Genomic DNA, 144,179 nt, shown 5'->3' on the forward strand with positions numbered 1-144,179 from the left:
TGCTTCCCAGTCTCAGATGTTCTGTGGAATGCATACGAAAAATGGAAAAGTCATCCTAAAACCAAAAGTGAGGAGTGGACGGTAGTATATACCTTTAGGACCAAGGATTTCTTCAAAACACTTGAGCAGACCACATGGGTGCTTGGAGACATGAGTATTTCTATACAATACACGATCTCTAAGATAATTCTACATGTTCATTTAGAATTTACAGTATTTATAATTATATTTTTTTCTTTGTTGGACAAGACTATGGATCTCCTATTGATGCACGAGCATCGAAATTGCACTTAAAACTTGACCTGTGCAAGTACTGATTCATGGTGGTTGATTCGAGCTTCACAGTAAGGAAATTTCAAATATTTGTTGAAACTACTCTTCACTCAACCGTGTATTTACATCTTGCCTTTCCCAGGGTGTTTTGATGGAGCCCGAGGAAATTGCTTCTAAGATTTGGTCAGAAGGTCCTAAAATGGAGGATGGCAATGTGGCAGACTAGTTGGATCATGAAACACACATGAGGTTTTAGACGGACTCTCACTTCTTCACTGACTACATGCTTGGACAATATGAAGAATACAAGCCAACATGGATGGATGTTGACTTCTTTGGGCCAATCAACATCAAACAACACTAGTTTAGGCTTGCCGTCGATCTGGAGAGGTGCACAATCTTTGTATTTGACTCCATGCTGAACTACATCGATAGCGACATAGTTGATGGTTATCTTCAGCTCGTGGCCGGAGCAATACCTTCGATATTGATTTTTGTCCAATTTGACATTCAACATAGGAGGTTCAAGTATAGGCAATGGGAAGTGGAGAGATTGAAGGTGACCTTCCAAGAGGGCAGGTCTCTAGACTGTGACAATTTTTGTGCTAAAAAATTTATAGAATATTTTGTTAATAGGGCTAGCTTAACACATGCTAATATAGTATTGTATTGGAAATAGTATGTTGCCCAATTGTGGGCAAATAAATATTTATGATAATATAATTCAAATTACACTGTACATTTAACTAAGCAATCGCCCAAAACTAACTAAGGATCACCCATATATGAATAAACGAATCATAATAATTACAATAATGCATACAAATAACGAATCAATTTCATACAGATAATAAACGATCACATAGAAATAACTAAGCTATCGCATAGATTGAAGTAAATGATCGCACATAATAACTAAGCAATCGCCCATAAATAACTAAACGATCACCCACAAATAACTAAGGGATCGCCCACAAATAACTAAGGATCGCCCATAAATAACTAAGCGATCACCCACAAATAACTAAGTGATCGCCCATAAATAACTAAACGATCACCCATAAGTAACTAATCGATTTCCCATGAATAACTAAACGATCGCCCATTTATAACTATGTGTTTGGCATACAAATTACATATCGTTGAGCCTAAATGGGCCAGTGCCAGGTGTTATTAATGTTTGTCTGCACGTTTCCTTGTTATGTCCTCTCTAACCACATCGTGTACACCTATGTATTTGACATGGCTCCTCTCCAATAGAAGGTATCCTAACGGTTTGACGTCGACCGACACTTGCTACCTTTCGTGGTGGTAGAATTTCAAAGTCTTCAAAATTTGGTCTTCGAATCTATTCTTGTCTATGTCCAACTAGGAAGATTGGTTCAACGTAAGCAGCAAGCAGACACTAAACTGTAAACCATTTTGGATATAATGTTTGTACATTAATGTTTCTCAGGGTCGCTGCAGATATTGCGTGGGAACACGGGATCTCGATGCAATTAAACTCCATACAAGTATATGTCTATGAACAAAGATCAGCCAACCTCCCAAATTGCTGGGGTTGATGTCCTAAATCTCGTAGGGTTCTGTAGTTTGTAAACACTTGTATGAACAAACATTTTATGATTTATAATACATGATATTTTCTTCACATTGTCTATGTAATATATGATATTTTAGTTGCATTAACCATAAACCTAAACTAAGATCATGGTTATCGTTGTAACTTAAACATGTATATGGAGACATATAAGTAGATCGTGTTTAAGTGATAACTTAAATGGTCTGTAATATATGGATAAGACTGAGTACCTTATTCTAGTGACACTACGAGTATGACCCGCTTTGTAGGTATTACAAATGTTGTAATATATGGATAAGGTTGGGTACCTTAATCCTGAGTGAGTTGTGAACTCCTGCCTATGAGGGCGGTCTTTGATTTGCATGGGTTAAAGTGGTCAGATCGCCGACTCAACAAGCCTACCAGTTTAGGGATTCGTCTGATTGGGGAGCTAGGAACTCAGCTACACAAGAATGAATTCACTATTTCCCCAAAGCAGGGGTAAGTAGATAGATTGCTTTCTTAAGAGTTGATTTTGGGTTTTAAACAATGTGGCACCACACCATCTCTTGGCCCGAGAGGGGTTTAGTCATAGTGGGACTATGATCTATTGTTTATTAGAAGGATCAGTGTTATTTAAGGAGTTAAATATAACTACAGGGGTAAAACAATAATTTTGCCTTGCTGTACTTACGAGCAATTTGTGAAGGATCATCGTATTGTTGATTGGTTATATCCAATGGACACAAAACTATATCTGTAGTGCGAAGAGTGCAGCTGTCGGTCTTTAGTGGAGTGCCTGACAGTTAACGGATGGTGGATAATGTGATCAAAAAGTTTAATCAGTTATTCACATACCATTAGAGCTTCAAGCTATAGGTCCATAAGGTCCCCTTGATAGCTCAATGATTTAAGAGAATCAGTTTTTAGGTTAATTTGAAAGGTTCAAATTAATAAGAGGGAATTTGATTATATATGATATAATTAAATTAATTAAATTATATATGGTATAATTGACATAATGTATTTGATACATTATTGTTTAATTGAAGGAACAAATATTTGAATATGATTCAAATATATTTTCTATGAATAAGATTCATAGTTATTAAATTTAATATAAATATGATTTATATTAAATGTCATAAAATAGAGAAAAATAACTATGGTTTATATATTGTATATGATGCAATATTAAAACTATAGGTTATAAATATAATATGATAAGTTAGTTATCATATTTATTTATATTTATTAATTATTGGATAATTAAATTCTTTTTCTCCATAACCACCCTTGGTGGGTAGTTATTTGGTTTTATGGAAAAATGAGATAAATGAAAATGGTTTTCTAATTATTCCACAAGATATTAGATATACTATCGAGTACACAATCAAGTTGCTACACGATTGCTTGAGAGACTATACGATAGCTTCATTATCTAAACGATCGAGAGACTTATTTATACGATAGACTTATTCGTTTACACAATAGTGTTGTTCATCTACTCGAACGTCTTCTTCCTCAAACTCTAAACTTCCCTCTAACCAGAATTAGCCAGATCCCACTACTTCTGGATTCTCACACTAAGAATACCAAGGTCACCAAGTGGCAGTGTCCTATTTGGTTCGAGGATTGAGTTGCTGCTTGCTGCTTGTTCGAAGCGTTCGTGAACGAGTACGTTCGATAGATTATCTTGAAGAAGGGTTCTTCAAAGGTATAGTCTCTTGATCCTTTGTTTTTATTTCAAAGCATGTTGTAATTTAAATTTATGCATAATTTGTTCTGTATGACTGTAAATGTATGCGTTCAAAACAATGGGATTTGGACGATCCGCTTCCGCTCAAAGGTACTCTATAAACGGAGTTCCGATCCATCATCCACATTAATTATATGCATGTCGATCGGGGAAACATGATATGTTCTAGACATTAATTCTGATTCCTTAAGAATACTCATTGTGTAATCAGTTACAATGTTTATGCATGTCATTGCATGTGTACGTCGAACATAAAACCAACCTTGTAGCCACTCACAGATATGCTCCAATAGCTTCGTGATTGGTAGTTCTAGAATAAAACAGTTTGATAAGATTGAATGCTTGAGTGGGGGAGTTCATGTATTTCATCAACAGTTTGATGTACTGGTTGTTCGTTGACAGTTGGACCCTTCATTGATCGTTCATTGACATGTTCATGTACACTAGTCTAAGGGAGATCTTTTCCATGTTCTTTGTGGGTATTGTGACCATCATCATTATTACCATCACGAAAAATCCCCTCATTATTGTCCATTTCATCATGATGAGTCCTTATATTATTACTATCCTGAACAAATCAAACGAAAATCCAAATGATCCTTATATTATTACTATCCTAAACGAAAATCCAAATGATCATTTAATAATCTTTAAGACTATTATTAGAAAATCCCATTTTAGACTATCTAAACGATCGTCTATATTTTCTAAACAATCATTTAAAAATATGTAAATGATCACTTAGAAAATATAAGTGATCGTTTAGATTATCTAAACAGTTGTTTAATAATCCTAAACGATCGTTTATACTTTCTAAATGCTCATTTAAGAATATGGAAATGATCGTTTAGAAAATATAAGCGATAATTTAGATTATCTAAACGATCGTTTAATAATCCTAGACGATCGTCTATATTTTTTAAATGATCATTTAAGAATATGTAAACGATCGTTTAGAAAATATAAGTGATCATTTAGATTATCGAAACAATCGTTTAATGATCCTAAACAATCGTCTCTATTTTCTAAACGATAATTTAAGAATATGTAAACGATCGTTTAGAAAATATAAGCGATCGTTTAAATTATCTAAACGATCATTTAATAATCCGAAATGATCGTCTATATTTTCTAAACAATCATTTAAGACTATCAAAACGATCGTTTAGAAAATATAAGTGATCATTTAGATTATCTAAAGAATCTTATAAGACTATATAAACGATCATTACCATTTGAGAATATCTAAAGGACTACACAGAACTACATATCTCATTCAAAAGATGGACTATCATCTTTATTTCGTTCAGTTGTTGGCCCATCAGATGATGTTGGACAATAAATGTATCTCTCATCTAACGAACCATGGTAGTCAAGTTCGCCAAATCTTTGCGAACTTCTTTAATTTTCTCCCTAAAGACTTTGTAGGATTTGGAATGATGATATCTTGAGGACACCTGCTACCTCTTGCTCTTCAGAGGTTAGTCTGAACCGACATACATGGTTCCGGCTCTATATGTTGCATATTACAAATTGATCTACATGGGGTTCATGCTCTTCGTGCCCCCTAAAGGACTCGTGAGTATCGATAGAGTGTTCAACCCCTTCGATTCTTCTTTCTCCAACAACATGAACCACATTAAGTCCTTCCAGTCGGTTCTCCTTGTACTTTATCTCCTTTATGCTAGGTACAAGTCTCGACAGAATACTAGCCTGTACATAAACAACTTAACAAATCAAAATGCATGAAAGTATAAACAAATGAGCAAGTCAGAAGCGATCGGTTACTTACTTTTTTTGGCTGAGAAAATATTTTTCTCAATGATTGGTAAGATGGAGCACGAGAACAAGTCCATCTAAGAATTCTAGGAATTGCAACCTTGCTGACTTTGGTGGTTATGAACTTAATTAATTTTGGATAAAATTCGTAAGCCCAACCTACGATATGGGAACTTTGTTACATGTACATAACACACAGGTTCAATGTATATTAAAGTGAATAAGAAACAAAAGTACATACCCTGAATGCAAGTGTGAATCCTTTACTAGCCTGTATAAACAACTTAACAAATCAAAATGCATGAAAGTATAAACAAATGAGCAAGTCAGAAGCGATCGGTTACTTACTTTTTTTGGCTGGAAAATATATTTCTCAATGATTGGTAGATGGAGCACGAGAACAAGTCCATCTAAGAATTCTAGGAATTGCAACCTTGCTGATTTGGTGGTTATGAACTTAATTAATTTGGACAAAATTTCGTAAGCCCAAACCTACGAATAATGGGAACTTTGTTACATGTACATAACACACAGGTTCAATGTATATTAAAGTGAATAAGAAACAAAAGTACATACCCTGAATGCAAGTGTGAATCCCTTTACACAGTAATATGAGGCACGATGATCATTTTTTGCTTTCTTTGAATCATATGTCTCCTTCTTCCGCGCATGATAGTCTTCATGTTATTCAATCTACGTTTATAGAAGAGAAAAAAACCAATTGTAATGTACAAAGACTTCAAGGTCATCGACAATCCCAAATATATTCACATCGAATTGGGTTTTTTTGTCTTTTCCAATCATCACCGTTTTGATGAATAGTGCTAATGCAACCTTGATAGTTCGTCATTAGTAAAATTGAACTTCTCGAATGCGATCTCCACATGCTTGTAAGAACTATCCTTTTCATTTGAGTCCTTTGGTCCAAGAATGAATTCTCGCAGCCTTTCATCGCTTGTTTCTCTTTCTACTATTCCCTAGTCGGCCACAACCCAGCTATCAGGTTAAAATCGTCTTGGGAGAATGTTACCTTCTTCCCTAGAATGTTGAACGATATAATGTCTAGGTTTGCATCCGCTACCTCCCTTAACAGAAAGTTGTGCAAAAGTTGTTCATTAAAAACAAGATCTACATCCAACAGTAGACCAAAGATAGTTTTCCTATACAATCTCATCTGTCCTTCTGTCAACTTATTCTTAATCACAGAGGCAGTTTTGTGGACTTGGAAAGAGACTGTAGCAGGGAAATATTTCTTAGCAGGGACGTCCATCTTACCAATCTGACTGGCGTGTACACTACAACAATTAGTAGACAATTGCATAACAAAAATTAAATGATCGCATAATAGATATCTCAATGACTGCATAACAGTTAGCTAAACGATCACATAACAGATAGCTAAATGATCACACAATATAAACCTAAACAATCACACAATAAATATCTAAACAATCGCTTAGTAATCTCTATCTGATCGCTTAGTAATAATTAAACACTCGCTTATCATTCTCTATGTGATCGCTAGTATTCTCTCAACGATCGATTACGAACGAATACGCGATTAAACCCTAAAAGATAGTCAAACCTCGAATATCAACATAGAGAAGAGTCTTGTACCTTTCAAATCACGACGACGGTGGCAAGTTCGTAGAGACGACCGGTGAGAAACCTACGACGAGTGCTCGATTGAAGTTCAGAAGAAAACATAAGTAAATTCGAGAGAAAAATCTTGGAAGAGAAATGCTTTGAGAAGTAAATGAAGGAAACGAAGAGACTTATCGTTATAAAGTATTCGTAGAGGCGCGCGGATACCAAACGGTCTGAAAGCTTTTTAAAATTGGGGGTAACTTTGGAATATCGCATGAACAAAAGGTCAGTGATAGAAAATTTTTTAGAAAGAACTCATTGGTATTTTTATTTTTTTTTTTTGGGTCATTTTGTGAAATTTTTCCTTTAGGGATCATATATAGACATCAATTTAGAGTTTCATGGGCTAAGTTTCTAATTTTGTATGAAATTGTGCCCCCTAGCCTGAAGTTTTGGATATGCCATTGTTCATAGTATAATCATATTAGAAAATTTTGGCCTTTTTTTACATTTGAACCTAGTATAAAACCTATTAACAAAGTCTTGTGTAATTAAAACTACTCGATCTTTATTCAATGGATATGGAACAAAATTATCATTAGGAAAGTGGATGGTTCAACCATTCATTTACATAATGGTTAGAAGAAGGGAAATAAAAAAAGTCTATTCATTTACATAATGGTTAGAAGAAGGGAAATAAAAAAAGTCTAACTCAATCTGTATTTTATATCTCAAACAAAACAAATTTAAAGTCAACAAATGAAGGATCACGACTAGCATGAAGTGTATACTTTGGATCTGTCAAAGTTTCAAATCCTCTGCCCATAAATTGTTGAACTCAAAATTCACTCAATCACCAAAGTGAAATGATTTATTTTCGACCTGTGGAGGCTCAAAATCTTAGAATGAAAACCTTCCAAATGTCCATTCAAAATCGTTTAGGCCTTGAACTGATTTGCTTAAAAGAGTATGTCACGTATAGAAATATCTCATGGTATCATTCAATTACTATATAAATCTTGAACAAGGAGGCCTATGAAATGATTTAATTTGACAAAGTTAGAAATTCAAGAAGTTATTTCCAGGACAGATTCTTACTTTTCTTTCTCTTTTCTTTTGGTTTCTCAGTTGCAGCCTTGTTCTGCTTCTCAGCTCTATTGCATTCTTCAAGAATTTTATTCTCAATCTTTCTTGTTGGCTTGAAAACCTTTGTGATTGAAGGATCCAAAACCTCACTTGAGCAGCTAAGCACAACACCCATAGCCATGGCTTCCTCCCACAGTTGCCTGCCCTTTTCAAAATCTCCTCCTCTACAAAGCTTTGGTATAAGCACATCATAAACTGGCCCATAACCCCCCAATGAGCTTCTCTTCATTTTCTCAAAAAGCTCAAGTGCATAATTTGTTCTCTCAACACCACACAGAACACCAATCAAATCGTAGTAGAATTTTCGATCCGGGATCAGCCCCTCTTCAATCATCTCATCCACAATTCCGCGCCCTTTCCCAAATCTTCCAGTCAAGAACAACACTCTTGCCACGAGATAATAGCTTACGCAATTGGGTTGACAACCAGATCGTTTCATTGTCTTGAGGATTGTACATGATTCCTTCACTCTCCTAGTTCTGCCAAGACAAGACAACAATATATTATAACTGATTGAGTTAGGAGCAATTCTGTAGGATCTCATTTCCATCATCACATTCAAGGCTTCAGGCACAAGACCTGAAGGATTTTTCGCAAGATTCTGCTCACAAAGGCATTTGAGGAATGTGTTGTAGCAGAACAAATCTGGCATGGTTCCATCTGACTTCATTTCTTTGAGTATTCTTCTTGCTTCTTTTGTGTTCTTCTTAATAGACCATCCATATAGAAGACTTCTATAGATGCAACTCATTGTGCTAGAAATCTTGTCCTTGTGGTGCAAGACAACCCCTTCTGCTCTTTTAGCATGCCCTTTTGCACAAAGAGCAGTAATAATAGCAGTGACAGTAAATTGGTCATGTGGGCATTTGTATTTATCCAAGTTCTTGAACAGACCCAATGCTTCATCTTCTCTATCCATTTTGACTAAAGCCTCAGCCACAAAACCGAAGGTCTGGCCGTCCATTGCGCGGTTGGCTTTCTTAAGATTAGAAAGTAAAATATCAATGGCCGTGTAGTCCTTCTTCTGAGCAAAGAAGCGGATGGCATAATTGAAAGCTTCATCTTCTAAATCGTGGTTTAACTTCTTGAGGGACCACAAGAAAAACCTTAGCAATCTTCTAGTGTGAACTTCGTTTTTAAAAGAATCAATAACCTGGGTAACGAGTGAAGATGTCAATGGTATTGTACATTTGTTCAAACTGGATTCCAATTCATTTAACCCACCGATCGTCAATGAAATCACTTCACAGAGTTTTAACACAGAAGTTCCGTTGTTTATGGTGGAATGAAGAGAACAAAAGCAATGCTGCGTACAGATGGGTTGCACAACGAAGCTATCCCATTTTAACTTCAGCAACGAGACGCATCTTCTCAGCGACCTTTCATCGAACATATGGCGTGCGTGCATCGCTATGCACAAAAAAAACCTACTCAAAGAAAAGGTGTTGGCATGGGTGTCTGCTCGCATCAATCGCATGAGGAACGTAATTGTCGACGTCGACGTGGGTTCGTAGAGTCGCCGGAGACGGAGAAGACTGCATGTGCAAAAACGCCGCCAATCTCAGGCACAAAGTTGTGGGTCTAAACTCGCAAGCAAGTAACGGGTCATCGGATAAGAAAAACCGGCGTGGGTCGTTTCCGTCTGCTTGTCGGAGGTTCGCCGCTCGTAGTATGTGATCGCCGGAGAACGAGACCGAGTTGGGGACGACGGTTGCGAGAGGAGAAGAAGATGACCTGTGTTTGTTTATTTTCTTTCTTTCCCTTTTTCCGATTTTTTTAAAATAATGTTATTTTAATAATTATTAACAAAAATAGAGTTGGGTGGAAAATATTGTAAAAAATAGGTGTCATCATGTACCGAGTACATGATTACTAATCGTGTACTCGATACACGATTAAAAATAAATCGTGTCGTGTACTCGGTACACGATTACCTGTGACCTGGCATGCGTGGACTGCCACATGGAAAGTCATGTAGCGTTGACTAGGTAATCGTGGATGGTAACAATCAAAATTTTCCCCTTGCATTTGGTATCATAGATTCTCAAAATGACGCATCATTGACATGGTTTATTGAAGACATACTAAGTAGTTTTGGGGAATGAGAGAATTTAGTCACTGTTTCTAATAGGCATCTTAGCATTCCTTAAGAAGTTTTAAGAGTGTATGCTAATATTGAGTATTGAGCATCTCTTAAGAAACTTGAAACTTCATTTTTAGGATCCATTGCTTGATAATTATTTTTTTAGTTGTGCTAATGCCTACACTACTGATGACTTTGAGTACCACATGAGATGCATGGAGTCAATATGTTAAAAGTTATCTTAGTAATGTTGGGTTTGAGAAGTGGTTTTGTGCATATTCACGAAGAAGAAGGTATAGAATGATGACATCGTGTTAGGTTGTATGTTTTAAAACTCGCAGTTTGTAAAATTAAATATTATTAATAAAAATGTTATTCGACATTTATTCAATAAAGTTGTTATTGAATTTGTAAATTACACTTGTAAAGACTAAATCCAATAAACTAAGATCCATGACTATTATATGAATACTTGAACATTATGTGGAGACATAAAGATGGATCAGTTCGAGTTAATAGCCAAAACAACGGTCTGTAGTATACAAATAAGGTTGGGTGTCTTATTCTGATAACACTACCGAATGCGGCTCACTCTATAGTTGTTACAGTTTGTTGTAAGGTGTTACAAACGAAGTGATCCTAATTCATTCATGTATTGACATGAGGAGTAGGGGTATAATATGCAATGAGTTTGCGTGAGATCGGACCAAGAAATAAGTCACTCTTACTTCATAATGTTGTTTACTGTTTAAGATTGACTATTTCGCAAAGATGACCTAGGTAACTCAATCTTAATCTTGAGCTAACTATGAACTCCTGTGTATTCAGAATTATCCTTAGATTTGCAAAGGTGAGGGTTGGCTCAACAACGCCGGCTCAATAAGTCTTTTAAGTGCTAAATCCAGGTCTTGAACAAAGGGTCCCACTGAAGGAACTCTTATCAAAGAGTACCTCTGATCGGAAGCAAGATCGTTCAAACTCATTGTAACAGAATTACCGCATTCACAATCAAACAGACTAGATATGCATTAATAAAAAATTATAGGCATACTTTGAACTTTAACAACAACAAGAGAACAAGATACATACCAGTTGAAGAACTCTTCTTCACAGAAAACTTGCTTTCGTCCAGGAAGCCAAACTCGCTCTCGCTAAGATTGTCCAAACTAGTCGTCCACCAAATCGATGTCGTCTACCCACGAATAGACTCCTCACGAACAAGGTAGCAGGGAAGACACCACCACTCGGAACCCTCGGTATTCTCGGAGTGAGAATCCAAGAGGTGTGGGCTCTGTTGGATTTGGTAGAGGGAAGGAGGAAAGACGATTGTTTACCACAACCAAGCAAGTGGGAGATCTCGGGTGTCTATTGTATAGACGTGCTTGATCGTTTAGGTAGAGGTACACGATCGTGTAGTAAAAGGGGCGAGATCGTATAGACGATCGTTTAGTAAAAATGCTCAGTCGTGCGATCGCATAGAAAAAAGCTAGAAGATCGTTTAGTAATTTCTATGCGACGGTTTAGGAAAAAGGCGCGCATGTACACAATCGTTTAGTAAACTTTGGGTTGTCGTGTATGCTCTCGATTTGCTATGGATAGGCAATGTACTACTCGGTGAACGAATGTTTGATCATTTTCAAAATGAAAATAATTTTCATTTTATTCTTCAGTTACGAAAACTGAATGCAACCTCCCATTAACTCATTCGGTTACAGAGAAAAAACCGGCACAATTATCCCATAATTGTTAAATTAAAAAATAAATATAATCTTATTATATTTATAACCTATGGTTTAATATTACATCATATACAATATATGAACCATAGTCTTTTCTCCTCAACTAGATATAAATCATATTTATATCATTTTCCTCCAATTAATGTATCTAAAAAATTATGTCAACTATATCATATATAATTGACCAGTTCAATCATATCATATATAATCGAGTCCCTCTTGTCAATTTGAACATTTCAAACTGACCCAAAAACTTATTCTCAACTTGAATTCATTAAGCTACCAAGGGGACCTTATGGACCTATGGATCGAAGTTCCAGCGGTATATGAATAGCCGATTAAACTCTTTAGCCACGAAATCCACCATCCCTTAACTGCTAGGCATTCCACTAAAGACTGATAGCTGCAATATTTTCACCACAGATATATTTTTGTGTCCATCGGATATAACTAATCAACAGTATGATAACCTTCACAGATACTCGTAAGTACAGCTGGGCCAATTTACCGTTTTGTCCATATAGTTACATCTAACTTCTTAAGTACCGCTGATCCCTCTAATGAACAATACAACATAGTCCTACTATGTGTGGACACCTCTTGGGCCATGAGAAGGACCACCCTCAAAGGCAGGAGTTCCCAACTGACTCAGGATTGAGGTCATGTTATCTATGGTCATCCTAGTGAAGTGAAGTCTCTGTCATGAATGCCGTTATAGAACGAGATTATAACACTTCGTGGTCCGGTCTTTTACAAACTTCTTTCTATAAGACGCCTCTGCTCGCATGTCTTCAAATGAATGATTAGGATCAGACCATCTGTAGCAAGTCACAACACTTGTAACTATTCTACAAAACGAGTTGTATCCGTAGTGTTACTAGGATAAGGTTTTCCTTCTATATCCATATACTACATACCATTTTGGTTATCACTTGACATGATCCACCTGTATGTCTCCACATACATGCTTAAGTTACAAACGATAACCAATGATTTTAGTTTATTGGTTTGTGGTAAAGTAATTAAAATATCCAATGTTCCATAGACAAAAGTAAAAAAAATATCAAATATTATTACATCACAAGCATTTGTTCAAAACTGTGTTTACAAACTACAGGACCTAACGAGAGTTTAGGGCATCATCCCCAACACCCACCGTCTCATTGGCCCGAGATGGAGTCGTTTTAGTGATTGGATCACAAACCAATTGTTTATTAGAGAATCAGTGGAACTTAAGGAACAAAATGTAATTTTAGGAGTAAAACAATATATTGACCTAGTCGTTATTACAAACAACCCGTGAAGCGTCGAATTACTGATTATGGTTAAAATCAAGTGGACACAAATATATCTATAGTGATGAGAGTGCAACTATCGAGCTATAGTGGTGTGACTCGGTAGTTAACAAATACTGATTAATTTGGACTAAAGAGTTTTAGCCAATTAATCTCAAATCATTGGAGCTCATGATCCGTAGGTCCATAAGGTCCCTCTACTAGTTAGTAAAACATGACATATTGAATTAATAAATTGAGTGAATTTGAAATAATTTCAATTTGAAGTGTTCAAATTGAATTTCAATTTGAAATGTTCAAATTGAATTTAAGGTTTCAATTTGAAGTGTTCAAATTGCAAATTAGGGTTTGAATTTGAATTGTTCAATTGCAAATTAGGGTTTGTATAATTATATTCGATATAATTAACGTTGAATTTATCGAAATTAAATTAAATTGAGAGTTTATAATATTTAAATATTAATTACATGAATAGGATTCATGTTTAAAATTAGGTGTTTGATTAATTTAATATTTGATATTAAATTATTATTTAATTAATTAAATTTGTTTAATTAATTAAAATAAAATTTAATTTTCAATTTTATTCAAATTTCATAAAATTAGTTTTTGAATTTGAATTTAATTAATTTTTAATTAACTAAAACGAAAATTGAAATTAGGAAGTGGAATTTTTCAATTTTGGAAAATTCAATGTGGTTTAACTAAAAACAAACACCTAGCCCACTTGCAACTTCAATTTGAGGTGGCATTGACCAAATTCTTCAGGTTTTGCATGGCTTTAATGAATAAAACCTCTCAATTTTAGAGATTGTGGGGTTGTCTACTGGAAAATTCAAAATTTTTGCTACATATTTTTTTTTTCTTCTCTCAAACCCTCTAAACTTCCTCACCTAATTCACTTCAATTGTGAGTTCATCCACTCAAATTCAAGGCTGAGAATAGTAGAGAAGATCTTTTGGTGGTTCACTGAAGATTTGGAGTTGAGAAATTTTCAAAAAAATATGTTTTACATACTTTTAGAACTCAAATTAAATGTAATTAGAGTGCTTATTGATTTTTATTGCTTCCATTGCATGATTATACATTCCATCACATAGAATGTTGCAGAAAGTATAAACTCAGTTTTAAAAGATGTTAGAGAATTACCTGTGGCTAGCTTGCTTAGTTCAATCAGAGATATATTGCAAAAGTAGTTTTATGATCAAAGTAAAGCTGATTTTGCAATGAAAGCTCTTTTGACTTCTTGGGCTGAGAACATATTACGACGAGAACACGAAAAGTCAAGAAGATTCTTGCTAAGAATTCTGTCTTTCTCTTATTGTCTATCTATCACTATCTATCTCAGATAGACACTGATAGTGCTCTATCTCTATCTATCTCAAATAGACATTGATAGAGCTCTATCACTATCTATCCTAGATAGACACTGATAGTACAATATCTCTATCTATCTCAATTTGAAGTTATTAATATGTAGAATCAGTAGACAAATATGTAAAGTGCCTATCTTAGATAAACAGTGATTACTTTTTTTCTTGAATAGTTGTTAATACTAATTACCTTTCTCTTATTTATTTGTTATGTTGATCCCATTAACAACATTGAATACAAGATAATTGATGGAGATAAATAGTTCATAGTGAAACTAGACTTGAGATCTTGCAGTTGTCATGTATGGGATTTTGAGGAAATTCTATGTGCACATGCACTTATTGTTCTCTGAATGCTTAATTTAGATATCTATCCTTATGTAGCTGACTTTTATTATAGAAGAACATTGTCAGCAGCATACAGTGGTTGTGTTTGACCTATTGGAATTCATTCGGATTGGAGAGCTAAAGATGATGTAATGAAAATATTACCTCCTACTGTTAAACGTCAAACTGGAAGACCTAGAAAACAAAGAATTTCATATGTAGGTAAATTTAAAAGTTCATCAAAACATACTCGTTGTAATCGTAAAAGTCACAATAATAGAACTTACAAACTTCAACCAATTAATCAAATGATGTAATCATTATTTTTTCATTGTAATACATGTATAGACAGATGGAGACATTAGAGTTTATGAATGATATTTTCTGATTCATTCTATTCTTGAGTTGTAAATGTTTTAATAGTATCTTATTTTTAAGTCATTATATATCAGTGAAAGGCACAAGAACTGGAAGAAGCACAAAAACTATCAGTAATAGGCACATACAGTGTCTATCTGACTCTATCTACTGATATCAAGTAGGTGAACTTCAGCAAGAAATTTAATAAATAGACATAGATAGATAACTATCTATGTCTATCGTTGTGTATATAAATTATGACATGTATCTGAATCTATCAGTAGATAGATTCTGATAAATGCAGATAGTTGCAATATTGTGTATCACTAAATATACAGATCGTGATTGTTTTCCTAATTGTACATCACACATTCATTGCAACTACGTTCTCCCCTCTTCTAAGTCAAATTGTTAAATGATAGAATTCTATCATTCATTGAAGTCACCCATCATTTAAAAACTCATTCACTAAAGTCTATCACTATCTACCTCAGATAGACACCGATAGTATCCTATCTCTGTTTATCTAAGTCAAATAATGATTATTGGGATTGGTGTCCTAATGCTCCTGGGGTCTCGTTGTTTGTAATTATACACATTGTTTTATGAATAAAATAATTATTATTTCATTCTGACATTTATTTATATCCAATAAACAAAGCTCCATGGTTATCTTATGTAAACTTAAGCATGTATATGTAATATACAAGTAGGTCATGCCTTAAGTGATAACCTAAATAGGTATATAGTATAAGGATTAAGGTGGGATACTTGATCCTGATGACACTACGGATAGTACCCGCTTTGTAGAGGTTTGCAAGTGTTGTAAACTACCGCAAATGGTAGATCCTGACTATTCATGTGGAGACATGTGAGCGGGGGTGTCCTATACAAAGAATTTGTATAAGACCGGACCACGAGATGACTAGACTCTGTATATAACGCGTTGATCGAGACTTACATCTCACCTAAATGAACATAGTGACACGACCTCAATCCTGAGTGATTTGAGAAACTCCTGCCTTTGAGGGCGGTTCCTTTGGACTATATGGGTGAGAGTGCCAGATTTCCACTCAACATGCCTACCTTTTTGGGGACTTGTCTGATTTGGGAGCTGGGAACTCAATACACAAGATGTAATTCAACTCTTTCCCCAAAGCAGGGGTAAGTAGATAGATTGCTCCCTTAAGGGTTGATTCTGGGGCTTGACAAGTGGTCATAACTTCTCTTTGGAAGAGAGAACTCAGTCATAGTAGGACTATGACTTATGTTCATTAAAGGATTCAGATGGTATTTAAGGAGTTAGATGTAACTACAGGGGCATAACGGTTATTGGGCCGAGCTGTACTTACAAACGTATCTGTGAAGGTTGTTGCACTGTTGATTAGTTATGATGGACACATAATATATATGTAGTAAGGAGAGTTTAGCTGTCGGTCTTTTAGTGGAGTGTCTGGTAGTTAACGGATGGTAAATTCGTGACTAGAAAGTTTAGTCAGTTATTCACGTACCGTTGGAGCTTCGAGCTACAGGTCCATAAGGTCCTCTTGGTAGCTCAATGGATTCAAGTTGAGGATCAATTCTTGGTGTTGATTTGAAATATTCAAATTGACAAAAGGCAAATCGACCATATATGATGATGATCGGTATGGTGTAATGAGATATATCAACTGGAGGATTAATTTAAATGAGATTTACATTAATGTCATGGAATGAGAAAAAGAGCTATGGTTTATATGTTTCATGAGATGAAATATTAAAACTATAGGTTATAAAATATATTATAGTAGTTAGTTATCATTTATATTTATAATAATATTAATTATTGAATAATTATCTCTTTTTCTCTAATAACCAATTGAGTGGGAGGTTATTGGTGGTTTTTCATGGTAACCGTGAGATAAAAGAAAAAATATTTTCCTAATTTTAGTAAGAAAAGAAATAGATTTGCAAAATTGTGTTTTTGAGAATTCCATTCTCGAAAAATTCTCGCGGAGAAGTTGTCAAGTAAATCAGATTTACTAAGTGACAGCTTGAAGTTAGCTAAATGATCGTGGAGTGTTCTTACACGATAGACACTCAACTAGACGATGAGCTAAACGATCGCATAGCTTTTCCAAGACGATCACATAGTTTTTCCTAAACGATTGAGCATCAACCTATACGATAGGTTGTTCTATCCCCCACTGGCTCAATCGTTTACACGACTGTTGTTCCTCCGGTTTTCTGCCTCAAACCAAGTCCACACAGAGCCCACCCTCTGGATTCTCACATCGAGAATACCAAGGTAACCTTCTTGGTGGTGTCTTACTCAACTCGACACTGTCGAGGTTCTGTGGAGACCGTTCGCAGTGTTCGGGTTGTTCGTGACCTTGGCGATCACTTAGTTTGAGTGCGCGATGATCATGCAGTATAGCGGTCATGTTGGATGAACGTTCGTGTCTTGCTGTGTTTCTATGATCGAGCGTCCGTGATCAAGAAACTTGAAGATGAGTCTACAAAGGTTTGTTGATTCTTCCCTTGATCTATAGTAAAGCATGTTGTAATTTCTATTTTATGCATAACCGCATGTTTCCTTTTGTGATTATAATTGTATAATTCATATACGATTGAAATTTGGAAAGATCCTTCTGTTGCTCATGGAAATCCTTGTGTCCGATTTCCTTCAATGATCGTATTCTATCTCTGTCTATCTGAGATAGACAATGATAGTTTCATATTATGTTCATAGCTTATTTAATAGATACTTGTTTATCTGAGTGTATCTATTGATGACTTTGAATTGAGATAGACAGAGATAAAGTACTATTGGTATCTATCTGGGATAAATAGTGATAATTCTCTATCGGTCTCTATCTCAGATAGACAAAAATAGTATTCTATCTCTATCTATTTAGATATAGACTAATAGAGGACCATCACTATTTATCCTAGATAGACATTGATAGTACTCTATCTCTGTCTATCTCAATTTAAAATTATCAATAGATACACTCAGATAAACATTTATCTATTAAATAAGCTATGAACAAAACATGAAACTATCTACCAACAACAAAAAAATATAAAGCACAAACCTTATACAAATTGATATTACTGTTTAGTTTTATCTCTGTCTATCTCAGAGAGACAATGATAGAACTCCATCACTATCTATCTCATATAGACATAGATAGTATTCTATCTCTTTTTATCTTAGTCTCTATCTATCGTAGATAGATAAAGATAGTATTCTATCTCTTTATATCTCAAATAGACAAGTATGTATTGATATTAAAGTTCTATTGATACATGGAGAGAGACAATGAACTAGATAATGAACAAGACATAAAACTATCTACCAACAACAACAAATATATATTTAGAGAGTGCAAACCATTAACACTATCTACCCATAACAATCAGCAATCAACAATTAACATAATATTTAGTGGTTCTATCACTCTCTATCTGTGATAGAACACTATCACTCTCTATCACAACTACTTTGGATTTACCTTCTTTTTTTCTTTGGATTTTATTCTGTTTACTTTTGTTTTGCTTATTGATGATTCAACTTTCATTATTTTATTTCCTTTTCCTTTGCTTTCTTTGCTAGTTGATGATTCAGCTTTGACCACTTTTTTTTTTTTTTTTTGCTTACCATCTATTTAAACAAAATTAGGTTTGATAAGGCTTAATAACTATGATTAAATGGAAGAGTTGATGAAATGAAAAGAAAAGAGAATGATTATAACCTTAAAGAATTGATTTGATAATAGATTGTAACCTTGAAGGAGAAGCAACGAAAGATTTAACAGCAATAGGAGAAGTAAATTGAGCAGTGGCGACATAGGAAGAAAAAGAAGAAGAAGATGAAGATGAAGCAACGGAAGAAGGATAAGTAACAGAAGAAGAACCACCAGCGAGATACATGACAATAGATTGTTATCAAGCATTGTTTGATGAAGAAGAAGTCGTTGGAAGAAGATGTGGGAAGAAGAAGAGGCGGGCGTGAGCGATATCGGGCCAGTTGATGGGTAATCTGATTAATTGTAATTAATCTGTCGAGTTGTAGGTTATCTGCGTGTGGGTTGGGGACATTTTTGGTATTTCATTACTGTGGATTGGGCTTTTCTTCCATTTATTTAATTCATTTTGGGTTGGGTTCAAATTTTGCTATTGATGTAAATAATTTGGGCTTTTTAATTATTTTTGAAAACCTTCCAATATGAAAACAGAAATTTGAAAGCAATGGATTAAACGAAAATTGAGTTGTATTTCATGTTTTGAGATATGTGTTTAGTAGCATGAATTCTAATATAAACAATTGCAAACTAGTTGTAGTCACCCACTAAATATTGGTTGGCAATAAACTAGTATTAATTTATTTACAAATATGGTTTTATGTTAAAAGGACTGTATAATTATTATTTTGTAATATTAAATAATTTATAGGATAAATTAAAATTTTTTATCTCAATGGTCTGGAAGAAGTTAAAATTAGGTCTGGTAGTTTATAATTAAAATCTACGACCAATAGTTCGATAAAAGCTTCATAAATAGTCCCTAGGGTAAGGACTATTTAAGAGGATTTAACAATAGTATATATGAAGTTATTATCAAACCATAGGAACTAAATTCTAAATTTTAAAACCATGTGGACTAACTTTTCATTTTATCAAAACCATAAGATCAAATTTGGAATTTAATCTAATTTATAATATACTATTTAATACTTATTTTAATTTTTAAACTATTGAATTGAGTTTATAACATGACATATTATATTTCTAAATATTTTTATTTTATTTAATATAATTTTGTATTTTAAATTATAAAATTCAAATTCTTGATACAATGAAAACATAAAAATGTTGTTTTCAAAATTTACACTATTTAAATCGCATAATCTAAAAACTGTTTTCAGAAACAGAACTCAAGTTGTTTACCAAATACATATTCACTGAATTCAATGAATCTGAAAACATAAAACAAAATCCGAATTATGAACCAAACAGCCCTAAATTTCTTAAATTAATTAACTTCAAATCTACTTTAACCCTACTCCGATTTCAATAACAATTCAAATAATCCAATTAAACCTGAAATTAACTACAATATTTTAAGCAGATTGCAGCAGCTGCTAAACATATTATTTCAAGAACCAAAATAATATAGTTTGTCCACAAATTTCAAATGTTTTTCACTCCTATAAGTGTCAGAAATGTCTCTAGAAAAGTATCAAGTCTAATGTGTTCATAAGTAGTATAGACAGTTGATTAGAAACACAAATAACTGAATGATCTTTCAAAGAACCGGGAGCTTGTATCAATTTAGTATTATTCTAATTGGAAATTTGAATGTTAGTCAGCAAGCTAACTATAATATAACATAACATCAGTATTCACTGCTACTTCAATAATGGGACAACTTGATCACCCATTACTAGGAATGGATGATCAACCTTTTAGCTACCAATCTTATGCCTGCACTCTGTTGATAGTCATATGTATCCAAGGAAATGAATGCATCTAAGATGGCTCCAGGTTTGATCAAGCTATCAAGCTCTGCAGCATCGAATTTACTGAATATCAGCCTTTGTGCAGCGCCTGATGATTCTTTTTGGTACATCTCTGTAGCATAAATCGCCACATCTCCACTTACTGCAGTTGGAATGCTGTGAAAAAACAAATTTAATATCCTTTAGAAACTGACCAAGAAGTGGAAATTAAGAACTTACAGAGCAGATGAATCGATATGAATGGCAAGAAACCAAAGATTGAAGCAAAGAAGCAAGCTTGCGGATAATACGTTGGACTAGATGTTCTCTGTTATTTTCTCTTCCTTTTCCCACATTTGATAGTTCAATTCATCAAAATATTTGTAGATAGTAGTTAACTAATATGTCAAACTATCAGATGGGAGTATGACTTACTGTAATCTCATTGTCGGGTAGTTGAAATAATCATTCTTTCTCATCACCACAGGCCTCCATTCAGACCCGCTCCCGGAATCAGAGAATAATCTCTGAGCCACGCCATCAGATGCTTCAAGAACCGTACATAAACTTGGTGGTACATCAACCACGAAACTCAACTTTGGACGGCCAGCGTAATCAGTGAATTTTGTGCTTATGCCAAACCGAACTCTCAGATTATTACAAAGAAGCTGCAAACAGTCATCTTTGTGCGATAATTGTATTCTTTGGCTCCCACGAAAAAATGGAACGAAAGATGCAGTGATGAATGAAACAGACACCTGATCAGGCTCCAAAAATTCAGTAGTAGCGCTGAGACTTGTGGAAGTATCCTCTGAGGGAGATGCTTCAGTAGATACTGTGGCATGTTCTTCTTCCATGCTGATATCTGTTTCGAGCGATTCACCAGTTATTTGGTCGCTGAGAGTGCGCATGTTAAAAGAATCTGATTCAGTTGCTCTAGATTCAGCCAGATTTGAGGCTCCATCCTCAGAGCTGCAAGTTACGAGGGATAGTATCGGATGAGTTTCCCCTTGATCTAATAGAGATATGGGATTACCACCAATCCTTGAACTTGATGAGTGAGTATCATTATTCGAACTATTCCCCTGTGGAGATGATTTTGCAGTGCGGCGCCTAGTAACAGCATTTGGAGAAACCCAACTGTTCTCTCGGAAAACTTCGGGTAGACTTGATTCCTATAGCCAGACAATAGTTCAACTTAACCCACCATACTATATTATATATAAACTGGTCATTATAAGAGCAAAACTAATTCTATGCTGTTGTCAAATAAACTTTACTTCAAAAAGAAAGAGAGAGAAAAAGTACAAGAAGAATGTCTCCACATGGCAGATAGGCAAAATGGAGACAAGTATTGTCAATTGATGCAAAAACTGACAATGAAGCATTTGGAGCCTATTGATGATCTAAATTCAGAAAGAATTGTGGTTATCACGGGCATACATCCAAGTGGTCAATATTCAGATAATGCAACAAAAATTCCATACATGTAATCATCGGCAATGGTCTAAACTCCAAACAATTAATGAATTGTAGACAGACAAAGTTACAAGTTTACATGAACATATTAGTTATGTTCGACATCTTAAATTTATACATTACCAGAAACAAGACAGTTGCACAATACTTTAGAACTTCAAGATTCATCCTGACATCATCCAAACTCCTGGAGAATTACACAGACAAAGTCAGATAACTAGAACCACTCCTTTAATTTAAGTTAAAAAAATTACTAGCTAGTTGGAAGGGTTGCCTGTGTGTTTGTTGTCCTATTCCAAAATAGGAAGCAAGAGTAGCCATCTACAGGGAGAAAAGGAACGTCAAAAACAAAAATAAAATAAAATAAATAAAGAGTTACAATAACTTCTAGAAACCAAAACCCAAAGTCAGAATATGCATGAAGATAACTATATAAAGCCAAGACAATGGGGTTGAATTTACCAGAGAAACTCAGCGCAAGGAAGAGAAAAATCATTACAAGAACCCTATTCTCACCACTTTATGCATAATTTTTCAAATCTTAATCCCTCATCATTACAGATCTTCCCCAAAAAGAGGTTTTTCCATCCCTTGTTCGCATAAGATTTAACCATGATATATTAAATTGGTAAAATGTTACATTTGTAATATAATCCTATCATAGTGCCAAATGTTAACATGGTTTAAGTCTCAATTAGAGAGGTAAATCCCAAAACTTCAATTACTTCTACAATTTCCTGCTTGAGTTCTGAATGTTGAAAGCTCTAAACAAATTTGACAAAAGTACCGTCTAATGGAGACTAGCCCTGAAATTTTGCATGAACACAAGCAGAAACATAGCAAGAATGCAACAGAGAGAGAATTCTGTCATTACCTTCATGTCGCCAGCTCTCCTTCCAAACCTTTGAGTCAACAATGCCAATGAATCAATTGTACCTTTTGGCTCCGGTGCTGGGACCCCAATTTCTGCAAAAGCCTCCCTTATTCGTGCACAGTCAAATCTGAGTATGTTATGGCCTGCCCATATCCGCCCTACAGGAAACAGTATCGCAGCAGAGGAAACTCAAACACAGGCATATAATAGAATTAAACTAGAAGAAGCAGGAACATTCAACCCAACAGTGCATGGTACAATCTTAGAACTGAAATGATCATCTAACCGAGAAATGTAATCTGAATTTAAACCTATACACACTTGCTAAAAAGATTTGGTAGGGAAAAAAAGGGCGAAGTCAAAGAAGAGTGTCTGAGAAGCCTCCCGACCAATGTTCGTCTCTTCGAACCTTACACAAACTTGGGTCCCTAAAAATGTTACCATCCTTCAACTAAACTAACCTGACTAAGGAAATGTCGTCTGAAGTTCAGAAGAAAAAAGAACACAATTCTGGGCCAAAATCTCTTGTTTAACAGAAACCAGCTCCCAGTCCCATCAGAAGGCACCCAATTCAACTTCCACATAAATTTAACAATCAATCCACATTCATAATACATCAAAAAGAAGGACATGTATAGATAACATTTCGCCGCTTCCTTTCAAATACCCTAGTAGAGAATTAGTGTGGAATCAAAAGAGAGAGAGAGAGAGGAGTGAGCACCGTGAAGGATATCGTAAACCCTATCAGCAATTTGGGCGAAAGTAGGTGAAGAAATGACGGCATCTCTAGTAATGCCATTGCATCGCACCGATAAGGAGGAAATGAGCGAGAGATCAGAAGGTCGAACGAGAGTGGAATAGCTCTCCAACTCAACCAGCTTCCTAGGGCACACCAGAATGGCTCCAAATTCCAAAATTGAAAATCTCTGGCCTTGGCGGGTGGGAACGGTGGTCTCGACGTCAAAGAAGGCAATCTCCGATCGATCCTCCGTTGAACCCATAATGGAATTTTCAATCAAAGAAGAGAACAGAGGGAAAAGAAAGAAGATTAGTAGATTTATACGAGATTGAAGAAGAAGAACAAGAAGAACAAGAAGAAAGGCGGGAAGAGGTGAAGATATTATTATAACGTTAACGACCGCCCTGGCTTTAAGAGCTTGCTTCCTGCACTGAACTTCCAATCAACGGATCATCCCCTTCATTCTCATTCCAATTTCTAAATTAAATAATCCATATTTTAAAATTTTCTATTTTTTAAAATCTCTCTAAAATAATTTACGACGATGATGATCAGTATTATTATTGTTGTTGTTGTTTATATTGAATAATCGGCCAGATTCATATTATGCTCATTTTCAACTTTTTAAATCATCCAAGACTTGGTTATGCAAACTTTCTTCTCTTTTTTTTCTTTTTTCTTTTTTTTTTGAGATTTAAAGCTCATATTTTTTTATTAAGCCCAATTTTACTTTTAAGTTGTTAAAATTTGTTCAACAATAATTGACATGACATTTAAAAAAAAAAAAATTAAAGGTTTGATCCTACTATATTAAAAAAAAAATTTGAATTATCATTAACTCCCGTAAATTTATTTGTTCTCTCAAATTTTTTTACTAAACTCTAAACACCTAGTATGCTAATATAATCATCTAAAATGAAAAATATAAACTAATTGCAAATGTAAATAGCAAAAGTGTGACATTTTCAAGACAAAATCATATTATTTTTATAAGATTAGACAAAATCATATTATTTTTGTAAGATTTCAAACCTTTGACTAGTTTTAAAAACATATCACTTCATTTTTATATATCTACGAACATGTAAAAAGAAATGCGTTGCTTATTATTTATTATTGTCTTATTCAATATGGTAATGACAATGAGAACTTGCAAGATTTAACTTGAAAATAAGTTGGAATTAGAAGGATTGAATTCATATTTTCTCTTTTTAGTGATATATTTTTTTATTAAAAAAAAAATAAATAATAATAATAAAAAAAGGTGAAGTTTGATGGTGAATAGATAGGAATAGGATACGACAGGTATCCCATACCAAAGTTTGGAGGGCAAGATTGGGAAAGTCATTTCCTAAAAGACAAGTTATGTGTAAAATACAAAAACCCCAACTTTCAATCACGTCTTCTCCTCATTCCCACGTTTTCTTTTTTATAAATTTTCAATTTTATATCTATTTGATATTTAACAACTTTAAAAATATTTAATAAACCGTACTAAACTTTTAATTTCGAGTCCAATGACTTTTTTTATATTATTAGATTATTGGCATATTCTATACTTTCTAAAATTTATAGACTACTTATTAAATAAAAAAAAAAGTTAAATATTTGAAAATTTATGAAATATTCAAATTGAATGACCTATTGAAAATTCAACCATCAATTATGCGGTTTTTAAACACAAGTTTATAAATTTATAAACTCAACTGGTAATTTAGCCTAAATAATTAATACGAATATTGGATTAAGGCAAGGACAACAAAGGCTATGTTTTATGTTTACCAACGTTTTGGTTACCTACCATATTTTCTCCATCAAACCCAACTTACAACTATTCACAAGTGTTTTTTCCAAGCTTTTTGAACGCTAGAGTAAAATTTTTTATACTACTTCCATTTATTTACTATTTTAATGTGAACAAAGAGAGTAATCACGACTTTCAATTTCCCGCTCACCCAATTTTTCAACTACCATTTCAGACATTTATATATGTAATATTTTATTTAATGATTATACGGACTACAAAAAAAAAAAAAAATGTGCACTTATCTTTATGCATCTCACTGTCATCACATACAAACACACAAATAAATAAATTTATATATTTTTAAAAAAAAAATAAGAAAAATTTGACAACTTAATAGAATGCACAAAAACATAAGAAGCACATAGGTATTTTTCAACTTAAAAAGATCATGTGAGTGAACCACGCGACTCATCTTTATGCATCCTCCCTAATCACATAGCAAAAATAATAATAATAAATTGAAAAGAAAAAAAATTGTCACACGTAATAACTAAGTAACCTTTTAAGATTAATACCCACCCCCAAAAAATTTCCTCAATCTCACACACATTTTTATTACTTTGCTATATGTTTTGCTATATTGAGGGGAAAAAAACTCAGAAAAAGTGGAATACATAAGAAACAATATATCTTGTACTCCAATGAGATAAATTTTATGAGGAAAAGAAATATATAAAGAAATATATAATGATTATTTTATTGGAGATGCATATTCATATTGATGATGGAGAGAGTCAAAGCTGCCAATTGAAACGCATTACTGTTGTTGTTCGTTAATGGCGAAATGGTTCCTTGTTTTTCTTGAAACCCATCTTCACAAGTTGTTGGAGCTTCCATAATTGAACTTACCTTAACATTTGCATCTTTATATTTCTTCTCTTTGTATTCTCTTTTTGCCTCTTTCAACGTTGGAACAGCGTCAGAATAAAGCTCTAAACAATCCTTCAAACAACCCTTAATGAATTCTTCCAATTTTTTGTTCCTCAACAGTTTCTTGATTTCTCGTCGAGTGCTTGTTATGTTGTGTCGCATCAAATCCATGGAAATGAGGCCAAGTTTGTGAAGATTTGCCGAGCGACTGCGGTTGTCGGATTCGAAAGAAGCAACACAAAATTTGTAGCTGATATTTGGGCTACTCTCAGCTGATTTCTTGCATGTTTCTTGAATAATATTGTGGGTGTTTGAGCCATGGGAGGAGGAGGAAAAAATAAGTAAAAGGAAAGCAGTGAAGGAGAAGAGATGGGAAGTAGAAATCATGATCATAACTCTTTTTCTTTGGCTAATAGTTTAGAAAGAAGGATCTATTTTTTCTTTTCTTTTTTTTTTTTTTTGTTGATCCTTCCATTTAGCTCATGAGCTTTCATTTATAATTTCGGGGATGGGAGTGGGTCCATGCTTGGATAGTTTCTAAGACTAGATTTAGCGAGTGTGAATCTTTTTTAATTACTATTTTAAATTTTAAAAACAGAAAGTGGGAAAGAATTTATTTTAAAGTAAAGTTTGGCGATTTCTAAAGAATTTAAGATACTATTTTTAAAAATGTTTGTTTTCAAATTTCGAAAATTGAACTAACTTATTTATAAATATAGCAAAATGTTACTGTTTAACATTGGTAGATATTGATAGACATCTATTATTATCTATCGAGGTAGATACTAACAATGATAGATGTCTAAATGTTTATCAATGATAGAAAGTAACATTTCGTTATATTTAAAAATATTTTTAGCATTTTTTTCATTTAAATCAACAATCCTTTGTGTTTTTTTTTTTTGGAAAAAAAATGAGAATTTTGCACTAGGTATACTATATATGTTTTAAAGTTACTTTTTTATGCCCGATGATAGGATAAAATCATGAATTTAGAATTTTGTATATATGGAATTGGAAACGAGACTTTTGTGTACATATATATACGTTTAAACTTTAAAATTATATTTTGTGCACGAGAATCTTGCATAAAAACAAGAATTTTCCATGAAATGGGAACTTTGCATTACATGTACAGAAAGTTGGCCTGGTTTTTGCATGAGATTTGGATCCTCTCCATCACTCATTTTCGCGGTCTACCGTTGCATTGCACTAGAAGGTATTCGATGTAATTTTTTTAAATCGTTATGGTTTTTTCATCAGTAAACTACACCACTAGTAACAGAGTATATAAATTAAAGAAGGGACAATTACAAATATAGACAATAGACTGAAAGTATTAACAGATATAACATAATATAAAAAAATTACAAATATGGCAAAATTTAAATAATCTATCAGTAATAGACAATATTATTGATAGGAATCTATCCGTGATAAATCAAAGTCTATCAACAATAGAAGTTTATCGCTGATAGACTTGTCTATATTTGCAATTTTTTTTAAATGGTGTTATACACTTAGTTATTATTCCTAAAAATGTTATCAATTGCAATTACCCATTAAAGAACGATTAAAGTTTATAGAATGTTACCAAAAAAAAAAAAGAAGAAGAAAGAAAAAACTATAACAATATAAGGTAGCTGGCATTAGCTGGAAAATATAAAATCAAGTATTCTTTTTTTTTTCTTTTTTTTTCTTTTTTTTTTTTTGCGAGAATACATCAGATATCCGAATTCAGGTTAAAATATATATATATATATATATTAGTGAAGATACAGAAAGAAAAGAATTCATGTAATCAATTGGCCATCTTTCCGTAATAAAATTCTTCAAAAGAAAAATCCAAAATAAAATTTAAAATAAGAAAAAGAAAAAAAAAATGTGGTTGAAAAGTACCTTTGATTGTACTAAATTTGATTGCAAAGCTACGTGGTCTTAGCTTAGAAGCAAAAGAAGATCCACAAAAGTCAGAGGCCAGGGCCAACACCGAAGCCGGCGCCTCTGGGATTATTTGCTTCTACTCTAGTTATTTCAATTCCAACAAGCTCTCTTCCACCTTGTGCAAATTATTTAGTTTATACAGATAATTATATTTTCATGTCTCTTCATTTCAATCTTTAAATATTTTATTCTGATTTATAATTTCGTGTAAAAAAGTCGTTCCACCCTTTATTACTTCCCATTTATAGTGTACCATTGCAGACTGTCTTTTTAGTTGGCCTAGTTTTGATGTAATACAAAATTCTAAAAATAAGAGTGATAGGTCATTATGAATCTTAACAAAAGACTAAAATGAAATATCCAAACAAAACAAAAACGTCTGAACTTAATAGAACTATAAACTGTTTAGAATGACCACCTTCTAAGTGCAAACGAAGTGATTTTACGTACGTACTTTAGAAAATCATTCAAAAAAGGCACTAGTTATTGAAACATGACACAAATTAAACCAACTATATATATTAGAATTATTATATAAAGAGAACAAGGGCATGAATCAAGAAAGGGATGTATAGAAATTTTAGGAGAGTTGGGAAAGAAGAGAAAGAGGTTCATGTATCAAAAAAGGGAAACAAGCGACGAGAAGTTAAGTGCAAAAGGGGGCCAGCGGAGGTAAAATGCAATTTACCCTCTTCCTTTTTCTAACGTTGACTTGCATTTTAGATTAGATTAGAACTGTAGCTTAATAGTCAAATCTAAAATCACGAGTTCCTCTAAGATTGAAAAACACAATGAATTTAAAACGCATTTAAAACAAATTTATTAATTTACCAAACAAGGTAATTCATCTTCACGTTCTAACAGACTTCAGATCAGAACAAATGTTATGTGCAAATCTGAATTCAAATAGAACAGTAATTAGAAAATGTTGTACAGTTACCTTTTAAACTAGCACTCTAATAAAGCTTAAGAGACCACTAATTTCCTTTTATGACTATTAAGCAACAGTTCAATCAGATAATAAGATACGGAACTTTACAGCTGGGTAAGTTTCCAGTTCTACCTGAATCAAGTAGATGATGGGGCTCCCCGTTCAACCTGCTTAAGCAGAGGGGATTGTATCCACCATTTCGCAGTACTAGCAACAGCCAATCATCTTAATCAAAGCCGGGAAAGTTGCAATAAATAATGGCTATAGATGAAAGTTTGGCAATATAAAGTTTATATCTATGATGAACTGAATATACCCCTCCCCTACTATTCGGAATCAGAACCCGAAAGATGCATCTGATAAGCATTTGGAGGCTCATAATCAGTGATGGAAGGAGGTACGTCAGCAATTGATGCGGTTCTCGAACGATTTCTTCTTCTAGGTTTGCTTCCTTCCTGAAAAGAAGCATGTCGCAAAAACATTGACATATTAAAGATCCATATATAGATCATCATAGGTTCCATTCCACCATAAGATACATTTATTATAAAGGCTATCCAAACATGGTCTTCCAATTCATAAAACACAAGCCCATTAAGCATTCTTTTAGGCTGACTACTGAAGAAACTATAAAGGAACATTCTTGAGTCCTCAATCAGTTACCTTAGTAGTTGATTGACTTGGTTGAGTGGATTCCTTTGGGAGGTCTGGTTGCCTAGCTGGTCGAGATGGGGGAGTGGGCTGAGATGTCCGTAGCCATATTGTACCAAAAGACAATAATGAAGCAAGAAACAAGACTGGACCAATCCTTGGGTCGTCTAGCCGGTAGTAGATTCCAACTTTGATGTGCTCAATCCACTTCAACACATTGGTAATTAAACTACTCCCAGCACTTCCAAAAATCATATGCTCCGGATTTTCATGAACAAGTTCAGGAGCCTTCACTCTCTGGCATTTAGAAACACGAGGATGCACTTCAGTCAACTAGTCCCCACACCTCATTCTTCTTCTTATTTTCATTTCTTTTTAATAATAAACAATGATCTAACAAAGGGGGAACCCAAGAAAACCTAAGGACAAGGGGTTGAGAAAACCCCTCACCCCTGAAGCTACGAAATAAGAGCCTTTGAAGTATCAGAGTTATGAATAAATGCCTTGATAAAAAATTAAAAAATTAAATTAATAATAATAAATAAAATAAAGCCCTTTAAACTCTCTTACATAAAAGGGCAGATCCCTCGAATCACCATCCTCGATTATTTTTGAGACCCACTGAACAATCTACAAAAGAAGAGAAGAAATTTCACTAGTAAGAGAAGTATACTGAAATCCCATGTTCAAAGCATCAATACAAGCTATTTAACGTATATCGGTGACATGCAGTGGTTAATTAGGTCAATGAAGCATTAGGAAAAGACTCGAACCTCTGAAATTTCAGATGAACCATTGTAAAGAGCCACAAGCTGTGCGGCAAGATCCAGATCATCGGATGATGTATCAAACATACTTCTTGGCTTCACCTCCTTAGCTTTAGTTGCATCCCTTTTGTACCGCACAATAAATAATCGAGGCACGTCACTGAGATCTCTCATTGGTCCACAAGTTTCATAGCTAGATTCAGAGCTAATGTAAAAGAAACAATATTTCTAGAGAAAAATGAAGGATGTATCAGTGAGAGAGAGGAAAGAAGAGGAAGAATCATGGACATTATCTAAACAAGTGTTGACATTAATTATCACACCATCAGTTTCAAGCATCGAACATTGGGAATGGAGTGTATGATACATTTTATTACTACTTTTTAATTTCTGACACACTGGAGATACGCACAGGAGGACATTCTTAAGAATACAGAGAACATCTTTTTGTAGAGAATATAGACAAAACTACTGAAGCATGGCAGTTTTTCCATCAGGAATCGATAAAAAATACTTATATCAAAGAGCTAAAACCATTAATAACTAATAGTACCGATAGGAAAGAAAAGATTTTGTAGCTATCCTTTATCGTTAATTGCTTCAAATTGGGGGCTTTCTTGTAAAATATTATGGTCTTTTATCCCCCCGGGATAGTCTTTGAGGTTATTCAGGCTTAAACATTTATTTCCAAAGTATATAGAATTTAATTTATTCAAACTTCTTCCACCATATTGGAAGATATCGAGAGTGGCATACCTTACACAAGATTTTGTCTTTTCAAATTCTTATCAAGTATTACTGAATTAATCAGTTTTGTATCCTTCTATTTATCTGTTCGTTAAAGTCCTGAGGATTTATTATTGTTTAATTTCTTATTATTTACTTTCTTATTATTGTTTACTTTCTTATTTACAGTTGAGGGCTGTAATACTTTCTTAATTGAGTTTATTCAGTATTCAATAATAAATTCTTTCCCTCTAAACACATGTTATCGAGTTGAAAAATAAAGAACGGGAAAAAAGTACTAAACCCATCCAAGAGTGCTCAATTGCTAATGTGAACTGTGATCATTTGAAACTCTTCAGATCTATAGAGCAAATTCTTTTTTGAGGTTATTCAAGAATCAAGTATTGAGTTTTCGAAGATAATCTCAGAATATTCTAATGTGACTAGACTTCCCATGTACCACATAAAGAGATCACGAAAAACTAAACATAAAAAGACTAGAAGAAAATGGACTGAGAAAGCATAGATGGCTCATAGCTCAGCTGGAAGAACGCAAAACTTCTATTTCAGATGAGCATACCAAAGCAAGGATTGACCACTAGGTTCACCGCTACCCTGTTTCTCACATTCCAGTTAATAATTTAATGATATGCCAAGGAATGGGAGTTACCTTCTGGGCTTCACCGTCAAGCCAAGTGAAGGACAAACGTTTGCTTTTAAGTGCGACTACAGCTGGAGATATCTTTGGGTCTTCATCAGCTCCATAAGCTTCACTATCACTAGTTAAAGTTTCTTTCACCCTGCGCATTGTCTAACTTTTCACAATTACACCATTCCTAAATTGCAAAATACATAGTTTGCATTGATATTTATATATTTTTTTTAAAATAAAAAAAAAACCTTGTCACAACAACTTGATTTATGTGTTTTTATAGTGTAAATCAAAATAAATATATTCACTGTGGCTTGATGTACAGTTTATGTAGAGGTGGGAGAAGGAGTTAGCTTTGCCACAAAGAGTCCTTTAAGATATAAGAAAATGCAACTAGAATTAGATGCAAGGATTGTATCTCACGATGTGATTGTATTTCTAATGTGAGTTCCGAGATAAACAACAAGAACACACTGAAACCTCCAGCCAATTCGAAAGGGCTGGGAAACCTTTCTGAAGCACCGTTCAATTTCTAAACAGATGAAAATAAAGGCCGACAGCAACAGCCTATAAACTTCGCATCCCCCGCCCATAAAAGAAACCACGTCCCACCAGCCACTTGTCTGGTGTGCATTTCCCTTACTACCCCTCCTCTCCTAAGTAACTACAACTGGGGCCTACGCCTAACAGACTCAAGATGCTATTATGCTACAACTAAATTTACTCAGAAAAATTTGACAACATATTCATCAATAATTGTCCTAAAGCTACCCTAACTTTTTAAAGAATCAATTATACAATGATAAAAACTAAAAAGTGTTCTACAACTTCAGCAATATTCAAATTAGACATATTGGTATTTAACACAAAAGTTATCTCAAATTAGATAAAACATGTTTAGAACTACGGTAATTTGTCATTTAGTAAGCAAAGTTATCCTTAAACTCTTTTAAAAGGCAATGACTAGACCACCCCTGAAATCCCACAGTTGACAACCAAATCTAAGTCAATTGTAATTATAAATACTTGAACTAAATTACCATTTCAAATTTATACTGTTTCCACGGTGGACGAAACCAAGGCAATCACTCCACCCCCCACCCCGAGGACAGAACTTTGCTCATCTGAATACTATTACATAGGATAACCCAGAAATATAATGACCCTGCACTAACACTACCTGCATGTAGCCTATTCTGACTAAATGATGAAAATAAAAAATGTATCATTTCAATTTTAACATCTGCGAACAACTATGCAGGACCAACTAGAAAAATGACAAGAAAACTAAGAGCGCTGCTACATGAAAATTAATCATAGGAAAAAAGCTTACTTCACGCATTTTGTTGAGTTCTGCACCCAGCCTTCCAGCTACAATTGCACAGTACCATGTTAATGTGTCGGATCCAGCACGAGAATAACCACGAGCATCACATCCCAGCTCCATTGATGTCCGACTTCTTAATTGAGGAAGTTCTTAAAGAGAAGATATGAGAACCCAAATCAATCAGGACCAAGATGGAAGAAAAGTAGAACGAGAAAAAGGATCAAGGGGAAACTAAGTATAAAACAATTTAAGAATTAAACTCTATGAGTAATCCAGTAACAAAACAAATAATAATAACATAGAAATAAATCATATTTCAAATCTCTTCTAACTATATTCACCGGGGAAAGAAAAGAAAAGTTTGAGAGAGAGAGAGAGTGAGAGTCAATGTTAATCAACTTAATATACATCTTCAGTAATGTTTAAGATCTGAAATTAAAACTGTAGTACAAAGAAGAAATGCTAAATCAATACGGACGGAGATGCCAGGGACTTGTTAATATGATATGGAGAAATATGTTTATTTTAAGATAAGATTTTGCTGTCCAAGCCGAAAACTATTGACTTATCGACTTACTTTTTAAAGATTGGAACACCATACACTGGAATATTCCTCCACTTTAATTTCCTATGCACTTGTTTAATGTTTTATGTAACCATTAATCTCCTATAAATATGTAGAAAGATTCTAACGACGCCAACAGCTGGAGAAAAGAATTATATTTTGAAGCTAAGAAGCGTGAACACTTTAGTTTGGCAAGCTTGTCTATGTTCGACACATGTCGGACACTTCAACACTTATTGGACATATATCGGACACTTGTTAGTGCAATAATTGTGTTAGACATGCATAGAATACTTGTTGAGTAGACTAAAGACACATATACGACAATAATAACAACTTTTGAGTGTGAAATACATCAAACTAAGTTTTTTTAAAGCTTATAAATGCATCAACCCATTTACTTCAAATTTTCTTTCGGTATAAAAATGGCATATAATTTTAAAAATGTATATTTTAATAAGCACCCTTGTCGTTTCGTGTCCTAGATTTTTAATATATGGCGTGTCACCGTGTCCATGTCGTGTCGTATCCGTGTCCCCGTATCTGTATTTATGCTTCTTAGCTTTGAAGTTTCAAGATATTGATGTCTTCACTTTAATTTGCTTAAGCTAACTGAAGCCTATTGGCCTCGAGTCACTAAGGTGTATGTACGTAAGCAAATGAGAAAAGAGGGAGAGTTGGGTATGTGATACAGTGAGAGAAATTGTGAGATTGTGTGGGCCCAAAGGAATATTGTTAGTTAGGGGCCTGAGAGAGAAGTGTGCATACCGTTGAGACTGTAGAGAGGATTATCTTTTTGGTATTTTCTTGATTGTAATAGCTTCTATGAGAGACTTGGGAGAGAATAGGGAGCTCTCAAATTCTCCCTCTGTGTTGATAAATAAATTGGTTTGGCTGAGGCCTATCAATTTTGGTATCAGAGAAGTAAGACTTGGATATGATGGGTAAGATGGAAGGCAGGGTAGTAGCTTTGGAAGAGAAGTTGAGTGAAGTGGGTAAGAAGCGATTGTCGTTGGAAACTAAGGTGGAGAACGAGAGGTTTGAAGTGATGAATGGGCAAATGAGTCTAGTTTTATCGTGCTTGGATGTGTTAATGGCTGAGAGGGCATCGACATCTACAGAGAGAACAGTGTCGGACAAAGGAAAAAAACTGGTGGATTCATCGCCAACTGGTTCGAAGATGGAAGGAAAAGAGAAGAGTGGGATTTACACATCTAGCAGTAAAGAAGTTCCTCTGTTCAACATGAGGCTGAGGAAGTTAGAGGTGTCGATATTCAAAGGGGAAGAGAGTGAGAACCCCGATCCATAGTTGCACCGTGCGGAACTTTTTTTGTGGTGAATCATTTGTTAGAGAAGGACAAATTGGATGCAGCAGTGTTGTGTTTGGAGGGAGGACAAGGATGCGGTAGTGCTGTGTTTGGAGGGAGAAGCGTTAGACTGGTATCAACGCAAAGATGATTGGCAACCGATGGGTAGTGGGTGGCGATTTCACGTGTTATTGTTGGATCGGTTCCGTCCAACGAATGAAGCTAATCGATATGCATGACCGATGAAACTTCAACAGGAGACAACGGTGAGAGCATATTGCCAACAATTTGAACAATATCCTGCTGGGTTGAAAGAGCTTGGTGAACAAGCCCTAGAGAGCAAGTTTGTGTGTGAGCTGAAAAAGGAAATTCAAATTGAGATGAGAAAGATGAATCCAATAGGCCTAAAGGCAAAAATGACAATGGCCCAATTGATTGAGGAAGATTAATTGATCCAAGAAAATAGGTTTCAACAGGTCAGCACGAGTAGCAATCCAAGTTCAAAAATGAACCCAACAACTAGTGGGTCGGGTTCCAGTAGTGGAAGCGGGTCGAGTGCCTGGTCTTTTTCATTTTAGCCCTAACCGAAATTCTACGACATCATCAACCACTATTACGCCGGTCCGTGATTCAACAACAAAGAGTGGAAATACTCTTCCCTACCGACGATTAACGGAAGAAGAGATGAGAGCTAAAAAGTAAAAGGGCATTTACTTCAAGTGTGATGATAAATTTAGCTTTGGCCACCAGTGCAAGAATGAAAGAGTTGCAATTCATGTTTGTTCAGGCCTCGAGTCACTAAGATCATAGTCTGGTAAAATCCCAAATTTCATTAAAGTCTATGATGAAGACACTTGGGGAGGGAGACCAAGGGATGTTAGTGGAACTCAATGCTTTGGATACAGAGGTGAAGGAAGACAGCAATGTTGAGTTCCAGAAGCATGTGATCAAATTTCCCGAGGCTATTCGAGCCGTTCTTCGATGGTATAAACAAGTGTTTGTGGCACCAACTACACTACCACCCGAAAGGGACCATGATTACGCAATACAATTGGAACCCGAAACAAGTTCCTATCAATGTTCGACCATATCGGTATCCTCAATTCCAGAAGGACGAGATTGAAATAACGGTTCGTGAAATGCTGATGGCTGAGATTATTCAGCCTAGTCGAAGCCCCTTTTCCAGCCTAGTTCTATTGGTTAAGAAGAAAGATGGCAGTTGGCGGTTTTGTGTGGACTATCGAGCCCTTAATCAAGCAACTGTGCTAGATAAATACCCCATCCCTGTGATCGACAAGTTGTTGGATGAGATGTTTGGTGCCATTATTTTCTCAAAAATAGATTTGAAGTCTAGTTACCATCAAATTCGAGTACGTACTTGTGACATTCATAAGACAGCATATAGAACACGTGAGGGACACTATGAGTTCTTAGTGATGCCCTTTGGGTTACAAAATAACATCAAGAAAAGCTCAGTCCACTTTGTCATAAGCCTTTTCGAGGTCTAGTTTTAAGAGAGCACCTTTCTTCCCACAAAAGTTCCACTCATCCACAACTTAAGAAGTAATAAGAATAGCATCTAGAATTTGACAACCCTCCACAAAAGCCGTCTAAGACTCATACACAATGGAGGGGAGAACTTTCTTCAACCTATTAGCAAGAACCTTGGAAATGATCTTATAAAGAGAAGTCACAAGACTTACGGATCTGAAGTCGCTAACCCCAGTGACTTTCTTCTTTTTTGGGATGAGGCAAATATACGCCTCATTGTAATGCTTGTTGATGATACCATTTTTAAAAAACTCTTGGAACACCTTAACAATATCAAGCTTCAAGATGTTCCAGGACTTTTTATAAAACTCCCTTGCCATGCCATCAAGGCCAGGAGACTTGAGATTCCCCAAATCAAAAATGTGTCTCCAATCTCCTTCTCTTCAAAAGGGGCCTCCAAGGATAAAGAATCAGTAGTGCTGAGGGGTCTCCAATTCGACCCTTCAAAAGTAAAGGGGTGGGGAATTTTAGCACCGCAAAGGTTTGTGTAGAAATCTAAGATTTCATCCACGATCTCGTCCTCATTAAGGAGAATCCGACCCTCTCTACTTTCCAGGGCAGAAATGAAGTTCTTACTTTTCCGAGTAGAGACCCATCTATGAAAGAAATTCGAGTTTTCCTCACCCTCCAGAAGCCACTGAATTTTATGTTTCTGGGCCCAAATCCTCTGTGTTCTTTTACAATAGTCTCAAGAAGAGCAGCAATGTAGTATTGATTAAAAAGAACAAATAATTGACTTAAAAGGAGAATCTAAAGAAACTATAATACCTTGTTGCTTATTCTGTTCAATGAGCTGTACAAACGAGGAACGGTTAACAAATCCTGATGGCAAGAAGTGCACGTTTGATTAGTCAAACAATGCACAGAGCATAGAATAGAGTGGAAAATGCACACAAATGAAATAAGCCATGGAAAAAGAAGTGACATGCCATGGTACACAATAGGCTTCATTCCTGGATCTTTCAAGAATACCATAGCAGGTGCAAGTTCCACCCCAAACCTAAGTCCAAACACAAAATCTCCATCAAATTCTGATTGAAACAAAATCCCATTTAAAAAAGTAATAATAAATTAATTAATGCTTGCGAACCCATCTAAGAGAAGTAACCAAAAAGGATGAAGATTACAGTTAAAAATAAAATTAACTTAATATAAATGAACTATAACTAAGCATACATTGTACTGTGCATCAAAGTTAAAGAGAGGATCATGCACTCACGTGTCCAACCAGATGGATGAATCCTCTTCTCGCCATAGCACAAAGGCAAATGAAACTGAATCCCAGTAGTTCTTTGCAGTTTTCCGTATGAATGGTGCAGCACGTTCTCCAGTTTCTGAGAAAATAATAACTTTGACCTATTTGCCAGTAGAAAGATGAATATTTATATCAGCTAATTAGAAACTCACTGCAACTCAAGAAAAGCAGGTCTCAAATCAATACATTAGCAACAATTACATGTAAATAGTACGTCTATTGTTGGAAGAAAAAAAAAAAAAGGAGGCCGAGAATGGTAAGCAATAAATGATACCTTATGGGGACTACTCTTTGCCAAAAATTTATGTCCCTGAGAGTGAACAAGATACACAATTCATTTTAATATGAATAATTAAGGAAATTGCTACCATCAAGTTACAAACCGAAGGAGCAATGTGTAAAGGGTAAGAGGTCATTCCGAAAAGAGATTACAATATATCCAGTTATGCCTCTCTTGCATGAAAAATTACAAACTTTTGAGATTAAAGGGCTACAGCACTACAATTACAGATCACAACCTACCATGCTCCCCGCCCCCCAATTTGGCCCCACGCTACAGCCTATGTGCAAGAATTGCTATACTGTGACACAGAATACCATGCCCAGACAATACATTGAACCATTGAAAAAAGAAACATAAATAACACCGTGAGACTCTGAATATTACCAATGTGTCCTTTGAGTAGTAAAGGATTCGAGGTAGATACAGTACGGTTGTTGCAAACCAATCTGTAATATCATCATAAGAAAGCTTTCCATCGAACCTAGGAAGAAATATGTTCAAATATTTAGAAAAATTTTGTAATAAAAGCGTAAGGAGGAAATTAAAAGTAACCTTCTGAAAAAGCAACAACGTATGACTCTTCTTTCTTTTTTTTTTCTAAATGAAAGTTGTTGCTATATATATAAATAAATATTTTCTTTTTTCTTGAAAAAAAAACAAAGTTAAATGCTTACATTTGAACTTTCAACACTAAACATAATTACATATCCCTCGTTGATTTGGCCAGCTGGAAGCTTTTTCAACTAGCCTAGCTCTCTAGGGTTATTCAATTCTTTAGTATACTTGTTTGTTTTCCAAAACGGTAAAGTTCTGCACTTGAACTACAATCTAAGTTTGTTTAGTTTGAAATTTTAACCCCATTGAAACCTCACTCACCTATTAATGCAATCAGTTGATTTACAACCGGGAGGAAAGGCAACAAGTGACGGTAGTCCTGCATAATTATCCAATGAAGAACATACAAAGCTGAATGAGACTCCAAGATAAATCAAAACCAAAATTGATTGTACAGTTAAGGGCCATTTAGATTTAATAAAAGATGTCTACCATAGAAGATAGATGTTCTCTGAGGACAAAAAGGAGTTTAATCAAGCTTACACTGTTCCATACCTTTAAAGAATCTAGGACTTGGAAACAAAATTTAACTTACCATTCCTGAAGAATGGTTGTCCAGTTGGCTTTTTCTCTGCAAGATAAGCAGCAAGTTGAGCTTCCCCAAGCTCCACCACTGCAGTATTAGCAACTCCATCCAGCAAAGCAACTGAGAATGAACATATATGAAAAGATAACAAATTTTACTTCAATCTACTCAAAGTAGTGAATCATTTGTGCCAGTATATTCGTTTGCCCAAGGAGGTAGGGGGAACGTACAGGGAAGGAATTTCTTCTTAGCATCAGTATATCTTTGTCTGCTTATTTAACATTTCTAAATAAATAATATCTAAGCAACGGTCTAGTGGTAAATAAGGGAACATCCCTTTGACAAAGGGCTAAGAAGTCATGGGTTCAATCCATGGTAGCCACCTACCTAGGATTTAATATCCTATGAATTTCTTTGACATCCAAATGTTGTAGGTCAGGCGGGTTGTCCCGTAAGATTAGTCAAGGTGTGCATAAGCTGGCCCGTACTCTTTTGGATATCAAAAATAAATAATATTTAAGCAATTGCAAGTTATGTCATTTCGAGCTCCATCCTCTTGGGGATCACCCTTAAAAGAACATCCAAGCTCTTTTATGGCTGCATATTTCATGTGCATTCTTTTGAGTACTGTGGAAGGAAAGAAACCAAAAAATCTTCATGGATGGTTCCAATTTTATCGGATGTCCCCGAAGGGACAAAATCTTCATGGATAGGGCTCATCCTTTTGACAGTTTCTTTGACCTTGCCATTAACTATGCTATTTCTTGGTGTAAAAAGCTCAAATCTTTTTGTTTCATATACATTATACAAATGCTTCCCTTCTTAAGAATTGGGGAAACTTATTGTAGTTCCAAGGATTTATATCCATTTTGTAAATTTCATACATCAATGAAATTGTTTCTTATAAATAAAAATAAAAAGATTAAAAAGACATTCAATGGTCATAACTCATTCTTTTGCAATACAAACACAAAACATGAACCCTCACAATTGCTCAATAGATATTGAATGGCACTGCCCACACTAGAGTAGCCAATTCAGGCTTATCCAGAACTACATTTTGGTAGAGAAAACAATTAATAACAAAAGACCAGGGATTTCTGTCATCGTGAATTTATTTTTTTAAAAAAAAAAAGGTTTAAGAAGTTGAGCTGAAACTAAATCAAACTCAAATACTAATTAACCTACCTGCAGAAATTAAATTATTCACATGCTTTTCACTAATAGAGCAGTTGCATTCTCCATTTGGGTGCTAAGCTACTAAGGCAACGATTACAATGGTATAGCATTAGGAGCTAAAGGGAAAAGATTATCTTCAACGCATAAGAGTACATGAGCCGACCATGAGTGCTATTTAATTAATAAATGGTTGTAATGGGCAAGGACAGGGTCTGAAGTCAGAAGTGAACAGAAATCAGAGGGGAAGGGTGAAATAATGGAAGAGGCCAAGCAACCCTGATTGTGTCTTTTCAGTACTTCCCAATAGTATTTGAATTCACAAACGTCCAAGAACTAAGAATGAGAACTAACATTCGGAAGAAAGATAATTGGACTTGATAACTAAAAATAGAATAGACGAATTAAGACCAAAAAGGAAGTTAAATGAATATTATGATCTCTCACAAAGATAAAGAAGAGATAAGTACAAACCAATTTGTTTCCATACATCAGAAAATTGAACGCAGAGTTTGCTTCCAAATGAATACAACTGAAACAAATTTCAACAATCAGAAATTTAGAACCCAAACTATTACGTAATTATCACTATAATCTTTTACTTATTGAAAAGAAAAGAAATTAGGGAGTTCTCAAAGATTTTAAAAGCTCCCAATTCAAGAAACTAATATTGCAATACATTGGCCAGGTACACCGTTTTAACTCTAATATTACCAAGTCAGGAACTTGAAAAAGTAAAAAGTCAACACATTCAACCAAATAACTCAACAACCGGATGGGGAAAGAGAGAACACGAATAGAGAATGGATAAAATTCAAAAGTGGAAAGAAAACAAGCAAACAACTTGAATGATCACTTCAAAATAATAACAGTGTAAGTTCTAGATGAGTAATAAATAGAGATGATAGGATAACTGTAATTGCCTACAGTACATCGTAAAACTAGAATAACACTAATTCTAAGTATCTTGCTTTACAAACAGTTCCTCTCAACTTGTGCAGCAATTGGAGTTATTGTATGGAGAGAGTGGTTAATTATGACCATTGAATGGGAGAGACTGGCAAAAATACTGTTTCTGCTTCTTTCCCTAAAATCTTTTCCATAGAGCGGCGTATTGTACCTCCTTTTGCTTTTATACACTTTTTCCCAGTAAATTCCATTCTATCAATGAAATATAGCTACCTTCCTGTTGAGAAAATATATTGTCCTCCAAAAGCAAATAAAAGCCTATTTATAGACCCATTCTAAACCTTTGAGATCCTTCTAGCTCATAAATACACCTTCCTACATAACATGGATGTTAAGTTCGTAGTATATTGCATACTTTTTGTCTAACATTTTGTGATTATGGTTCTTCTTTTATCCAAGCCAATTAAATTTTCTTTTCATTATTTCTTGGTTTGAGTATAGAATGTTTTCATCTTTCCTTGTATTTCCTTACACCCTATTGAAATATTCGATAAGTGAATTTGGAAAGCAATAATAGCATTTCCAATAGACCCTAATTAGATGCTATTTTGTATTTTCAAGGGAAGATCCCGATCAAGTCCCCTATAATCCAAGGTCCAACACATTTAAATCTTGAGCCTAAGAACATATGTTTTCTGTTTTTGATATTCTTTTGGTCATTTCATTTGTTTACGCATTTACATATTTTAGAGAACTTTATTTTAAGAATGAAATATACTAGTCTATAATGTCTATAATGTAAAACAAAAAGTGTAATAACTAATGAACTCTACATCCTTAAATAATAAGATGAAAAGTATATAGAAGGAATCACATGATCTTGAGTGAAATATAATACCGTTCATTTATCTAGGAATCTCAAACTAGAAGACCTTCCTAGAAAAAAGCAGGGATACAAAAGAAAAACTCCACTTATAGTGTACAAACTAGAAAACATGCACTGCAAAATTCTTAAGTAGGATTTTACCATAATTAGTGATGGCTTATCATCATTAAAAATAGATTGAACATCATTGGATGTTATGAAGTTAAGGTTGTGATCTTCAGTATCTGCACCATTGAGGGCATGTATATCAGCAATTCAGAAAAGCAAATCTATTAGATTTTGTTATTATTGTGAATGGAACTCACTTAATGGAACTTCATCTAACAATGGGAGACTTATTTCCGAAAACTTTTCTCTGGCATATTGCACTTTGACCTTTTCTAGAACACCCTGCATCCATGATGTTAATGGTTAAGGAAACAAATTTAACAAAGGTGAAATACCATATCAACTACTCACCCATTGTTCGTCGATGCCAAAAAGATCATAGTTGCGTTTCCATAAATTGTTTTTTAGCAATTCATAAGCATATTGAATCTGCAAATCATGGCCTCGTTAAAAACTTACTGCAGATAACCCATCATAAGACAACTAGCTAATGTACATGGAGAAACATAGTATAACATATCATGATTAGTTAATAATCATGACGGAGATCAAACAATATTACTTATGACAGTTTCAACAACAAAATTTTTGTTAACAGACATAGTTCATGCCAAACGATCAATATTGGGGTTAAGAGAAAAGGGAGTGGGGGGGAGGGGAAACAAAGGTAATCGTCAATAACACAATATATAGAAGTTAAAAACAGATCAAGGGTCAAGACCCAAGGCCTAAAGAAGATCCTAAACAGCTAAGCATAAATTGTTTGATACATTGCGCTGAAAATAGGGTTTTAGCCCTAAGGGCATTTTTAACTTTTCACTGTACTCTAGGGTTTCCCTGTTTTCTATTTAAATGTGTAGCCTCTATGTATCTGGTGTATCAAATCTTAATAAGAAAAACTCTATATCGTGGTTTTTTCTCCCTGTATTAGGGTTTTCCACGTATCCCTGTGTGTGCCCCATTTTCCTTCTCTTTCTATTTTTTATCATAGTATCAGAGCAAAGAGATGAAACCCTGGCCGCCGTTGAGGAAAATCAAACAGGAGAATCACAAGTGCCATCTGGCACCACAACCATGGATATTGCAGCTGTCGTACAAATAGCCATAGAATGGTACTTTCAGACGGTCTTACCTCATCTTCATCAGTCGATTGGAGCAACCCAACCCGAAGGACAGGTAGCCGATTGGGTCAGAAACCAACAGACCCAGCCGACCGATTGGATCAGCCACAGGACGGCGGCTACAGAAGCTCCACAAGCAGCAACCAGCCGATCGAAGACAGAAGCAATCTATCCGGGGCCCACCCAATCGAAGCCTTCTGGACTGGCTCCAGCCGAGCGCAGACGTCCGATTGTCCCCAGCCGCCGCTCGATTCCAGTGCAGACCCAGCTATTCGGCTCCAGCGCTGACATCCCAGCCAGCCGCGAATCTTCAGACCCGAGCCGCGTTCTTTGCCCAGTCGCACCTGCAGTTTTCCCTATTCCAGCCACGATGCCTCCTTTCCAACTAAGTGTGGGTAGCGGTTTCAGCCAAGGAATTCCCGTGAGTGGCAGATTGGAGATAGGTGAATCGCGTCTTCGTCATATCCAGAACAAAAAATTGACTATATCCAGGAACAATTCGCTCAACTTCAACTCCAGATTAAATAGCAGAATGAGTCAGTTCAGCAACAGATGACTACCCTTGGAGAGGTTCTTGGAGCTACCTCTAATGCCCGATCAGAACTCCCCTCTAGTCTACCAGCTTACTCAGGAAGTCCTCTTTCCCTACCTTATCTACAGCAAATTTATTTTCTGGGGCAATAGGAAATTCTGCTAGCTTTATTGTAAGGGAGAAATTAAATGGTCATAATTACTTTTCTTGGTCTCAATCCATAAAAATGACCCTCGAGGGTCGTCATAAATTTGGATATCTAATGGGCAAGATATCGAAACCGAGAACGGGTGACCCTCAAGAACGTATATGTAAGGGAGAAGACTCCTTACTTCGATCTATTCTAGCAGGGAGTATGGAGCCTCAAATTGGCAAACCCTTACCATATACTGCCACTGCACGGGACATTTGGGAGGCTATACAAAAGCTTTACTCCAAACAGCAGAATGCTTCCTGACTCTATACTTTTGTTGAAAATAGGGTTATTAACCTAGGGGCATTTATGTAATTGTGTAGGCCCCTAGGGTTTCCTACTGTCTATTTATACGTTGTGTCCATATGTATTCAGTGTATCAGATTAAACTAATAAGAAAGATCTCTATATCGTGGTTTTTCTCCCTGTACTAGGGTTACCACGTAACTGTGCGTTGTTATTCTCTTTTCTTCTATATTTTAACATGGTATCAGAGCTAGGCGACGAACTCCTAGCCGTTATGGAAGAGAACCAACCACAGTCGTCTTCTGCCGATGGAACTTCAAGTTTTGACATGAAGACAGCCATTCGATCGGCCGTGAAGGAGTGTTTTCAAGCAGCCCTACCGGAGTTGATTTCCACCATCCAGCTGCAGTCGATGGAGAGCCAGAGTCGATGGGAGCCGCCGCACCAGAAAGAAGCCACGATCGGCGACCGAAACCAGAGCGGCGCTGCCTTCGACAGTCGGACAGAGACGAATCCGATCGAGCCCAGCCATGTCTTCGACGATCGGACAGAGACGAATCCAGTCGAGCCCAGCCGTGGGTTGCTGCCATCCGCGCTGATCGTGCTCGCGCCGGTCAGATCAATTGTTGTGGAGCCGCGCCTAGCACTTCGCTCGAGCATTCCAACCGGCTGGTGCCATCTCGTGCGTCGGGCAGATACGAGGACCATCTAAAGCAACGAGCTACATCTTTCCAACAGTCGGTGGCTCCTCCTTTTCCAGCCACTTGTGGCTCGACCCAATGCCCAGATGATGCAGGATTTCTTGTAGGAGAAAAATTAAATGGCCAGAATTATTTCTCCTGATCCCAATTAATCAGGATAGCCTTGGAAGGGCATCACAAATTTTGGTACCGATCCTCAAGAACGGATCTGGAAAGTGGAAGATTCGCTGTTACGCTCTGTCCTCGTGAATAGTATGGAACCTCAAATAGGCAGACCATTATTGTATGCTGCAACCGCCAAGGATATCTGGGAGGTTGCACGGGCTCAATACTTGAAAATAGAAGCAGCTATGTGTTTGTTTTCTTGGCTGGATTAAATCATAAATTCGATGGTGTCCGTAGTCGAATATTGGGTCAACGTCCTACACCTTCTCTCAGAGAAGTTTGCTCCGAAATACGGCTAGAAGAGGATCGGTCATGCGACATGAATAATCTTATTACTACAACTGATGCAGTTGCCTTCATTGCAAAGTCGCCCAATGCTGATGGTGATAAAAGAAACCCCACCTGTGTGTGAGCACTGTAAAAAGCTCTGGCACACAAAGGACAAGTGTTGGAAATTGCACGGGAAACCTCCAAACAGCAAGCGACGACAGTCTCATGACAAATCTAATACTGTTCGTGCCCTAGTGAGTGACTCAGCAGATGAACATACTCAGAAGCAGTCTTCTATTGACAGTAAGAACAGTTTGAGTACGGTTGGAGTGAGTGCTATTGCACAATTAGGTAATTTTTCTTCGTTTGGCCTTATTAGTATAAAATATAAATGGTAAAAAATCTTGGATTGTGGACTCAGGGGCCACAGATCATCTTTACCAATTCTTCAGATCTATTCATTTCTTACGACCCGAGTGCTGGAAATGAGCGTATTCGAATTGAAGATGGGTCTTTTGCCCCTGTTGCAAGGAAAGGTCATATCTCCCCGTTTGACAGTTTAGTTTTACGTGATACTTTGCATGTGCCTAAAATCTCTTATAATTTGTTGTCTGTCAGTAAAATTATAAGGGATCTAAAGTGTAAGGCAATTTTCTCACCTGACTCCGTTTTGTTTCAGGATCTGAAATTGGGGATGACGACTGGCACTGCCCGGCACAATAGGGGACTCTATTTCCTTTCTAAAGATGCTTCCTCTAGAGATGATCATCAAACTGGGTTTATGTCGTTAAATTTTTCTGTTTCTAAAAATGACTTTTATGTTGTGGCATTTCCGTTTAGGACATCCAAATTTTCAATATATGAAGTATTTGTTTCCGCATTTATTTCGCAATATTAATACTTCCTCTTTAAATTGTGACATGTGTATTCGTGTCAAGCAAAGTTGTGTTCCTTTTCAATCTCAGCCTTATAAACCCTCAAGTCCTTTTACTCTTGTTCATAGTGATGTTTGGGTCCCTCGCCTGTTACCACTTCCACCAGTAAACGTTGATTGTCAGTTTATAGAGACGACCACACTCGCCTTACTTGAGTCTTCCTCCTCACTGACAAATCTGAGGTGTCATTCCATTTCCCAACAATTTTATACAACTCGCGAGACTCAGTTGAATGCGAAGATTGGAATTTTACGGAGTGAAATGGGCGAGAATTCTTCAACACCTCCTTCAAGGATTTTCTTGTCTCTAAGGGAATTGTCCATCAAAGCTCGTGTGCTTATTACTCCGCAAACAGAATGGAGTAGCCGAGCGGAAAGATCGTCATCTGGTGGAAGTAGCCCGTCTCATATGTTATCTCGCACTCTTCCGTCATATCTATTGGGGGATGTCGTTTTACTGCCGCCCATTCATTAATCGAATGCCCTCTTGTGTTTCTACCTTCATACTCCCTTGGATCTGTTAAAAGTCCCTTCCAACCACTCGATTAATCTCCGATATGTCCCCTTCGGGTCTTTAGTTGCATTGCCTTTGTTCATTCTCATGGTCCAAACCGCAAAAATTTACTCCTCGTGCTTCAAAAGTGTATCTTTGTTGGTATCCACTTCATCAAGTGGATATAAGTGCCATCATCCGTCATCTCGTAAATACTGTGTCTCCCATGGAGTCACCTTTCCTACGGTCAGCCGTTCTTTCCTGTTAGTCATCTTCAGGGGGAAAAACAATGAGTGAAGAGACTAACTGTCCTCTCATGCCAGTCCCTTGAGTCAGCTCCTATTCATATTTCGTCTAAGCCTAGTTCTGGGCATGACGACCCGATCCTTCCTACCAACCAAGTTCCTTGAAAACTTACTATAGAAAAAGAATCTCAAGAAGGAAGCAGTGTCACTGTTCGAACCGGAACTACCGGCTCTAGTACATGAGTCAGACCCGCATCAGACCAGAAACATATAGTTCCTGAAATTCAATGATGATTGATGTGTGTGGAGAGCTGAATAAATGCAAGCAAGATAGGTGCGAAAGGAATGGTAATACTGAAAGAGATTATGGCAGGAGAGGAGACAGCTGAGAATGAAAATGATTCTAGTTAATGATGATATGGAGGATATACTGAAATCCCTGATACACAGATCACCGATCAGGTGAGAAGCCTGAAAAGTAGAAGTGATCGTGATGCCATGGCTCGATTCTTCCTTATAGCTCTGAGGAAAGGCACGCGTTCAATGTGCTAAATTACCCTATGCATGTTACATGACGTATAGTAATTCTGGCACCCGAGTTCAAAGCTTTCACTACCAGTCTGGACACTGAGAGGTTTCCAAATGACATAATTGTTGCGATGGGAAAATCAGAATGGCGGATCTGCTGTTTATGGAAGAAAGAAATGAAGCTCTCGAATGAAAAAAAATGGAACGGGGAACAGGTGTTCTACCTGAAGGCACAGACAATTGATGCAAATGGGGTTTTACTATTAAAATACAAATCAGATGGGACGATGACGTACAAGGCTGAGCTTGTTTGCAAGAGGCTTATATCAAACCTATGAGTAGACTACTCTTAAACCTTTCTCCCGTGCCCAAATAAACACTATCCGAGTGCTTTTGTCAGTTGTCGTAAATAAGGATTGACCCCTACACCAATTTGATGTTAAAAATGCGTTTCTGAATGGGGAACTTGAAGATGAAGTTTATATGAGTCCTCCTCCTGGGTTCGAGAGTCAATTCAAAAACAGGGTGTGCAGATTGAGAAAGACGCTATATGAGTTGAAACAATCTCCAAGGACCTGGTTTGACAGGTTCACAACCTTTGTGAAAGCACAGGGGTATGTTCAGGGACATTCTGATCACACTCTATTTACAAAAGGGTCGAGATCAGGGAAGATAGCTCTTCTTATTGTCTACGTTGATGATATTGTTTTATCCGAGGATGATGATGCGAGATCATGAGGCTCAAAACAAAGATGGCCGAAGAGTTTGAAATTAAAGACCTCGGTAAGCTAAGATACTTTCTGGGAATGGAAGTGCCTTGATCAAAGAAAGGTATCTCAGTTTCTCAACGAAAATACACTCTAGACTTACTAAAGGAAACAGGCATGACTGGATGTAAACCTGTTGACACACCAGTAGAGTACAATGCGAAGCTCAGTGAGAAAAATGATAGAGTTCCTATTAATAAAGAGAGGTATCAACGGTTAGTCGGGAAGTTGATCTACTTGTCTCACACAAGGCCAGATATTTCGTATGCTGTAGGTGTTGTCAGTCAGTTTATGCAGGCTCCCTGTGAGGATCATATGATAGCAGTTGAACGTATCCTTCGGTACCTAAAAGGAACTCCTGGCAAGGGACTGATGTTCAGAAAGTCCAATAAACGATCTGTTGAAGCCTACACTGATTCTGACTGGGCAGGTTCTGTTGTTGACAGAAAATCGACATCTGGGTATTGTACGTTTGTCTGGGGTAATCTAGTCACCTGGAGAAGTAAGAAACAAGGGGTCGTTGTTAGAAGTAGTGTTGAGGCTGAGTATAGCGCCATGAGTCTGGGGATATGTGAAGAAATCTGGTTGAAGAAAGAGTTATCAGATCTCCAGCAAGATAATGAGCTTCCGATGAAATTGTTTTGTGACAACAAAGCTGCCATCAGTCTTGCAAATAACCCGGTTCAACATGACAGAACTAAACACGTAGAGACTGACAGACATTTCATTAAGGAGAGACTGGATGGTGGAAACATATGCATCCCTTATATTCCTTCAAATCAGCAAGTTGCAGATGTGCTTACAAAGGGGTTACTAAGACAGGGCTTTGACTATTGTGTAAGCAAGTTGGGCCTTGTTGATATCTATGCCCCAACTTGAGGGGGAGTGTTGAAAATAGGGTTATTAACCTAGGGGCATTTATGTAATTGTGTAGGCCCCTAGGGTTTCCTATTGTCTATTTATACGTTGTGTTCCTGTGTATTCAGTGTATCAAATTAACTAATAAGAAAGATTTCTATATCATGGTTTTTCTCCCTGTACTAGGGTTTCCACGTAACTGTGCGTTGTTATTCTCTTTTCTTCTTCTATATTTTAACAACTTTACGCAAACAAGTCCATGAATGCAAGTAGGGAACAATGGACGTTATAGCGTACTTCAAAAGGCTATCTCTTATTTGGCAAGAAATAGACCTATGTCAAGAGATGGTCTGGAATTGTCCGTGTAGGGGAGTCTTACATTACCAGTCTAAGACCGACCAAGTTTATAACTTTTTGGTGTGGCTGAATTCTAAGTTTGACACAGTACGGAGTCGGATACTAGGAACCCATCTGATACCATCCCTGATGGGAATTTGCTCTGAAGTTTGCCTTGAGGAAAACAGGTCTAGTGCTATGAATAATACACTGGTTTCGCCAACTAACTCTACTGCATTTAAAGCGTCAGGTCCTGCCAATGATAAGCAAAATGGCAAGCCAACTCTTGTGTGTACTGTAAAAAACCCTAGCACACTAAAGACCAATGCTGGAAGCTGCATGCCCGTCCACCTAATAGTAAATGATGTCAGTCAGGCTCTGAACGAGCATTGGCAGGCGAATCGGCAACTGGAGGTCCTCAACCTCAGAATCAAGAAACCAATCAGAGTAACTCTAGTACAGTGGGTGTAAGTGTGATCACCCTATCATGTACTCTTCAATCTTTTGGTCTTGTTAGTATAACCGGTAGCAAGCCATGGATTCTAGATTCAGGGGCTACAGACCACTTAACTGGCTCTTCCGACCACTTGCTTTTATATCATCCAAGTGCTGGGAATGAAAGGATCAGAATCGTTGATGGGTCCTTTGCCCCTATGGCCAAGAAATGTCGTTTGTCACCCTTTGAGGGTTTGGTTCTTCAAGATGTGCTGCATGTGCCTAAAATTTCTTATAATTTATTATCTGTTAGCAAGATTACAAGGGATTTGAGATGTCGAGTTACTTTCTCACCTGATGCTGTTGTTTTTCAGAACCTGAACTCGAGGACGACGATTGGCACTGCCCGACATGATGGGGGACTCTATTTCCTTACTAAAGATGCTTCATCTAGCATATGTGATAGGACTAGTTTACTTTCATCTTGTTTTTCTACCACTGAAACTGATTATATGTTATGGCATTATCGTCTTGGACATCTTAGTTTCCATTATATGAAATATTTGTTTCCTCATCTGTTTCGCAATGTTAATCTTTTCTAACTTGAATTGTGATATGTGTGTCCAAGCTAAACAACCTCGTATCTCGCTAAAACCTCAGCCTTATAAGCCTACCAAACCATTCACCCTCTTCCATAACGATGTTTGTGGTCCGTCACTTGTTACTACCGCCACTGGCAAACAATGGTTTGTAACTTTCATTGATGACCACACTAGATTAACTTAGGTTTTTCTTCTTACCGATAAGTCTGAAGTCATGTCGGTTTTCAAACAGTTCTACAGTTCTATAGAAACCCAGTTCAATGCAAAAATCGCTATCCTTCAAAGTGACAATGATCGGGAGTTTTTTAATAATTCCTTTTGGGAATTCTTAGTCTCTAAAGGAATTGTCCATCAGAGTTCGTCTGCGTATACTCCTCAACAAAATGGAGTAGCCGAACGGAAAAACCGTCATCTTATCGAAGTTGTTCAATCCCTTATGTTGTCAACTTCTCTTCCATCCTATTTGTGGGGAGATGTTGTTCTAACAGCAGCTTATTTGATAAATCGAATGTCTTCCCAAGGTCTTAAAATTCCAAACTCCCTTAGACTGTTTCAAAGAGTCTTATCCTGATAATCGACTTATCTCTAATGTTCCACTTCAGGTGTTTGGGTGTGTTGTGTTCGTCCATACCCATGGTCCTAGTCGAACCAAGTTTACCCCCCGTGCTCAGAAATGTGTCTTTGTGGGATACCCTCTTCATCAATGTGGGTACAAATGTTACCATCCTTCCTCCCAGAAATATTTTGTCTCAATGGATGCGACCTTCCTCGAAGATCAACCCTTCTTTCCCATTAGTCCTCTTCAGGGGGAGAGTACTAGTGAAGAGACTAATTGGGGTCCAAGTCTGTCAGTCTTACTTGAACCTATTCCTGATATAAGTATCAACGAACTCATTCTACCTACCAAATAAGTCTCATGGATCACGTACTATAGGAGGAATCTCATGAAGGAAATATCGCCGCCTGTTACTTCTCTGGCTCCAGTCCATGAGTCAGGACGGGTGTCAGTTCCAAGTACTAGTAATCCTATCCCTGATAATGGTAACATTTATATTGAAAACGATGTTTGTGTTGAAAATGATGTGAGTAAAGACAGAGAAGACAATGACAGCACCAATGACTGTACTGAGAATGTGATTGATACAAGTGATGGTAGTTGTGAAAAACCTGTTCCAGCAGAGAACATTGTTGAAGGTTGAAGAGATCTGTTAGAAGATAAGACACATGAGCAGGAGGCTGAATGCAGTAGGGAGTCAGAGGAGAAGAAAGACCATGATGCCTCTCTTGACCTTCCTATTGCCTTAAGAAAAGGTACGAGATCTTGCACGAAGTATCCACTGCAGAGTTACTTGTCTTATAGCAACTTGTCTCCCGTGTTCAAAGCCCTCACTACGAGCCTAGACACAGTTACAATACCGAGCAATATACATGCAGCGATGGAGATTCCTAAATGGAGAGCTGCAATCATAGAGGAAATGGGGGCGCTTGAGAAAAACTACACTTGGGACCATGTTACCCTTCCAAAGGGACACAAAGGCAATTGGGTGCAAGTGGGTGTTCACCGTTAAATATAGGCCCGATGAAACGATTGATAGGTACAAGGCCAGATTGGTTGCCAGAGGCTTCACTCAGACCTTTGAAATAGATTACTCCGAGACTTTCTCCCCAGTAGTAAAGTTAAAGAAGCTCGACTGAATATAGGACCCCTCTTGTAACTCCATCCCTAGACAGTCAATTACATTGACCTTCCCTGTAAGTCTATCTAGCCCAACAATTGAGCAGCTAGCTCGAGTGTAAGGAGAGAAGTATTTGTCCCCTCTGGAAGACTATCCTTCTAGGCAAGTTAGAATGTGTGTTCTAATGTTTACCTTGATTCGCCCTGAGAGCTGACTTCCTTGACCTTTATTCTAGGCGAACTGCTAATGCGGCTGTGGCCCCTTGAGTCCTCCTCCCTTCTACCTAGGAGAATAAGAGCTTGCATAAGCTCTCTGGATTCTAATGGGCTTTCTTCCCCGATATGCCCTTTCTGGAGGACGGCTATAAAATAGAATAGGCTTTCTTCACCCGTGCTTTCTTTCCCTCTTTGCTATCTACTCAACTCGCTCTATGTTGATGGCTACTCTTGACTTGACTCTCGACTCCTACTCCTTCCTTGAGGAAGAGGATTACAAAGCCGAATCCGAATCTAATAAGGGAAAGGTAGATCATGGCTAACACTATTCCGAACCGGTGCCCTCTGTCAAACTCAAACTATCCATCGCTGTAGGATTCCTATTCAAGATCAAGAATCACACGTAGAAATATGAAGATTTGACTTTTAAGGAGGTAGGGGTGGTATCATATAATCATATATCTTATAGGATAAAGGAGCCCATCTCTCTGAGTCATCCTTCAGCTTCAATCAAATAGACCATGGATATAGATCGAGATTCACTCATAAGACAAGCGACTACCAACATGGATAAGGTTTGGAGCACTGCAACCAGCCTTTATACCCGTTGAAGAGATGGATCCTCTGGACAAGTTCGGGTTCTTCTCTCAGTTGCAGTTAATAAAGACTGACCTCTCCACCAGTTTGACGTGAAGTTAGTGGAGAATTAGAAGAAGTTTACATGAGTCCTCCCCCAGGGTTCAAGAAACAATTCAATCATCGAGTATGTAAACTGAGGAAGTCCTTGTATGGGTTGAAACAGTCTCCGAGAGCCTGGTTTGGCAGATTCACTACCTTTGTGAAGTCACAAGAGTACAATCAGGGACACTCAGATCACACCCTCTTTACAAAGAAATTAGTATCCGGAAAAATTGTAGTTCTGATTTTGTATGTAGATGATATTGTCATTTCAAGTGTTAATGCTTCAGAAATTGACAGATTGAAGAGGAAAATGGCTAAGGAATTTGAAATCAAGGATCTCGGAAAATTGAGGTACTTTCTCGGATGGAAGTGGCTCGGTCGAAATAAGAGATTTCGGTTAAACGAAAATATACTCTAGATTTACATAAGGAGACAGGTATGACAAGTTGTAAACCAGTGGACACTCGTATGGAAGTTAATGCTAAACTCAGTAACTTGAGTAACAGTGCTTCGGTTAACAAGGAAAGATATCAGCGGCTTGTTGGGAAACTAATCTATCTCTCCCATACCAAACCAGATATTGCGTATGCGGTCAATGTAGTTAGTCAGTTCATGCAGTCTCCTTACAAAGAACATATGAGAACAGTGGAGCGCATCCTGAGATATTTAAAAACCTCTCCGGGCAAAGGGTTGATGTCAGAAAGTCCGACAAACAGTGCATCGAGGCATACACGGATGCTGATTAGGCAGGCTCTATGGTAGACAGGAAGTCGACATTTGGATACTGTACCTTCGTGTGGGATAACTTTGTTACGTGGAAGAGTAAGAAACAAGGAGTTGTTGCCAGAAGTACGAAGCTGAATACAGGGTCATGAGTCTGGGGATATGTGAGGAAATTTGGTCGGAAAAGGTCTTAAGTGATCTTGATCAAGGTCATGACGGTCCGATGAAACTCTACTGTCGTAACAAAGCCGCAATAAGTATCGTGAACAACCCAGTACAACATGACAGAACGAAGCATGTGGAGATTGATAGGCATTTCATCAAGGAGAGACTTGACAGTGGCAACATTTGTATTCTCTATATTCCTTCCAGTCAATAGATTACAGATATTCTTACAAAAGGGCTTCCCTAACAAATCTTTGACTCATGTATTAGCAAGTTGGGCCTCATTGATATCTACACTCCAACTTGAAGGAGAGTGTTGAAAATAGGATTTTGGCCCTAGGGGAATTTTTGTCTTTTCACTGTACTCTAGGGTTTCCCTGTTTTCTATTTAAACATGTAGCCTCTATGTATCTGGTGTATCAAATCTTAATAAGAAAAACTCTATATCGTGGTTTTTTCTCCCTGTATTATGATTTTCCACATATCCCTGTGTGTGCCTCATTTTCCTTCTCTTTCTATTTTTCATCACATTGCATAACTTGTATCATGGTTTTTTCTCCTTGTATTAGTGTTTTCCACATATCCCTGTGTGTGCCCCCATTTTCCTTCTCTTTCTATTTTTCATCACATTGCATAACTTGTTTCTCCAATAATGAAGTGCAAACCTATATCATATGTAGAAGAGACAAAGTACAGCTTAACATTTCCGGCAAAAATCAAATGCAGGCATCGGGAATGCTTATTAATTGGAATGTTTTAGAAGTTAAATCGATGCTTATTAATTGGAATGTTTTAGAAGTTAAATTGTAGTGCTTGCATTTGAATCAGGAGAAAACACTTGAACAAGTAATCCTTCTCTTCATACCAAGTTACGAAATGAAAACTAACTTCGACAGTACTATCAAGTTAAGTTACATTCTTATCAAAAAAAAGTTAAGTTTCATATTCAAGTACCTTTTATAATTCTATCTATTGAGTAAATTTTCATCTATGTTCCTAAACTTCGAACTATCCTTGCAATTTTGATGGAATGTTGACATGACACTCGATTACATAAAATTGGACTGAGGTGGCGTGATTGAATGGATAACAAATTTTGGATAAATGAACTCAAAAGAACAATTACGCTATAGACCTAGTTCGAACCCACCATACTCGACCACAAATCCGACCACTTATGCCATCAGCCACCCCAAGTCTAGTGCAGACCTAATATTAATTAATCACTCATTTGCAGTTTGTCCAATTAAATGTCCTTTCACCTCACATATTATTCAAAATTCTAGGAGCGCAGTGACCAAAAAAGACAAAATGCAAATTAAACGACCAATCACTCGGGAGAAAAGCAATGGCTGAAGATCCAACTTCATGCACATGCACGACAAAAAAGGATTATCAAATTGGATCAATAACAGGATTTCCCTAAGTTAAAATTTTGGATGATTTAGGATGCGACTACTGGAGAACGAGTTACGAATGAAACGACTGACCTTTACAAAATCCATGGCCTCCGGAATCTCCATTCCTGACTCCCTGAAATAGTAAAAAATACAGTGATATTGTTGTGTAATTACCATAATTTCTCACAAGATGATCCTTTATCAGGTTTGAGATTCGCAACGATAAGTGAACGGACAGTCTAGCCTAATGATGTAAAACCAAGCAGAATGCACAATGACACGAAGAACACCAAAATAGAAAAGTGAAGACACAATTTACCACTTAATCGAGAGTTTTCCGTATGCTTCTTTCACTTCATCAACGGAACTATACCTCTTAATTCCCAAAACTACAGTGTACAGGCCATCAAATAATCAGTGAATAAGAAAAAAGCAAATGAAATTTACAGAGCATATTCATCATATAAGGCAATTTTATAATGAAATTGTCTTACCGTCGTAGTGAGAAGTAGGGAAGGAGATGGGAATAACAACAAGCTGGTAAAATACGGCTACGGAAAAGAGAATTAGCGGCACGGAGTAGGCTTTGATAGTCGACGCCATTGAGGACGTCGGCACCGCCGGTTTCGCGGGAGGCTTATTACTCATTTACGAAATCTGAGCTGCAGAGCCTCGGCGGGAACGCAGGAGACGATGGCGTATAGGCTTTCACCGGATTCTTTCGCCGGAACAGTGAGACTGAAGCAGTTACGGCAATCGGGATTGCGCTTTTGTATGTACAACGCGGGAGCAATGAAAATGATGATCGTCCCTGTGCGTAGTTGCAAATGAGATGCAGTTCGGAAATCCCAATAATCGACTGGGCTGAGCCGGCCCAATTAAAATTTTGAAAATTTGTTGGAAAAATACATTTTTAGTAGGGGATTTTCCGATTTTTCTCCCTCTTACTCGATTCTAAAAATCGATAACCCAACTCAATCCATACTGCTTGAATTGAGTTCAAATAAATAAAAAATTTATGGATTAGGTTAATTCATGGGTTCACCTAATATAACCTAAATCAACCCGAATTTATTAGTAACTTTAAAAATGTATTTTTTTATTACTTATAACACATATTTATACATATATTTATTTTAATTTTATTTAATTCCAATATTTTTTTGAATAATTTATTCTTCAACAACTCTTAAAAGTAGTTTCTTTGCACTTTGAAAATAAATTTTCCACTATATAAATTGAAATTGAATTATTAATCTTAATTCAATATATGAATATAATTAAATTAGATTTTTACCTATTTACATTTTACTTCTTTTTATAACAAACTTTTAAATAAATGACCCGAACCAACCCAATCCAAATATTTCATGGTTGGGATGGGTTGGGTTCATTTTTTAATAAGGGTTATTTCGGTTGAAAAAATTTACAACCCAAAAAATTGGGTCGGGTCTAAAAAGTCTTTCAACCCAACCCAACCCACAAACACCCCTACTTAGATCCATGCAGCCCAATTCTGTCGCTTGAGATTTTGAACATTTTAGGTTAATTTTATTTGGTTCTTAAAATTAAGTTGTAGTATTATAATTAATCTACCCCTAAAATTGGATGTTAAATTTGAGTTCTACAAAGATATACGTTGATAGAAATCTACCAGCGTCTATCAGTATAGTAACTGGTACAATTCTATCACGGATAGAGACTGATATAAATCTATTAGTGTCTATCAGTTATTGAAATTGATAGAAATCTATCATTGATACTATCAATGATAGAAATTAATACAAATCTATTATTGACAGAGGCTAATAGAAATCTATCGGTGATAGAAATTGATAAAAGTCTATCATTGATATCATACTAATAAATACTGATACAAGTCTGTCATTGATAGGCGCTAATAGAAGTCTATCAGTATTTTTTTTTACTGATTTTTAAATTGTTTGACATTTTGTATATATATGAAAATTTATCTTCTTAGTACTCTAGTTTTAAATTTAATTTCTATTTTTCAGTACAAATTTAATTTCTTGATTTTAAAATGTTACACTTTTATCTTGAAGTTTGAATTTTGTTTTTATATGGTCTTTAATTTTTAATATCGACACTTTTAACCTTAAATTTTTACTAGATATTCACTTTCTATCCTTAATCATGGTATTTATTGATTAACTTTGAAAAGCTTAAGATAATTATAATTAACTAGTTATCACTAATTTCTAATTATTGCTATGTGAACTGCCAAAAGTGAGTCTTAACAAAAATTTAAGAATAAATGTGTAAAATATTGAAGTTTAGAGACTAAATAAAAAATAAAGTCAAAATACAAATGTAGAAACGTAACATTTTGAAATGTAGTAAGACATGTATAAGTTTAGATTTTAATTTGTGAAAGGATTTTTTTTTTAAATTTTTTTGTTAAAAATTGTGATGGGTTTAATGGAAATTATATCCCAAAGCGGGTATAAGATTTGATTTTAATAGGATGAAATTGAAAATTTTGGTGAAAATTGATAAAACTTAATAAAGTTGAATGGTAAATTATTCATTTTTTATTTTCTATAATTTGTCTAGAATGAACAAAATTTAAAACAGATGTGATTTAAATATCCTATCTATGTCTGAATGGAATAGATATAAATTGTTATTTAGGTCTCATTATTTTACATTTTGAATTTCATTCTATTTTGATATTTATACTCTAAACAAATGAGATAACTACTTCCAAGATTTATTAAAATTAAAATAACCAAATTTAAGATATATTACAAATATAGAAATTGAATTTAAATTACTGAAAAAGTAGACTAAAAATATAAGTGTAATTGTTTTCAATGACAAAACTACTGAAAATCTATATTATGTTATTGTGTGTTTCGAATACATTTTTAAGTGTTTGATTTAAAAAACAAATTATTATAGAAGAAATTTGAGCCAACCACTCAAAATAGGTTTTCAAGTGTATTTTAATCACTTTTTATCAAGAGTGTTTAAATAAAAATGATTTTTTTAATACTTTTTTCTCAAGTTAATCCAAATGGGCCTTGAAAGGGCTATAAGAGGAAAATTTTCTCCTTCCCCTTTTGCTCTCACATATTTCAATAATTCCTTTCTTGCACTCGATAAGATGGCTCTTCAACTAAATAGTAGTTCATGTGTCGGTTGATATTGAAGGGACATGATTGTTTGGGTTTGATGACGATGAGATATAACTCTTCAAATGTATAGGTGTGTGATGTACCTATAAAAATAAAGAAATTGATGGCTAATGCATTCATTACCATAGTAAAATGTCAAACTCCACAAGACTGAGAAGCAAAATCTTTCTAAAAATAATGAAGATTGATTTTTTTTTATTTTTAAGGAAAACATTTTACCAAGTTAATGAAGAGGTACGATGATTCATCTTTTTTTTGTCTTTCTTTATTTTAAAAATTTTATCTCCACCCCAAAATTGTGTTTTGAGAAAGTTTTGAAGTGATAGGTTTGTCTTCAGGATTCTATTCTATTAGGGAAAAAAACATATAGAATATTTGATGTGAGATTTAAATTTGAATGAAAAGTATTTGCTAAATAAATTGAACAAAGTGTTTCACAACTTAATTAGTCATATGTTCATTCTAAACCGAGGACATAGTAAAATTAGAGTAAAATTCGAGCAAAATGAATTTTGATCGATTGGTGATGGTGATTTGTCATTATATATTTGCTTTTTATATAAAAAAAATTTTAGAAAATAAAGGGATATAGTGAGAAAGGTTAAAATTTGAGGGAACATCGTATAGGAATTTGGTTTAATTTTTTAAATTTTAATTGTGTAATTCTTAATTTTATATTCAACCTCCTTCCTTTTTTGTAATGTGCATTTTCTTTTGTTTTACTAAATTTTTGTTCTTTTAATTTATTTGTATCTAATTATTGTGGGTTTATATTCTTTTAATTCTTATTTTTCTTAACCTAATTACAATCCATTTAAATATGGTGGCTCACCCTAATAAAGTTCATTTTACTTATAAATATCTTTAACCAAAATTATTTTACTTAATTTTATAAATACATTCACACCCCCTTATAACTAATAACATTTTTTTTTTGGTGCCATTGGGAGATTTTGTTGATATTTTTTTATTTTTCTTTTTCAATTATATACCTTTCCAACAATGCAATAACAAAAAAAAAAAAAAATTGTATTACTTTATTTTATGTAATTTGATTTTAACTTCGCATAATAATGGATAATCACACCTTTTCGACTTTTATGGAATTTCCTCGATATATCCTTTCATATAATAATCAAAATTTATATAGACACATCTCTTACCAATAGTACACAACCCTTCATATAATAACTAGATGTTTTTCAAAGAATAAATGCAAACTTTCCTCCAAATTTTCATGTTTTCTTTGGCCCCATCTCTATTTTCATAATTTCATAATAGAAAGAATAGTAAAATAATAATTAATTTTTTTTGTTCTTCATAAAGAAAATATTGGATCATGCCAAAATGAAGCCTTGATATCCCGGAACTTATTTTCTCCAACGAAAAGGTAAAATGATAATTGAAGTTTTTGTTTTTTGTAAAGAAAATATTGGATTATGCCAAAATGAAGCTTTGATATCCCTAAACTTATTTTCTCCGACAAAAAAGTGTGGTTGTTATCTTCAAATTTAAATTTTGCTTTATTATTGTTTATTAACGTATTTATTTGAGGAAAAAAAATCAAACATTTATAGTATCTTTAAGTTTAAGTTTTGATACAATGTCGATTAGTAGAATTATTTCATAACACTAACAAATATTTTTGTTATTCTCATATTTAAATTTTGATTACGTAGGAAATTTAGTTTCATTTTCTTTATTTTTTTAAATTCTTTTTTCAGGAGACGACTGGGAGAAATTTTAAGAAGCACTAATAAACAAGAATTGGGTCGGTAGATAAGAAATGGAAGTGAGTTTGAATGGGGAAAGGGGAGGAGAACATATATGAAAATAAATGATAAAATTCATGAGGGGTGTTAAGAATGGTGATTATTTTGGATTCAGTAGTTGCAAATTGACTTCAAACTTAAAGAGCGGCAATATTATAGAAGACTTGGAACGTAAAGGGCACTACAATTTCATTCATTATTGTGAGACACATATCAATATTTCTACTTCATGGTTCTTTGTAGGAAATTATAAGAAGGTTTTTAAATTTTCAATTTATCAAATGGATCTTCCTGACGCTTAACGTCGCCAGCAAATGGTCCAAAACACGTCGGCAGATCCACTCCCGATAACGTATCAGTCATCGGGAGAAGAACTCCTGATGCTGAAAACTAACTGTTGGGAGTTTGAACAAACTCCCGACGCATATATCGTACTCGTGGGGAGTTGTTTAGCCGTCAGGAGTTTAATTTCAGTATTTGTAATTTTCAAATTTTATTGAATTGAAATTTGAACTCGCGACTGCTGGAATTCTTTTTAAAAAATTAATTTGTAATTTGTAATTTTTCTTAATTTGATCTGAATAACCTATAAAACATTATTAAGCAACTTAAACATATTCACATAAGAAATAAAACAAATAAATAAAGTTCATACTATTCTTTATTAAAATAGAGAAAGTTACAAGTAGGGGTGGAATCGGTTCGGTTCGATTCGGTTTGGAGACCAAACCGAACCGAGCCGCTTTTATTTAGACATGAAACCGAACCAGTTCTATTCGGTTCGGTTCGGTTTCACGAATTCTTTTTTTTTTGTTTCTTCTTCCTTTTATTTTCCTTCTTCCTTCCACTCTCTTGTATTTTCATTCTTCCTTTTTTTTGAAATTTGTATATTCTCTTTTTTTATTTTACCAATTTTTCATATAATTTAAATTACCTTTTATTTTCCTTGTTCCTTGTTTTGAAATTTGTATATTCTCTTTTTTTATACTCTAAACATAATTTAAATATCAATCCAGTAATCCACAATAAGAACATGTCCAAAGTACATAATACACAAATTTTTTAAATATCAATCCACAATAACTCATAAAAACATATCAATCCAACTAACTACAATAAAAAGTTAAAAACTAAAAGTTCTCCAAAGTACACATAGCACAAATTTCTTAAATATCAATCCACAATAACTCATAAAAACATATCAATCCACAATAACTCATAAAAACATATCGATTCACAATAACTCATAAAAACATATCAATCCAAATGACTACAATAAAAAGTTAAAAACTAAAAAGTTCTCCAAAGTAGAAGTACACAATACACAAGTCACATAAAAGCAAATAACAAGCTAAAACACTAGTGCTGAATTCCAAAAGTCCAATCAATACAAAAAAATTTGTTCACTTGTCAATCATGATTCTCCTTCTCCTTGTTTTTTGCATTTGCCACTCCATTCATTCCCGTTATGAAAACTAAGAAACAAATCATAAACTTGTTAGTAGTTACTATAATAAATATATGAATAAATATGTTAAAATATATATATATATATGTTAAAATATATATATATGTTTAGAATATACGAACCTTCCTCTTCATCTTCAATTTCCTCCAAGTATTGTCGTAAACCAGTGCTAATTTGTTCAGAACGTAACCAATTTTGTGCACATACAAGTGCCTCAATAGTGGTTGGAGATAATGAGGTACGAAAAGGATCAATTACTCTCCCACTAGTGCTGAATGTGGACTCAGAAGCAACTGTGGAAATCGAAACTGTTAAAAGATCTCGTGCAATTTTGCGAATTTTATATCTAGAAGAATTCCCCTTCCACCAATCTAAGATATCAAAGTTATCTTCATGTTTAACACGAGGCTCCAGTAAGTAAATATCAACTTCTGAATCCACACTTTGCGAATCATCTTCATCCAAATCTTCAAAATCAAAACGGAAAATCTCTGAAGCACTTGCACTTGAAGTTCTAAATGGAGAACTTTTAATGGTACATGAAGACTGACCCTTATTAGCAACTGATAGTGACAAATTGTATTCATTGAATAATGCTCTCAAAACACCCTCTATCTTACTTCCTATGGCTTTTGCCACATCAACATCAAATAATTGATTTAGGCAATGCAAAAGAAATTTCATCTTATAACGAGGGTCCAAAACGAAGACAACATACAATAATAAATTTGTTCTATCTTTTTTTCCCCCAATACTTATCAAACTTTTCTTGCATTTTCATTGCCATTTCTTGCAAAAGTACATCATTAAGACTAGTTGCACTTGAATATTTTCTGATGCAATTCTGAACAATACTAATCTCATGGAATACTGTATTGGAAGTAACATACAAAGACCCTGACAGTTTAACAGTTACTTCATAGAACACTGACAAGAATTTGGTAAATATTCTCGCAATTTCCTAATCCCTGGTGGTTGGTTTTTCCTCTTCATTCATGTAGACTGTGTCGTAGTCTTCTAACCTCTCAAATTCCTTTTCAAATTTTACAGCGGCCTCAAGCATCAAATAGATAGAATTCAGTCTAGTTGGAACATCAAGACACAACATACTTTTACTATCTATGTTCTCCTTTGTGATACACTTCTGAAATGTAACAAGTCTAGCAGGAGAAAATTTAACAAACCTCACAACATCTCGAATTCGAACCAATGAATCATTAATATCTTTTAGGCCATCGCATACAATTAAGTTCGAACATGCAAGAACTCACCATCTTACACCAACCCATGCTTAAAACGCTTCTTCAAATAAGCAATGGCAATATCATTTGACGAACCATTATCAATTGTCAATGTCATAATCTTTTCAATACCCCACTGTTTTAGACATTTCTCAACTTCTTTTCCTATTGTCTCCCCTCTATGATTCTCAATTTAGGTGAAATTAAGAATTCTCTTATGTAATTTCCAATCTTTATCAATAAAGTGTGCAGTCAAAACCAAATAGTTCATATTTTGGATTGATGACCACGTATCCAGTGACACTCTATATCTTTCTTTTTAAAAAAATGCCCTTCAACATCTCTTTCGCGCTATCATAAGTTCCTAAAATATCCTTAGCAATTGTTTTTTCAAGAAGGAAGAACAAAACTAGGTTCTACTAACGTCAAAGTCCCATTCACAAACCTCTTAAACCCTTGGTTCTCCACGAATTTAAATGGCAACTCATCTATAATAATCATCTCAGCAAGTAGTCTTCGAGCACTCTCAATAGTAAACATCTTGTAACTAAGGGATGAATGTGATTGTGAATTATCTCCAATACCCTCATCGTTCTTAAAAAAACTTAGTTTGTGTTACATCTAACTTAGACTTCTTAATCTGATAAGGATTTTTTTTACAGTAGTGTTTTAATATGCATTCTCATAGTTGAATTTCCTTCCTTCTAGGATGACATGCATACACCATACCACAATAGTTACATTTAGCATGCGGATCATCATCACTATATTCAGAACATTTAGTAAAGTGATCTCATACCATAGATGAATTTTTCCTCTTTCGTCCACTTGTATGCTTTGAAACTGTCCTCTCACTTTCGTTTTTTCATGGTGGTGGTGGTAGTGATGGCATCACAACAACATCATCATAGGAATCGTTACTCTTGCTCAAACTCATTGTGATAGACCGAGGGTACCTATAAAGGGGAAAATAGTGAGAACTTATTACCATCAAACAAAATCATTTACTTAAACTAAAAATTCAAACACAACAACAACAACCAACAACAACAAGACAACATCAATAAGATTTTATTTGTTCAAACACAACAACAACAAAAGTTGTGCTAAAATAAGATAAAGATTACCTAACAATTTCATTAGTTACTTAAAATTTTATTTTATTTATCTAAAATTTTATTTTATTTACCTAAAATTTCAATAATTCAATCGGATGAGACTGGCTCGAACGAGCTGCGGCCTGCGGGTGGCGATCTAAGCACGAACCAAATTTTATTTACCTAAAATTTCATTATAAAATCATTAACACCTGATTTTTACATGTATTTAAGAATTCTTAAATGAAAAATATTAATGTGGTACTAGAGTTAAACAAGGGAGAAAATTTTTACATGTACTAAAGCTGCGGCCTGCGGTGTTATTTTCCTTTCCTGAGCACGAAGCGAACGGAAGCGGCGGTCTGGTTCACTGGCGGTCTCAAACGAAAGTTTCCTCTGGTTCACGAAAGAAGAACGACGAAAGTCTTTCGTGCATCCTGCGTCGGACTCGGATCGACAACAGCGGAAACAAAAAACCCTAGAAGTTCTAAAGGAAGAAATCAAAAGCAGACGCCAGACAGAAAGGAAGAACTTGCGTGCGTTGTCATGTGGTCTAGGTCTTCTCTTTAGTTTTAAATTTAAGTTATTTATTATTAAATAAATATTAATATTATATATTTATTTATATTTAAACGGTTCGGTTCGGTTTAAAAATCGGTTTTCAAGCTTTGAACCGAACCGACCCATTTAAATTTGGTTTCAACAGTCCAACAAACCACATCGAACCGAAAAAATTCGATTTTGCAATTCGGTTCGGTTTAAGCAGTTTTGCTGTCCACCCCTAGTTACAAGATAGTTTACGAAAAGAATATTGTCTTCACAAATACATAAAAGAAATAACATGAAAACAACGTCAAGAAATATGTCTTCACAAATACATAAAAGAAAGAACATGAAAACAACGTATGTAACACAACATCTCCAATAACAACATTCCAACCTCATCTCCAAACAACATCTTACAACAAACAAAAAACATTCAAATATTATAATAACTTCCAGAAATAAGCAAAAAAATTCCAAGTTCAACTAAAAAACGAGTATAACCAAACTCAACCCACCCTCACAACATTCAAACTTCATAAACATCCACAAAAAACTTCAACTTTCACCCCAAAACAATTATAACCAACTCAACCCTCTCTCCACAACATTCAAACTTCATAAACATCCACAAATATACAAAAACTTCAAGTTCAACTCCAAAACGAGTATAACCAAACTCTACCCACCCCCACAACATTCTCAACACTCATAAACATCCAAAAATACAAAAAAAAAAAAAAAAAAAAAAAAAACTCAATTTCAACTCCAAAATGAGTATAACAAAAATTTACCCACCCCACAACATTCAAATTTCATAAACATCCACAAACACACAAAAACTCTAAGTTCAACTCCAAAACAAGTATAATCAAACTCTACCCATTACCCACAACATTCCCGACATTCATAAACATAAAAAAACACACAAAAAAAACTCCAACTTCAACTCCAAAATGAGTATAACCAAACTCTACCCACCCACACAACATTCAAAATTCATAAACATCAACGAACACACAAAAAACTCAAACTTTCCCCCCAACACAATTATAACCAAACTCAACTCACCCCCCACAATATTCAAACTTCATAAACATCGACAAACACACAATAACGACAAAAAAAAAACACATCAAAATCCAGTTGTTGGCTACCATAATTGCAGGACAACCAACAATTTTTTTTACCATAAAGCTACTAGTAAGACACAACTACTTTGTTACCATAATTGCAGGATAGCAACATATTAGACAACTTGATAATGAAGTAATCATACCTAATTCGATTGCCCTCCTCTCTGTGATCGTATCACATCTTCAATCTTTTTTTTCTTTTAATTTCTTCCATTTGTCTTGCATGATTCTCTTTCGTTTGTTTTTTAATGTCTTCAAGTTCCTTAATCCTCGATTAAGACTATTCGATGGCTTTCAATTCCCTCACCTTCCTACTTTCTGTTCCTTGAGTAGATGATGAACTCGATGAGTTGTTACCCCTTTTTTAATCAGGTTTAAGGCCCCAACTTAGGCCATTTACAAATTCGGGTCGTCTACCCAAAAGCATCTCACAGATTTCACCCGTTGTTAGTGGTTGGGAACCTTCTGGAGTGGGATTGGATTGTAATACTACATTTAATTCTGCACATATTAATTAAGTGTGTAAGTATGGGCGACTGAACTTACAAATGAAAATAAAACAAAATTAGGTTACATGTGCATCCTTAGCTGCCTGATTCACGAACTTGCCACCTTTAAAGTGTGTTTCTCTAAATAGGTCAACACATCCTACTTCTTTATCGTGCTTTTCCTACAACTCAGATTGAATTTGTAGGAACGACTTTGATCTGCCTACATGGTCGAATAGTGATTGCTCTCTATTCTTCCTGTTCGTCTCCGAAATTTTCTACATTTGAATAAAAAAAAAAAAAAGATATTTTATAATAGTAAATGAAATAAATGATACACACCCTAAATTATTCTAGCTTAAAACTCTTCACTTTCGAAGTCACACAAAAAATATCAATCTTCTGGTCTATTCTTAAGCCAGCTAGGCGGGTTGGCACGTGCTTGCTGAGGGTTGCTACATTTCTCGTAATGTCTGTGCAAATCTGCTCTGAATTTTTTGAACGATTGCATTTGATGTTCTATAAAATTATCAAGTGGTTGATGGGATAAATCAAGCACGAAAAGAGACTACAAAAGAAGTAAGGAATAATTAGTATATATGATGTTCATGACAATCTAAAAGAACAAACTTATAAACTTACCAACAATTAATTTTTAGCCAATTCTACAAATTCGTTTGGAACATCAACAAAAGTACGACATCATACTGGAAAATCAAATCTGACAGCAACACCAATCACATTACTAAATCGTACCGAATGTTGACAAATCGACTTTTTCTCCCCCTCATTGATCACGATTGAAATTCTCCCATGATTTTTGACGTATTTTTCTAACTCGGTGTTCCGCAAATGCTCGTGGTTTCTCCGAGTGGATGGAGAGCTACTATCTGAGGAATAAAAAATTTAAAACAATTTAGGATGTATTTTAGTCAACCGAAGATGTGTACGAATACTAATTTGAAGTATCACCCACAGAAGATCCCGTGTTGTCTAGATATATTTTTTGCTCCCGGAATTCTTCATCAACCTCATGTTGCCTATTAGGGGTTGACATCGTATCTATAAAAACACAAAAAAGATAAAACAATATAAAATCAATATTAAATATGTGTAAACAGAGAGAGAAAATTGAGTAGATACATGATTACTCATCATCGTCATCTAAATCAAATTATTCATCACCATTGGAACTGTTATTGGGAGATAATTGTTTTTCATAATCGTTTATGAAGTCATCATCGCCATGTCGAATAATTGGTCGTTCCACAACTGTAGGATCAACGTCGACTCTGCATAAGTCAACATTCTCAATGGTTTCATCCACTTGAACTCCACCGACAATTTCTATTAAATCTAGTTGTTTATTTTCAACATCATCCATTTCTGGTACATCTCATATTCGCTTACTTTTTTCTGTTTGAACAACTTTCCCATTGCTATCATATTCTATGTCATTAAGGTAAAAGACTTGTTGTGCTTGGATAGCAAAGATGAAAGGCTCATCAACATACCAAAAGTGCGATGTATTGATCGATTTATATCCTAAATCCACATGTGTCCTATTACTTTTGTTGTTCTCTGTGTCAAACCATTTACACTTGAACATAAAAACACATCTTAGACAGAGGCGCTTTGAGCTTCACGAGGAATTAACCTCAAGTGTTGTCTAGAATTGATCATTAGAAAGATATATCAATGAATTTATCTTAGAACTTAGAAATTTATAAATTTTGAAACTTACTTGCACTAATTTATTGTTTCTTTACAATTGTTGAGAATGTACAATGTGCAATACACTGTTCCTCCATCGATGGTGTCCGTAAAGTTGATGCCCCTAATGATCATACCCTCTACCTAAATATTCAAATTCACCAAATATCTCATGATCGATAATATTATCATCAGTCCGTTCATCTCCATTGAATGTCGTTCCAATCCAACTTAGATCTCGCGAATAAAAGTTCCATGATTCATTCATTACATATGTTTTTGCTATAGACCCCTCAGGACGTGCTTTGTTCTATACAAATTGTTTCAATAGGATACATCCAACTGTAACTCACCGGACTCACCGGAGCGAGAGAAGGGAAGAGACGCCGGATGATCGCTCAGGGCAACTCGAGAGAGAACCCAAAGGTGTGGAAAAGCAGATAGCGGGCCGATTCTCGTGAGAGCGAGACTATCTTTTAAACATAGTAGACAGTATAAAAGCCTTGGGAAGCAATAGATTGCTACTAGGCTCTTTATTCTCATCTTGCATTGTTATTTTGTATTTCAACTCTATATCTATACAATGGAATTTCTTTATCTACATTTGTTCACTCTCTTGAAAGCACGCATGAGTAGCCAAATTTATCGAATGGGTTGAGAAGAACTGAGCTAACATGACCCAGTCATTGCATGCGATTATCTTGTTTTATGCTGTGCCCAACACCCCTTTAGAGCTACTCGAGAGAGAGTCTAAAGAAATAACTTAAGACTTGAGAGAGCTAGGTTAGAATCTAGATTCGAGAGAGCAAGATTAGATATGCATAAACGAGAGATAGGGACTTAGAGATAAGCTCTGTTTGCCAACATGCATCACATGCACCCTAGAGATAGGATATGATATTATGTGGTCGCTTTACTTGTGTGTGTGTCATTTTGTCATCGCATAAATAAGAACAGAGGCTTATGTGTAGGTCTTATAGTCTCATCGCATATATCGCATGCGTTCTAATACTAGAAGCCGTAGCATCTGCGTCGAGAGATGATTTGCTATTGTATGTGTGTTGCATGATCGCATAACATGAACACATCCTAGGAAGTGTTAGCTGAACCCCTTCTCAACCCGTTCACCGCATACTCATCGCATCTTCCGTAATATCAACTCTATTCATAACTCCGCCGTATGTGTTTATTTTTATTACCGCAAACAACAACCCAAAACAACTATTTGATTTCTTGGTTACCGCAAAGTCTTCTTGAAAATTACCACCACATACCATTATCCCTAGTCCCTAAGTTCGACCCTGGACTTACCAAGAAACTCAGTGGGGTTTATACTTGAATTCCATTGAGAAAGCTTGTTGCTCAATGCATTTCCATCACCGCATTTTATCCCCTATTTTCACCGCATAAAATACGCATCAGTTATCGACCTGTATCAAGTCCAACTCATTTTTTATTTTCAAATCTTGTAAATTTAATCAAGTGTCTGTTGTATCATTTATCTTTCCTTCAATATTTAACAATGTGCCTACCAACTTGTCGCATGTCTTTTTTCCAGTATGCATTACATCCAATTTATGCCGTAACAATAGTATGGACCAATATGGAAGTTGGAAAATAAATACTTTTCTTAGTCCAGTTTAGGATTCGTTTTCTTTTTTTTTTATTTTTATTTTTTATCTTGCTTTGATGGATGTAAGCACAGGAAAGTTCAACATATTTATTTGTTGTAAGATCTCTTCTCCATTCATTATGACTAGAGGAGGTCTACGTTCAACTTTTCCATCGTGTTGCCTACTTCGACGCCAACTATGATTCTATGGAAGATAACGTCGATGTCCCATAAATGATATTTTCCCTCTTATCTCGAAGGATGAATTATCCTCTTTGCATATGGGACATGCTTGATAACCTTTTGTACTCCACCCAGATAAGTTATCGTACGCAAGGAACTCATTAATAGTCCATAATGAGGTCGCATATAGTTGAAAAAACTCACCGGTAATAGAATCATAAGTTCGCACACCAATAGTTCATAATTTTTTCAAATCTTCAATCAATGTCTGCAAGTAAACATCAATTTCCTTTCCAGGAGATTTTAGGCCAGGTATGAGCAAAGGCATGAAGAAGTTTGTTTCCTTCATGCATTTCCAAGGGGGCAAATTATAAAGGATTATCACCACATGTCACATACTATACGTAGTACTTATATTTCCAAACAGATTGAACCCATTTGAAGCTAATCTCAAATGAACATTTTGGGGATCTAAATCGAAATGAGGAAATTCACGATCAAAATTTCTCCACCCCCTGCATCAACCGAATGTCATAACACATCATTTGTTTCAAATCGCTTAATACCATCTCATGTCGAAAGCGCCTTCTTTTGATGCAAACAATCACTTTAATCTTGGTATCGATGGAAAATGATGTAATACCTTGTGTGGTATTTTTTACCATTTTCATCATTAACTTTATACCGAGATTCACCACAAGTGAGGCATTGTTGCAAATTTACAAAATCTTTCCAATACAATACACATGAAGGAAATCACAAACAGAGATCTCCATGAGCAGCGGAAGTGGATTGTTCCAAATTTCATACAAAATGAACACAACGATTACAGTCTCAAACGGAAACATGCAGATTATGCATAAACCGAAATTACAATATGCTACAATAAGATTCAAGAGATAGAGTATGCGTACCTTTTAAGAACCATTCTTCAAGTATCCCTCGATTAGTCTCCAATGTGTCCATAACAGCAATTGAACGCAATGAATGGAACATTAACAGCACGAACAACCTCGAACCCAATCGAATCCCACTCGATCCACAAATTGAGTTAGAACACCATCACAAGTACTACCTTGGTATTCTCGATGTGAGAATCAAGGTGTTGCAGGCTCTGTATGATCTTGGATTGAGAAAAAGAGGAGGTATGCGATCGAGTAAGTGGGAGATATGATCACTGTCTATCGCATAGATGATGTACTCGATCGTTTAGATAATGGAAGCCTATCGCATATACTTTTCAACTCGATCGTGTAGCAACGATTAGCTGAGTAACTATTATATAGTCAACCCTAAGCGATCGTGTAGACTCTCAACGGCTATCGCTTAGTAAAAAACTCTTTTTACTTGATAGCCTTTTTCCGTGAGAATTTCCTGAATGAATAAATTCTGTAATTTTTGGAAAACAATTTCCCTATGCGATCGAGTAAGTGGGAGATATGAACACTGTCTATCGCATAGATGATGTACTCGATCATTTAGATAATGGAAGCCTATCGCATAGACTTTGCAACTCGATCATGTAGCAACGATTAGCTGAGTAACTATTGTATAGTCAACCCTAAGCGATCGTGTAGACTCTCAATGGCTATCGCTTAGTAAAAAACTCTTTTTACTTGATAGCCTTTTTCCATGAGAATTTCCTAAATGAATCAACTCTGTAATTTTTGGAAAACAATTTTCCTTTTATCTCACGGTTACCATAAAACTTCCAAGAACCTTCAACTTAATCGGTTATTAAAGAAAAAGAATTAATTATCATATAATCAATATATTATAAATAAATATGATAACCAATTTATTATATTATATTTATAACCTATAGTTTTAATATTTCTCCATAAGGACAAACTTCAGATCCTGAGGTGGAATAGGAGGACATTCCTCCATAAGGACAAACTTCAGATCCTCGATGATGAGTATCGTCGTGAGCATATATTTCCAACTTGAATATTTTTGGCCATTCAGTTTTTCGGTGCTAAGCAAATTGATAGTGGCTAATGCCATTAAAAAACGAATAACCTTTTATAAGACTTTCCAAAAACCACATTTTAATTAACCAATTAATTTTTAGCAAAACAGATTCCTAGTACCCTAAGTGAAAAGACTTCTATTTTGCAATGATGCCCCAGTGAGGCAGGACAAACGTCACCGGTGGGGTGATCGGATGGCCCTTCACTAGGATGAGACAATATCAACCATTAGGCAGAACCAACTCTTGGAACTAAACCTAATAGCCACCATTTGTTTGGTTCAGAATAGTTAACCCTTAACAATCCCGCGTAAGTATAACTCCTTGTTTTCGGCCCCAGAGTTCCGCCCTAATGTGCTCACCGTAGGGAAAAGACAAATTAGGACAAGAGACTAAGTAACCTTACCCTCTTACAGGAGATCAAATAAAGAAACGCGCAAAACATCCATCCTATAGAGGAACACACCCAGGGCGCTGCGAGGCGATGCGTAGAAACTTTATTCAATCCAACGAGGGAGACCGAGGGATATGCTGTCGCACTTCCCGCTCCCACTTACTATGAACACTTTCTCCATCCACCTTGATATTTACCTACCCAAACACCATCTGTTGGGGGGACACGCCAAAGGTGCCTCGAGACCGAGGGTAGATCTCACGGTGTGAACTATGAGGGAGAAACGCGAGAGGTAAAAATGAGGCATCAAATGCCCTAAGAACCTCCAACTAAATGTTCTACCTAGGGGTTTATTAACCTAGACAATCCGGCTACTGATTATGATCTAAATCATTTATAAAGTTTGTTCAAAAAAAAATTTTGTCTTTGAAATAAAAAAAAAAAAATCCAAGTAGTCACATCAAACTCTTTAATGGACTGGCCTTAGTTTGCATGCATCAAATCTATCTAAATTACCTTTCCGGGTAGGTTCCCAGGTAGGGGTGTTCTGTTGCCGTCATCTTAAATACCCCAGCCTAGACAGAACTCGCCTTCAACAAAAGGTCTACTATAGATAGACTTGCTACATATTAATCTTTTATTGATTATTTTAGTTCTAGTTTCATTTTATAACCATTTATAAAATAAACAACTAAAACACTCATCCCACATAACGAAGTATTTATAATGCATATAAATATAACAAATAAATAAATAAAGCATACATAAATATAACCCTTATATTATATGATACATGAGCATGCATTTATATAAATTAAAACATGCTTCTCTAAATTATAACTTATAATAAAAAGAATATGCATTACCTAAGGTGGGATTTATCTATATGTGCATACCATATGACATATTAAAAAACATACATCGGATATAATAAATAAAGGATTAATGGACCGGGATGAGCCTTTACAAAATCGGAATGAAATAACCCTATCTATTACATTTTTCATCGAGCAAACCGGGTCCTGAACTGCCAGGAGGACTCCATCGTGTAGTAAATGTCGTAGGTAGACGATCGTTCAGCGCGAACTAGACGATAGGAGAAAAATTAAACGATCACGTAGACTACAACGAGGCAACGAAGCCTGATCGTCTATGCGATTGCTCAACACGGTGATAGGTAAATGATTTAACTTGCGTTGCTAAGTGATCGTCTATGCGATCACTTAATGCGGCATCAGGTAAACGATTTACCTTGCGTTACTAAGCAATCGTTTAGCCAGTTACTGAGCGATGAAGCTTGCTGACCTAAACGATCATCCAGTGCGCGCGTGTGTTAAGCGATACACGAGCATTACATCGTCTACACAACCCGATACTCAGTGATCGCGTAACCAATCTTTGACACGATGCAATCAACCCTTGATCACTTACCCGATCGTCTACACAATGCGATCATCAACGATCGCGTACCCCATCAGCTGTACGATGCGATCAACACTTGATCGCATACCCCATCGTTTAACTGATGTGATCGACAACGATCGTGTATTCCATCATCTAACCGATGTGATCAACAGCGATTGCATACCCCATCCATTGCACAATGCGATCAACATTTGATCGCATACCCCATCGTTTAATTGATGCGATGAACAGCGATCACGTACTCCACCGTCTAACCGATGCGAACAACAGCGATCGCGTACTCCATCGTCTAACCGATGCAATCAACAGCGATCGCGTACTCCATCGGCTGCACGATGCAATCAACACTTGATCACATTCCCTATCGTCTGCACGATGCGATCAATACTTGATCGCATACCTTCCTCGAAGAACCACAACACTTGCTCCGATCTTCTTCGCGAACGATTCAAAACTCAAACAGACTTTGAATACAGACTCGATAACGATTATTAATGCCCAAAAACGCTGGGGCCTTTACAAACAACCGTAAATGTAAAAGAATTAAAATAAACCGAGGCTAACATCCACGAAAATATCCATAAATCCACACATCCACAGCAATTTAATGATTAAATAGTGTAGAAATGCACCTACCAAGAACGTATTTGCAATTCTTTTGCAGCAATGAATTGGAATATCAGAAAATTGGATCTTTCCAATTCATTGTGACAGAATTACTGCAAATACATTCAAACATACTTTCATAATGCTAAAGGGATCAAGAAATCATACCAGATGAAGATTTCTTCTTCACAGCGAGTCTGAAGCCTAACCGTCTACCTCGAATAGAAGGAAACAGAGAAGACAACACCACTTAGAGCGCTCAGTATTCTTGGAGTGAGAATCCAAAGGGTGAGCTTTATTCGGATTTGATAGAGGGAAGGAGGAAGAGCAATCGTACACAACAATCAAATAAGTGGGAGATGCAGCTCGTGTAGTAAAAGCAAGCGATCGTCTATACGATCGTATAAGAAAAGGTAAACGATCGTGTAGGAAAAGGGCGAGTGATCGTCCGAACGATCGTATAGGAAAAACTAAGCGATCATCTATACGATCATTTAGTAAATACCAGGAACTAAACGATCGCTTAGTAAGAAGGTAAACGATCGTTTAGATAATTGTGCGTGATGGTGTAATTGGTATGCGATCGCTTAACAATATCGTATATGTAAGTGATCGTGTAGTCGTCATCGTATAGGCACTGATTTTCTAAACGATGACACTATCTTTTACACAATACCCGCACACCCCAACATCAAGACACTGTCTGCTATTTATAATGCTCTCATCTGTTATTTTAAACGAAGAGGCGCCTTCCCATTTCCTTTATAACCGTCCAATGAATGTGATCTTATCACATTCATAACTTATAAATTAATATCAAATATTAATTATAATTTTTTTTCTCTACTAGATATAAATCATATTTATATCTAATTTTCTCCAAATTAATGTATCTCATACATAAATTTAAACTATATCATATTTAATTAACTCGTTCAATTATATCATATATAATCGAAATCCCTCTTATCAATTTGAAAATTTCAAATTGACCCAAAAACTGACTCTTATCTTGTATCTAAGCTACCAAGGGGACCTTATGGACCTATGGCTCAAAGCTCCAACGGTATGTGAATAGCTGACTAAACTCTTTAATCATGATATCTACCATCCGTTAACTGCCAGACATTCCACTAAAGACCGACAGTTGAACTCTTTTTGCCATAGATATATTTCTATGTCCATTGCATATAACCAATCATCAGTACAATGACCTTTCACAGATGTTCGTAATTACAGCAGGCCAATTTACCGCTTTTCCCCTGTAATTACATCTTCCTCCTTAAGTACCATTGATCCCTCTAATGAACAATACAACATAGTCCTACTATGTGTGAACACCTCTCGGGCTATGAGAAGGTACGTGGCGCCACATCGTTCAAGTCCTGGAATCAGCCCTTAAGGGAGCTATCTATCTATTTACCCCTACCTCAGGGAAGGAGTGAATTCCATCTTGTGTACCTGAGTTCCTAGCTCCCAAATCAGACGAATCCCCAAAATGGCAGGTTTGATTCGGCGTTCTGGCCACTCACACCCATGCAAATCAAAGGACCGCCCTCAATGATAGGAGTTCCCAACTCGCTCAGGATTGAGGTCATGTTACCTGTGGTCATCCTAGTGAAGTGAAGTCTCAGTTATGAACGGTGTTATATAACGAAACGTTAACACTTTGTGGTCAGATCTTATACAAACTCTTTGTATAGGATGCCCTTGCTCGCATGTCCCCTACACGAATGATCAGGATCAGACCATCTGTGACAAGTTACAACACTTGTGACCATTCCATAAAGTGGGTCGCATCCGTAGCGTTACCAGGATAAGGTTTTCCTCATATATCCACATATTATAGACCCTTTTGGTTATCATTCAAGACATGTTCCACTTATATGTCACCACATACATGCTTGAGTCACATACAGATAACCAGGGATTTTATGTTTATTGGTTTTTGGTAAAATCTAAATGTGCAAAGTCAAGTAGTGAAGTAAATATCATTTATATTATACATCACAAGTGTTCGTACAAAGTTGTTTACAAACTACTAGACACAAGACTTGAAGGCACAAACCCCAACAATACAAACTCTTTGTATAGGACACTCCCGCTTGCATGTCTCCATATGAATGGTCAGGATCGAACCATTTGTTGCACTTTACAACACTTGTAAATATCTACAAAACGGACCGTATTTGTAGTGTTACCAGGATAAGGTATCCCTCATTTATCCTTATACTACAGACCATTTAGGTTATTACTTAAGGTATGATCCACTTGTATGTCTCACATACATGCTTAAGTTACATGAAATAACACGGATCTTAATTTATTAGATATGAGTAAATGCAATAAAATAACACTTATTTTATTAATAACAATGTATGTGCAAAGTTTACGAACTACGAGACCACTGGGAGAATCAGAACACCAATTCCATCAACACAATCATATTTTCTTGCATGAATAGACTCATAACCTAGGCCTAAATGAATTTTCGCTTAGCTTCATAAAAGGAAGTAGGTACAGTGGTGCCGGTTGGAAACACTACTTTTAACAATTGTAGCAACATGTCAAACGATTTGTTACTCCAACCATTGAGAACTTTAATATGCATAAACTCCACTAAAAAGTTCAAGGACAAAAATTGTGAACAACTAGGGTATAGTTCATTACGTGCTTCGATCATTAAATCCTCTAATAAGTTCGTGGTATCTATTTCTTGACCATTAGATAACATTTCATCCTCAATCCCTTCTTCATTTGTATCTTCTTTTTCAATTGGAACTTGTAGATAGTTTATAAGATTCAACATCTCATTTTCTTTGACAACATTACCCTCTATACTTTTTACTTCAACATTATGTATTGAATGAGTTAAGTTAAGTGGCTCTCCATGATATACTCATTCACAGTATAAGGGAGATATTCCATATGTTAATAGATGGCGTTCCACTACATCTAATTTTCCCAATTTAAATTCATGCAATTCTTGAATGGACATCTTATTCGTTTGGAATCATTAACATGAAACTTCGCCACATCTAAAAATTGGGATACTCCTTCTCTATACTCCACCAATAACTTATTCTTAATTTGATCCATTTTTTATTCATCCTTATAAATAAATCTTTTCTGACCAACTTGTTATCCAAAACAATAACCTGTATTAACTAAAATGTCAAAAGTTCATATCATCACATCTGCCATACATTGAAAACAATTGAAATTGGTGGAGAGTTACAATTAGCACAAAGGTTTGAATATCGTCTCTGCATCTTTTTATTTTCTAATTCTTTAAAGTTTGAAAGATAGTAAATACCAACCTTTTTTTATTTTTTTATTTTTCTTAAATTTTATCTAAAATAAATTCTCAACAAGTTTTATTACATTTATGTTTTATTAGATATATTGTTATTATAAAAATATATAAATGGAAGATTTGAACTTTTGAAATTTTAATCGAAAGTATTAAAAACTTTTGAAATATAGTCAAGAAGTTCTCAATTGATAAAATCTAGCATGCCATCTTTTATTTCGTTATATCTTAATTCCTCATTTCAAATTAGGATTTGCACCTTCGAAATGACATCACAATCCAAAAAAAAAATGGAATTATTGTTATAATTGAGTGAGAGAGGGCCTTCATGTCAATGTACTCTTAACAAAGACCTCTTTTTTTCCTTTTTAATAAAGATTATTTTGGTGCATTAATTTTTAGTTTTGGCATGAGCATGACACTATGTTCACTAAATTTCTTAAAATATAATTATAAATTTATAAGAAATGGCTTCTTAAATATATAAAATCTTGTTGAAATCTTTGAATAAAAGTCAAAATAGTTATTTTTAAAAGTATAGAGACCAAATTTATATTTAAAGTCGAAGAAATTATTGATATGAAGTTGGAATTAATATATTCTTGTAGAAAATATATTTTTGGAATTAATATGAAATTGGAATTATACACAATCAAAAGTGTAACCATTTGAAGCTAATGAACCAAATGAAATGCAAAAACCAGAATTTCGTACCAAAAAAATGATTTTTTTTCCTATACATTTTTATTTGGTTATACTCAATTGCTTTGTGATAGTTTAACCAAGAACCTATGGGAAGAAAAAGTTTTAAATGATAATTGAAATGGAATTATGTGAGAATAAGGATGGAATGATAATTGATATGGAATTATGTGAGAACAATTGATATGGAATTATGTGAAAGTAAGAAAGAAAAAGTTTAAAATAGCAAGAAGACATTACTGATGGAAGACGAAGAATGGCGACGGCGGGGCTGGCCGAGTGGACGAAGAATGGACAAAGACGAAAAACAACGACCTACTCACTCTCTCGTCTGGCCGATCTAAGGTTTTGAAGAAGAAGGCAAATCTGATCTTCCTTTTTCTATTTGGGAATTTTATATCGGATCTCCTAACGGTTATCGAGAGCCATCGAGAGATCTGCCGGGAGTTCCTAACAAACTCCTGACGCATATTGTCTAGCCATCGGGAGTTATTGCTAGATTGGAAATATCTCCCGATGACTAATATATGACGTTGGAGTTATTGTTAACTCTTGACGCTACTCTTACGTAGTTGGGCGAGACCTTATCTCTTGATGATGGATCTTCCGACGGTGGTTTTAGGTGTCGGGAAAGCCTCTTTTTCTTGTAATGATTGTTGGAGCCCATGATTTGTAGGTCCATTAGGTCCCCCTACTAACTCACAAACGTATCAAACCTTAGAATAGCGTGATGAGAGAATTTGAAACATTCAAATTTGAATTAAGGGAATAAGTAATTATATATGATATAATTACACATTTAGTTATTGAATTAAACGAAATTGGAGAATTGAATAATATTTAAATTTAGTTTATTTACATGAAGAGGGATTCATGATTGTGAAATTGGTGATATAATAATTTAATATTTGATATTAAACTATTTTAATTAATTAAATTGTTTAATTAATTATTTAGATAAATTTTATTTAAAATTAATTATTTGATTAATTTTATTTGAAATTGAATTTTGGAGTTTTCATGAAAATTCAAAGATTTACATCAATTTTATTTTTAATTTGATTTTTTAGAAAATTAAATTAAATTTAAATTCGATTGAAAATTAAATAAAAATTTTGGTTTTAATCAATCAAAATTTGAAAATAAATTTCATAGTGGGGTTTTCCCGCTTTGGACACTAAATTCCCACTATAGCTTGACATATTTGGTGTCAAGATGTCATGCAATCAAATTACGATTTTTTTTAAATAATGTTATTTTAATATATATTAACAAAAATAAGGTAGGGTTGAAAAGATTAACAAAAATAGGTTTTTTTAATCGTGTACCCAGTACACGAGTGCCTGTGATCTAGCATCGCAGACTGTCAATGTGGCAGTCATGCAGCTTTGACTAAGGTAATCGTGTACCTGGTACACGATTACCTCAAGTCGTGTACCGGACACACGACTTTGTTCTCCATTAAACCGTGACGCCTCTTCTTCTTCCTCCATCCGAAAATCGTCCGAATCCTTCCTTCTCCATTCGAAAACCTCCACTGTAGCCCCATTTCTTCCTCCAGCCGTGAGCTTTTTCTCTTGTGGTTGCCACCGTGAGTCGATCTACCGAAGGGTTTTCTTCATCCGAAGTGTTTTCTTTGACTGAGGTAAAGTTTTTTCTTTAATTTTTCCCAATATATTTATTTGTTTATAAAAATGAGGATCAAGTTCGAAAATGTATAGTTTATGGAGCCATGATTCAAATATATAATCTTCATATATATAATTTTGTTTGCATTTGGGCTGGACTAAATGTGTAGTTTATGGATCTATGGTTTATTTTTGGATATATGTTGAACTTAGAAATTAGATTTTGTTGGACTATTTTTTTTTGTATGATTATGTTGGCCTATTTTTTGGGTTAATTTAAGAAAATATATGTATAGGTTTATAAAAATGAAGGTTGCTTCATTTATATATCATTTTGTTCGCATTTGGGCTGAATTAAATGTATGATTGATGGATATACTATTTTGTTTTTATTTGGACTGATTTAAATGTATAGTTTAGGGATCTTAGATTTGCATTGATTTAAATGTATAATATTTAGATCTTATATGTTAAACTTAGAAATTGGATTTTGTTGGGTACATATTAATATATTTTTTTGTCAACTATAACAGTTGAAAAAATCATAATAAATATGTCTATGCATCCTGAAAATTTAGTTATTCTTAAACCTGGAAATGATGGTTGTTGAAGTTGATGAATTATTTAGAAACGATAGTAGTGGGGAACATGATCTTGAATTGGTACTGTCGGATATGTTCACCCAAATAGATTGGAAAATTACAAATTCAACATATGAACTAAGATCAACTTTGGAGGAAAGGAGTATATGTGTATATAATTGTAGTTTAATACAGAAAGGAATGTTATTTAGAAATAAAGAAGATTTAGAGTTTCCTGTAAAAAAAAATATTGTATGACATAACACTACGAGATTATTGTAGTGGAACCAAATCAAGATCTTTGGTATGTCAGATGTAAATCATGGAAGGATGGTTGTGATTGGAGTTACGGGTATGTCGGCATAAAACTCATGGGATGTTTGAAATCATCAAACTTCAAGGGGAACACTCATGTTTGTTTTCAGAATTGACATACGATCATTCACGGCTTGATTCAAATTTTATGAGTATTGAAATCCAAAATTTGGTTAGAGCTGATCCTGGGGTATTTGTGGCCCTATTCCAAGAAGCAATTAAAAAACAAGATGGCTATAATGTTAATTATAGACGGATGTGGCAAACCAAGAGAAAAGCGTTGATTGTTGTGTTTGGTTATTGGGAGAAATCATATTCAGAGCTTCCGTACTGGTTGAGTGCTCTTGTTTATTACAATCTAGGAACATGATCAGATTGGTATTTCCTTCCGTCTGATATGCCAGGTATGACTATTTTGGGTTGAGTTTTTTGGTCCTTCGGTTCTGCAAGAGAAGGGTTCAAACATTGTAGGTCATTAATTCAGATCGATGGAACTCATCTCTACGGAAAGTATAATGAGCTGTCTCTTATACACATCTAGATGTGTATAAGAGACAGGTTCTGCAAGAGAAGGGTTCAAACATTGTAGGTCATTAATTCAGATCGATGGAACTCATCTCTACGGAAAGTATAAGGGGAAATTATTGACCGCCTTATCTATTGATGCAAACGGGCATATATTTCCCCTTGCTTTTACTATTGTTGAAGGTGAAAATTCGTCCAGTTGGTCATGGTTTCTATGGGCATTGCGTGAATATGTTACCCAAAGAGATGGTATTTGCTTGATTTCCAATAGACATAAGGGCATTATTGTTGCAATTAATAATGAGAAAATTGGTTGGAGTGAACCTAGAGTGTACCATTGATATTGTCTTCGCCATGTTGCCAGTAATTTCAATATGAAATATAAATCAAAGCAACTAAAAGATTTGGTATTTAAGGCAGGAAATCAACACTAAAGGTGCAAGTTCATTCGGTGCATGAAAGAATTGAAACAATTGAACCCTGAATGCCTTGAATATTTTTCAGATATTGACTTGGAAAAATGGACCTAATCACATGACGGTGGGTACCGCTATGGGTGGATAACAAGCAATGCAACTGAATGCATGAATGGTGTTTTTAAAGGTGCTAGAATGTTACCAATTACTTCTTTGGTTAGGCTAACATTATCGCACAATACTATATTTTGAACGTCGAAGAAAGAGATCAGTGAAACACTCGAACATGGAGACATGTATACAGAATATGCCCTGAAAAAACTTAAGAGGTGGGAAAAATAAGCATCTGCGCATACAATGACATCTATTGACAGGGAAAGTCAAACTTTTGAAGTATAAACTAGCATAAGTATGATTTATCCCTACAAAGGACAACACATAGAAGTTTTGAGCTTGAAAGAAGGAACTTGTTCTTGTAATAAGTGGCAGTCATTCAAGATTTCATGCTCTCATATACTTGCAGTTCGTAATTACATGCGTTTGACATAGTAATCTCTTATTGATGAATGCTACAAATTTTCCAATTTCAAGCGATGTTACGAAGGTCGCTTCCATCCAATAGAACACCAAGATTTTTTGTCAGAATTATCATTTACAAAAGTTCGTCTGAATGCGGACTTACTAAGAGAACAGGGTCGGCCAAAAAGTACGCACATTCATAATGAAATGGATTGAAAAGAGGCAAGCCAAAAAGTTCGATGTACAATTTGCAAGAGAGAAGGACATAACAGACGTACTTATCCGCAACGTATATTAGGTGTTTTTTCTTTGGGTCAGTAGGTGTATCTTTTATGTACTTATATTTTTTATGTAATTGTATCTTTTATGTACTTTTTATATTTTTATGTAATTGTATCTTTTATGTACTTTTTATATTTTTTATATACTTGTATTTTTTTATGTAATTGTACTTTTTATGTAATGAATTTATTTTTCATGTAATTGTATCTTTTTCTGTACTTTTTATATATCTTTTATATGATGGATTTTATTATGTAATTTAATTTGAACTTCTTAGGTAATGGAGCCTGGTCCTTCTAATCCTGTACAACTATATCAACAAAATACGCATCTTTCACAATCAATATGGAATAGTTCTTCTACCGTAGTTTTGAGTTGTCGGAGAAGGGAGGCATCTGCACAACATACTATCCCATTTGATCAACGTATTATTCCCTACGCTGGACAGGCAGGTTTTCTTGGGGTTGTACAAATCGAATTTATCCAACTTGATTGGCACCTCATTACTGCTTTGTTGGGGTTGATGTCCTAAAGCCTCGTGTCCTGTAGTTTGTAAACTGTTTGTACAAATGCTTGTGATGTAATATATGATATCTTACTTCAACTTCTTGATTTTGCTCAATTAATTGTTTTATTTTCTTTACCACAAACCAATAAACCTAAAATCCCTGGTTATCTGGATGTAACTTAAGCATGTATGTGGTGACATACAAGTGGATCATGTCTTAAGTGATAACCAAAATGGTTTGTAGTATATGGATATAGGAGGGAAACCTTATCTGGTAACACTACGATGCGACCGCTTTGTGGAAAGGTCACAAGTGTTGTGATTTCACAGATAGTCTGATCTTGATCATTCATGTAGGGGACATGCCGAGCGGGGGCGTCCTATACAAAGAGTTTGTATAAGACCTGACCACAAAGTATTAACGTCTCGTTATATAACACCATTCATGACAGAGACTTCACTTCACTAGGATCATCATAGTTAACATGACCTCAATCCTAAGTGAGTTGGGAACTCCTACCATTGAGGGATGTCTTTTGATTTGTATAGGTGGAGTGGCCAGTTCGCTGACTTAAACCTACCACTTTGGGGATTCGTCTGATTTGGGAGCTGGGAACTCAGTTACACAAGATGGAATTCACTCCTTCCCCGATGTAAGGGCAAGTAGATAGATAGCTCTCTTAAAGGTTGATTCCAGGGGCGTGAACAATGTGGTGTCATACACACACTTTCTTTTGGCCCGAGAGGTGTTCACACATAGTTGGACTATGTGAAGGATCTCTTAACGAAGAATTCCATGAGCGCTGTCGGATCTCTTTAATTTCATCGTGACCGAAATATACCAAATACATTTGAACATACAGTTATGCAAATATACAATAATTAATGGCATGCTTTGAACAAAAATAACAAGGGAGAGAGTTCTCATACCATTTGAAGATGCTCTTCAAGCTATGGAACTCAACGCAGCGGAAGACCTCTACCCGATCAATAAACGCCCAACAGATACGTCGGCTACAGTAGAACGAACAACCGCAAATAAACGAATGCAGCAGTGACGACACCACCAGAAAAAAGTCCTAGGTATTCTCGAAGTGAGAACCCAAAGCGTGGTCTTTGGTGAGTTTGATAGAGGTAGAAGGAAGAATTGATCGTGTAGACGATAAGCAAGTTGGAGAGAATGAGAAGCTATCGCATAGGTAGATGCTTATCGTTTAGAAGAAACTACATGATTGTGTAGATTTTACTGAATTATCATTTAGAAAAAGGTAGGTGATTGTTTAGCAAACACAACACACTATACGATCGTTTAGGCGCTAGGTAGGCGATCGTTTAGGCGCGAGGTATGCAATAGTTTAGGCGCTGAGCGATTATTGTATAGGCTCTCAACTTTAAGCGATCGTTTACGTTTCCACACCAATGCAAAAACCTTCGATCTTTTTTCGAACCTCTCAAAATGAAAGCCAATTTCATTTTTATTCTTCAGTTACAATAATCGACGTTGTTTTCCCACTAACGCACATCTGAGAGAGATTTTAGGTTAATTATCATATAAGTAATCAATTAAATTATTAATAAATATAATCATATTATATTTTTATCCTGTAGTTTGATATCACATATCTACTATAGTAATTTCTCCTCTACTTGATAAAAATCATATTTATATCTAATTTCCTCCAAAATAATGTATCTCATACATTTTGCCAGTTATATCATATATAATTAATCAGTCCAATCATATCATATATAATCGAACTTCCTCTTGTCAATTTGAAATTTCAAATTATCTCAAACACTGATTCTCGACTTTATCCAAGCCACCCAGGGGACCTAATGAACCTGTAGCTCGAAGCTCCAACGGTCCGTGAATAGCTAACTAAACTCTTTAGCCACGAGATCCACCATTCGTTAAATGTCAGACATTCCACTAAAGACCAATAGCTGAACTCTTCTTACCACAGATATATTTTTGTGTCTATCGGATATAACCAATCATGAGTACGATGACCCTTCACAAATGCTCGTAAGTATAACTGGGCCAAATTATCATTTTGCCCTTACAGTTACATCTCACTTCTTAAGTACCACTGATTCCTCTAATGAACAATATAACATAGTCCAACTATATGTGAACATCTCTCGGGCCAAGAAAAGGTGTGTGGCGCCACATTGTTCAAGCCCTGGAATGAACCCTTAAAGGAGCTATCTATCTACTTACCTCTGCCTCGGGGAAGAAGTGAATTCCATCTTGTGTAGCTGAGTTCCCAGCTCCCAAATCAAATGAATCCCCAAAATTGTAGGTTTGAATCGACGACTTGGCCACTCACACCCATACAAATCAAAGGACTGCCCTCAATGGCAAGAGTTTCCAACTCACTTAGGATTGAGGTCATGTTACCTATGGTCATCTTATTGAAGTGAAGCTTTGTCATGAACGGTGTTATATAACGAGACGTTAACACTTCATGGTCAAATCTTATATAAACTCTTTGTATAGGACTCCCCCGCTCGCATGTCCCCAACACGAATGATCAGGATCAGACCATCTATGACAAGTCACAATACTTGTGACCATTCCACAAAGGGGCCGCATCCGTAGCGTTACCAGGATAAGGTTTCCCTCCTATATCCATATACTACAGAACATTTTGGTTATCACTCAAGACATGATCCACTTGTATGTCACCACATACATGCTTGAGTTACATACAGATAACTAGAGATTTTAAGTTTATTGGTTTGTGGTAAAGAAAATAAAACATGCAACAAACATGCAACTGAGCAAAAAAACAAGATGTGAAGTAAATATCATATATATACAATACAAGTGTTCATACAAACTGTTCATACAATACAATACAAGTGTTCATACAAACTGTTGGGCGATAGAAGCGTAAAGGAGTTCGCTTCCACTAGATTGAGTTCAAGTGAAGATTGTCTTCAATTGGTACCTTTACTCAATCTGTTGTATTTTAATTGTTAAAGCATGCCTATAATAAGTGTTACAATGCATATCTGTTTGTTAGAATATATGTGTGGTAATTCGGTCACAATAAAATCAGAAAGATCTGAACCCGCTCATGGATACTCTTGTTCAAGAGTTCCTTCAATTGGTATCAGAGCTAGGTTACTGATATTCCAATTTCATTAATGCAACAAATTACATATACATTCGTGGTGGATGCATATCTGCTCTCTGTTTAATTGTTAAATTGTATATGGATATGCGGATTAATGGAGTTTTCTGGGGTAAAACCTTGGTTTAAGTAATTCTTTTGTCTTTTCGGTTAATTTTAAAGGCCCATGCTTTTTTAGGCATAATTTATTATTATCGAGTCTGTAATTCAAAGTTAGTTTGAGTCTTGAGTCCTTCGTGAAGAAGTTCAGAGCAAGGGTTGCTTTTCTTCGAGGAAGAAGATAATCAAGAGTTGATTGCGTTGTGTAGACGATGAGGTAAGCGATCGCTGAGTATCGGATGCTCGGGTGTCGTTTAACACGCGCACGCACTAGACGATCGTTTAGCTCAGCAAGCCTCATCGCTTAGTAACTGACTAAACGATCACGGAGTATTGCACGGTAAATCATTTACCTTTCGCCACATTAAGCGATCGCCTAGACGATCAGGCTTCACAACCTCGTTGTCGTCTAAGCGACCATTTAGCTTTTCGCGCTATCGTCTAGTGTGCACTAAGCGATCGTTTACCTGCGACGTTTATTAAACGATGGAGTTTCTCCTGACGATTCAAGACCCGGTTCGCCTGTGAACCGGTTTGCTTGATGAAAAATGTAATATATAGAGTTGTTTCATTCCGGTTTTGTAAAGGTTCATCCCGGTTCTTTAACCCTTGATTTATTACATGAGACGTATGGTTTTTTATATGTCATATGGTATACACATGTAATAAATCCCACCTTAGGTTATGCATTGGTCATGCTTCATCTCTTTATTGTAAATGTTATAATTTAGAGAAGCATGATTTAATTATGTAAGAGCATGCTCATACATCATATAATATAAGAGTTATATTTATGCATGCATATAAGGCATTGACATGCATCATCTTTATATTATAATTGTTATAGTATAAGGGTGTATGGAAAACATGTTTGTTTGGTTATTATGTATATATAAAAGTTATGTATAGCAATGACCAGACATTGCATGAAGCATGACATATAGATTTCTTTATCAGCGTTATAAACACCTAGTTATGCGCAATATTTTTTAGTTATTTTTTTTTAAAGGTTAAAGAGAAACTAGAACTATAAGCAATAAGAAAGACATGCAAGCTCACTTAGATTTAATTCATGGTTTTAAAATGTTTAAAACTTGGATGACATAGACCTAAGATCATGGTTCTAATATGATGAGCAACCCTTATGCTTTAATCTTTTAATCAGTTTAATAGGATTAAATTGACTAATAAAAGATTAAAGTGTAGCAAATATATCTATAAGGGACCTTTTGTCTAACGCGGGTTCTGTCTAGGCTGGGGTATTTAAGTTGACGAAAATGTAACACCCCTACCTGGGAACCTACCTGAAAAGGTGAATTAGATAGATATGATACATGCATACAAGTTAAGGACAATCCATTAAAGTGTTTAAATGTGACTACTTGAACTTGTTCATATTTTATAGACAAAAGTTATTTATGAGCGGACTTAAAAAGATAACTTAGACTAAAATCAGTAGCCGGATTATGTAGGTTAATGAACCCTAGGTAGAACATTCAGTGGAAGGTACTTGAGGCATGTGATGCTTCATTTAAACCTTTCACGTTTCTCCTATATAGTCTACACCGTGAGATCTACCCTCGGCCTCGTGGCACCTTGGGAGTGTCCCCCTAAAGGATGATGTTTGGGTAGGTCAATATCAAGGTGGATGGAGAGAGTGTTCATAGTAAATGGGAGCGGGAAGTGCGACAGCATATCCCACGATCTCTCTCGTTAGATTGAATAAAGTTTTTGCGCATCGCCTCGAGGCACCCTAGGAGTGTCCCCCTATAGAATGGCAATTTTACGCGTTTCTTTATTTAATCTTCTGAAAGAGGATAAGATTACTTAGTCACTTGTTCTAATCTGCTTCTTCCTTATGGTGGGCTCATTAGGGTGGGACTCTAGCACCGAAAGCGATGGGTCACACTTACGCGAAATTGTTAAAGGTTAACAGTTCTGGACCAAATAAATGGTGGCTGTTAGGTTCAGTTCCAAGAGTTGGTTTTGCCTAATGGTTGAGAATATCTCATCCTAGTGAAGGAGCATCTGAACACCCCACCGGTAATGTTTGTCTTACCTTGCTGGGGCATCATTGCAAAATAGAAGTCTTTCACTTAAGGTACTTGAAACTGTTTTGCAAAATTAATTGGTTAAAATGTAGTTTAGCAAAATCTAATAAAAGTTTTGTTCATTTTTCAGCAACAAGTTTTGAAAAATGGCCACAACCACAATTTCTTTGCTTAGCGTTGAGAAATTAACTGACGATAATTTTTCAACATGGAAACATATGCACGACGATACTGATCATCGAGGATCTCATGTTTGCCCTTACGGAGGTCTATCCTTCTATTCCAGCTCATAATGTCGCTCGAAATTTTTGAGAGGCATACGAGCGATGGACACGAGCGAATGAGAAGGCCCGAGCATATATCTTGGCAAGTCTTAATGACGTCTTGGCCAAGAAGCATGAGTCCATGGTCTCAGCGTGTGAGAACATGGAGTCCCTACGGAGGATGTTTAGACAACTGTCTGAACAGCTCACCCATGAGGTTCTTAAGTATATATTCAACTTCAAAATGGAAGAAGGCACTTCTGTTTGTGAACATGTGCTTAACATGATGGTCCACTTCAATGTGGCAAAGTTGAATGTGTCTACCATCGATGAGGGCAACCAGGTTAGAATAATCCTGCATTCATTGCTGGAGAGCTTCCTGCACTTTTTAGCAATATGATTCTTAACAAAGTGAAATATACCCTTACAACTTTCCTCAATGAGTTGTAGACCTACAAATCTTTACTGAAAAGTAAGGAGAGAAAGAAGGTTGAGGCAAATATTGCTTCATCTTCCAGGGCGTTCCATAGAGATTCGACCTCAGGAACGAAATCTGCACCTTCTAATTCTAACTCTGCAAAGGGGAAGAAGAAGAAGGGTGGTAAGGGGAAAGGGAAGATGCCTGCTAACCAGCCGTCGCCCCAAGAAGGTGTTCGCCGTTGGTTGAAAAGGGAAAATGTTTCCACTGCAACCAGGATGGACACTGGAAGAGGAACTATTCTCGATGGCTGAAGGAAAGGAAGACCGTCAAGGCTAAGGCCAAGGCAGATAAAGGTAAATATGATTTACTTGTACTTGAAACTTGCTTAGTGGATAATGATGATTCATATGGATAATTGATTCGGGCACCACTAATCACGTTTGTTCTTCTTTTCAGGGGATTAGATCCTAGCGACAACTGGAGGCTGGTGAGATGATGATGTGAGTAGGCACCGGCACGTCGTCTCACCTGTGGCATTGGGAGGGATCCAATTATCTTTACAGAATAAGTTTCTAATTTCGAATGATGTATATATTGTTCCTGAACTTAAGAGGAACCTTATTTCTATAAAGTGCTTACTATAGTGTCTAAGGATATGTGTCCTAAGACGCCTCGAGGGGTTGAGGAGATGAGACGGGTCCCATATACGTCTGTTGTTGGTAGTTTGATGTACGTGATGCTCTATACTCGTTCAGACATCTGCTACATTGTGGGCATAATCAGTAGGTATCAGTATAACCCAGGCCAGGGGCACTAGACAGCAGTGAAGAACATCTTCAAGTATCTTCGGAGAACGAAGGACTACATGCTCATGTATGGATCTAGGGATTTAATCCTTACTGGATACATGAATTCTGACTTTCAAACTGATAGGGAATCTCGCAAGTCCAAATCAGGGTCAGTCTTTACTCTTAACGGAGGAGCTGTAGTGTGGCGAAGCACTAAGTAAGGGTGCATCACCGATCCTGTCTCTTATACACATCTAGATGTGTATAAGAGACAGACTCGATGCAGGACTCCAAAAGAGGCCTATTGCCGTTCAGGCATAGAGTCATTTTGTCTGAGGACATGTGTCCTAAGATGCCTCAAGAGGTTGAGGAGATGAGACGGGTCCCATATACGTCTGTTGTTGGCAGTTTGATGTACGTGATGCTCTATACTCGTTCAGACATCTGCTACATTGTGGGCATAATCAGTAGGTATCAGTATAACACAGGACTGGAAGTTGTTCCAGATATATCTCAGCCTATTACCCTTTATTGTGATAATAGTGGAGCAGTGGCGAACTCCAAGGAGCCTAGGAGTCACAGGCGCGACAAACACATAGAGCGGAAGTATCATCTGATCCGCGAGATAGTGCATTGAGGGGACGTGATCGTCACGAAGATTGCTTCGGAGCATAATGTTGCTGACCCGTTTACAAAGGCTCTCACGGCTATAGTATTTGAGGGTCACCTTCAGAGTATGGGTCTACAGGATCGCCCACAACTAGATTAGGGAAAATAGGACATTTTTTTTGTACTGGGCTTTTATGCCTTAGTTTATTGTTTTGTACTAGTTTTTGTACACCCCACTTTGCTTTATGACAAGTGGGAGATTTTTGGAGTTGATGCCCTAAACTCTCGTGTCTTGTAGTTTGTAAACAGTTTGTACGAACACTTGTGATGTATAATATATGATATGTTACTTCAACTTCTTGATTTTGCTCAGTTAATTGTTTTATTTGTTTTACCACTAACCAATAAACCTAAAATCCCTGGTTATCTCGATGTAACTTAAGCATGTATGTGGTGACATACAAGTGGATCATGTTTTAGGTGATAACCAAAATGATCTGTAGTATATGGATATAGGAGGGAAACCTTATCCTGGTAACACTACGGATGCAACACGCTTTGTGGAAAGGTCACAAGTATTGTGACTTATCACAGATGGTCTGATCCTGATCATTCATGTAGGGGACATGCGAACGGGGGCATCCTATACAAAGAGTTTGTATAAGACCTGACTATGAAATATTAACGTCTCGTTATATAACACCGTTGATGACAAAGACTTCACTTCACTAGGATGACCATAGGTAACATAACCTCAATCCTTAGTGAGTTAGGAACTCTTGCCATTGAAAGTGGTCTTTTGATTTGTATGGGTGCAAATGGCCAGGTCGCCGACTCAAACCTACCACTTTGAGGATTCGTTTAATTTGAGAGCTGGGAACAAAATTCACTCCTTCCTCGATACAGGGGCAAGTAGATAGATAGTTCCCTTAAGGGTTGATTCTAGGGCTTGAACGATGTGACGCCACACACACCTTCTCTTGGCCCAAGAGGATTTCACACATAGTTGGACTATGTTGTATTGTTCATTAGAGGAATTAGTGGTACTTAAGGAGTGAGATGTAACTACAAGCGCAAAAGGGTAAATTGGCCCAGCTGTACTTACGAGCATCTGTGAAGAGTCATCATACTCATGATTAGTTATATCCGATGGATACAGAAATATACCTATAGTAAGAAGAGTTTAGTTGTTAGTCTTTAGTAGAATGTCTAACAGTTAACAAATGGTGGATCTCGTGGCTAAAGAGTTTAGTCAACTATTCATGTACCGTTGGAGCTTCGAGCTGAAGGAAATCGAATATAAGATTTCCATGAGCAGCGGAAAAGATCATTCCAAATTACAATCATGAATGAACATTACAAATTACAGTTGTAAACTAAACATACAGTTATGCAATCAATACAGAAATTACAGCATGAACAATCAAATAAATAAGGAGAATGCTACGAACGTTTGTCGACTCGTCTCCACGCTCCTTGCTAAAAAACGCTCGAACATAGCAACCTCGAACAACACGACCACAACACTGCACGAACACTTCATGCTCATCCTCAGCGATCGTCTTGGTCACGAACACTCCAGCAAAAACATGAATGGCCTCCAAAGAACCTCAACGGTGTCGAGTTAAGTATGACACCACCAAAAAGGTTACCTTGGTATTCTTGGTGTGAGAATCCAAAGGGTGGGCTCTGTTTGGACTTGGTATGAGGCAGACGAAGGAGGAATGAACAATCGTATACACGATTGGGCAAGTGGAAGAAGACAGAAACCTAGTGCATAGGTCAATGCCCAATCGTTTAGCTAAAGCTAAGTGATCGTCTAGCAAAAGCTAAGTGATCGTTTAGCTCAGTGTCTGTTGCCTATAAAACACTACACGATCGTTTACTTTGCTCAAGCCGTCGCTTAGTAAATCAGTATTTACTTGACAACTTCTGTGAGTTTCTTTTTCCGAGAAAGAAATCTCAAAACAATTTTTGACAAAAAAAAAAATTACTAAAATTAGGAAAACAATTTTCCTTTTATCTCACGGTTACCATGAACCGCCAATAACCACCCACTCAATTGGTTATTAAAGAAAAAGATTTTATTATCTAATAATTAATATTACATTTTAATTAATATTATTATAAACATAATTGATAACAAACTTATCATACTATATTTATAACCTATAGTTTTAATATTTCATTTCATGAAATATATAAACCATAGCTCTTTTTCTATTCCATGGTACTTAATGTAAATCTCATTTATATCAATCCTTCACTAGATGTATCTCACACATCATACCGATTATATCATATATAATCAAAATACCTCTTGTCGATTTGAATATTTCAAATTAACACCAAGAGCTGATCCTCAATTGAATCCATTGAGCTACCAAGGGGACCTTATAGACCTGTAGCTCGAAGCTCCAACAGTACGTGAATAACTGACTAAACTCTTTAGCCATGAAATCCGCCATTCGTTAGCTGTCAAGCACTCCACTAAAGACCGATAACTGAACTCTCCTTACCATAGATATATTATGTATCCATCTTAAATAATCAGAAGTGCGACAACCCTTCACAGATCGCTCGTAAATATAATTGGGCTAATAACCGTTATGCCCCTGTAGTTACATCTAACTCCTTAAGTACCACTGATCCCTCTAATGAATATATGTCATAGTCTACTATGACTAAGTCTTTTCTTCCAAAGAAAAGCTATGTCCACTATGTTCAAGCCCCGAAATTAGCTCTTAAGGAAGTAATCTCTCTACTTATCCCTGTTTCGGGAAAGGAGTGAATTCCAAATTGTGGATTGAGTTCCCAGCTCCCAGATCAGACAAGTCCCCAAAAAGGTAGGCATGTTGAGTTGGCAATCTGGCCACTCTCAACCATACTAATCAAAGGACCGCCCTCAAAGGCAGGAGTTCCCAAAACACTCAGGATTGAGGTCGTGTTACCTATGGTCGTTTAGGTGAGATGTAAGTATCTAGTATCAACGACGTTATATACAGAGTCTAGTCATCTCGTGGTTCAGGTCTTATATAAACTCTTTGTATAGGACACCCCCGCTCGCACGTCTCCACATGAATGGTTAGGATCTACTATCTGTAGTAGTTTACAACACTTGCAAACCTCTACAAAGCGGGTCGTATCTATAATGCCACAAGGATCAGGTATCCCACCTTAATCCTTATACTACAGACTTATTTAGGTTATCACTTAAGGCATGATCCACTTGTATATCACATATACATGCTTAAGTTTACATAAGATAACCAAGGTGCTTTGTTTATTGGATATGAGTAAATGCCAGAATTAAATAACACTTATTTTATTCATCAAACAATGTGTAACTTTACAAAACAACGAGACTCCGGGAGAATTAGAACACCAATCCCAACAAGAGCCACAGGTCCATAAGGTCCCCTTGGTAGCTTGGATAAAGTCGAGAGTCAGTTTTTGGGTCAGTTTGAAATGTTCAAATTGACAAGAGGGACGATTATATATGATATAATTAACTAAATGTATGAGATACATTATTTTGGAGGAAATTAGATATAAATATGATTTATATCAAATAGAGGAAAAATTACTATAATAGATATATGATATCAAACTATAAGTCAAGAAGATAATATGATTATATTCATTATTTAATTAAATAAGCGGTTATGAGATAATTGGCCGAGAATTTCTCCTAAATCGTGCGAAAGTGGGAAAATGGAATTTGGTTCTTGTAACTGAAGAATAAAAATGAAAATTGGTTTCATTTTGTAAATTATGCAGACATTTGCTCACAGTGTGGAAACTTCACGGTCGCTTAATGTTGAGAGCCTATATGATAGCGCTCATCGCCTAAATGATCGCACACTAACGCACTAAACGATCGCACATGATTTCTAAATGATCACTCACCTTCTCTAAACGATCGCTTGGTGCGCCGAGCTAATCTAAACGACCGCTTACTATTTACTAGACGATCACTTAGTAAAACCTACACGATCGTGTACCTTTTCCTAACGACAAACACTCGACTATACGATAATCATCTATTGTCTCCCACTTGCTTGTTCGTTCTACACGATCATCCTTTCCTCGTTCTTCTACCAATTCTATCAAAGTTCACTCTTTGGATTCTCACTCCAAGAATACCAAGGGTTTCGAGTGGTGGTGTCGTCCCCGGTTGCTGTTTTTCCGTGCGCTGCCGATCGTGTAGACGACCGTGGTGCTGCTAGGTGACTATTTGTTGGGCGATAGGAACGTAGAGGAGTTCGCTTTCGCTAGATTGAGTTCAAGTGAAGATTGTCTTCAATTGGTACGTTTACTCAATCTGTTGTATTTTAATTGTTAAAGTATGCCTATAATAAGTGTTACAATGCATATCTATTTGTTATAATGTATGTGTGGTAATTTGGTCACAATGAAATTGGAAAGATCCGAAACCCGCTCATGGATACTCTTGTTCAAGAGTTCCTTCATGTTCTAGTTGAGCGTTGGAGACCAGAAACCCATACATTTCACCTGCCTTGTGGGGAATGTACAATTATGCTGTAGGATGTTGTCATTCAGTTTGGGTTACGAGTGGACGGGCAACTATGGGTGTTCACGGGTTGGGTTGGGTTGGGTTGAAAGACTTTTTAGACCCACCCAATTATTCTGGGTTGTAAATTTTTTCAACCCAAATAACCCTTATTAAAAAATGAACCAAACCCAACCCAACCATGAAATATTTGGATTGGGTTGGTTCGGGTTAATTGGGTCATTTATTTAAAATTTTGTTCTAAAAATAAGCAAAATGTAAATATGTAAAAATCTAATTTAATTATGTTCATATATTGAAATAAGATTAACAACTCAACTTCAATTTATATAGTGAAAAAATTCTTTCTAAAGTGCAAATAAACTACTTTTAAGAGTTGTTAAAGAATAAATTATTCAAAAAAATTTTAAATTAAATAAAATTAAAATCAATATATGTATTTTGTTATAAGTAATAAAAAAAAAATATTAAAGTTAATGATAAACTCGGGTTGGTTCGGGTTAGTTTGGGTTATATTAGGTGAACTCATGAACCAACCCAACCCATAAAATTTTCATTTATTTGAACCCAACCCAACCTAAATGAGTTGATAACCCAACTCAAACCGCACGGGTTGGGTTGGGTTGAACGATTTTTTCGGGTCATCGGGTTTTTTGAACACCCCTACGGGCAACCATTGACAGATTCACTACAATATGATTGGAAGAATGTTTATGAAGAGCTCTTAGGCGTTCTACCAGATGATCTGAAAGGCTCATGATTGAGTATCCTCTGGTTGGCATCCCAATTTCCAGAATTACCTCCCGATGTAGATGACATCAGCGTATGTAGGTACGGACGAGCATACATTATGCAACTTATTGGAGGATTTTTGTTCGCCGACCAGTCAAATACTCTAGTACATCTCATGTTTCTCCTTCTACTGTCTGATTTCGAGCATGCTGGTGCGTACTCGTGGGGTGGTGCCTGTCTTGCATGGTTGTATAGAAAACTTTGTCGGGCTACCAATGCACAAGCGTTGGAAATAGTGGGGCCATTGATACTACTACACGTATGGGCTTATGATAGATTTCCAATTATAGCACCACAAGTCCAGTTACAGGCCCAGATCATCATCCACTTAGTGTCAGGCATTATTTCTTTAATATGTTTATTTCGTAATCATTTTATGTAAGAATATAAATTAATTGTATTTTTTATAATTTTAGATGGAGTGGTGTATTAGCTGCCTCTGTACAGTCAACAAATATGTTTCTAGTATACCGAAAAATATTTGACAGACTGATGCACAATTAGGTAACAAATGTATATATAGATGAATATTTAAAATATTTTGGATGTATACTTATCTTCTTTTTTTTGTCAGATTAATTGGATGTCATACACACAAGAGATTTGGTCATTACTACCTGATTACTGTCATAATGGTGAAGACATCTGGTTGACCGTTAGCCCTCTTATATGCTTCCATATAGTAGAGTGGCATCATCCAGATCGTGTGTTGAGACAGTTCGGTCTGCGACAAACGATACCTTCGTTTTCCTATACACTCCCAGAACTACACCAGATTGATTTGAGAGGTAAGCACGACCAAGACTAGCGTCGAATCCATGCAGAATATATATCCTACTGGCATGGACAACATGATCGTTGTGTACAGGGAGAAATAACAAATAGACTAGTTGTATTAGATGACTACTTTTCCTGGTATGATTCAATCACGAGGTGATTTATCACACTTGACGGCGCTTACTATTACTGCATGGTAAGAGATTTAAAATTAGACACTTTCCATATATATGATATGAATATTGTTTAATATTTATTTTTTTCATCGTACAGAATAATTTTATTGGAGATGTACAACAATATTCAGTGCAGCACAACTTACCAGAGTTGGGTTCAATGTGCCACCAAACATTGGTCAACATAGAAAGTATTATTCAACAAACAAGACGACTCAATGTTGCTGACACCGATCAAAGACATATTCGTCGTAGACGACAACGACAGCGGGGTGAAGATAATTTAGAGGCACATGAAGACAACCCCTTTGAGGTAAGGGCCAGGGGGAGTCGTCTTTAAATTTTATGTAAACTTCTATTTTCAAATTAAAGAACTAATTGTAAATCTTTTTTAGTATCATGACATTTTTTTTAATATGAGTGTAGAATAATTATATTTTCATTGTAGATTAAATACATAATTAAGTTTAATAATAAAGGAATTTGTGGACCCGGTTCTAAAGTCTTAATATTGTTGTACATCTCCGATTAAAAATAAATAATTAATCAATCTATTTTTTTTAAAAAAAGAAGAAAATTATGGATCGGGTCCACGATTATGGCAATCCCCGGTCCAACGAGTCTTCCAGCGACCGATCAACTAAGTCAGCTGACGTGGGTGCTGACTGGATTAAACGTTAATCGTGATTTTTTCAAATGCTAATCGTGTACCCCATACACGATTTCACTACCCTACTTTTGTCAATACTTTCCATTCCACCTATTTTTAAAGATACTTTCCCATATACCCATTTTTGTCAATAGTTTGAAAATACACTATATTTTTTAATTTCATCCTCAGATTGCATGATGGAGTTGAACAAAACTCTTCAATTTTCTGAGATTAAGGGACATGCAAATTGGATTTTTCTGATTTTAGAAGAAGGGTTCTCCAACACTTAAAAAAAAAATCCTGTTTTTTTTCTCCAATCCTCCCAAAATTCAACCTCATTTTGGAATCCACCTTTCAATCTAAGGTCCTAGAGAATAGTAGGAAAGATCGAGAGGTTGTCTTCAAAAATTGGAATGAAGATTCAAGCTGAATTTGAAGATTTGAAGAGTTCTTCAAAGGTATAACTTCAAAATCCTATTTCTCTTATTGAACATACTTGCTTGTTTACGTAAATTGATGGAATTAGAGTGCTTAAGATCATAATTGCTTCCGCATATTGAATGTCAACACTATCATCGAAAAATTATTTACTATATTTAAAATTTTGTTCCTTTTGGTAGCAACACAATTATATAGTGTAATCCTTTTCAATCATAATACAAATTTATAAATTTGTGTTATTTGAATTTTTAAATGTTGAGCGTGTAGTTTTTGTTAGTTCATGAAATTTTATACTATTATACTATTATTATTTTCAATTAGATCTTTGATTAGATTTTTATAGTTTCAACTTTATCAGAATCTTAGATAACTTATTTATTTGTTTGAACCAAAAGTTTTATCTATGTTTTCATGTGTTTATATTTAACCGTTTTTATTCATTATTTTAAGAGAAACTATCCATGACAACTATAGCAATGAGCAACAAAATTAAATTTGATAGATTTAAATATATAAAACAAAGATATTAGTATCAGATATTATCTCTAACTTTTTATTTAGAAATAATTTTTTTTAATTACACAAGCATGCCAGCAAAACCAGTCATCATAAAAAAATATTGTTTATGAGTTAGTTGATGATTTATAATGTTATTTAAACACTTTTTAGTTTCACATTAAAAAAATTACAATTTAAAATCCCATGGAAAGTATAGCGATTCAAAATAAGTATGTCACCATCAACATTTATGTTCTACGTGTTCCAAAGATTCCAAACACGTGCAACTCATTTTATATTTGTCGTGAATTAACATAAAATTAGATATATATATTTGACTATTAACTATTTTATTATTTAATTTATGTTATAAAGATTTTTAGCCACGTACATCAAACATGTTTTATAGTTAGTATTTTTAAATACAGTAAAATGTCCCTGTTTATAGACACTATTAAACACTTATAGACATCTAATGAAAAATTTGGACTAAAAATAAGTTGACTTATTTTACTATATTTGAAAACAACCCAACATATAATGGAAATCCAAAATATACATAGACCAAAATGGTTTTTTTATATAATAAAGAACTAAAATGGTATCCTAACCTACAAAATATATGTACTGATTTTTAAAAATTAATATATGAATTGATTGAGAGTTAAAATTTATTTATTTTTTTAACATAAATATAATTCAATTAGTATGATCATGTTGTATCAACCTCCACGTTTGCATACGACATATTTTTTAGAAAAATGTAGAAATATTGAATTTGTATCTAACTTTAAAATATCGTAGTCTTATTTAAAAAAAAATTAAAATAGTTTTTGAGGCCAAACATTATATAATTATTTTATTATTGTTTCAAGAGACAACAAACAAGTTGTAAATAGAAGAGGGAGTATTAGTTTAATTTATCAAAAGATAACTCAATTAAGTTAAAAGACGTAGTTAGAAGAACAAAAGTCAAAATTTATATGTGAACTTTTGAATTAAGATGCCAAAATCTTAGAAAATTGTCACAAATAGTAACTTTTAATTTTTACTATACAAAACTAGCATATTTTTTAAAATTTCGTTCAAATGATTTTTCTCGAGATTTAATTAATGTAACTAAATATTTACATATTCCATACCGTAAATGTGACTAAAAATCTCTATTTTATAGTAAAACTATCATCACATAAGTAGACGGACACACAAACACAAAAATTCTAATATGTACTTGAATTTGAACCCTTTTTTTTAAATCTAAAGAATTTCTCGAACCTTTCACAAATTATTTATGAGATGACCCCTTTTCAACACAGCACAAGCTATATGGTAAGATGAGATCATCTTTCTTTTCAATTGCTATGCAGTTTTGCCTCCTCTCACATCCCGCAATGAAACAACGCGTTATCCCTAAATGTTCAATCAACTACTCTCTTCGATGCATTTCAAGAAGACCAGCTAGCTCCAATGATCTGAATAACAATTTTCATACATGTATTGTCTCAAAATTATTGTGATGACGAGGTATTGATTCATCTTACACATGATTTTGTCTTTAAGTAGAAGTTTGTCAAAGTTGTCTTTATTACAATTACAATCACTTTTTTGTTTTGATTCAAATATTTTTTCCCCCAAATATCAAACTTCTTAATCTTAGTGCTTTAGAAATTAATTATTTATTGAGTACCACATACTGTTACTCCTCTGACTAGAATGAAATTATTTTTATTATCATTTGCTGTAGTGGTTGACAGTGTGTAAACATGAGGATGGGTTCCTTGTTTGAATTACCAAGTCAACCCTGTACACATCACACTTGATTTTCTTCTTATTAAAATTATATCTTCAATATTTTAAAGTTAGTACATATGTTTGGATTCATTATAATTTATCGACAAATATTTATTATAAAAAATAAGCATAGTTCAATTAGTAGAGTGCTTATGACATTAACTTAAAAATTAAAGGTTCGATCCCAATTCAAAAACAAAACTAACTAAACTCAATTTTCACGATTTTGATTGGATAGTTTAAATTATTTGAATTATCGGATCATTTGAATATTAAGAAAAACATAATTTTGTTTTTATTTAAAAAAGCGTAATATTGTATCGTGGAGTATCATAAATATAATATTAGGATATTGGTCAAGTTTCGAAAGATATGGTGAGAGGCTGAGTTGAGATCCAGATTTCAGATCAAATTCCACCCTAAAAGATCAATCAATTGGTTCCATCTATCACCGTATGAAGGTTAAATACCAAATTCAAATTTGTCTTTAATAACTAAGTTTCAAATGTCGATCTCGATAAGTCTTAATTTTATATAATTTTCGACGAAAATATCAATTTCAAATCAAAGTATTTGCAAATTTGAAACTTCTTTATCTTAGGTAAATTTAAGAATGGTTAAATACTAATTAAAATTTAGAAATTATTTGTATAGTTTAGGCGACTAGATTTAAAATTTAAAATATTTAAAACGAATGCAAACAAAATTAAAGAAGGCCCACCGAATTTTTAGTGTTATTGATATTTGATATATTGTTTTAGAATATATTGGAATGAAGTCTTCTTTCCATTGTATTCATTCCTTTCGACATAATCATTTGTTGTAAAGTCTGTTCGAATGTGGTCTCAAATTTCAATCTCCACTCATTTATTATGTGCATGCCCATGAATATAATAAGTGGATCCACCCCTAACCTCTTTTTTTTTAATAAGAAAATTAAAAAGTTATTCTTATAATTTAAACATTATATCAATTTAATTCCGTTCAAATTCAAAATTTCTTTAATTAATCGATGAGACAAAATTATAAGTATTTAAGAAAAGAAGGTTGCTCATTTTGATATTAAATTTATCATATTTGACGAAATAAAAATATGATTTTACAATTAAATGAATAATAGCAACTTTCAAATATTTGATAATAACGACTAAAATTCGAATATTAAAATTATAATTTACATATATTTCTTTTAATGTATAAATATGTTCAAAAGTATACGATTACTTTGTTTTCATTTTATACGCAACATATTTAAGCAAAACAACTATGCAACTATCATTTTATTTCTTATTTTCTTTATGATTTGATTCTAAATGTTATTGAATCAAATTTGTTGGAGCTGAATCAAAGTTATATTATATTAAACATACTTTACATGTTTTAATTATATGCATGCATAAATATAATTATATAAAACACAAGTGGATTTAATTATGGATAACATATTTAATTTTTTTTAACTAAGCACATTTGACCGAGAATAAAAATACCCTAATACATATGTAAAATGATGAAAATATAATGAACGCAAAGTGGAGATCGGTTAATGTTTTAAAATTTTAAAAATCATATGAAATTAGACTAATTTTGGTGATTAACTACTTAATTAAAATTTCCTTTAATGGAAAGGGATTGGACAATCAACCCAACCTTTTATTGTATTTTTCCTACTCCACATTATAACATTTTAGAGTGGAAAAAAAAGGCAAGATTCGTTGAACAAGTAAATTAAAGGATAAGGTTGATAAAATTTCATTATTGCCTTATTTAATCATATCGTTATGTGTCTCTTACCTTTTTTATCCAATCCATCACGATTTTTTTTTTTTTTTTTTTTGTATTATTATTAGAAAAAAAAATTTGGGTGAAGTCTATACAGTCCAAACTATATCAATAAAAATTTACATTTTTAACATGATTTTTTAACTATATATAAAAAGATTACATATTGCACTTATTATTATTAGTTTGAATGGTAAGAAAACTACAGAAATTTCCCATAAAATGAAAAATCAAAATAACAGGAAAACTTTTAAAAACTAAAAAAAAAAAAAACTATAAGATGACTCGTCACTCGAAATATGGATGTTAAACAAAAAGCACAAACAAATATTGTAACAACAAACAAAACTAATTGCAAGAAAGCAAGTAAATATATATAGAAATTAGTAACCCAGTTTAGTGAAATTCATCTATGTCTGGGATGTAGTGTGCCTAAGAAAATTAATCTATTAAGATTAAAGAATCAAATAATTACAACATTTACTTATCTATAATTCAACAATTATTACAATGACTCGTGTAGAGCCAATTCAAATATCACATAGGCTCCTCTTAGATGTGAAACTCCATCTCTATTGAACCTAGGGTCCTCCTAAATGTGTTAATATTAGTGTTGAACACTTCAGCTTTCGACAGTGTGTGAGACTCCTCTTCCATTGATTATCTTTTGTTAGCTCAATGAACTCCCTTCATTGACGAATCTTATGTCCTCTCTAAGATAGAGAACTCATTCTCTAAAATGAAGTCTTCGACTCTCCCTAAAACCAAGAATCCCTTCTCAATAACAATACCTTAGATTTCCCCCTAAAACAGAAATTATCTTCAAGGTATTGCAGTTTTCAATCAGTACAATCACAAAGTGAAATACGATAGAGTAATATAAATATAAAACTTCGATATTGTACAAATCGGTCACGAAGAACAAAAACATTTTTAGACTATAAACAAATGTGGCAATCCTAAAAGAGCAACATTATTCTTCTTTTAAAACTATGGCAAGGAAGGAAACGAATTTCTCAATCAAAAATAATAAGCAGCACCTCAATTAAGAAAAAAATATTTGGTAGAATAAGTTTGTAGAAAACTTTCAGATAGAAAAAGAAAATATATTGTAAAAAATAATATTATTTGTGACCGAAGTTAAAGGTTACATTTGTGACAATAACAAAAACTACCACAAAATGCCTTTAAAAAAAATCGAACCATCAATAAATTTCTAACAAAAAGTAATCATGATAATTCGAATATACGGACATCTGTAAAGTTGAAGAAAATAACGTTCCCAACAATTTTTTCTTTTAATTTTTTTTTCTTCCGAAGAATCACAGCTTCATTGCTTAATGGACTTGTATTGCACTTGGACCGATACGTTTGTGGGGCTTCAGAATAATGTCTTGCCTTTTTCACGTGTTGCCATCCATCAAAAGTTTATTACCTTTCATTTCATTACCCCAACTTTGGCCTCGTTTGTAAGAGAAATAATTGAGGGCACGAATAATTTTTGTAATCATATGATTTTACTCACTTTTAACATGAATTATCAGTAGTTTTGCTTTTCGATTTACCTAAAAATTTCATACCAATTGTTAAAATTCTTCTCATTTTTCTATACTATACATTTTTTTCATTCTTTAATTAATCACGGTTAGACTTAATCAAGTGTAATAAAATCCTAATAAAATATTAGAATACTTTAGTGGGAGGAAGTAGGTATATATGATATATCAAATTTTAACTCTCACGTCCCCAAGAGTTCACACCATGAGATTCATGCTCGGCTTCATGTCACCCTAGGAGTAGCCTCCTTTCAAAGAGTGTTTGCATGGGTCAATAATAAGGTGAATAGGGAAAGTATTCATAATAAGAGGGAGAAGGGCTCGTGTTAACGTATCCCACAGTTTCCACTATTAGGTTGCACTATGAGATTCCTATGGTCTGCCTGCGTGTCGTCCTAGAGCGATCATCCCTTTGGAGGGCCTCATCAGAGGGGTCGGATCAATGCAAACTCCAGTAATGGATAGGGTTTCTTAGATTAATCTTAAATAGTTTTCTTTTCACTTCGGTAGTCTGTTGAAGTGTACCTCTTGGATCCGAAAATGGAAGGGTCACACTTACGGAAGGAGTTAAATCAGTTAATGAATCCTTGACCAAAACAACAGTAGCTAAATGTCACACCCCACCCAGACCACCCTCTTAGCCTAGAGAAGGGTGTGACTGCAGTAGTTATCAACCCTTAGGCTAACACTTACTGCCTAAAAACTCTTGCGAAATAATTCTGATACCAAATACAAATTATATGTAACAGCACGGCTGTAGGCCCACAATTTATTAACTTAGAAACTTAATATGTTTAAAGTATTTACAACATTAGATTTACAAGTCCCAAAACCCACAAACCCTAAGTCACTATATTGAACAATAAAATAACGGTGTACAATATTAACATACCACCTAACGCAAACGGTTACAAGTCTTCATTTGGTCCTTTAGTCGGCAGAGAGATACTCAGCTGTCTTCAGAGGATATTAACCGCTACCTGTGGAGGGGGAGGGGAACAAAACATTATGAAAACGGGTGAGCTTGAGCCCAGTGATAGATCCCGAGAAAACATAGTAAAATTCACATGCATAATTTCAGAAAATAGTTTTATTTGAAATATAAACTTTGCAGCAATTAAATTATTTCCAAGGCGTAAATTAAATAAGTGTTTTAACACTAAAACAAGTAAAAATCAATTTCTCAAATCAAAGTACATGCTAATAATGGATTAAAAATAATCGCCAACACCAAGCTACAGTCTAGAGAAGAACCCTTTTGCTCAACCTCTGACTCTTATTCACCTTGTAGGCCACACTAAGTACCTTCACAATTAAGGTACTAATGCTTCAGATTACCTATCTCCACTTTATTCAGTAGCTCGAAGCTACTAGGAGATACTTTCTCCAATGTATTTAGTATTTCCCGTTGGCTTGGTCCTTCATCAACGTACTTCAATACCAATGATACCTTCTCCATTGTTACTTTCAGTATCCGTTAGGAGATGGATGCTTCTCCTTGTACTCGGCATCACATTTTTACAACAAACGAATACTTATAAACTACTTTTCTCTTTAAAGCATGTACAAATAACACATATACACATAGCTTTAAAGATGGTAACGCATGCTGGATAAAATCAATACATATTACAATGTAAATAGTTTTTCAATAATATGAATGCGTTCAAATCACAATTCAAACTTGCTTTCTGTAAAACGTTTGTAATCAAAATAGTTAAAAAACATTTTAGTTCGAAAATATTTTAGCCACTCACCACTCGAATTCTTAGGACTTTTCACTCTAGTAGCTCCTCGGGTTCCTTTTTCACCCCTAGAATCCAGATTCAATTTACAACTTAGATTACTCATAGATTCCAGTACCTTATTTGGAAATAATTCTTTACACCTATTCTAAAAGTGCTTAGGAAATCTTACCTAACTTTTCAGCTCAGAATTCCTTGTGGTTTGGCCGGAATCTCAAAATCTTCAAGACTGGCCCAGACTGATCGACAGTCTGACCCATATGCTTCTCCGAGCCCATGTCCTTTGCGCTTTTCTCTCTAGCAGCCTACTCTGAAAACTAGAATTCCAGAGCTTTCAGATGGCTTTGAAATCACTCCAAACGCACGAATAGATTGGAAGATCATCTCATCAAAATTGACACATTCCTCTGAACCCTCACTTGCCCTCTACTTTCTCTACGAAATTTAATGATTTTTGTGTGATTTTGAAAAGAAATCCCAAACTCCCTATTTATAGGTGTTTCAATGCTCGTGGGATTGCAACATCTTACTTGGCTGTATGACCAAATGTTTTAATCCTCCTTTATCAACGTAAGCTAACTTCACCTTGGTTCAATGTGTTCTTCCCAAACGCATCAAACACAGTTTCTTAGGGTTTAAGAATTTCTCTTAATCGGACACTTAGATTTTAATTGACGTTTTTCCTTACGTCTTCAAGCTTGTTTGTATTCAAGAATTAGGGTTTTTAAATGCATATCCACCCCAACGCATCCAATACAGTCGCCTAGAATCTTGCTTCTGTCGTTCAATGCATTAACGTTCAAATCGAACAAAGCAAGGCTAATGCATAGGCGTCTAGCTCTTTCCGCTCTCGGCATGTCGCTCTTTCCACTTCAGGTAGTGTTGCTCTCTCCACTTTCTCGTGGTCTCGCTCTTCACTCTCTGCTCTCTTCAGCAATCTCGCTGGCTCTGCTATCTCCAATCTCGCTCTTCTTTCGCTCTCTCTACGCTTTATACTTTTCTCTCCACTCTCCGCTCTCTCCAACTTTTCTCGTGTTGGTCATCGGCTCTCTCCACTTTCGCTCTCTCCAGCTTTCTCGTTGGTCTTTCTCTCTCCCATCTTCTATCCAATCTCGCTCTCTCCCATTTCCTCTCCAATCTTATTGGTCTCGATCTCAATGATCTCACTCTCAACGATCTCGCTGATCTCACTCTCAACGATCTCGCTGATCTCACTCTCAACGATCTCGCTCTTAGCTACTGCGAATTGTTTGTCTCCGTGCAACTTCTACACATTTTTTCTAGATTTTTTCCAAAATAATTTCCCATATTTTTCTCAGTTCTTCAATCCTTTCTTCATCCATAATGCATTTCATATAACTTCTCTATACTTAGCCAAATTTTCCTAAACTCAATTTCCATATTTTTCTTTTTCAAATCTCCATCCCTTCTTCACCATTTCATACTAACTTTCTCATCAACCTACTCAACTTATTTATACAAATTTAAATAGGGACACACAATTAAGTGGAAAATTAAGACAATTTAAAGAAGAAAACACACTTAAGTGTAAAATTGGGATTCGGGGTTCACACTAAAAACTATAGGAATAAAAAAATTTCTGATATTAGTGATTGACTGAGATTGTCTCAATTCAAAGGAAGAGTAGTTGATCACCCTTCGGTGACTGTTGCTCTAAACCTCTGAAGTATCGTTACAAAAGCTTAAATCAATATTTTAATTAGGGTAATTTGATTCAATGTCATCTTGCTAAATTGATTGGATAATTAAGTAATGAGTTATGACAAAGATAACTAATAAGATCAATTGATTTTATATGTTTCAGCATGTCTTCCACAATCATATCTTTGCTTAAAAATGAGTAACTAATCAGTGAAAACTATGCACGTGGAAATCTAACCTGAATATAATTCTGGTTGTTGATAATGATCTGCGTTTTATCTACGGAGAAATGTCCTCCAGTCTCTGCTCGAAATGCATCTCAAGTGTTGAAAGATGCTTATGATCGTTGGACGAAGGCTAATGACAAGGTTTGAGTCTACATCTTGACAAGTTTGCATGACGTTCTTATTAAGAAGCATGAAGCCATGATGACTGCACGTCAGATCATGGAGTCCCTCCAGAAGATGTTTAGACAACCGTCCGCTCAGATCCAACACGAGGCCCTCAAGTACTTTTATAATGTGTGCATGTTCTCGACCTGATGGTCCATTTCAATGTCACCGAAATGAACGATGCGGTCATAGACGAGTAGAGTCAGGCATCCTTTATTTTGGAATCTCTTTCGAAGAGTTTTCTTCAGTTCCACAACAATGCGGTAATAAATAATATACAATACAATCTGACTATCATTCTTAACGAGTTATAGATTTTTCAGTCTCTTATGAAAGATAGGAGATCAGTAGAAAGAAAGGCAGATGTTGTTCGTTCCAAAAAGTTTTATAAGGGTTCATCCTCTAGAACTAAGTTTGTTCCTTTAACTTTTGGTACTAAGAAGATCCAGAAAAAGAAAGGAAGGAAGAGGAAGGCTTCTGTTGCTTGCAAAGGCAAGGGCAAAGCTAAGGATGAAAAGGGTAAATATTTCCACTGTAATATGGATGGTCATTGGAAACGCAATTGTCCCAAGTACCTTACTGAGAAGAAGAATGAAAAGGAAGGTAAATATGATTTACTAGTCCTGAAAACTTGTTTAGTGACAAATGACCATGATGCCTAGATACTTGATTCATGAGCCACTAATCATATTCATTCTTCTTTATAGGAAATTGGTTCCTTTCGGTAGCTAGAAGAGGGTGAAATGAGCTCAAGGTTGGAATGGGAGACGTCATTTCAGCTCGTGCAGTGGGAGCTGCTAAGTTGTTTTTTTGGAAATGGTTTTATTTTTTTGGAAAACTTATACATTGTTCCTAAGATGAAGAGTAACCTTGTTTCTATTTCTTGTTTAACTGAGCAATCATACTCTGTTTTTTTTAATTCAAATGAAATGCTCATTTTGAAAAATTGTGTGATTATTTGTTCAGCTAAACTAGAAGATAACTTATTTGTTTTAAGACCAACTGAATCAAAAGCACTTTTAAATCATGAGATGTTTAAAACTGCTAATACTCAAACTAAAAGGCAAAAAAATTCTCCAAGTAACAATGATACATACATTTGGTATTTGATATTAAGCCACATAAATCTCGATAGGATCGAGAGATTGGTAAAGAATGGACTTTTAAGCAAGTTAAAAGCTGATCATTTCCTCCGTGTGAATTCTATCTCGAAGAAAAAATGACTAAAAGACCTTTTAGTGGAAAAGATTATAGAGTCAAAGAGCCCTTAAAGCTCATACATTTGGATCTTTGCGGTCCAATGAATATAAAGGTTATAGAAGTGTACAGATACTTCATCTCTTTTATAGATGATTATTCGAGGTATGGTTATTTATACCTAATGGAACATGAGTCTGAAGCCTTTGAAAAGTTTAAAAAGTATAAGGCTGAAGTTGAAAACTTATTAGGTAAAATAATTAAAACATTTTGATCTGATCAGGGTGGAGAGTAAATGGACTTAGAATTCCAGGACTATTTGATAGAACATGGAATTCAATCCGAATTCTCAGCACCTGGTACAGTAAAAAGGTGTATAAAAAAGGAGAAATAGAACCTTATTAGATATAGTTTGTTCTATGATGAGTTATGCTCAATTGCCTTACTCGTTTTAGGGGTATGCAGTAGAGATTGCAGTTCACATCTTGAACAATGTTCCTCGAAGAGTGTTTTTGAAACACCTTTTGGGTTATGGAGGGTGCGTAAACCGAGTTTATGTTACTTCAAGATCTGGGGTTGTTCTGCACATGTGTTAATGACAAAGCCTAAGAAGGTGGAACCTTGTTCAAGATTGTGCTAATTTTTTGGTTACCCTAAGAAAACGAGAAGTGGTATGTTCTATGACCCTCAAGAAAATAAAGTATTTGTATCGACAAACGCTACATTTTTAGAGGAATACCACATGAAAGATCATAAACTACGTAGTAAACTAGTATTAAATAAATCTACTAAAGAATCAACAAGGGTTGTTGATGAAGTTGGTCCTTCATCAAGAGTTAATGAATAAGCCAACACTTCAGGTCAATCTCGTCCTTCTCAATTGTTGAGAAAGCCTCGATGCAGTGGGAGGGTTGTGATACAACATGACCGCTACTTGGATTTCACTGAAACTCAGGTTGTCACACTAGATGATAGTGTTGAGGATCCATTGTCCTATAAATAGACAATAAATGACGTAAAAGAGAACCAATGAGTCAAAGTCATGTACCTTGAAATGGAGCCCATGTGCTCTGTAGATTTACCTGAAGGGGTCAAACTCATAGGGTATAAATGGATTACAAAAGAAAGAGATATGTTGCTAGAAAGGTACAAACCTTCAAAGCTAGACTTGTAGTAAAGGGTTATACCCAAAAGGGAAGGGGTTGACTATGAGGAAACTTTGTTCCCTATTGTTATCCTTAAGTCTATAAGAATTCTCTTGTCCAGAACCACATATTATGACTATGAGATATGGCAAATGGATATCAAGACTGCTTTTCTGAGTGGCAATCTTGAGGAGAATATCTTTATGTCTCGGCTCGAGGGGTTCATAGCCTAAGATCATGAACAAAAGGTTGGCAAGCTGAATCGATCCATTTATGGGTTGAAGCAGACATCCCGATCTTGGAATATTAGATTTGATACAAAGATCAAATATTTTTTTGTTTTGATCAAACCGTTGATGAACCTTGTATCTACAAGAAAATCATCAAAGATAAAGTAGCTTTTCTAATAATTTATGCGGACAATATCCTACTCATTGAGAATGATGTAGCGTACCTTACTTGTCTAAGGAATAGTGTCCTAAGACACCTCAAGAAGTTGAGGATATGAGGCATGTTCCCTATGCCTCAGTTGTGGGCAGCTTAATGTATGTTATGCTCTGCACTATGTCAGACATTTGTTATGCAGTGCGAATTGTCAGTAAGTACCAGTCCAATCCAGGGTTAGACCACTAGACAATGGTTAATAACATCCTCAAGTATCTTAAGAGAACGAGGGACTACAAGCTGATGTATGAAGCTAAGGATTTGATCCTTAAAGGATACACCGACTCTGATTTCCTAACTGACAAGAATTCGAGAAAATCCACATCAGAATCAATGTTTATCCTAAATAAGGAGTTGTAGTATGGTGTAGCACCAAGCAAGGATGTATTCCAATATGGAATATGAGTATTTGGCTGATTGTAAAGCAGAAAAGGAAGCAATTTGGCTAAGGAAGTTCCTGAGTGATTTAGAAGTGGTTCAAAATATGGACTTGCCCATCACATTATATTGTGACAACAGTGGGGCAATAGTCATTGTTGATCAATTTAGGAAGGCTCTCACACCTAAAGTGTATGAGGGTCATCTGGACAGTCTAGGTCTATGAGAAATGTACATTGTATAATTTAAGGCAAGTGGGAGATGTGTAATGGGTATATGGATGCCCTAGTTTATTGTATTTAGTATTATTCCACCTTTTGGATTGTGTACAACTCACTGACTAGAGTTTTAGTTCAATTGGAAGTTTGTTTGGGTTTTATGCCCTAAAACTCGTAAATAGTAAATGTTATTAATTGATCGTCATCAATAAAGTGTTACAGATGTTAAATCAATAAATGTTATTGTTTGTCTTGTTGTCTATTTTGTATTAATAACTTAAATCCAAAAAACTAACATCCAAGGTTGTCTTATGAGTCTTGAACTGTATGTTGAAACATACAGGGATTAATGTTCAAGATATAGCTTAAAGGGTCTATAGTATAGGGATAAGGTTGGGTATCTTATCCTATAACTCTAAGGATACGGCTTACTTTGTATTTAGGTACCTTATCCTGTAACACTATGGATGCGGCTTGTATTTGATACAAACGTAATGATCTAATGCGTTCGTGTAGGTGACACGCGAGTGAGGGTATTCTATGCAATGAGTTTGCATAAGACTAGATCGCGAAATAAAAACCACTAGATGTAACACTATTGACTAATTAGGTTTCTATTTCAATAGGATGATCTAGGCGACTTAGTCTTAATCCTGAGTATATTATGAACTTTTGTTCATGAGGGATTGGCTTTTGATTTTTATGGGTGATGGTGGCCAGATCGCCGACCCAATATGTCTACCATTGTGAGGACAAGACCGAGTACAGAGCTAGGAACATAATAATACAAAATGGAATTTACTCATTTCCTCTTTGAGGGTAAATAGACAAGTGTTCCCTTAAGTGGTGTCTCCGGAACTTGAACAAAGGGCTCTACCCTTTCATTGGCCCCAGAGCGGTTTTTGTTTATTGGTTGGACCATAAACAGGTTATTCATTAGAGGAGCACTGATACTTAAGGAGCCAGAGGTAACCTAAGGGTAAAATGGTAATTTGATCCAGTTAGAGTTACGAACCCTTGTGAAGGACTAACTTGCTGGTATTGTCTATATATGTGGACACAGGAATATATTTGTAGTGAGAAAAGTGCAGTTGTGGATCTTTAGTGGAGTGTAACCACAATTAACGAATATTGATTAACTTTGTTAATGAATTTAACCAATTAATCCCATATCATTGGAGCTTCTAATTTACAAGTCCATTAGGTCCCCTCGTTAGCTCACTAAAGGATACTTAAGAGGGATAATTTGAATTGTTCAAATTAATTTGAGAAAACTATATATTAATGTGATTAATATATAATGAATTGTGGATATGATCTATACTTAAATTGGAGAGCAATATTTGAGTAAGATTCAAATTAATTAGTTCAAATGAATTAGATTCACAAAGAAATAATTAATAGAGAGGTTTTGTACATATACATGAGATGTATATGATAATTAATGGATACATTGAATTAGGTTTAATGTCTAAGTATTTGCTTAATTATCGTGCAAATTAAAATTAAAAAGTGTTATTTAATTGTCCAAATTAAATAAGTGTTATTTAATTGGGCTAATTAATTGAATAATTTTATTTTATTAAATGGGCTAATTAATTAAATAAATGTTATTTAATTAATTATAGAAAAGGAAAATATATTGGAAAAAATGCTTGGTCCTTCTCTATGTGAAGACCTCCTTATGGTCCTTTGGGAATGCACAAAATTGAATGCACAATTCTCATTGCAGAGAAACTCCAACATCACACAACTCCCTAGTGCTATTATGCAGAATTTTCTCTGAGCCTCTCTACTCTCCAAAACCTTATTCTCCTCTCTCTCCCCTAATAGTTGGATACCACCCATCCTTCTATTAGATTCCTAGAGAATAACGAGGTAACTCTCGTGATAGTGTTCGAGATCGTTTAGGAATTTATTTGTGATTAAAACCGTTTGGAGATCTGTTCGTTGGAATCTTGGAGAGGATTGTTCGTGGCACTTGGGGAATCTACAAAGGTAAGAATCGTTCTAACCCTTTTCCCCAATAGCATGCTAATTTACGTGTTTATCTATTCAGTTTAATGTAACGATTTTGTTTAATTGTAAAAATAGGATGCAAGGCAATCTCACACGAGAGATGCTTCTGCTGCAGGATTCGATCCCTTCAACTTTAGTCCATAAATGGATCGATTAAGCTTGCAAACCTTTTTCTCTTGACCTTAGGTTGTGAATCCCTCTAGTTGTTACATATAGATGGTCTTCTCAAGATTGTCATTCAGAAAGACAGTCTTGACGTCCATTTGCTAGATTTCATAGTCATAATATGCTTCAATGAACAGGAGTATTCAGGAGTATTCTGATAGACTTTGACATAGCAACAGGTGAGAAAGTTTCATCATAGTTAACTCCCTTAACCTGGTATAATGCTTTGTCACTAGTCTAGCCTTAAAGGTTTGCACCTTACCATCTGCACCCTTTTTTCTCTTGAAGATCCATTTGTAATCTATAGGTTTTACCCCATAAGGTTGATCTACAAGATCCCAGACTAATTGAAGTACATAGACTCCATTGCAAGATTCATAGCTTTGATCCATTCATCTCTGCCTACATCCTCCATTGCCTTCTTATAGGACAATGGATCCTCAATGTTGACATCAGATATAACGGTTAGGGTTTCTATTAAACCCATATAATGAATAGGCGGGTTCACAACCCTCTCACTACGTCGAGGTTCCCTCAACGATTGAGGTTTTTGTGACCTACTAGATGAACCGACATTAACAACTCTTATTGATGTACTTCATTCTTCAACAACTCTTGTCGAAGGTTCAGTATTTTCGCTAAAAGGCTCATTTAATACTATCTTACTATGTGATTTGTGCTCCCTGATGTAGTTCTCTTCTAAAAATGCAGTGTTTGTCGACACAAACACTTTATTATTTTTATGATCGTAGAAGTAACCACCTCTCGTTCCTTTGGGGTAACCTATAAATAGACACAATTTTGAAGTAGGTTCCAATTTTTTAGAATTGGCCTGAAGCACATATGCTAGGCAACCCCAGATCCTGAAATTGCGTAAACTACCAAATCTTGAAATAGAGGTTCCAATATACAACCATTCCATAATTCTAAAAGTGTTTCTGAAACACTCTTGGATGGAACACAGTTCAAAATATAGGTTGCGGTCTGTACTACATAATCCCAGAATGAATCAGGTAAATGAACATTACTCATCATAGACCGAACCATGTTAGAAAAGGTTCGGTTTCTCCTTTCTGATATACCATTCTGCTGAAGTGTACCAGATGCTGAGAGTTGGGATACAATTCCATGTTCTATCAAATAGTCTTGGAATTTCAAATCCATATAGTCTTCATCTCAATCGGATCGAAGTGTTTTAATTGTTTTACCTAATGTATTTTAACTTCAACCTTGTACTACTTGAACTTTTTAAAGGCTACAGACTTTGTATTAAGTAAACATACCCATACCTTGAATAATCATCAGTAAAGGTGACGAAGTATTCAAACCCTCATCTTGGACCACAGAGGTCCAAATGTACAAGTTCTAAGGGTTCTTTGGCTCTGTGACCTTTTCCAGTAAAAGATCTCTTGGTCATTTTGCCTTCAAGGCATGACTCACATAAGAATTTTCTTCTAACTCACTTAGAATTTCATTCTTAACCAACCTTTCAATCTTATTGAGATTTATGTGACCTAATATTAGGTGTCAAAGTTAGGCATTTTCTTTAGGAGAAACTTTTAGTCTTTTGTTCAGAGTTACAACAGTTTTAAACAGTTCAGTATTAATGAGGGCCTTAGATGCTAACGACCTTAGCATATAAAGGTTATCTTCGAGATCCGCAGAACAAATTTGAACACCATTCTTGTAAATAAACACTTTATTTACATTAAACGATAAGGAATAATTTTGTTCTAACAAGCACTTCATAGAAATCAAGTTCCTTTTTAAATCAGGAACAACATATACGTTTTCTAATAAAAGGTAAAATTTCTTTAAATAAAGACGAAATCCACCCACTACCTTAGCCAAGACGACGTGTCCAATTCCAACCTGTATCATCATCTCACCAGTTTCCAACTGCCACCAGAAACTAATTCCCTGAAATAAAAAAAAAAAATATGGTTCGTGGTGCCTGAATCAATTATCCAGGTAGAATCATCATTCTCCAATAAATAAGTTCCAACACGAATAAATCACATTTACCTTATTTGTCCTTATTCTTTTTTGCCAAATATTTGGGACAATTCCTCTTCCAATGTACCTCCCGATTGCAATGGAAACATATTCCCTTTGCAGTCTTGGCCTTCTTGCCCTTTTGGGCAACAATGAGGTTAGCTTTCCCCTGACCTTCCTTATTCTTCTTCCACTTTTTAGTGTCGGAGGAAGAAGGTACAGACTTAGTTCCAGAGGTCGAACCTCTGTAGAACTTTTTGGAAGGTGAGGCAACATTTGTGCCTCACCCTTGTGTTTCTGTTCCTTGACTTTCATGAAGGACTGATAAGTCTATAGCTCATTGAGGAGGATGGTTAAGTTGTAGTCAATTTTGTTTATAACAACATTGCTATGAAACTGGAGAAAACTCTCAGGTAGAGTTTTCAAAATGAAGCTAACCCGACTGGTTTCACGATGACAGACTCGTTCATCTCTGGTACATTAAAGTGGACTATAATGTTCAGAACATGTTTACGAACAGAGGCCCCTTTTTGCATCTGGGAATTGAAGATGTATTTTAGAGCGTCATGGCAGAACTGTGTAGACAGTTGTCCAAACATTCCTCTTAAGGACTCCATGATCTCACTAGCAATAAGAATCGGCTCATTTTTCTTAGCCAAAACTTCAGATAAGTTGGCCAAGATGTACGCTTGGTCCTTTTCGTTCGTCCTGACCCATCGCTCATATGCCTCCGGAACATTTTAGGTAGCATTGGCAAATGGGACTCGAGGACACCCCTCAATGAGGACGAATCGAAAGTCATCGATTATAAGCACAATATTGATAGTATTTTTTCATGTTGCGTAGTTATCACCGTTAAGTTTATCGGTGGAATGCAAGTTTAACGTAGCACTTGTCATTTTGAAATTGTTTGAAAACATACAGTTTATTTATATTAGTTATACTTACATTACCCAATTAAACAACCAACCTTTAGCAAAATAAAATAATGCACTATATTTTGCAATCATATTTCAGCGAGGTAAGTTAAAAGCCTCCATAGGATGATCAGTTACCTTTTCACTGAAAAGAAACAATCTCAACTAATAATTACACCAAAATAACTCTTATTCCTATAATTATTAGTTACCATTGTTTGGTCCAGAAATTGTAACTTAACATTTTTCTGTAAGTGTAACCCCTCATTTTAGATTCTAGAGTTTCACCCCAATGAGTCAACCGCAAGAAAAACCGATTGGGGAAAAAACTAAAGCAATCTTATCCATCTTTGGAGTTTTAAGTAAAAATTCAAGCAAATGTCATCTATAGGAGAACACAAGCAAATGTGTCTGAAGGCTGAGCATGAAAGTTTACTACAAACTAATAAGGGAGATCGTGGGATGTGTTGACACACACCCCTCTCCCACTTACTATAAATACTCTTTCCATTCACTTTGATATTAACCTATGCAAACACCACTCATAGGGGAACACAAGCAAAGGTGTCTCGAGGCAGAGTATAGGTCTCACGATGTGAACGTTTAAGGGGTAACGTGAAAGAAAAAAAATGAAGTATCATATATCCCATTTCCTTCCCCCTGAGTGTTTTACTTAAGATTGATTAACTTAAAAAATATGGCTAATTATTTTACTAAGTATTTGTTAACTTTTCCCAATGTAACATTTATTTTGAATAGTTTAACGATGTTGATTATTGTTTATTAAACGCTTTAACTTTAATCACTCATTGCATGCTTGTAATAAATATATCTAATTCACCTTCTAAGTTAGTTCCCAGGTAGGAGTATTCCGTTTCTATCAACTTAAATACCCTAGCTTAGACAGAACCATCTTATGACAAATGTCCCTCATAGATACATTTGTTGCAACTTTTAATCTTTTATGAAAATCTAATTGAATCCTATTAAACCTATTTCTAATCTTATTAGTAATATTTGTGAACATAGGTCTAAAATGAAACCAATTTTCAACTATTTAAAAAAGATTTAACTCATGTTAGCATGCAACTCTTTGTTATAGATTTTAATTTTAATTTCATTTAACTTACAACTATTATAAAGATTAAATGAAACAATTAAAACCTAATCATGCATCTAATGACATACTTTATCAAATATAATAATTGTAATTTACTAAAGTAGTGTCATGCATTATGCATTTCCTTTTTCATTGCAAACCATATATAACAATTATATGTTAAAATAATTAAAAAAAAAATAGCATAGACCCATACATCTAAACTATATATTATAACATTTATGATATAATATGATACATGGCAATGTTATTTATGTTATAAAGTATGATGCAATCATACTTTATAATATTTATACAATATGATGCATGAGTGTGCTTAATACAATTCATGCAACTTTAAAATATAACATTTATATTAAAATGATGCATGATAAATGCATATCCTATGGTGGGATTTTTCTAGATGACATATATTATGGCATATAATTAATAACAAAATTAACCATACATCAAATGCATAATTAAAAGCAACATTTTGGACCGGGACTGGCTTCCTAAAGAATTAATTAAATTGATATAATATTTATATTAATTAAATTAAGCAAAAAAAAAACAAATAAATAACTAATTATTACAATTAATAATTAAAAAAATAAAAATCGTTGTTGGACCACCGAGGAGGACTCAAACTATTGGCTAGACTGTCACCTTCCACATGCATGACACGTGATGACGGGCAGAAATGCACGTCATTATAGGCTTTTTATTTAGAATTATGAGGGCTATTAAGTAAAATATGCGACGAATATGTTAGGAATTCATGAGAAAACGAGTTTGTGTCGATCGACATTAAGAATCTCGGCTAACCCACTATTATGTGTTATTATGCGTTCAATTGTCTATCTTTGTAGCTAACGCAGGAAGCAGGCGCATACGCAGAAGCCGGGCTATCGCAAAGACGATCGCATGCGGGGAATCTCTCCATCGCAAAGGCGAACGCATAAGTTCGATGCATGGATGTTGCGGCCATTAACCACATGCGTCCATCGCATAGAAGTTGCGGTCATCACAGAGAAGTTGCAGCCATCGAGCGAATGCGGCCATCACAAGGAGATTGCGGCTATATAATGATAACCATAATAGAGGGATGAACGCAAGGTTGGTGGAATGCAACATGAACGCATACCTCGAGAGTATCAAAAGATGATATTGACATTTCACCTACCACGTCGTTAGCAGCAGAGATTCAGAAAAGGACCATCGCACCGCGAATGTCAGATTCAGAGCAGGTCCATTAATGTTGTCGGCGATCAAGCTCTATAAATAGAAGTCGATGAGCAGAATTTCAAATCATCCAAGTTTCTACCTTCGGGTGGATCCTTGTGATCTAGACGAAAGCGTGAGAAGAAAGTTTGAGAGTTCTTCATCTCCTTCATCCATTTCGAGTGACGACCGGAGCCTTCGCTGGAGTCAGAGCTCGAGAGAGTCTGCTCTATCGCCCTTCCATGGCATCGCCGATAGCCTTGACACATATCTACTGGAAGCTAGACATTGCTTCCAGCTAGTTTTTCCATTTCTTTCTTTCCTTATATTGTATTGTATTACATTTTGGCTTAAGGAATTAATACATTTTTTTATCAATACATTTCTATATTTCCTTGATTCCATCTCCATCTTCATTTACTTAGCATCTTTAACTTTCATTGCATCACTTAGTGAGATTGTTAGAGTATCGCATACTTAATCATGTGGCATAGGAATATGAAGCATGTAACAAACCATCGGGAGGTGTGCATTGCGTGAATGTTGTGAGAAAACCTTATTTGCTTAGTGTGAAGTTGTAGCAACGCTAGCGAACGCAATGCTTGTCTATGAGTAAAGTCAACAACAACTAACTGTCCGGGAGGGTAAGTGGTTGGTCACATTAAGCAATGTAAGCAAGTGTTCACTAAAGATAGGAATAATTTTACGTCAGTCGGGTTTATGCTACCTTGTTTTATGAGTAAATCATTCATCATTTAGGCATACTTGGGAGAGTAGTCTAAAAACCAAATCTAAGACACGAGAGAGTGGATTGTAATGCATAAGCAAGAATGGAGAACTTAGAGATAAGCTCTGTTTGCTATTACACAGTGTATGCACCCTATGGATAGGATATTACATGCGTTCAGAAGTAAGATATGGTGGTATGTGGTCATCATGCTTATGTGTGAGAGCACGTGAGCGGGTTATGGAGGCTTAAAAATAGGCTTCTCGACACTATCGCATATACATCGCATGCGTCCTAGAATTAGGCACAAGTGTGTGTAGCATGATCGATTAGCTTGCGTTGGCTGTGGTTGCCCTTGCGGTCAAGCTTAGGGTTGCGATGAAGGCATTTTCACCATTTTATCTATTTTTCCATGCATTTTACTACGCGTCAACAATTGCTGTGTCTCTACCTTTCATTCATATTCCCACTGCTTTGTTTGTTAGTTAGAAGTAGGAGTAGTTTGTAGCTTAAAAACCTCATCATTCTTTTATTCATCCGCCGCAAACACATCACTGCATACATTTAGCTACAAGTGCCTGAGTTCGACCTCGGATCACTCGAGAAACTTGTGTTCACGTTATACTTGGTGCAAGCGCAAGAAAACTTGTGACAGGAACACATGGTCATTGCATATGAGATCAACGCATGCATTTCATTCCAACGCATGACCACCGACGCATGAGTATAAACGCATATCCTAAGACATGCATCGCATAATTACGTCCCACTAATTTTAGTCATCAACACGTCCGAAGCGTCGTGACACTACGGAGAAAAACTCCATTCCGTGCCTTGCGTCGGAGTGCCGCGACGCTAAAATACAGCATCGCAGTGCTGCTGCACTGACAACTTCTATACAGTGTCGAATTGATTCGATTTCCTCCGTTCTGGCTTTGAATTTCACCAAATTGAAGCCAACAACTCGATCACAATTGACACAGGCAACAAATACAGACTTGATAGCAATTATTATGACCAAAACAACGAGCTCTTTACATGCCGAATTATAAATAAACAACGGAAATTCTAAAAGCCAATCTTGAAAGCATCCAAAACGTGCAAAGCCACATTCATCATTCATAAATGCACGGTAAACCCACCAATACTATGAATTTAATTCCAAAACATAAAATTGGGACTCAAAAGGCCATACTCTAATACTGATTAAAAGGTTGAGTGAACACCCAATGCGAAAACAGATTGTAGTCTCAATTCAATTTTATAGAAACATACAAAAATACAGAGGACAAAACAGAATATGAAACCCTAACTAAGCATGTTGTACAGAAAATTAGAGGAATCAAAGGGTGAAGAATTCAGTAACCCTTGAAGACCAAAAACTCTTAATGTTCCTCACCGATCATGAACTCCCCGTTTTCCCACAAACTCATGAACGTCTGAAAATCAAATGGTTTACAGAACAGTTGTGTGTTCTTCAGAGAAAATCAAGGAGGAAGAAACTTTGTATATTCGTATGTGAAACTAATTTCACATGAAAACATGAGAGAGTGAGTTGAGAGAGTTACAGTAACTCCCTCCTCAATTTTAGATTAATTTCAAAATTCAAATAATCAAATTATGTGAATTTCTATGAATAAATATATATATATATATTATATATATATAAATATATATATATATATATATATATATATATATATTAAACCATATGTTATATCTAATATAACACATAATCTATAGTTTATATTATATCACATGTAATATAACCTATAATTTATTCTCTCATTGAAGTTATAGAATTTAATATGAATCATATTCACATTAGTTTTAACGTATAGTTTATATATAAATCTCATTCATATAATTAATATTTGAATCGTATTCAAATATTTATTTTCTCTCAAATAAAAACATTATATTATAATGTATCAAATACATTATATTAATTATATCTCATATAAGTAATTCTCTCTATTAAGTTGAACAATTCAAATTAATCCAAAATTAATTCGATTCTCATTAGTCCTAATGAGCTAACGAAAGGACCTTATGTACCTATATATTGAAGCTCCAGTGGTACTTAATTAATTAATTGAACTCTTTAATTAAATTAACCAACTTTCATTAACTATCGGCCACTCCACTAAAGATGACAATTGTACTTTTCGCACTACAAATATATTTCTATGTCCATTAGATATAACCAATTAACGGTGTGTTGACCCTTCACAAATTACTCATAAGTACAACTGGACCAAAATTACCATTTTTCCCCTGTGATTACATCTAACTCCTTACGTACCACCGATTCATGTAATGAATAATAAGTTATAGTCACTATAACTGAACCCCTCGAGCTAGGAGAAGATGTGGCACTATTGTTCAAGCCCCGGAATTAGTCCTTAAGGGAGCAATATTTTTAGTTACTCTAACTATAGAGAATAAGTGAATTCCTTCTTGTATAGTTGCATTCCTAACTCCCCAATCAAACAAATCCCCAAAATGGTAGCCACTTTCACAATGCAAATCAAAGAACCGCCTTCCTAGGTAGGAGTTCACAACTCACTCTGGATTTAGGTCAAGTCACCTATGGTCATCCTAGTGAAATGTAAGTCTCTTCTAGTAACGGTGTATAAAGAGACTATTCATTTCGTATTCCGGTCTTATACAAACTCTTTGTACAGAATACTCCCGCTCACATATCTCCACATGAATGAACAGGAGCAGATTATTTGTAGCATTTTACAACAATTGTAACAACTACAAAGTGAATCTTATTCATAGTGTCACCAGGATAAGGTACATAGCCTTATCCATCTACAACAGACCGTTTAGGTTATCAATTAAAAATGATCTACCTGTATGTCTCTACATACATGTTTAAGTTACAGAAGATAACCCTGGATCTTAGTTTATTGATTTTTGTGGGTTAATGAAACTAAATGTCGAATAAAATACCTTTTATTTTATTAGATAAATAAAAAGTTTGTACAATACAATTACAAACTACATGACCACGAGATTTACGGCATCAACCTTAACAGAGCCAAGGTGAGCTACATTATTTTCTCTTTCAATATTTCTTTTCAAATCCATCATAACTTCCATCTTTACCAATTTTTGTTAGGTTTTATGGAGTTCAGTAGTCACATGACAGATTATCTTATAAGACCATTTGATTTCATGCTAATTATGTTGATTTGCTAAAGCCTATTTTGCACAATTTTATTTACACATTACATTACACGTAATTTTCACAAGGTAGGACAATGCTTTAAAATCTTGGATTTAAAAGCTTTTGAGGTAGTTATCTAGATATATGTGTATATGTTTCATGCATTCTAGACTTGGGTGGGAGGGGTCAATAGAATGATAGAATTTAGGTGGGGGTTCTAAGGTTCCATCCTGTTGCAAAATCATACTTTGGCACCCCCAATGGAATCGGGGGTGAAATTGATACACTATAGTTTTATTTGATTTTAGTCAAATTTGAATGTGATCATGTTTTATTCTTTTAACCAAGGTTTGTTTACTTAGAAATGTTATGACTCTCCATTTGTGCTCATATATGGCAATTTGTGCTCATATAAATTTTAATCAATTGTGCTCAAATTACTACGTAGTTGGTTTGAGTATTATAGTGTTTTGGAAGGTCTGGTAATTCTGTTGAGAGAATATTGTTGTTTGATTATTGTTGGAAGTGCATTTCTTCAAATATGTGTGAAGTAAATTTTTTTTTTTTTTTGTTTTTATTGTATAGTGATGTCATGCTACCGAAATTTTTCTAAAGCATAAGAGTTATTAAAATTAGTAACAGGTTAAAATATAATAATGTTTCCTAGGTTCTTTCTCTTCTTACTTCTATATTTCATTACAATTGACCTAGCTAGAGGGTGAGTTTCGCAGTTGACTTCTTAACTTGAGTGAATCTTCTTCATTGTATACAACCCTTGCATGAAATATGCAGTCAATATTTCTTCTATTAAAAAATTGGTGATTTTACTTTCAATTGCTTGCTTCAATTATTGTGAAAACTTCTGCAGTTAGCCATATGAAAAGATAAATGACTTCCTTATTGCAATCATAGGTATTTGCAGTTGGAAGTGTTGATTCATTAATTAGCCTATGGGATATCTCTCAGATGATCTGCGTGTAAACATTTACCAAACTTGAGTAAGTTTTTGTTCGATTTATACAGTGATATTGTTTTGTTCTTTCCAAAATTCATATTTTGTTAGTCAGAACACACTGAGCTTTGTAGCTTAGATTTATAACTAATCCTTTTAATTTTTTGACAAAAGGGTTTACTTTTAAGGTACTTCACAAAGTGTTATCTTCATTTTCTTGTTGCGAGTATTTTTAGGATCTTTATGTTTGAAAGTGCATCAAAAATGGATCAACTATGAAGCATAACTATGATGCATATTCTAATTCTTAACATTTATTCCTTTTGAAAAATGTATTGAACTCAACTTTGTTAGTGGTTGTTATGATAGTTTGGTCAAATTGATACAACAATCTGTTGGACGTATTTTATTTCCTTTGTTATCTAGTTTTGTTAGTGGCTGTTAGATTTTATTTGTATATGTACAGATAAGAGAAATATTATTATTTAAAAAAAGAGACATTATTGATTTGCACGTGCTTAAGCAGAAAAGAGATATGTTTTTTTTTCAAGAATAAAATGATAACAAACATTTAATATTGGACAATTACTGACAAAAAAAGGTGAAAAACTGACATTGAAGATAATGTTCAATGTTGGTTGAAAAGTAACATTAAAGATGGTATTCTATGTCGGTCGAAAACCGACATTGAAGTCAGCTAGTATTAAAATGTTGGTCACGTATAATGTGAGTGGAAAATCAATATTAAAGACAATTAACATTGAAAGTCTTTTGATCCGACATTGTACCCATATAATATCGATTTTAAATTGATATTAATGTCCAGATGATTTGTACCAGTGAGTTTAAGTTTCCAAAATGAGATACTATAGTAGGATTTCTAATATGTAGCAAAAGCATAATAGGAGAAAATAATAATAAAATAAATAAATCTAAAACTAAAAATGGTTGCATCAAAGGCGTAAGCATAAAGATATCAAAAATAAAATTATTACAAGTGAGGAAGATTTTTTTCCAAAATCAACAAAACAAGTGAACATAACGTGTATTTTTTTAACAAGAAAAATAGAGCTTATTATAATGAACTTGAACCAATAATGACCATTCAAACCACGTGTCACACCCTCAATATTAATGCTCCAACATTAAACATAAAATCAATAACTTAATATACTGCTTTAATCCTGTCCACGTCAATTTAAAGACAGTCTTTAATTATAAATACTTGGTTAATTATCCCTCAACCGCCCACGCTACCGTCCTTAATATTAAGATAATCTAATTGGAAAAAGTTTACACATGAAGTCGACATATTAATTAGTTTTATGTTTTATTAAAATGATTAAATTAAATTAAATTAAAAAATGTTGACCCTTTTTACACCGAAAGATCAAAAAAGGTTTTTGTTTGGTTTCGCTTTTTAATTACTCTTACGTGGCCCAATAGCGTGAGTTTCTAGACTTAAAAGTCATTTCCTTGCGGGACACGTGTCGCGTTCTGGAGATGAGAATTTAACTCGGAGACAAAGCGCAGGGAAAGGCAAAACTGTAGATTTCTCACACGTGTCGCATTTTAAGACGTGGAGGATGATTAGACGTTATTAGTTTAACAACTTGGAAAAAAGCTGAGAAACTTTTTCATGTGTGGGCCACGTTGGAAAAAAGAACATGGAATTTTTCACCATTTTCCTTTCTTTACTTCTCTTTTTTCATAACTTTAATTCTAAATTTATGTAGTTTTAGAATTCGAGGGGCTTTTAATAGGTCGCAAAAATTTATGGTAATATTTTTAGTTCTGTTACACCAAAATCAATCTACAAATATTATCATTTTTTTTCTCATTTATTACTTGTATATCTTATCAATTTTGTCTATCAATTTCATTCTTAATTTTGTATTTATAAAATTCATATGTCAAATGTTAAAAAATATATATTAATTTTTTTTTGTTCCAAACCGTAGTTTGATTTTTAAAAACAATAATATAAAGTAGATTTAAAAAAAAAAAAAAAAAAACAAAGTAACCTTTGAATATAAAAGTAACTGTTAAACACAAAAATCATATAGAATATTTAATATATAATTTTTTTCACATCACTATTATTATCCAAATTTTTTTAAAAAGAAATCTTTCTTTTTATGTCAATGACGAAAAAAGTAAAATGTAAATGAAAACAAAATGTATTTGATAGAAAAGAATAAAATTCCAAAATGATCAATTAAGTTGAAATGTCATCTGAAAAAATTGCTATTAATATAAAAGTATGAAAAAGTTTTACTATTACTCTAATTACTTTAAATTATTGTCAACTATGTGACCAAAAATTAAAAGTTAACGATGAATTTACCAAATAAAATAAAATATTAATTATGGAGAAAAGAGTAACAAATAAAAGTATTAGAAGAATATAACTGAGATTTTAAGAATATGTACATTAAAATAACTTAAGTTATTGGGATTTTAAGAATATATCCATTTTGTACGAGATTTCAAAATGTATCACTTTAGCTTTATAAATTTTAAGAATATGTTTGAAATATTTCTAGAATAATTTATATTACTTTAATTAATTATATAACATTTTGAAATGATTGAAACAAACAATGATCTCTTACCTCTAAATGGTTTCCTTTAATTAAAATGGTTGTCTTTAAATATAGAAAAATGAACCAAAATATTTACAAAATATAGCAAAATTTTAAAACTATAAATGATAAATGTTGATAGACACTTCTATCCGTGTCTAATATTGATAGATATCGATAGACTTCTATCAGTGTCTATCAACGTCTATAATTGATAGTTATAAAATTTTGCTATTTTTTATAAATATTTTCAATAGTTTTACCATTTGAAATAATTTTTCTAATTAAAATGTCATAAAATTATTTAAAAAAAATAAAAAAAGATTTCAACTTTTAAACATATTCGTAAAAATTAAAACCTAAAAAGGTATAGTTTTAAAACTTAGAGACGAAACATACCAATTCTTACAAATTTAATTATTAAAAGGGTACTTTTTGAAAATTCAAATACCGAACGCACTTATTCTTCAAAATTTTAGGATTAATATAGCAATTTTTAATCTTTTAAGCTTAAAAACAAAAAAGAAAAGGTACGTTTACAAAATTTAGACATCAAACATACTTATTCTCTATTCTAACAAACTCGATTACTAAAAGGGTTCATTGACTAAACACATCTAACTCAAAAGTATAATTAGATAAAAAAAATTTATTACTGTTTTTTACTACTGTGACAAGGTGATGGTAAAATTAGTCAAAACTGCATCTTACAGGAATATAAAAAGAAAAAAAAGGGGGCGAAAGAAGGGAGGAAAATTGGGTATATTGAAAGATGAGAGGATGTGTAAAGCAAAGGATAAAAATGTGCAAAAATAGAGAATGTGAGAATGGTTGTGACTTTAATTTAAGGTAAATGTAATAATTTAAATGAATGAAAAAAAGGCATATGGGTGCACCAAAATGTTCGTGCAACCGAGAATCAGAATACGAGGAACTTGTGGCTGTTAATGAAATGGAGATGATGACGTGGCATCCACCTCTTGCTTAAACGGATCAAAAACAAGGACTGAGTTGCCCAATGCCAGCCGAGACAAACACTCCCCAATATCCAATTCATCTTCTTCTTCCTCAAACTCTTTTTTCTCTCTTTCTCCTAATTTTCTCGCGCTCTTTTTTCTACAAAAAAAAAAATGCTGGAAATTAAAGACCCTGCCATTAAAATCTTCGGCAAAGAGATTCCACTTCCGGCCGACTGTGAAGTTTCGTTGATCAAAAGCGATGATTCCGATTCTGCTTCCGACAAAGAAACCGGAGATGGAGCACTACAAAAGGTACACACAGTAATTTTATCTACTCTCTTTTTTCCTATTTCGGAACTACGGTACTCTGGCATGGCGGTTGCCGTGTTGACTGTTTACATGTTCTTCAGATTTTTGTTGTTTTTCGGTTTTTGATTTGTGGGTTGTAATTTGTTAACGCCTTCTCCAACAGATTTTGAACTATTTCGTCGCTAGGTATCCTTATCCGGCATTTTTCGGGGTTCCGATTGATATTAATTTGATTTTCATGCGTTGAGTTTGGGAAAATTGAATTCCGCAGTTCTTTTCGGATTCAAAGAGTGAACCCTTTGAAACGGAAAATCGGTGAATTTCCCACTCTTAGAAACAAATGTTTGATTTACTGAAAGTAACTACAAGTTTTTCTTTGGAATGCCCAGTTCCACGCAATTCGTGGTTAGATGTTCTTTATTGTCTTCAAATTTATATGGTTTTTCTCATGTTTCAGTGGACCGGATTCCAAAATTTGTTAGCTGTTTGACTTTTTCACACTTTGATAATGAACCAGTATAAAAGAGAAAAAGAAGAAGAGATTATTGGGACAATACTCACAATTTGAAAAGAAGTGAATGAAATATCATTGCCAACTAGTGTCCTTGATCTGCTTTTATTTCTGAGGAAGAGCTTTGTTGTTGACATGTTTGATTGATTTCTGATATATAAATTTAAATTCATATGGTGCCTATAGTAGCTGAGGAGTATTAAGAACTGTCTCAATTTTCAGGATGAAGGAAAAGCCAATGAGAGTTCAGCTGCTAAAGATGAAACTCTTCGTGATTCAGAGGATTCTGCATGTGTACAAACAGCCAATGAGGCGCACATGAACCCTGAAGTGGTATCAATGGATGAAAATGACAAGCTTGAAACAAGCAAACCCGAGAAAGAACAGAATGATGCACCCAACTCAAAAGAGAAATTGAAAAAGCCAGACAAAATACTTCCATGTCCCCGCTGTAATAGCATGGAAACCAAGTTTTGTTATTACAATAATTATAATGTCAACCAACCACGCCATTTTTGCAAAGCCTGTCAAAGATATTGGACTGAAGGCGGTACCATGAGGAATGTCCCCGTTGGAGCTGGCCGTCGAAAGAACAAGAACTCAGCCTCACACTATCGACAGATTACAATCTCAGAAGCTCTTCAAGCTGCACAAATAGATATTCCCAACGGGGTCAACTGCCTAGCAACCAAAAGCAATGGACGAGTCCTAAATTTCAGTGTAAACACACCTGTATGTGAATCTTTGTCCACTGTCCTCAATCCTGCAGGAAGAAAGGTCTTGAATGGGACTAGGAATGAATTTCATAGACTCGACGACCAAGGAATTAAAGCACCTTGCAAGGGTGGGGAAACTGGCGATGATTGTTCCAGTGCATCTTCAGTGACGATGTCGAGTTCAATGGAGGAAGGAGCCAGGAGATGCCCTCAAGAACCCCAGATGCAGAACATCAATGGTTTCGCTCCTCAAATCCCATATCTTCCTGGTGTTCCTTGGCCTTGTTCATGGAATCCACCAATGCCTCCACCGGCCTTCTGCCCTCCTGGAGTTCCTTTATCATTCTATCCTGCGACATACTGGAGCTGTGGTGTTCCAGGTGCTTGGAATTTTCCTTGGTTCCCTCCACAACCCTGTTCACCAAACTCCGGTGCAAATTCACCTACACTGGGGAAGCATTCCAGAGATAGTGACAAACTCCAGGCTGATAATTGTGAGAAGGAAGAACCTCCAAAACAGAAAAATGGATCTGTTTTGATTCCCAAAACTTTAAGGATTGATGATCCGAATGAGGCCGCTAAGAGTTCGATATGGGAAACACTTGGTATTAAGAATGATTCAAACAGAGCTGTTAATCTTTCTAAGGTCTTCCAATCAAAGGGTGATCAAAAGAATAGTGTTTCTGAAGTTTTATCTCCAGTTTTGCAAGCTAACCCTGCAGCCTTGTCAAGATCTCTTACTTTCCATGAGCGTTCGTGAATGGTATTTTTGTCATGTAAAATTTTAGTCCACTGTTATAAGGGAAGTTGGATTTTTCTCCCTTAATCTGACTTACGGGTAACTTTCCTTCCTCCTTTCATATAATTAAATTTCCAGGTTCATTGGAAAAGAACTCTCGACTTCAGAAGCTTAAGCATGAAGTGGAGACAAGCATCAATCTCAAGCTTCTTCTGCTCAAGAAGCCATCCAGTTTTTCAAGAATCCTGGAATTGTTCTCTATAGAAAGAGTAGCAGCAATTGCTTTTTTTCTCTCTCTCTAAATGTTTTGAGTTTGTGGAATCTGCTAGCCATCCTTTTGTACATATCTTTACATATGTGAATAGTTGAAGTAGAGTTGCAGCAAAAGTTTCTCAGATGTATAAAAATGCAGTCAAAGTTTGCTTCAATTTTCATGATGATAGTATTCTCCTCCTGCTGGATAACCAAACCCAATCTTCAAATCATTTTTTTGATAAGATCTAAAGAAATGAGTGTCATCTTTCACCTGGAAATATTTTCAAGAATTGAAAAAGGTTAGTGTATTCATTCACACGGCATATAGCAAAAGGACCCATAACTGTCACTATCAAGAGCTGAAAAATGTCTTTCAATATCTCAAAATGAAGCCAACTGCCAGGGCAACATGTGATATTCCATACAGCTAAGCAAGGAAAAAGTAGAGTAACAGTTTGGTGAGCACCAAGAAGGCTGAGCAATTAAAATAAAAAAGGCTAAGTGACAGTTAATATGTTGGACTTAGGAAGTACATGTTTGGGGTACAGAGTTGTTTAGTCTGGAGTTAGGAAATATGTATTTGGGGTGTAGATTTGTTTAGTCTGAAGTTAGGAAGTATGTGTTTTGGGTGCAGAATTGTTTAGTTTGGAGTAAAGAAGTACGTGTTAACTGAAGTTCTTTGAAAAATGTGCAAACTTCAATAGTAAACATTATTGAAGTTGGTGGAGTCGAATAATTTAGCACTTGGTGGGTCAAATACCTCTTTCCCCCTCAATCCCCAACAAAACTTACTCTAAAAGTCTGAATCACATAACCCACCTTTCTTTTCTACTCTTTTTCATTTCTTCTGGTAAAAGAAATAATCTCGGATAAAAGGTTTCTGACCCTGTAACCAAAGTGATAAACTTGGGAAGAAAGTACTTTGGGGTTCTCTTTTTCCATATCCTTTTCCCTTTGCCCTTGCCTCCATCTTTTATGGAATATAAATTCATTTTATCTACTTTATGGTAAAACCAAACATAGAAACATCAAGTAACTTTCCAATTTAGAAAAAAAAGATGTTAGATTGGTTGAATGTAAAAATTCTTTTGCAAATGTTACTCAAAAACTAGTATTTTCACCAAAACAGAAGTATCAACGTCGTCATCGTCGTCCTTGACCGATTAGTAAAGGAACATGAAGATATTTGTTGGTAGGATGAAATATAGACCACATATTATGCAGAAAATCAGTAGGTGTAGGACCCAGAAGCTAATGCCAAAAATCATTCTTGGCATTTCTCTTGATATTGCTCTATTTTCTTCGTGCTATTTTCTTCCCCATGTGAAATCCTCCGTCCATTTCTTCACATCCATATCTTTATCTTTGGTCTAGTTCTGTTGGAATCTACAGAATTTATTGCAATTTGTTAAATTCTGGTGAATTTGGTTGCCAATTTGCACTGAAACTCTCACTTCAATGAAAGAAACAGAGATTTTAATTGGCTATCTGTTTACATTTCAGGGTTTCTTTTTTCTTTTTTCCATCTTCAGTTAAACAATTTGAAATCTCTGTCTCTATCACTAAAGTTACACCCAAAGAATGGGTTATCAACTTTATACTGTGATTTGTATTATATTTGTACTGAGTGAGGAGTAAAATCCAAAAATTAGTGCTATTTCCACTATCATCAAGTGCATGCTTTGAAATATCTGAAAAGAAAGGCCTTTCTTTATGTAATCTGATTATTTTTATCAATTTGGTCAGAAGCTATTACCCATGAAATTCCACCACCTTCACCCTAACTTATTGGTTTTTTCTGCCAAAGTTGACTTGGTTAAGAAGAAATTGCACAAATCTCCCAGAGATTAAGAGTCAACTTCCCACTATAAGTATTTTGTTCATTCTTTCTATGCCATATTACCAATTATTTTAAATTCATGTACTACTCTTAAGCTGCCTTTTCTTTTCCCTTCAAAGTTTCTTTCTTCACTTCAAGAGTCTTTGGTTTGAAATAATTGAAAAGAGATCAAAACACCGATTTGGTCCCATACTTTGAAGTTTTATCAATTTTAGTCCATGTAATTTCAATTGTTTAATTTTAGTCCTTGTAATACAATATGTAAATATGTTTTTAAAATTTATCGTAAAAATACCAGTAAGATAACAAAAGAAAAATTTTAAATCAACAATAAGCTAGCAGTATAGACTAAATTTAGTATTTATTGAAAGTATATGGACTAAAACTGAACAATTGAAAATATAAAAACTAAAATTAAACAAACTTCAAAGTATAAACACCAAAATATTATTTAAACTTTGAAAAGACCACCACAAAGTAGTTATCTCTTAATAATTATTGGATGTAGCTTCAAAAACCTACATGTACCTAATAACCACTAAATAAAAAGCTAAAGCACTTTCATTATTTCTCTTATACATCTATCGATGCAAAACTGTTAATCATATTGTGGTAGCTTGTTCGAATAACTATGGTAAGGCAATGTAATTTTCCAAATATTAGCTCCAATAAAGTGACCTGAGAAAAAGGTCGAATTTCAACTGTTGACTACAACTCTAAAGTTAAATTAGAATAATTCAAATCCAATTTAGCAATACTAGTTAGTCTTTAGTATCCAATAGAAATCTAGCTTCAAGCAATAAAAAAAGAATGAAATGATTCGAAAAGGTCAAAGTAGTGAATCCCATCCACTAAGACTAAGTTACTTAATGGCCCAGTTTCTTCCTGTTGCTGTCACATTTGATTGAACCAAAGTAGGTAAAAATTCTTTTGTTTCAAAAAGCATCCACAAGAAAGAAGTGTGGATGAAGCATCACTTCCCCATAACGCAAAGAAAAAGAAGAAAGGAACTTCCAATTTCTCTACTGCTTGATAGTGGAGATGGATTGGTAAGAATTTTAACTTTATAAATGTATTCACAACTTGCACATACACTTCCATTTCATACTTTTTCTTTAACTTCTTTCATTTCCAATATGATAATACTTTCTTTTGAACTGTAACCCTTCAATCATAGGTTCTACACACATCAAATCAGACATGAAGGCATAAAAGCAATGCTTCTACATGATACTATATGCAACCAATGAGCTTGTTCGCAAAAACGATACATACACGTGCTCGATCTATAAACTAATGAAATAAGAACAAGGGAGAAATTCCCTACTTTTTTCATTTCAATCTTTTTGTTTTCTGTTTTTTTTGTTAAGTTTCCACGTCTCACACTGGAATCAATTATACTACAGGTTATAGTATAATAACTCAATTAGTCATTGAATTCTACAGCCTCCCGAGTCTTGTCCACGATGTACATTGCCATAGGCAGATAGTTCAAGAAGATCCATGTCTCGACCTGTGTATTATATACACATTGACCATATAATATCACTACCAAGGTGTAAGTAAATACCCTAATAAATTGTTGTTTCATAAAGTTCATGTACCTGAAACCCGGCAATACGAGCTTTTCTGTATTAGTTCTGCCCTTGAAATTTCAGTCCGGTTTCCCTTTGATCGATTCACAGTTGCCTACATCATAAATGATACGGCCATCAAAAGAATATGCTAACAGCTAAACAACACAAATAAGAAGAAGAAGATGGTGGGAGTATGAATTTGGGAGAATTCTTTCTTGCAATAAAGAATGGTTTGATATTTGGAAATTATTGACAAAGTAATTTAAACTGTTATGAAATATAGAAATTATGGTAAACACCAAATATATAGCAGTTAGTGTGGTGCTTTTGCATCCGATTGGTCCCTCTTGAAGAGATTGCAGAAGCATGAACAGATATAATCTTATACCAGCCTATAATAAAACTTTATTACAAGATAGTCCACAACTAAATGAGTTCCAATGAGCAATTGATAAAGATTTTCGATAAAGTAATGGCAATACAATCCCCCTACAATAATAAGCACACTCGTAGCATTAGCAATGATATGCAAAAGGTAATATCAACACTTTTAATAGTGTGTTTGGCATGCCTTCTAATTGAAATATTTTGTCTAAACATATTTTTTTCTTAGAACACTTTTAAGAACATTGATTTTAGTTAAAATTCTAGTGTGGTTACACTTTCTTAAGGTGGTTTTTTAATCAAGTTAGTTTTGTTGCACAATATCTAAAAATGATTCTACAAATACCAAATCACAATAATAGCGATTCTAAAGTGATTGAATCATTGGAGAAGCACCTTTTGAATAATCAAATTTAAAATGATTTTTCAAAAAATGATAGTATCGCAGTTTGGTGTCCAAAATCACTTAGGAAGTTAATCTAAACATAGACTAGGAGTATAAACCACAATGCCGCATGATTTTGCTTGCTTCCCAGATTTACAACCCCCCAAACTACAATAATGAATAATGAAAAAGAGTCCTGGGAAATAAAAAATATCAAGTGAAAAAAATATGTAATGTCCTCTTACACATGATGGATAGAAAAATCTGAATAAAGAATTTCAATAATAATCTAGCAAGTAATTTACTATGGTAAACTCTAGTATCTAACGGCAGATCCCAGGTTAAAGAAGAATAATCAACAATGACTAGCCAACTAAGGGGACAGTTTTATTCGAAGGCAAAGTTTGAGAGAGGGAGACAATCTAAGAATTGAATAGGCAGTCTAAGCACAGTCGACGAAGCATTAAGAACTTCTATAATAGCAGCATCTGTTCATGGAGACACATTATTTAGCAAACAGAACAACCAATAGCTCTGTCCTCTATAATATAGTGTCCTCTTGGTCTTATTAATTTCAAGGAATAATGCCTCCTATCTTTGGAAAAACGGCCTAAACTAATCAAAGGTTGAGTACGACACTAAATGAAGTTTGGATGGCACAAAGGAAAATCATTAGGATTATTACCTGCAAAACCTGACAATTTTCCAGTGTGCTTTTTCCTCCCTGCAATATGAAGTATTCAAACTCAGCCTCAAGAGTAACGCATAAACAGTTACTGAATTTAGAAAGAAATAAAAATGGCAAAGATGGCTTCTTAACAAGTACAATCTTAGAATCTCATACTCAACTTTTCAGCAAAAGAAAAAGAGATACTAATGGGATATTCATACTCAGTTTGGATGAGGAGATCCCAGAACTCCTTTAAAAATTTTAAGTCACAAAGAAGTTCGTGCTTATTGATCATCGACTGTATCCAAATTCCAAACTAAATTTCCATTTCATCAGTTCATTCAGTTCTTAACACATTTAGTTGCTTATACTAAGCTTCCTTTCGCATAAACTTAGACCAATTAGTAAGTCATCTTCCAATGCTATCTATTTGGTTGATAAAGTCCACAAAAACTCCTTTAAATTTTTAAGTCACAAAGAAGTTCGTGCTTATTGATCATTGACTGTATCCAAATTCCAAACTAAATTTCCATTTCATCGGTTCATTCATTCCTTAACATATTTAGTTGCTTATATTGAGCTTCCTTTCGCATAAACTTAGATCAATTAGTAAGTTGTCTTCCAATGCTATCTCTTTGGTTGATAAAGTCCACAAAAACTTAGAAAGCAATAAGCGTGAAAGCAATATTTGTGCATAAATCTTCTCGGACAGATAGAAGAGAAGATTATGATACAATTCCACAACCATTTACAAACATCAAATATCCAGTACTGTAACTGTAAACAACTGACTAAATACATGTGAGAGTCTAAACAGAAATGAAAATGAGAGATTTTCAAGTCGCTACATAAAAAATGACAGCCAAAACTATAGTATACAAAGAAGAAGAACCCACCAATGCCAACTTCAGCATAGCCCAACTAATCAAAAACATATATCCTCAACCAAGTCCCTACCTCACAAATTGTTGAACTCAAATAAACAAAACCAAGAGCGCACACACAAGAAGAATTGGAAGTAATTCATGACCATGACTCTAATAAACATACTATAAAGAGTTCTTGCTCTTTCCATCATACAGCCTTAAATTACGAGAACCAAACAAAAACACCTCACAAAAATCTAGCCCCATACTAAAAAAGAGGAATAACAAAGAAACGTACGGTGTAAAAAGTAGAATCTGCAAAGGGGGACTACCTTAGAGTAAGGCAAAATGTGATCATAGTCATGACAGAGACAGCCGGGGCAGCCAACAAGCTTTCGAAAAACGATGTTACCAAGAGCATCTCGTCGCCACCGAGATGGGTCTCTTCCTTTAATCTTCTCGGCCTTATCCCAACATTGCTGCTTCACACTGTGAGGAAAGCTCCGGGGATTGTAGTCGGAAACTAGGTCATCGGGAGAGAGTTTTAGGTCTCCGAGAAGACTGGCTTCGCCAGTGATGAGGTCACGGTCCAGAAGGGACGCAGAGGGGCTGAGGCTTGATGGGTTAGACCCATAACGCCTCGATTCGAGGCTCGTTGGATCACCGGTTCGGTCCCTGAGCGGTGATGAGGAGCGAGTTTTCTTCTTGGATTCTTTGTTACGCCTCATCTTTGACTTGTTCGTGGATAATTTGAGAGGTAATAACGGAAAAACGTAGGGTGTGTTTGGAAGCAAGATGGGTTGAGATTAAGGGTATTTTGGGTTGGATTTAATTGGGTTGAAGACTTTTTTGACCCAACCAATTATTCAAGTGGTAAATTTTTTCAACCCAAATAACCTTTATTAAAAAATTAACTCAACTCAACCATGAAAAATTTGGGTTGAGTCGGTTTAATCGGGTCATTTATTTAAAATTTTATTTTAAAAAGAAGTAAAATGTAAATATATAAAATTCTAATTTAATTATTTTCATATATTGAATTAAGATTAATAATTCAATTTCAATTTCAATTTTCTTTCTAAAATGTAAATAAATTATTTTTGAGAGTTGTTGAATAATAAATTATTCAAAAAATATTGGAATTAAATAAAATTAAAATCAATATATGTATAAATAATTGTGTTATAAGTAACAAAAGAATATATTTTAAAGTTAATAATAAATTTGGGTTAATTCGGGTTGGTTTGGGTTATATTAAGTGAACCCATGAACTGAATCAACCCATAAAATTTTCATTTATTTGAACCCAACCCAACCCAAACCGTACGGGTTAGGTTGAGTTGATCGGTTTTTTCAAGTCAGGGTTTTTTGAACACCCCTAGTTGAGATGAGTGAGATAGTTATGATATCAATGTTTAGGATACAATTTTGTATGTCACCGATTATTTATGTCCACTATCAACTTGTTAATAGTACATTCAACCCTTATCACCATCGATGCTTCAAGTGCCATTCCAATCACCACCTTTGATGACTTCGGGCATAAACTACCTCCACAGAGTTTCACGCAATCGCCAACTCCGACAAAGGTCACCTCCATCGAATTCTGACGACCACCAACTTGCCACATTCGACTACTATCGTCGACGACCAGATCGGGCATTTTCAACATATAACAAACCAAACAAATTTGTAATAAAAACACTTTTGAGAAAAAGTTATCAAACACGCGATTATTTTTACTTTAAACATTTTTTAATCAAAAGTAATTAAATAAAAATGATTTGTTGAAAAAAAAAATCCAAGTTAATCTAAATAGAAGCTTGTATCATGACAAAAAAGAAAGTATGAACTAAAGTTTGGGAGGTGAAAGGAAGTTGTAAGGTTGGATTGAATTAATTTTTAGACACAACCTAATTATTCGGGGTGTAAATTTCTTCAACTCAAATAACATTTATTGAAAAAATGAACCCAACCCAACCCAACCATAAAATATTTGGATTGGATTGGTTCGGGTTACTCGAATCATTTATTTAAATGTTTTTTCTAAAAATAAGTAAAATGTTAATAAATAAAAATTTGATATAATTATTTTTATATATTAAATTAAGATTAATGACTCAATTTCAATTTATATAATGAAAATTTTCTTTTCAAAATGCTAAAAAACTTTTTTTTATGAGTTTTCAGAGAATAAATTATCTAAAAAGTAATAAAACTAAATAAAATAAAAATAAATAGATGTACATATAACTGAATCTTAATTAATATATATATTAAAGTAAATAATAAGTTCGGGTTGGTTCGGGATAGTTTGGGTTACTTTAGGTGAACCCTTGAACCAACCCAACCCAAATTTTTTTATTTATTTGAACCCAAGCCAACCCAAATGGGTTGATAACCTAACCTACAGATTGGGTTGGGTTGATTGGTTTTTCGGGTCATCGGATTTTTTGAACACCCCTAGTAGGAATATATCTATCAAATAGAGGATTTGGATGGGCGCTTATGTAATTTTCTTTTGTGCTAGTGGACTTGACCATTTGTTGGCCCATATCAATATAATTTTTTTATGGGGTTTCTTCTAGAGTTTCCCACCGCTTCCCTGTCCCTACCCTCTTACTCCATCTCCTGTCTCTGCAAATTTTTCTGCGCGCAAAAATTTTCACCTTTATTTTTTTCTAACAATTTTTTTATTTCTTTTTTTTTTTTTACAATTCCTTAAACATTTTCGATACAAATTTTATTTAAATAAATATTATCAATTTTATTAATAAAAGTAATAGTACACATGTAATTTGAAAAAAAAATAATTAAAATACTAAATTTTCATAATTTGTAAAAATTAAAATTCAACAATTAGAATATCTTATCTTAAATATTACAACATAAAAAAATTAAAGTAATAAAGTCTTAAACTTAAATAATTAAAACATCCATAATTATCCTAACAAAGTCATATATTTATTTATTTATAATTTATATACAAAAGACGGGCGAGGCAGGGACAGGGAATATAATCCCCATCCCCGACCCCGAATTGTAAATAGGAGAAAAAAGTCCCCACTCTCGCCCTCATTCTCTGTGTATTGAGGGATTATCCACTCTTTTTAGATTCTCCGCCCTTTTCGAGGTGGGTCCCCGTGGGGCCCTGACCCCATAGATTTTTTTGAACATCTCTAATTTCTATATGGAAGGCCTAAAGAAAGACCCTAAATTTCAATCATATCTAGTTTTTCTGTTTTTTTCCAAAAATGTCCAAATAAACTTCTCTACTACACAAAAATTAAAGTCTAATTACTTTTTAGTCCCCATCCTACAATTAGTTATGAATTTAAAAAAAAAAGGAAATTGAAGAGATTCATGTGAAAATTTAATTTAATTTTTTTCCAAAATAATCATTTCCTCCTTTAGCATTGTACACACCTCACTCTCTATCCATCTCTCTTCCCCTCTCCCTCTTTCTTTCTCTATCCCTTTCACACAATTTCACACCCCTTCGCCGCCTCTGCCATTTGCCCTGAAAAATGTGTGAACAACCATATGGAAATAGATCATATCCCATTTTTATAATTCTACAGAAACAAAAAAAAAATTCAAAATACGCCATATATATTAAAATTTTCAGCATGTTATTCACAAGAAAAGAGAGGAAAAATGGGTTAGAAGAAACATACCCTTGAAGTCACAAATTCTTCTCGAATTCCTCTTTGGTCACGAACTTTCTTAGATCACGAACTCCCAATGGATAGCCTTGGAAAAACCCAATTGGCTAGACACGGCCACCAGATTACCTTGGTGTTTTCCTTTGGGTAAGAATCCACGAGAAGGGTGGGCTTGGGGATAATTTTGGAAAAGACAGAGGGAAGATTTTGAGAGAAAATTTTTGTAGAAAAATGCTTAGGAGAGAAAGCACCCAGATTTCCTTCTGCGTTGAATCGGAGGGAGAAGATGAATATCCCAATTTTCCAACCTCCCGTTTCTACGTTTTAGAGAGAAATAAGAGGATGGAGTTATAAAAAATAACTCCCTCCAACAACGTTTTTAAAAGTAAAACAAAATTTCAATGTTTAAGAGAAAAATTATATATATATATATATATATCTACACACACACTATTATTAAACCATATGTTACATCTAATATAACCTATAGTTTATTTATATCACATATAATATAACCTATATTTTAATATTCTCTCACTTAACTTATAGTACTTAATATAAATCAAATTCATATTAAATTTAGCCTATAATTTTTTATATGAATCATATTCATATAATTAATATTTGAATCATATTCAAATATTTATTTCCTCTTGAATAAAAATTTATATTATAATGTATCAAATACATTATATTAATTATATCATATATAATTAATTTCTTCAATTATTTTGAACCATTAAAATTAATTCTAATTTAATTTAATTCTCAATAATCCTAATTAAGCTACCGAGGGGACCTTATGGATCTATAGATTGAAGCTCTAATGGTACTTGGATAATCAATTAAACTCTTTAATTAAATTACCCAACTTCCATTAATTATCGGTCACTCCACTAAAGACCGACAGCTGCACTTTTCGCACTAGAGATATATTTCTGTGTCTATTGGATATAACCAATCAACGGTGTATTGATCCTTCACAAATTGCTCGTAAGTACAGTTGGCCAAAAGTATCGTTTTGCCCCTGTAGTTACATCTAACTCATTAAGTAGAATTGAACCCTCCAATGAACAATAGGTCATAGTCTAACTATAACCAAACCCTTCTCGGCCAAGGAGCGGGTGTGGCGCCACATTGTTTAAGCCCCGAAATCAATCCTTATGGGGGCAATTTCTCTACTTACTCTAAACCAGTCCTTAAGGGAGCAATTTCTCTACTTACTCTAACTATATAGAATAAGTGAATTCCTTCTTGTGTAGTTGCAGTCCCAGCTCCTCAATCAAACGAATCCCTAAAACGGTAGGCATATTGAGTCGACGACACTAGTCACTCTCACCCATGCAAATCAAAAGACTGCCTTCATAGCCAGGAGTTCACAACTCATTCAGGATTCAGATCAAGTCATCTATGGTCATTCTGATGAAATGTAAGTCTCTTCTATCAACGGTGTTATATAGTAAAACGATTCATTTTGTGGTCTAGTCTTGTATAAACTCTTTGTATAGAACATCTCTGCTCACATGTCTCCACATAAATTTCAGATTGTTTGTGAAGGAAATCGGACACGAGGATTTTCATGTGCAGCGGGAGGATCTTTTCAAATTTCAATCGTATATGAACATTACAATTATAATCACAAACGAAAACATACGGTTATACATAAAACAGAAATTACAGCATGTTTTCCTACAGATCAAGGACAAGAATTAACAAACCTTTGTAGACTCATCTTTAAGTTCCTTGATCACGAACGCTAGATCACATCAACACACGAACGTTCGTCCAACACAGCAACACACGAACGTTCGTCCAACACGACTACTACACTGCACGATCACATCAAACTCGAACTAAGCGATCACCAAGTCACGAACACCCCAAACACTGCAAACGGCCTTCACAGAACCTCGACTGTGTCGAGTTGAGTATGATACCACCAAGAAGGTTACTTTGGTATTCTTGGTGTGAGAATCCAAAGGATGGGCTCTGTGTGGACTTGATTTGAGGCAGAAAATCAGAAGAAGAACAATCGTGTTATTGAGCAAATGGGAGATGAAACAGCCTATCGTATAGGTCGATGTTCAATTGTTTAGTAAAAGCTATGCGATCTTCTAGCTTATCTTCTAATTGAGTATCTATCATGTAAGAACACTCCACTATCGTTTAGCTAACTCCAAGCTGTCGTTTAGTAAATCTGATTTACTTGACAACTATGCGTGAGTAATTTTCGAGATTGGAAATCTCAAATTAGCATTAACAAAAATTAGGAAAATATTTTTCATTTTATCTCATGGGTACCATAAAACCACCAATAACCTCCCACTCAATTGGTTATTAGAGAAAAAGAGATAATTATCCAATAATTAATATTATTATAAATATAATGATAACTAACTTACCATAATATAATTATAACCTATAGTTTTAATATTTCATCTCATGAAACATATAAACCATGGCTCTTTTTCTATTCCATGACACTTAATGTAAATCTCATTTACATTAATCCTCCACTAGATGTATCTTATACATCATACCGATCATATCATATATAATCGAACTACCTCTTGTCAATTTGAACATTTCAAATCAACACCAACAACTGATCCTCAGCTTGAATCCATTTAGCTACCAAGGGGACCTTATGAACCTGTAGCTCGAAGCTCCAATGGTACGTGAATAATTGACTAAACTCTTTAGTCACGGGATCTACCATCTGTTAACTGCCAGGCACTCCACTAAAGACCGATAGTTGAACTCTCCTTACCACAGATATATTATATTTCCATCTTAACCAATCAACAGTGCGACAACCCTTCACAGATCGCTCGTAAGTACAGCTCGGCCAATAACCGTTTGCCCCTATAGTTACATCTAACTCTTTAAGTACCATTGATCCCTCTAATGAACATAAGTCATAGTCCTACTATGACTGAGTCCTCTCTTCCAAAGAGAAGCTTTGTCCACTATGTTCAAGCCCCGCAATCAGCCCTTACTACTTACCCTGCTTTGGGGAAGGAGTGAATTCCATCTTGTGTAATTGAGTTCCCAGCTCCCAGATCAGACAAGTCCCCAAAAAGGTAGGTATGTTGAGTTGGCAATCTGGCCACTCTCACCCATACTAATCAAAGGACCACTCTCAAAGGCAGGAGTTTCCAAAACACTCGGGATTGAGGTCGTGTCACCTATGGTCATTTATGTGAGATGTAAGTCTCCAGTATCAACGGCGTTATATACATAGACGAATCATCTCATGGTCCGGCCTTATACAAACTTTTTGTATAGGACACCCCCGCTCGCATGTCTCCACATGAATGTCAGGATCTACCATCTATAGTAGTTTACAATACTTGCAAACTTCTACAAAGCGGGCTGTATCCGTAGTGTCACCAGGATCATGTATTCCTCATTAATCTATACTATAGACCTATTTAGGTTATTACTTAATGCATGATCCACTTGTATATCTCATATACATACTTAAGTTTACATAAGATAACCATGGAGTTTTGTTATTGGATATGAGTAAATGCCAGAATGAAATAACAATTATTTAATTCATAAACAATGTGTATAATTACAAACAATGAGATTCCGGGAGAATTAGGACATCAATCCCAACAGTTTATAGCACCTTACAACAATTGTAACAACTACAAAGCGGGTTGTAGTCGTAGTGTCATAAGGATAAAGTATTTGGCCTTATCCATCTACTACAGACTGTTTAGGTTGTCTCTAAAACATGATCCATCTTTATATCTCCACATGCTTGTTTAAGCTACAGAGGACAACCTTCGATCTTAGTTCATTTGGTTTTGTAGGTTAATGTTACTAAATGTTAAATAAAATACTACTTATTTTATTAAAGAAATAAATTGTTTGTATATTACAATTACAAACTACATGACTCATGAGATTTAAGACATCAACCCCAACAATCTTCCACTTGTCTTAAAGCTAGTGGGGTGTATATCATAAAAGTCAAATTATTACAAAAGTACACATAAAAAAAAAGAAAAGAAAAGAAAAGAAAAGAAACTAAGGCATACAATAAGCGCCCAGTACAAAATCTCCCACTTGCCCTAGACTAAATGTGGCATATCCCATAGACCCATACTCTGCAGGTGATCCTTCAAACACCTTAGCCGTGAGGGCCTTTGTAAACGGATCAACAACATTGTGCGTCGAAACTATCTACATAACGATCATGTTCGCTCGATGCACAATATCTCGTATTAGGTGATACTTCCTCTCGATGTGCTTTTTGCGCTTGTGACTCCTAGGCTCCCTGAAATTAGCCACAACACCATTATTATCACAATAAAGGGTGATAAGCTTTAACATGTCTGGAACTACTTCCAGATCAATCATGAACTTGTTGAGCCAAATAGCCTCCTTGGCAGCTTTATAAGTTGCTACATACTCTACCTCCATTGTGAAGTCAGCAACGCACCCTTCCTTGGTGTTTCTCTAGACTACAACCCTTCCATTAAGAATAAACATTGATTTTGAAGTGGATTTTCTAGAATCTCTATCAATCTGAAAATCAAAGCTTGTGGATCCTATAAAGATCAAATCCTTAGACCCATACACGAGCATGTAATCCCTCATTCTCTAAAGATACTTGAGGATAGTAATAACGACAATCTAGTGATCTAATCCTATATTCGACTGATATCTACTGACTATCCCCACTGCATAGCAGATATCAGGTCTATTACATAACATCGCATACATCAAGCTACCAACAGCTGATGCATAGGGGATCCATCTCATCTCCTCAACTTCTTGAGATGTCTTAGGACATTATTTCCTTGACAAAGCAACTCCATGCCTGAAAGGCAGGAAGCCTCTCTTGGAGTTCTGCATCGAATACTTGATAAGCATCTTGTCAATATATGATGCTTAAACAAGACTAGCATTTTATTCTTTCGATCTCTAAAGATCTGAATGTCCAGAACAAAATGTGCCTCTTCCAAATATTTCATTTGGAATGGATCGTCAGTCACTATTTAATGTCAGTTAGTAGACCTACATCATTCACAATGAGTAGGATATCATTTACGTACAATACTAGAAAAGCTATTGAACTGTTGATGATTTTCTTGTAAACACAAGGCATCATCCACGTTTTGATCAAAGCCATATTATTTAATTGCAATATAAAATCTTATATTCCAAGATTGAGAAGCTTGTTTCAGTCTATAAATTGATCGATTAAGCTTGCAGACCTTTTGATCCTGATCCTAGGTTATGAATCTCTCAGGTTTTTGCATATAAATAGTCTCCTCAA

General features: G+C 35.0%; 6 protein-coding genes and 1 long non-coding RNA gene across 8 annotated transcripts; 2 read left to right on the plus strand and 5 right to left on the minus strand.

The window, feature by feature from the left end:
- Positions 1-4,856: 4,856 nt before the first annotated feature.
- On the minus strand, positions 4,857-9,867 carry LOC120070820 (pentatricopeptide repeat-containing protein At5g61370, mitochondrial). The gene is made up of 4 exons (XM_039022705.1): positions 6,990-9,867; positions 5,949-6,667; positions 5,721-5,864; positions 4,857-5,306 (listed from the first exon to the last, which is right to left on the minus strand). Exon 1 carries the CDS (start codon positions 9,580-9,582, stop codon positions 8,035-8,037), a length of 1,548 nt encoding a protein of 515 aa, XP_038878633.1. The 5' UTR covers positions 9,583-9,867; the 3' UTR covers positions 4,857-5,306; positions 5,721-5,864; positions 5,949-6,667; positions 6,990-8,034.
- A 10,676-nt stretch (positions 9,868-20,543) lies between these two features.
- On the minus strand, positions 20,544-24,429 carry LOC120071829 (protein NEN1-like). Its single transcript, XM_039024222.1, has 6 exons — positions 23,839-24,429; positions 23,118-23,275; positions 22,518-22,564; positions 22,367-22,430; positions 21,200-21,939; positions 20,544-20,941 (listed from the first exon to the last, which is right to left on the minus strand). Exons 1-6 carry the CDS (start codon positions 24,116-24,118, stop codon positions 20,710-20,712), a joined length of 1,521 nt encoding a protein of 506 aa, XP_038880150.1. The 5' UTR covers positions 24,119-24,429; the 3' UTR covers positions 20,544-20,709.
- A 1,154-nt stretch (positions 24,430-25,583) lies between these two features.
- On the minus strand, positions 25,584-27,019 carry LOC120071830 (putative invertase inhibitor). Its single transcript, XM_039024224.1, has one exon. It carries the CDS (start codon positions 26,924-26,926, stop codon positions 26,360-26,362), a length of 567 nt encoding a protein of 188 aa, XP_038880152.1. The 5' UTR covers positions 26,927-27,019; the 3' UTR covers positions 25,584-26,359.
- Positions 27,020-29,273: 2,254 nt separating this feature from the next.
- On the minus strand, positions 29,274-56,860 carry LOC120071055. The gene is made up of 20 exons (XM_039023062.1): positions 56,493-56,860; positions 56,318-56,387; positions 56,089-56,131; positions 43,064-43,141; positions 42,910-42,994; positions 42,746-42,828; positions 41,284-41,341; positions 39,643-39,753; positions 39,369-39,426; positions 38,877-38,973; positions 38,484-38,519; positions 38,174-38,310; positions 37,884-37,954; positions 37,723-37,776; positions 33,538-33,680; positions 32,223-32,363; positions 30,833-31,054; positions 30,630-30,689; positions 30,072-30,356; positions 29,274-29,863 (listed from the first exon to the last, which is right to left on the minus strand). The coding sequence occupies exons 1-20, from the start codon at positions 56,644-56,646 to the stop codon at positions 29,735-29,737; spliced, it is 2,115 nt and encodes a 704-aa protein (XP_038878990.1). The 5' UTR covers positions 56,647-56,860; the 3' UTR covers positions 29,274-29,734.
- A 70,149-nt stretch (positions 56,861-127,009) lies between these two features.
- Positions 127,010-129,710, plus strand: LOC120071277 (cyclic dof factor 3). 2 transcript variants are annotated; one of them, XM_039023453.1, is made up of 3 exons: positions 127,010-127,278; positions 128,009-129,265; positions 129,380-129,710. In XM_039023453.1, the coding sequence occupies exons 1-2, from the start codon at positions 127,138-127,140 to the stop codon at positions 129,260-129,262; spliced, it is 1,395 nt and encodes a 464-aa protein (XP_038879381.1). In that variant the 5' UTR covers positions 127,010-127,137; the 3' UTR covers positions 129,263-129,265; positions 129,380-129,710. The 2 variants fall into 2 exon arrangements, with proteins under 2 accessions (XP_038879381.1, XP_038879380.1); XM_039023452.1 differs by having other exon boundaries at positions 128,009-129,681.
- A 2,485-nt stretch (positions 129,711-132,195) lies between these two features.
- Positions 132,196-132,677, plus strand: LOC120072256. The gene is made up of 2 exons (XR_005480397.1): positions 132,196-132,385; positions 132,514-132,677. It is a non-coding gene; the product is annotated as an uncharacterized LOC120072256 (long non-coding RNA).
- LOC120072255 lies at positions 132,452-136,005 on the minus strand. The gene is made up of 4 exons (XM_039024681.1): positions 135,551-136,005; positions 134,368-134,406; positions 132,941-133,025; positions 132,452-132,849 (listed from the first exon to the last, which is right to left on the minus strand). Exons 1-4 carry the CDS (start codon positions 135,944-135,946, stop codon positions 132,767-132,769), a joined length of 603 nt encoding a protein of 200 aa, XP_038880609.1. The 5' UTR covers positions 135,947-136,005; the 3' UTR covers positions 132,452-132,766.
- Positions 136,006-144,179: the final 8,174 nt, after the last annotated feature.

Source organism: Benincasa hispida, chromosome 2 (genome assembly GCF_009727055.1).
Source record: "Benincasa hispida cultivar B227 chromosome 2, ASM972705v1, whole genome shotgun sequence".
Lineage (NCBI taxonomy): Eukaryota > Viridiplantae > Streptophyta > Magnoliopsida > Cucurbitales > Cucurbitaceae > Benincasa > Benincasa hispida.

Bases quoted from the DNA above. Each gene is read 5' to 3' on its own strand.
- LOC120071277 (XM_039023453.1), top strand. From the start codon at position 127,138: ATGCTGGAAATTAAAGACCCTGCCATTAAAATCTTCGGCAAAGAGATT. The intron at 127,279-128,008 runs GTACACACAGTA...CTCAATTTTCAG, and splicing joins GAGATGGAGCACTACAAAAG to GATGAAGGAAAAGCCAATGA.
- LOC120071830 (XM_039024224.1), bottom strand. From the start codon at position 26,926: ATGATCATGATTTCTACTTCCCATCTCTTCTCCTTCACTGCTTTCCTT.
- LOC120072255 (XM_039024681.1), bottom strand. From the start codon at position 135,946: ATGAGGCGTAACAAAGAATCCAAGAAGAAAACTCGCTCCTCATCACCG. The intron at 134,407-135,550 runs GTAGTCCCCCTT...TTCATATTGCAG, and splicing joins ACATTTTGCCTTACTCTAAG to GGAGGAAAAAGCACACTGGA. The intron at 133,026-134,367 runs GTAATAATCCTA...TTTATGATGTAG, and splicing joins AAAATTGTCAGGTTTTGCAG to GCAACTGTGAATCGATCAAA.
- LOC120070820 (XM_039022705.1), bottom strand. From the start codon at position 9,582: ATGCGATTGATGCGAGCAGACACCCATGCCAACACCTTTTCTTTGAGT.
- LOC120071055 (XM_039023062.1), bottom strand. From the start codon at position 56,646: ATGAGTAATAAGCCTCCCGCGAAACCGGCGGTGCCGACGTCCTCAATG. The intron at 41,342-42,745 runs GTAAAATCCTAC...AATTTGTTTCAG, and splicing joins ATAAGCCATCACTAATTATG to TTGTATTCATTTGGAAGCAA. The intron at 39,754-41,283 runs GTTTGTACTTAT...GTTCATTCTCAG, and splicing joins TGATGTATGGAAACAAATTG to TTGCTTTGCTGGATGGAGTT.
- LOC120071829 (XM_039024222.1), bottom strand. From the start codon at position 24,118: ATGGGTTCAACGGAGGATCGATCGGAGATTGCCTTCTTTGACGTCGAG. The intron at 22,431-22,517 runs GCAACCCTTCCA...GTAATTCTCCAG, and splicing joins ATAGGACAACAAACACACAG to GAGTTTGGATGATGTCAGGA. The intron at 21,940-22,366 runs GTAATGTATAAA...GTCTGGCTATAG, and splicing joins GTGCAACTGTCTTGTTTCTG to GAATCAAGTCTACCCGAAGT.